This window comes from Clavelina lepadiformis, chromosome 6 (assembly GCF_947623445.1).
Source record: "Clavelina lepadiformis chromosome 6, kaClaLepa1.1, whole genome shotgun sequence".
Lineage (NCBI taxonomy): Eukaryota > Metazoa > Chordata > Ascidiacea > Aplousobranchia > Clavelinidae > Clavelina > Clavelina lepadiformis.
Window position 1 is genome coordinate 20,322,695 of NC_135245.1, and position 136,625 is coordinate 20,459,319.

The following is a 136,625-nucleotide window of genomic DNA, read 5'->3' on the forward strand; positions in this document are numbered from 1 at the left end:
TCTCACTTAAACACATGAAACACACAGTATGTTCTTCTGTGACTGAATTAAAATGTAGTCATGGACAGTTTAGCCTGAATAGTTCAACACAAACAATGAAATTTGTGAAACAACAATGAAAAACAACAACAAACAACAATGAAATTTGTAGAAATGAGTAATCAAAATACTTGTTGGCATACTAAAGATACTTGTTCAGTTTTTAGTAGAGAGTTTTTCTTTTCTTCTCAAACAGCCGAGTTGTCTTTCTTTGTCACTGTTGTCAAGCACAAATGCTTTCAAAAGAATGTTTGATAAAGTAAGACATGCTCCTTGAATTACAACCATTGGACTATCGATACGACGCAAAGCATGGCTGAGATGAGCTCGGCAGCAATGCAAGTTGCACTTACCAAACAGTTTATAGGCTGAGTGTACGAAATGTACTGTTGAGAGTAGAGGTACAGTTAGTCCACCTCTATTTAAGTTTGTGAGAAACTCCGAATTAATCCGATGGTCGTCATCATTTTCAGTTTCGATACGCAAGATATTAGCTGGATATTTGTGTTCCAAATATCCAGCTAGAAAAATACATTTATACTTGACACTGTCATTAGATTGCACTAGGTCTTCAGTGTCAGCAATGGTGATTGTTCCATATCATGATAAGAAAGTTCCTTATCATGCACTGTTATCCAGTTATTTCTTATATTTTTAAAAGAATGAACGTAGTCAAAAACAAGGAAAGCATAAGAATTTATAGCGTCAATGAAGACTTTACCAGGGCCATGTAATTTACCATAAACTGCAACATTTGTATTGCAATCATCACCTACACAAGAAATTATACTACCACCAGCATTGTTTACCGCTACTAGAGCTTCCAGTAGAATTTTCTTGAGTTGATCTGAATTAAGTTTTGCAACAGGGTAAATGCGTAGTATATATCTAGGGCCACCAAAATGGCAGACAACTTCAATCACCAAAGCATGTGTTGCAAGAGCTTCGGTATCACCAGAACCATTTTGCGCATAACCAACAACACGACCACCTGAGTACCTAAGTGTTTCTGTGAGCTTCACTTCATCAAAAAGAATGTTGACGAGACACTGCTGAGGTTGAAGCTTTTGGAAAAGTTGCTCTAAGTTTTCATCATGGAAACTACAGGAGAGTAGTTTTTTCAACAGTTCCACTCTCGGTAAAACAATTGAACCGGACTTTCGTACCATTTTATATGCAGCTGGAGAAATGTTATGAAGTTCGGCAGCAAGAATATAAAGATTTTTGTCAAAACGTCGACCTTCTGGAGGAGTGAGCAGTAACTGTAACTGAGCATAAATAAACTGGAAATGAGGCGAATCAGAACAACTCATGCTATTCAATTCCTCTACAGCACTTTTTAGATAGTCTGTATCTTTGAACTCATACTGTGTAATGCATGACAGAATTTTGTCTAACTGTGACCATTTACTGAGAAGGCTATTCTTTTGCAGACAACCAGCTTTGGAAAAATATGTTTTAGGTATGTCCTTTCCATTTTTCTCAACACATTTAAGATGCAAAAATCCAAATGACGATTGCACGCGTTGAAAATGAAGAAATTGAATAACAGAACGTCCTTTTGCATCAGTTTTAGAAATGTAAATGTTATACTCATCACTATCACAAAAAAAGATGATCCTTTGGGAAATGCTGCTTGATGTCATTACAAAAAGAAGAAAAGTCAGCTATCTTATCCAGACCTTCAGTACGGAATCGTTCCTTTTCAGCTCTGGCCTCTGCTGAAGCAGTTCTAGGCCTAGTTCTGGGTGCTGAGGAGACCTGCTTTAAGCATGACTTTAAAACTCCAGGGAAAATGGACGGTGGTTGGCTTGGTCTTTTTCCACCTTTAACTGAAATCCATTCACAGTCAAAATGATTAGCACAAGCATAGATCTGCTTAAGCTGTAGCAAACTAGAATGCTCATTTGGCATGGCATCAATCCAGCGGTTTCGTTCTACTTCATCAGTTGGAAATGATACCACTTTGGAGTACGGTTCCTCCCTGTAATTGCCTCGACAACCATATACATTACATTTCTTAGGCATTGTGTGTTATTAACAGAGACCCCTGAAAAAAAATTGTTACGATTATGCAATAGAACTAAATCTAGAGTCTATGATTGGGACCCAAGTTCCGTAACCCGAGAGTGCGAGTTACTAGTCCTTCTATTTAAGGTGTCTATGGCTCTAATGCAAAAACGGAGCAAAACAATTTCTTCTCAGACTACTTTTTCCGGGTTATTGCGGACACTCCTTTGAGATGCGGCCACACATCCCCATAAATGCGTCCGCATGTTCCTGCTTTTGCGGACTATTTTTATGAAGAATTTAGCCTTTTACAGTATTGCAGTTTGTTGTGTGCAAGACTGAAGAAGAACACTGTAGTTAAGAGTAATGCAAAATAAATTGTTTTTTTTCATTGATTTGCAAATAATTGTATAATAAGGGATGTGTATGGATAAATATTGTAATAATAAGGGAGAATAATATTCAGGTAACTTGGTTTGTGTAAAACGATGCGCAACCATTACGATTCGTTTTTACTTTTGCATTTATACAATGGATGGGCCAAGCATTATGCTTTGAGTATTGAAAGCCACTTTGGCCCTTCCAATGGACATTTCGCCGTCTTTAATAGCTGAAAGAGCTGGGTTTAGCGTTACTTGATCGTAAGACTTCCTTGATTTCTTATATGGTAACTCTATATAGCCTAGCTCAAATACACTGAAGTAAGCAAATAATCGCGTGCAAACAATGCACTTGATAAACGAGAATGACCATGTTTTGCTGTCCGCATTTTGGGGGTTGTTTTGTAATTGTGATACCACACAGAATAATAAAAAGAAAACTTTGAAAAATACCCATAGACATCTAAAATTCTGTCAGAAGAAGAATACAGTTACTCCTGTGTAAAAAAAGAATGAAAAAAGAACAACATTTGCTGGAGAAACAGCAGATTAGTTTGCCGAGTGAAAAATTTTTTTTTCTGTTTTTTATATCGTTCTGGTTTTTGTTTAAGATAGCCACGTTCTAAGGCTAATTTTAACAAACGTTTTACTTGGAGTAGCCTGAAATTTTCCAGAGTTGTTGTTAAGGAATATTAGATGAGGTTAATTAAAAAAAAACAATTTTTAGGTAATTTTAGAGAAAATTTACCGGCCGCAAAGCGTCGTGGTCGCAATAGTGCCGATAGACCTTTGAGTCAAATGCTAGCCACTGACTATGTTTGTGATGCATTTTGATGTTATGATACCCGCCACCTCAGTCATAGTTTGCACGAAAGTTGCAATACACATACAGTATATGCACCTTTTTTACAATGATTATAATCGTTCTAGAAATACTTTTTTAACTATGAAATACTATTGACAGATTTTTCTCTGGTATGCTCACTGAAAACAATTTCTTGATATTTTTATTGTAAGGTTAATTTGTCTTAACACTTCCTTTAAAGTGACTTTACGGATTTCCGTGTTGTATTTATTTCTCATAATTTTGCAGCGTTGTTGATATAATGCATCTGCTCATGTTGTGATTAGAATTATCTGAGATGTCAGCTGATAATGAAGTCCGGCTGCTCAGCCTATCCGAGGAGGGAAAGGAAAACCTGGAAGTCGTCTGCAAGTTACTTAATGATGGAAAGATCAAGACGCTTTGGATCACACCTGAGGAAGCTCTCGCTGTGCAACGATTCAAGGATGATGTTATTTATGTGATTGACCCCACTGAAGGCGCTGAGGTGGAACATTTAGTTAGTCTTGGATTCACTGTGATTGGTCCACAGTGTGCAGTAACCGTCTTGAAGCACGACATTCAGTTGAAAAAGAACCTCAAGTACCCTGTCCACAACCTGACAATGTTTAACTGCCTCATCTGCTTTTCAAACATTCCACCGAAAGAACGACAGGAAATGATGTCAAAGGTTGAGAAGATGGGAGGAAAAACGAGTGGTTTATTGACTCAGGATGTCACACACCTCATCGTGAGCGAGGTCGGGTCGGTGAAGTACTTCAGTGCCGCCCACGTTGGTATTCCCATCATGACGAGTGACTGGATCGCCCACTTGTGGAAGAAAGGAAGCTCGCGGTACATTTGTGCGAAAGACGGAAAATGGGAGGAGTTTAAATGCCCGATATTCCGTGGTTGTTCAGTTTGTGTCACCGGCTTGAGCACGAATGAAAGAAACAAAATCCAAAAGCTGGTCACAAAATTTGGTGGCACTTACAGTGGAGCCATGAAGCTTGACTTTACTACCCACCTCGTCGTGCATAAACCTGAGGGCCAGAAGTACGCAATGGCGAGTAAATTTGGTGTGAAAGTCGTCAACGTGGATTGGGTTTATAAAAGCGTTGAAAAGGGCTCGTGCCAGGATCACAGCAAGTTTCCTGTTAAGGTACCGACGACGTCTGAGGAGGCTCTGCCCCACTCATCCACTCCTGAAAAGCACGCAGCACGAATCCCAAACATCCAAGACATGAGCAACATAAGCGTGCTCACTGTGAATGAAACGATGGGTACGAGCATGGTGGACGTGTCGCGTCTTTCATCCATTTCAGCTGCACCAACCAGTGTGAAAACTGACAAAAGTGATTTAATTCAATTTTCCTTCGATCGTTTGTACGAACAGGTACTGGATGGGGTTTGTGTGTTTGTTGTAGGATTTGCAAAAAAAGAGGAAGAGAAGCTCAAACATGTTTTGAGCATTAGCGGGGCGACAAGGTACAACCAACTCACTTCAAGTGTCACCCACGTCATTGTGGGGTCAGTTTCATTGGTCCCAGATCCCACACTTAATCTGATTCGGACAAACTTTGATAAATCAGGTCGGGAACTTTGGGTGGTCAATTACAAGTGGCTTCTCGACTCATTAAACACTGGAGAAATGGTCTCTGAAATAAAATATCTTGTGGATGGTTTCGTTCCTGAACATTGCCGAGAACATGTTGATGATGACGCAAGCAAACGGGCAAATTTTTCTAATGAAAAAAAAAAATTTCCTGAAAATATTGTGCCAGATCCAAGTGACTTCACAATGAACATTTTATCACAATACATGGATAATGACAGCACAATGCAAAATACGACATCAAATGACACCACTGTGAAAGATGTCACCGTGTACAGCAAGAAAAGTAATGCAGACAATAATAATGTCACAATTGCTACCGAGAAAGCTTCTGACGAATCTGATGTTGTTTGGTCACTGTTCGTTGCAAAGACGTTTCATATTCTCGGATTTGACGATGAGGATCACGAAAGATGCGTGGAGAATATCCAATCGTTGAAAGGTGAAGTGATGTCATCAGGCAGTTGTAGAAAAGCAGATTACGCCGTCGTTCCCATTACTGGTTACGCACAAAACAATCTTGCCCTTGAAGTGGTCACAGACTTTTGGGTGGATCTGTGCATCCACAATGGCTGCTTGGTGGAGCCGTCATCCCACCCCATGTGCACTCCGTTTGAAATGAGCGATGAAATCCTTCCATTTGATGGTTGTGTCGGGTGCATCAGCCAATACCAGGAGCCTGAGCGTGGGCATCTGATCAATCTCATCCAACAGCTTGGAGGCTTGTATCAAGATAATGTTGTACGCAAGGACATGCTGAGAGAGAGCATGCATCGGACGACCCATCTCATCGTTATCAATCCGGAAGGTGACAAATACATGGGTTGTAGGAGATGGGGGATTTTTACAGTGTCGGCTGACTGGGTGTACGAGTGCGCCCGGCAGAGAAAGAGAGTGGATGAGATTGTTTTTGATGTTGTTAAATTGGATGAGACGAAAGATTGTGCTCTTGTATCAGTTGCAACAAAACCTTCAACAAACGAAGGAAACACGGAAAACGTCGATTCCACAATGCTGGAGTTCCTGCCGATGCCGAGAGGACCGAGCAAGGTTGACTCGATCAAGCGGAGATTGGATGCGAGGTTAGAAGCAAAAAGAGCAAAGATGCAGAAACAGGAAACTCCGATGCAGGAAAGATTCCGTCGACTTAACATGGAAACCCCCAGCAAATTTTTTGGCAAAGGAGCGAACGTAAACGTGTCGTTTCAACTCGATGAAGTGTTTGATATGTTGAAGACTCCTGCACATGACAGAGAGAAAGTGAGAGAAGCAATTAAAAGTAACCCCGATACTCCCCTGAGCGAGTTTGTGGAACGTTTTCTTGCACAAACATTAAAGCAACAACCTTCGCTGTCACAAGTGATCGCGAACCTTGAAGGAGCCTTTGATAAAGCTCATGATGATGATGATCAAATTAACAAAGAAAATGTTGACTCCAATAACAAAATGGATGTTGAGGAGACTGTGAACCCAGCTGTAGGTGAAATCCTTCCCGACCAGGATGACACGAAGCCTCTCACTGGAACTGTCGTCTTTGCGTGCAAGAAATTGAACAAGCGAAGAATGGCTTTGAGTTCGATGGTTACCGAACTTGGTGGCGAATTTCGATGGACTTATGACTCGCTTTGCACACATGTGCTCTTCCAGGGAAAACACAATGATACCAACAAGGAGTTTCGGACAGCAAGAAGTGATGGAAAGATCATAGTCTCCCCACACTGGGTTGTAGCTTGTGATGAGGTGGATGCAAGGGTTGATGAACAGGATTACCCCCACGTGTATGACCCCAATAAATCCATGCAGATCGTCCATAACAAAATCAGCAGGGTTAACATTTCAAAGGTAGAAGCCGGTCAAAATAAGTCAAGCAATTTATCACAAAGCACTCAACTTGGTGATGCGACTTCTCAGGCGGCTGATGTCGAGAAGGAGGGCGCTTCCCAGGAAGCAAGAGATAGTTTGAAGAAGACTTTAGAGAACATCATGTCATCCACCACAAGGTTAAAAAAAGATTCCTCGATTTCATCGAACGGACGTTTTTCGTCTCCGGCTCATTTAACCCACCGCCTGTCTCCCCCTTCTGACAGCATGGATAAGAGTGAGAATAAAACTAATGCAGAAATGAAACCTGAATCGTCACAGGATGTCCATGTGGTTTGGGATGACCCGATCGGACGCAAAGAGATGGAGAGACTAAGAAAGGTAGAAGACGAGAAAGATGATGGAAACTCGATGCAGGAGGAGAGAGATCATCGTGGACAAATCGTAAGGGAAAGAGGGAAACCTTCGTTCCTTGTTTCTTCGGTTACTCCCGAGCAGAAGTTGGAATATGCAGAGATAATACAGAGTCTCGGAGGAGTTTATCTTGATTCCGATTGTTTTAACGCTTCATGCACTCATTTAATTGTTAGAAAACCTGCGAGAAATGAAAAATTTCTCGCATCCCTCTCATCCGGGAGGTGGGTTGTTCACACGAGCTACATTGAAGCGTGTCGGGACGCAGGGGAATTCTTGCGCGAGGACCCCTACGAATACGGCAATCCAGCGTCGTCATGGCAACCCGGCAGTGAGACCGAGGCGTTATTGATGGCTTCTGCTCATCGTTGGAGATGCAATTTACAGGAGAGAAACGGCAAAGGAGCGTTTTCTGACTGGAATATTCTCCTCCATGTGAGTGACCGGCAGTGCCCAGGGTTTGTCAGACTTTTACAAAGCGGGTCCGGTCACATTATTGCGAAATCTCTGCCCTACACCCACACACTAGAGGGCGTCACGCATGCCATTATTGACCCGGGTAAAGCGAAACAATTACCGAGAAGTGAGATATCGCGATTGGTCGAGGCAGGCGTACATTGCTGTGTGCCAGAGTACATCGCAGATTTCCTCATGAAGGAACCACAGCCATCTGCTGAGTCTTTTTATCTTCCCGTTGTAAAGTCGATGCTTCAGTCTTAAGATAGTTGTGTCTTGCTTGCGTGCATTCAGCAAAGTAAATATTCATATAAAAGTGCTTTGAATCGTTTCTATTTGAAACGATTAGTTATACCCTGCTTGAAATATTGTTTGTTAACCATTATGTGTTATTTGTTGTCGTATATTTAGAAGGAACATTTTTGAAGTAATTGATTTTTTGTTGGGAAAAGTAACTCAAAATGAAGTTGTTGTGTGTTGCTTGATGTCCACGAATAGCGACCTATGTGTGAGCTTGTATCATTCTACAGTCTATGCTGTTAAACCGTCTAATCCTATTCTTGCTGTTTTCTATTTTTATAAAGACAACTTTCAGAGTTCATTTACTTGCAGGATGCTCGTTTATTATTTAAATCTCTTCATGAGGTTGCATGCTGCCGTTTTTTCACAAAATTTCTGTTTATTTCTAAATGTTAGTAAATTTTAATAACTTGTCAGTCTTGATTGCGACCTCAGTTATTGCTTCTCACTTCCGTCTTTGACAGACATAGTTTCATCTCAACTCATCCTTCATCTGATTGGTGAGTTCTTAATTTGATCACCAGTTGCATTGTGCAGGGCAGAGTATAAGTTTCATGCCAAATATGGTTCTTTCACAGCAGTATATCAATCTCAACACTTATTCTTAGAAGCAGTCTAATATTTGTCTGTAATGTGAATTTTGTAAATCTGGGTTACTACGCGGTCCATGATTAAGTCAAAACTAAACATAAGAAAAATCGGAAATCATAATCGACCGAGACATAATGGCGATGACAAACTCCAGGACGTTGAAAACTGATTTGTTGCAGAAGGATGCAACACTGTAGGTTGCTTTATTTGACTTGTGGAGCAGACGTAATTAGATTGGTGCCAAACGTCCTTCGTAGAAATGTTACATCTTGCGCGTTTCCTCCTCTACTGAATATAAATCTTCCTCCACGCATTGTTGGTGCATGTAGAAGGCATGGCCTTGCCTTCGTTGTTTATACAGGAAAGCATACAGTAGTACACCAATATTCGTTGTTCCGAAATTGCTATAGGCTACGGTTAAAAAGTATAGTAGGCTAATTGTTGCAGGCCTACACGGCATTTTGAAAGATTACATTATAAATTAGCAGCTATTGTACGTATATAAATATGAGTATACATTTCAGGGCGTTTTTAAAACACAAAATCGCAAAATTTTTTAGCTTTGTACATTTTGGATGGGATTTAGAATTACAGGAGTCTAAGACCCAGCTTTTTAAATCCTTTTGCCTCCTCCCTCAACACAATCCTAAATACGCCACAGATTGTTGGTTCACATATTTTTCGAAGAACATCACAAACATTTTAAAAATTTCATCTATTTTGCAACTTTTAAACACTTGAAATAAGTTGTAAAATGATGTAAAAGAAACAAGACATCGTGATTCAACTTCGAGCGAACGCAGCCCTGAGTAGAAATATCGGATGGACCAATGTCAGGCAGGAAGCGATTAAAAAACTTACATTGATGTAATGAAACTCGGGGTCCACTGTTTGCGCGACGCGGAAAAGTGCGAATTGGATTAAACCAAACAGCCCCGCGATGGCGTTAGTGAGTCCGTAAAGTTTCCCGAGATGTTGGACGGGAAAGTTAAGAGAGACGAATGCGGTTAAAAAGTGTAGTAGGCTAATCGTTGTACGCCGCATTTCAAAAGATTACATTATAAATTGGCATTGATTGTACATATATAAATATGGGAATACCTTTCACGGCGTCTTTGGAGCGTAAAACCGCAAAAGTTTCGCCCTTTGTACATTTTGGACGGGATTTAAAATTACGGGAGTCTAAGACGCAGCTTTTAAATACTTCTTCCTCCTCCCTCAAAACAATCCTAAATACGCCACAGATTGTTGGTTCACATATTTTTCGAAAAACTCTGCAAGCGTTTTAAAAATTTCATTTATTTTGCAACTTTTAAACACTTGATTCAACTTCGAACGAACACAGCCCTGAGTAGAAATATCGGATGGACCAATGTCAGGCAGGAAGCGATTAAAAAACTGACATTAATGTAATGAAATTCGGGGTCCACTGTTTGCGCGACGCGGAAAAGTGCGAATTGGATTAAACCAAACAGCCCCGCGATGGCGTTAGTGAGTCCGTAAAGTTTCCCGAGATGTTGGACGGGAAAGTTGAGAGAGACGAACGCGGAGTTGCCGCTGTAGACGAACGCCCTGGCCAGCACGAGTAAGACAAAAGATGGCAAAGCGCTTTGAAGGGTGGCTGTGATTGAAAGCACGATAAGTAAAAAGCTCGTCACCGTCATGGAAGCGAACGTGGCGCGAAGACAGACATTTTTATGGTCAGCAACATTTTTTCTAAAATATTTTGTAACCGAGTCTATGAGGATCCCGTTCAGTGGCGCGAAAGCAAACCCGCACAAAAGCAAAGCTCCGAAGATGTTCGTTAAACGACTGATGTTGTTCGCTTCATCAAAAGCTTTGATCCATTGCAAGAAGGTTCCGATGAAGAAAACGATCCTGAATTGACCAATCACGTAGTGGAAGAGGTTGGTCCAAAATATTCCGGTCTTGAGACAATCCCGGAATGTCAGCGTCTCGCGGTTTATTTGCTCTTCCTCGCGCTCGTCTTCATTTTCTTCACTTAAAACTTCTTCTCGGCTGCTACTCTGGGATCGTCCCACCATCCGCTGGGATCTTCTTTTGCGGAGCAAGTAAAATAACTCCTCCCAACCAAATTTTAGGTTCGCAGGAGGCATAAAAGGGATCAACTTCCTGGGCATGAGGAGAAATGTCCGCAACCCCAATAAAACCGAGATTCCGGTCAGTACTAGGAAGCTAGATTGGATGCTGAATCCGGACTCATAAAGGATCTTAATTATGAGGAAAACAACGGCGGAGGAATCAAACATCCCGTTCATGAAAGTGATGATGAGTCCTTTAAAGCTTTGTGAGAAGTTCGCGAGCTGGAAGTTGCTGGTTAGAAGAGCAAGCCCGGACACACCCATAAAGATGACGGCAGGATAAAGAATGTAGGATGTTTCTGGTGACGACGTGGCCATCATGATCATCCCGGAAGAGTAGAGAGTGTTTGCGATGCCACGGAACACCCAAGTACCCAACCTGTCCAGGATGAAACCGTTGGGAAATGAGAGGATGAGTTGAGTGGAAGTTGTCAACGTGAAGATTAAGTTGAAATGTGCGTCGCTCTGGTCGCAAGTCACGGGTACGTCATGTCCGCTGCTGTTCGAAACGCTTTTGTTCGCGCACAAGTTGCTGAAGTAACCTTCCTGTTCTAGAGCGAACTGCAAGGAAGGCCAGCCGAAGATTACTCCAGAGAAGAGGATTTCAAGGAGCGACGTCGCAACACTGGCAGTCACCTGGACTTTCATATTTACCCTCAACCTTAAGCTTCTTGTAAGATCTGGAAAAGAGAAGATGACAAACCACTTTCAAGTCCATGCAGCACATTACAGCCGTCACAAAATATTTAAGCACAGCCTCTGCTCTTACATATAATCCAGTAAAGGTTAACACAACGAGTGTAAACCATTTGATATTTTTACATTTTATTGGAATTTTCATGCCTTCAAGTTTTACACTTATCCTTTGCGTTTATCGCATCTACCAAATTGCACGCGCTCGGCGTAGGCCTAGTAGAAGCAGCGAACGTTTTTCGGGCCCTTATATGCATAACGTTTTGGCCTATTTCTACTCCTTGCATGTGATGACGTAGTGTCTCGGGACTGCTAGCGCGGTTCTACGTCACTGCCTTCACGCTTTTAACATAAAGATTGCTTTTTTACCTCTGTGTTTGGATTTCATATTTCTATTGTTTCAAACTGACAATGTTGTTTGTGGGTTAAATGTTTGTACCGTGACGTAGGCCATGTTGACCTATACTGCGACTGGTATGAATTGCGTTAATATTTAAGGAAATATTTAAATACTGGGAGTCTGTAAAATATTATAATCTGACAGGTGTACTTTGGCTGAGAAAAACTGATAGCAAAAAGACTCACAACAACCGGTCACACAGACCTCATTCTTTGCAACTGCGTTTTTTCAATGAGAATAACTTCTGAACAACAACTATTCAATGGAGATCAAACGCAACAGTTTGCTATAAAATCAATTTACACCATTTTTACTGTCTTATCTGACTCACATGCTGATACTACAATGAGCTTTGTCCTTTTGCGTTTCCTTTCATGTGCGTCATGTTTATCGTGCGACGTTTGTTGCCTATAATCATGTGCTGAGTATGCATGCAGTTCCTGGAGTCCCGAAGTTACCCTCGTCTAAAAGTTGCTCAAAATGCTTTGTCTGCTTTTGCCGTTATTGTGAAACAAAGTATTTTGCTTGCTTAAATAAGCAGCAACTCAAAGGTCGTCAAACATATCTCGACATCAGCACAATTTTATTTGCAAACTGGCCATTTTGAACGATGTTTGCTGCCTACACAATGTGAGCCAACGAATGGATTAAAGTTCACGATATTGGACGTGTGAGCAGATGTCACTGACCTGAGTGAGGCCACTCTGCAGTTCTTTTCCATGACAATCTTCCTGCTGCAGCCGGTTTCTCGTTTCCTTTGAATGTTATAAGCTGCCTCTTTCGTCATCGGCTCCTACTTGCCAACGCCATGACAACGTCGGTGTAATTTCCGGTGATGATCGCCCACGTTGTTATGCGTGTGTTACGCAATAAATAAAGACGCGGTGTTTTACGCACCGGTTATCAGTAAGTCTTCGTTCTTTGGATTGTAGTTGACTTGGTAAGCAACAACACAAAGATTGCCAATTTTTAAAACTATTGCGTCGTACGTCTAATGTTCGTCTCGTAACCAAACGTAACTTTAGGACCATGCCTTGTCAAAAGCCGGCTTCGGTTGCATTGGATTAAGCTCATTTATTGATAAGAAACCTTGGTTTGAAGCTTCTGTTATTGTCTTTAGCTCATAGATCTTATTAATTTATCAAAATATGAACTTATCGTAAACCAATATCACTAAATACAAGAAAATCGAATTAGTCGTTTTCAGTTAAAAAAAAACACAACAACAATAAAATTTAAGCTTGCTGTAAACTTTTGCACAAATCATCCAGTTTATACAAGTAGAAGTCCGTGAAAATGAACTGCAGACAACCGATTCTGTACGTAATAAACAAAGAAATTTCACTTGGCAGAATACAAGATGTTTTTAGCTTGTTGGAAAATACCTCCAAATATCACAGCTTCTTATAAAAAATGAATGTAGTTTATTTTTCTGCTATTTTTGTTCTATGTATCCAGCCTATCGTTTAGTTACATTTGTTCACGCCTTCCCCTCGAATTCCACGAGTTATGTGTTCTGTAACATAATGGTTTTATGTATTATGAGGTCATAAAGTAAATTCTGGTTTTTCGAATAATATGATTTAACGTACATCAGTAATTACTGCAAAATACTTCATATATTTTTACCGCTTATTCCAAAGTCCATTTAAATTCTAAGTTCATTGATTTGCTTAATTTGCAAATCCTTGATTTGCTTAATTAAAAACTACTTAAAGAGCTTGTGCAGTTTTTGTGCAGCCCTGCTTGCCGCTATAATTAACATAATGCAATGTCGCAAGAAGATGGACACTGGCTAAGGAAATAAAACGGGCAAGCTTCATATCATCCAAGTACATGACCAACCTACTAAAAGTCAGCGCCTATGTTGGCGATACGACGCGCTTTAAAAACTCATCGAATGGAATGAAATTAGCAACAAGTTCAGAGTTGTATGAGTGACGTCATTGACTCGACCCGAATCAATTCTAATATAATAATATTTCTAATAATTAATAATTGTGATTCTACTCAACTTAACTTTAATCCCTTTCATGAAATTCATTTCTGAATTTTTCATTTTCATTTTTCTGAACATTTCACAATTCTTTCATGAAAGCATTAGCCTGGGATCCGATTGGTCTGGCTTGAAAACTTCTAAGCATTAAGCAGCTGCAGGAGTCGAACGTTTCAGTATCACGTACTTTTTCGAATTTGGAGCTGTTCACCAGCTCCACTGAACAGAAGCAAGTGTCGTTAATGCCTAGCCCAAGGGCTTCATAGCGGTATCGCGCCACGAGGTATCGATTAATTAATTATCGAACACAGAACACGAGCCCCATTTTTTTCGAGGCGGGTCGCTATTGAGTCGACTAACATTAAAATACTTTCCTTCCACTTGACCCGACACGTTTGTCAAAATACTCGACTTGACTTGAATCTTTGAGATATTTTGGTTTTGCATTTTCAGATTTAAGATGTTTCACTTTGGCTAATTATGAGCCAGGAGCTAATAGATAATTGCTCCAAAATCTTTGTGTTACTTTCAAGTTAAATTACGACATTTTTTATGTTATATTGTTTATTAGTCGTCATGCCACCAGCAAAGAATGAGCGGGAAAATGTAGCAAGACCCGAAGGCATAAAACGTGCAACAATATTGTAACCAAATGAAAATGATGAATAATGGTTGGTACGGCCACTAAATCCAACAAACATATATGACGTAGAAATATGAAATATGAAGTACGCCGCTTGTTAAACATTATTTCATAAACTTTATTGCAAACCTGTGAAAAGGTTTTTGGTTAATTTAAATCAAAAATTAAAAAATATATGTCTACAATTCAAAAATCTGTAATAAAAAATAATTTTTAGCTTTGGCTTTTCCAATATCTTTTTGTTTTGTTATGAAACTTTGCAACGAACTATTTTCATGAAATAAAATTATTTGTTGATGACGTCACACCATTATTTTTTTCATGTTCCTGTGAGAGATTAAATTGTACGCACCTTTATCTGTTCTGAAGTGTGTGTTAGACCAGTTCTTGTTTATCTTATTAGCTATCTAATGAATGGTTGGTATTTTGTTTTTCGCTGTTTGCATAAGTGTTTAATTTGAATATAATGAATTAACTCGCACTGAAAATCTGCAGCCTACAGGCACACTAGGCTGTCAGACTTTGGGACAATCTGACTACTAGCAGACCTGCTGCGGCACAGGCTTTGTGTTAATAGGCTAGGCTAGTGTTCATTGCATCTAGACTCTAGAGTATGCACCTAGTACACCATTTTGTAATCGGTGCACCCCGATTGTACGTCCGTCCTGCTACCCCAAAATCTTGCCATGCTTTCCAGCCTGGCCTTGCAGACTCCCGGCAGCCAGACCTGTGTAAAGGACAAGCGTGGTACTGACCTCGGTATTTGCGTAATAATTTAGCGCTAGTCTATGTTTGTCACAAACAACCATTAAAAAGCAGAAACCTTTAGATAGCTTCAAATGTTTAGGTTACGAGTTAAGTATGTATTCTGGTAAGTTATGTTGTTCACACGCCCGACTGGAAAGTACGGCTGTTTTCAATGAAAACTTTTGCGGGCAAAGGCGCAAATTTTAGCGTGATGGCGTGCACCTTAACTTTTGATTTATTAGAAAATTGGTGTTCAAAGACCCAGATTTTTATGTTTGTTATCATAAATCTGAGTGAAGATAAAAAATTCGGTGGCTGAAAAATTTTTGGGTGGATGTACCAAATCGTGTTTATTGGATTTGGTACCAAACAAAATGTTTTGGAAAATGGAATCAAATTTTCGGCCAATTTAAGCAATCAAGTATTGCAAGTGTTCCTACAATAAAAGTGGACGAACCAGTGCTAATACAGTTACACGGAGATTATAATTGAGGACATATGTCCGTAGAAGTAACATTTTAATTAGACTACGTTGTGCTAACTTGCAAAAAATAGTAAATTGTAAAATGACATTCTTAGATTCCTTGTTAGTTGCAGAACAATGATATTCGCCGTGGTTAAACTTTTCATGCAATTTAGAAAATTTTGAAGCAATAAAACAGGTTTTTAAAAGTACCTTGAATGGTCTTTTAGAATTAAGTTCAATTTGAGCAGTTTTACCCATTTCGGCAAAATTAATTTTGCTTGCCCAACTGTTAGTACACATCTGGTTACTTTTTGCCAACTATGTCAACATTGGTTAACTTGAAACTTTAGATAACTTGAAGTTATCAACTTTAACTTAACGTTTTCTTACTGCATATGCATGTATGCATACAACTTTGCCATACAGTTTAGTTTTTCAAACCAACAAACAGATTTCTGTACAGTTTATATTTTTTTGCAGATATTAGTATTGTAAGTTATCTGTTGATATCAATTCCTTCTCTCTGTTGCTGTTTTCTTCATCAATTGTTAGCTTATTAAACAAAATTGCTTATAGTGGACGAATTGTATTGATTGTGCAGTCGTAGGAAATTTATTTAAATGTGAATATGAGCGACACGAGCGATCTAGATCGGCAGATTGAGCAGCTGAAGCGATGTGAGATCATAAAGGAGAGCGAAGTGAAAGCTCTCTGTGCAAAAGCGCGGGAAATTCTTGTTGAAGAAGGCAACGTACAAAGAGTGGATTCACCTGTTATAGTGAGTACTTAACCATACTTACACCCAATATCCTTAGTCTCCTAATCCCACACTATTAAACTATGGTAGAACAGTTATGTTTTTTTTAAGATTTATAGCTCACAGATCCAAGCACGTTCAGTTGAAATTATTTTCTTTGTTTTTGGTTTATCTGTGACTTTCCCTTGTTTGCTGGATGTTGTCTCATGGCTTCATTATTTGTAGCTGTTGTGTAATAAAAGGTTGTTTCTTTAGGTTTGTGGAGACATTCATGGTCAGTTTTATGACCTCACTGAATTATTTAAAGTCGGTGGTGACATGCCGGACACAAATTATCTCTTTCTAGGAGATTTTGTCGATCGTGGATTCTACAGCGTTGAAACATTTATTTTACTTTTAGCATTGAAGGTTTGATATTTTGTGCTTTATGCTCTGTTGTCTGTAAATGTACCAGAGAACAAGTCTTAACAAATAAGTTCTTTAGGTGCGATATCCTGACAGAATTGTGTTAATTCGAGGAAATCACGAAAGTCGGCAGATCACGCAGGTCAGTTCTTTGTTGTCAATTATCTCGATAATGTCCTAGAGTGTGGATATAAGTCACTGCTTTTTATGAGTTGATCAATGCTGTGCTTGTATGTGGAAAAGTCAGCTTGTGCCAAGAAACATTGCACATATACTATACACTACACGTGTTGTGACTTTTCAATGAGTTATTGCGTAATGTTTGGTATTTGTTAATTGATATTATGACACTGACAACCTTCTACGCCCAAGGCAGCCGACTTGTATTTTAAAACTGCTTTAAAAGGAAAAAAAATCCTCAAATTTATGTGAAATCACACAGCCCTTAAGCTCATAGCTACATCTTTGAAATCCCGGGATTTTGATAAAATTAATCCCGAGATCGGGATTAAAGAAAGAGTGAAAATCCCGATCTCAACATTAGGTTTTGATGCGTTTTGTTCAAACTCAATTACTTCATTAAACAAAACCTTGTACGTCTCGTCATATTTCAAATTTGTTTTGAAGGTGTACGGCTTCTATGATGAATGTCTTAGAAAATACGGCTCCATAACAGTGTGGAGATACTGCACCGAGATATTTGATTATCTGAGCTTGTCAGCGATCGTAGACGGGAAGATATTTTGTGTCCATGGGGGGCTTTCCCCTTCAATTCAGACCCTTGATCAGGTGACGAGACTTAGTGCAGTTTGATTAAATTTTTAAAATGGCTTGAATGAGTGAAATGATGAAATCCAATCATAAATTGTTTATCACTAATCATATTATGTTCACGTTTTATGTTTTCGTAGTCCGGCAAGGTTAAAATGTTTTTGCCTTGTGGGGCGATTTACAGAGTTATGCTTTTAACCTATTGGATAAACAATCAGACTCAGCTATTCGTTCCTATTTTACAAGTATAAAAATAGAAATCTAGCGGGGCTAAGCTGAAATTACACTCACTGTGTGATGAGTATGATACTATGTAAATACTGAGTATACTGCACAGTGTTTTATGTACAGTACAGTAATTATGCTCATGTGATGACGACCGAATTCGAATAACTTGAGTAATTTATCAGTATCTTCAGCTTCAAGTTAACCACCTTCCACTGTTGTTAAGCTTGTTTCTTAGAGTGGCTTATAAGAGAAGTTGCTTCTGATTTAAAGCATGTTACTAATTCACCATATTACACCACTATATCTTTAATTCATTTACCCCATTTTCACTTTCACTGCTTAGTTTACAAGATAACTTTATTTGTTGTTAGATCCGAACAATCGACAGAAAACAGGAAGTTCCGCACGATGGTCCGATGTGTGACCTGCTCTGGTCCGACCCTGAAGGTCTTAATTTTTATTCCACAAATTACCTTGTCAGCAATTGCGGGCTGCAGCGGCATATGTTGTAGCTACAATCAGGGTTTTTAAGGTTGAACTTAAGCGACCGCTAAGAAATTTTAAAGGACCGCAACTTAATAAAAACTGCTAGTTTTATGCTAAAGTATACGTTTTAAGAAACCGCTGGAGAAATTTAGGAGATCATTTACGTCCCCAAAACAACTAAATAAACACTGGTTCCCATGCTTGTCTGGTATAGGATAACTACGGGAATGTCTTCTACTTGTTTCTATTCTGCAGCAGACACGACAGGTTGGGGGGTCAGTCCACGAGGAGCTGGTTATCTATTCGGGAGTGACGTGGTTTCAAACTTCAACCATTCCAACAACATCGACATGATATGCAGAGCTCACCAACTGGTCATGGAGGGATTTAAATGGCACTTCAACGAAACCGTCCTCACTGTGTGGTCGGCACCAAACTACTGCTACAGGTCGGTTACGTGCTTAATGTAATGGAAGCAACTACACCAGAAATTTTTTCAATGTATTTGTTTATTATCATTATATCTAACCTAATGGTTGGGCTGTTTCATGAAATCTTTTTTAGATGTGGGAACGTTGCAGCCATTTTTGAACTTGACGAACATTTGCAAAAGGAGTTCATAATTTTCGAGGCCGCCCCCCAGGAAACTCGCGGTGTTCCTGTGAAGAAACCGCTTCCAGACTACTTCCTATAAAAATTTTTACAAATTTTTTTATCGCTTTAAATAGATTACTGTTGTTGTATGAAGTGCTGTGCGATGAAGACGTGCACTAACCAATGATCGCAGTCGTTGCTCAAGATGATCAATTCGAGCACAAATACTTTCACCTTGCAACACCTTCACTTACCTCACACGGTCACACAACCAATGCTGTGTCGCTCTACTAAAGAAATGAAATGTTAAAGGAGGACTTTTTTCAAGTTCACAATCGCCATGTTACAATCTGCTTTGTAAAGATTTCTCGTGCTCCTCCTTCACCCAAAGAGGGAATACATTGTCATACATTCGGTTTGTTTTGAAAACACCTGTCATTTGCAGTTCGTTCACACCTGTGCCTATTTAACGTCGGTCGAGGCTGAGCTCACTGGGCGTCTCATCAACCCGGGATCTCCTCTCTTCAGAGACGAATCATTTCTTGCTTTGCCATGGCAACCTAGTTTCATCTTTTTCGAATCTAACTTGAAATATCTTGTTTATAAATTATTGAAATGCTGGTCCTCAATTTTCTCCGACATTTTATGTGACCTGTTCCCTCGTGTTTTTTGAAGTTAATTTTGTATCTTTTATGACGAAATACATTTCAGCTATAAGTGTAGCGCCGGTTGCCTTTAAACCGGGATATAATATTTGACCAAGTTTGAATCAGATTTAGCAGAATCGTTGATGGGTGATGATTAGTAATCAGCTTGGCCGTCGACTTCAATTAGTTGCCTCAAACTACTGCTCCATGCAAAGTAAGTGGCAACTTGTTTTCCGGCCGTTGGCATTTTTATTTCACCCTCGGGCCTCGGCTTGTAAATTTCCCAGGGGTAGTTACTGCTATGTAATGAATAATACAACGCTATAATCTTTTATGAAGACACATGGCCAATGGTATGAGACGTCTCTTTAACACATAAATTCTATATTAAATTGAATACACCGATCAAGCCAACAGTTACTACATCTGGATTCAAACTACAAGTATAACTAGTGTTTGGATTAGAGACATCGTGTGAACATTAGTTGATCATGTTCGTTACCACTTGATGAGCGCGAGAGCTCCAACCGTGGCAAGCAAGAGAGTGATCAGAGAAGCCTGAACCAGTGAACCACCATTGCCATTACCAGTGTTGCAGCCATCTAAAGATTTAATTTACTGAAAGATTACCGAAGCATTTCATCTGCGTGACAATGACGTCTGATTACGCTAACCAGTAGAAACCAATTACAGCAAATGTGCTTGCAGTTGCAAAATATTCAAAGTCAAACTTTATCAGCTCGCCACCGAGTAAACTCACCTTCCGAGCAATAGTAATTGCAAGTTTGTGCCACTGACGTGTTTACCGGGCAACTTGTCTCAGCGGTTATTAGTGAACAACTCCTTGAAATTGTCACCGCCTCAATGCCAAGTACAGTTGCCCCTGCAGAGAATGAAGGCGATTTGTGATCAAAACGTTAAATTTGGAGACAACGGTGGAAGTCTCCTGGACTCACTTGCGACTGTTGTTAAACAGTGATCTTGTCCAGTTGAGCAGGTTTGTAAAGATGAACTGTCTATGTTTGGTCCATAGCATGAGGTATCGCCCAGGGTAGACAGATATTGGCATTGATAGCACTGGATGGCCGATCCTGGGTAAATATGTATTGGATTTAATAATTAACAGAAACGTTTCATCAAAATTATTTTTGAGAAAATCAAGATTTCAATAATTTTGGAACCTTAAATACCTTGGGCGACGAACAAGGCGAAAAGAATTCCAACTTCGACAAAAATTTTCATATTTTTGTTCGAATGATTTAAAAAGATCGTTAATTGCCTTAAAGTCTGATTAATTTTATTACTTTTTAATGATTTATACTTTATCTCCACTTTGCTTAAAAATTAAAATTCTAACGTTTATAAGGAATCTCCTAGGAATCTCGCTATTCCTATTTTCCTCACTATTCCTATTTTCCTCACTATTCCTATTTTCCTCACTATTCCTATTTTCCTCACTATTGCATCAGAAATAGACAAAGCGACCGCAAAGAATGTTGAATTCATGACAATAAACGTATTAAGATATACGTATATGGTCGGATGTTGTCGTTTTGTTCATTTTTCTGTCGTGGTATCTCCCTCAAATTTTTGTTGTCGTTTTAAAACAATCCACAAGTGTTTGAAGAATACTAACTAACAACCATATTTATTGACAAATGTTTCGAGATTATTTTGAACTAGATGGTTGATAATTTTATTTTAGCTTTGAAGTTTGCTCTTCGAATAACTCGCAGCTCCTAGCTTCAACATATAACAGTAGTAGAAGCATTTTGAACAACCCGTTTATTGCTTTCTCAATCACTCTGCGTCGTGACGACCACAAAAGGCTTCGTAACGACCGGAGCGAAAATACGTTACCAACAGGAACACTATACTGACCATTCCTTTGTCAATAGACGGCTTCTTATTTAATTGTATTTGTGCGTTTTTGAGGCTGACCAAACCTCTTTTATTTAAAAGTCGTTTTCTTTGTGTGACTTTGCAAACAAATTTGAATTGCGCTAAATCGACGCAAATTATTCTCATCGTCTCGTCTCTTTTACCGTTATTGTTATTTTGGTATAAATTGCTCCTGTCATGATTTTAACCAAGAAAGCACTTTTCAGGCGAGAAAGCTCGTTTATCAAGTAAAGAGCAAACAAACTCATCGCGCGATGTAAAACAGTCTCTCTAACATGTCTCTCTACATTATAAATTTCACCATTAACGTCGCACATATGTGAGATACAGCGTCTGACTTATTCACGATTACGGTTGTTTTCCACGACTTTCATTGACTTATAACAACAATATCATCATACATGGAGGCGCAAAGAAAAAAAACATTCAAAATTGAAAGGTAAAATATCAAAATTCTGTGCATGGCAAGCAAGCATCCTACTTTCTGTGGTTATTTGTCGTCTTGCCTGATCTAATTGTTTTTATTCTTTCTGATTTTTCAATACAATTCACCATCAGTTCAAACATGTCTACACAAGGTTTACATTTAGAATATTTGGCTTTATAAATCGTAAATTGGGCGGTGTGAAGTAAACAGTTTACAAGTTTAAAGAAGAAGATAACTCAGAAATACCAAAGAGTAGGTTGTTCACTTGAAGGCTATGAGGCCATCTCAAGCACTCAGCCAACCAGTTTAAACCTTTTCCCAGATTAAAAGAGTTTGTGTACAATGTATAAATACATGTAGTATAGTTTCAACACTGGTTTCACAGAAAAGGCATACCTCAGTCTCAGAGATTCCAAAGGCAAAATGCGCCTGATTTGTAGCTATTGCTCTCGCGTTAAGTTTTATTTGAAAGTTTTGTTTCCATAGTTGCGCAATACTGGACGCAATATATTTCCGAAAATACTCGTAGCTATTTTTTGATGTTTTTCATTTAAGCAGAACGAATTCCTTTAGCGTTTGCAATGTGTTTATTACACCGTTATCTTGTGTGTTACTACTTCATTCAACCGGATTGGCGGATTTCAGTTTAACGTACTCTATGAAAGGCTGGTTATTATAGGTTCAATGTTATTTTCGATCACAAGCTTATCAAAGTTGAAGTAGCCAACGTTTGCATCAATCAATCGATTGTATTCTGTGATGCCATTATTAGCTTAAAGAAGAATATGGCAAAAGCTCTTTTTTATCTGACGAGCTTATTAAAGTATAGACAGAGGCTTAGTTATGATTGCAGTTTTTATTTGCAAAGGATACACATTTCAAAAGTAGATACACCATGCGGATATAAGTCATGTAATTTATTTACCACTTGATGAACGCGAGAGCACCAACCATGGCAAGCAAGAGAGTGACCAGAGAAGACTGGACCAGCGAACCACTGTTGCCATTGCCATTGTTGCAGCCATCTAAAGAGTCAAATCAGTTTATTAAAAAACTGACGAAACTTATTTGTGGGTGATTGCGTGACAATGACATTTTGTTTCGTAATAAAATACTAACTAACTAATAGTAACTAGACTTGCTGTGATACGAAAGATACGAAAACTTTTAAACCGAAACTTCAAAGACCAAGTGACAAGTTGTACGTGCTAGATTCTATCAAAGTAAAGACACCGGAAATGATGTCATATAAACCCATGAGCTGGCGAGTAACAGAGACAGTTTAATGTTTTATTAAATCTCGCCAGTTTAATTTCAAGAAACTCACCTTCACTGCAGAAGTGATTGCAGAACTGCCAACCCGAATTTAAAATGCAATGTACCTCGACGGTGGTTGCAGATGAACATCCCCTCATAATCATCACTCCGTCAACACCAGCTGAGCTTGCCTCTGCAGAGTCATAAACAGTTTATCAATGAAGCCTTAAAGTTAAAGATATGGGCAAATATCTTGTGGTGCCTGAGATATAAACAAGACTCACTTCCAACTGTTGCCAAGCAATTATCTTGTCCGGCGGGGCACGTTTTTAGATACTGATCGTCTATGTTTGGGCCATAGCATGAGTTGTCAGGTATGCCAGAGCTATATTGGCATTCATAGCATCGGATGGCTGATCCTGTAAACTGTTTTGATTTTACTGGTAAAGAGACTTCATAACAAGGTATTTTGTACAACTAAACATCCAAGTCAAGAATGAATTTGGAATGCAAGGATTGAATTTTATAGACATCAAAGAACTCGCCTTAACAAGCTGATTGAAAACCACTGTGTCTGTACAATGAATGAACGTGTAATGAAATGGTTGTATGTCGTACCTTATCCTGTAAGGACGACCAAATCACTACAACGTTTGTCTGTTGAATTGTTTAATGTCCTCGATGTAAATTGTAAATGAGCCTCAAGATCGTTGTCTGCTTTTCTTAATCTTAGAATTAATTGTACACCTCGAAAACTGTATTTTCTGATTATATTGAAGCTTCTTTGAACGAATACATCAAGATAGAACATTGTGACAGCAACAGCATACAGACATGTTGCGGCGTTGAACATACGACTGATATAAGTGATAACTAGTACTGGACGCACAGCAAGCAGAGAGAGATCGATTACGTCACGCAGTGTTATGCTTCGCTGATTCGATAGACGAGAATTCTATGTCGAACACAATTTTATATTACATTAATTCATAATATTATCACAAACGATTTCCGGAAAAACTTACATGGATCAAGTGAATAAATATTTGGATATAAACTACACAAATAATTCTAGTTTTTGGTTTAGAGACATCGAGTTAACAAGAGTTGTTTTTGTTTGTTATCACTTGATGAGTGCAAGAGCACCAACTATGGCAAGAGAGAGATCAGGGAAGCTTGAACAAGAGAACCAATGTTGCCATTGTTGCCGCCTACTGTTGTTATAGTTATAGTTGTCGTAAAAAATTACTGAATGTTCTTAATAATTTCATATTGAATGTCACCAAATTTTGGCAAAACGTGATGCCATATTTCTATTTCTCTTATTTTGATTTGACTCAAAACTTGACATTGTCATATTTTGACAAAAATATTTCATCCAAACATCTATTCTATTCCGTCAATAATCTGGAAGGTTTTGCAAAGGTTCACTTTTCTTTTAAGGTCAAACAAAAACACTTTAAAAAGCCCAAGAAATTTTGAATTTTACTTAACAATATAAACGTTACATGTGTTCCGGTTTATGTTAGAAATATGAGAAACAGCGGTTTATTGCAAACTATGCTCGTGTACAATTAGAATCGATCCAGCTTCCATTGATTGAAAGTTGCAGCTTTTATGAACATGTAGAGATTAAAACAACAAACACGCACCGACAATTAATGCTTAGCTATATCGTGATGTGATGACGTCAGAAATTTACATCAGGTTATGACGTTAAAATGATCGAAAATTTGCAGGGTCATTTTAACGTATGACGTAACATGTTTTTCTTATAGTCTTGAGTAACAATGCATCGGAAAGCTTAGACAAAGTTCTCCAACAACTAAAACACGTTGATTTAGTTGAATTTATGTGGGAATAAATGCAACATATTGTGAGACAAACAGAATTACGGAAATATTCCTTTATAATGACTTGATGTGTATTTATGCAGCATTACAATGAATTCGAGGGAACGGTTGAACACGATTACAAATTATTAATGCCAAGAATCTAATATATGTAAAAATTAATTGATTTACTTTGAAGTTAATATTTTACATAGAAATAATAACATACAGATATCGGTTATAATTAATGTTCAAACATGCAGATAGTTAAAATCACAAAAAGCAATTTTTATGACATCTGTATACATGAGGAGACACCATCCGGTATTAATCAGCGAACTCCACTACCACTTGATGAGCGCAAGAGCACCGAACATGGCAAGCAAGAGAGTGACCAGAGAAGCCTGGACCAGTGAACCACTGTTGCCATTGTTGCAGCCATCTGAACGAATTAATTCAGCTTATTTAAATATTTGAAATCCTTTTGCAATGTTGTTCACTTCCGAAACAAACAAACTTAAATTGACATGTGAAAACATTTACAGCCAAAGCTGACCGAGGTTCAACGATTAGGTTAAATAGTTGTTCAAGGTAGAATAGACTGTTGCTATGGCTTGAGAAATGTTGTCATGGACACTTGTAAACTAACTTTCCATACATTGGCGCCTATACTATATTAGTGATACATATCAGTTGATACGATTTTCATTTTTTAGTCAGTACGTCATGTGACGAAAGTTTCGAACAGTGAAATCTGAAAGTTTGCCGAAAGTAAGAGGCTGGCGAACTCACCTTTAGAGCAGTAGGAACAGCAAACCTCAACTCCTGAGTTCTCCTGAGTCCTGAGCGGCCGGCAACTATACCCTGCGGTTGTGGGTGAACACCCCCTTATTAATAACCACCTGTCACCACCTGCTGAGCTTACTGATGTCAAGCAATGATCTTGTCCGGCGGGGCACGTTTTTAGATACTGATCGTCTATGTTTGGGCCAGGGCATGAGTTGTCACTTGTGTCAGAGCTATACTCGCATACATAGCATCGGATGGCTGATCCTGTAAATTGCATTGACTTTACTGGTAAAGAGACTTCATAACAAGGTATTTTGCACAATTAAACATCCCAGCCAAGAATGAAATTGGATTAATTCACTTGTTTTTTCTTGCACTTCTATCGCCCAATATCGTGCACAACTAAGCATTTCAACTACAGCTGCATAATAAAATATTTCGATTAATTCATTTTGGCTTTGATGAAGACTAAAGTTTGCTCGATACCTGATACATGTCAGCTCATAATTACTGAAATATTTAACAGCATTTGTGGCGCTCATTGCAACCAATTCGTGTTCGATCGTTTTTTTCTCGAATACCTCGTGTGACGATCAAAGCAAGAAGAAGTCCAACTTTAACGAAAATCTTCATGATTTTTTTGAAAAATCCTCTTCACGGTTTTCAAAGTGACCGCTTATAGCTTTGAATTCTGTTGAATTTTTGTCACTTTGAAATAGTTTCCGGTTTATTTTTATACTTTATTGCTTTTATACCAAACTCAAACTTTCTGTGCAACTTTTCCAAGCGATTTGCTCTATACAGGTACCTTAATGAATAATCTTACAGCCTACACATACGGAAGCGCGTTTTGAATTGCACCGGTGATTCCTGTTTGCTGAATTGTGCGGGGTTTAAATCTTCTGATGACTAGAATGATTGTCTAAACATTATTATCTGGTAAGATATGATATTATCTGCACTAGGTATATGCAAATTAGTATACCGTCTTTCTGTTGTTGCCTTTTCTTTTATTTATCGATGAATTTGTAAACACGTTATCAATTTCCTACTTACTACCAAGGAATAGACATCATAAAACTACAGTCAGCTATGAAAACACTCGGTCGAAGTTATAAGTAATCTTTCCAATATAGAAGTTCTATTTAAAGTTGATGAAACAAGACACCACACAGTGTACCAGTCAATGGAGACAAATGCGACAGCTGAGATGAGATTATTTCAAATAAAATAACCACAGCGCTAAGAGAGTTGCAAATTTGACGCGGCCATGTTTCAACGCGACTTGAAAAAAGATGTCGACGAACGTCATACCCGACGTCATGGACATTTGCAGCTTCCACCAATCCAGCCTTTGCAGGTCTCACACTTGAACTGCGATGGATTTCAAGGATTGAATTTTATAGACATCAAAGAACTCGCCTTAACAAGCTAAAGGAAAGCCACTGTGTCCGTACAATGAATGAACGATTTCCGGAAAAACTTACATGGATCAAGTGAATAAATATTTGGATATAAACTACACAAATAATTCTAGTTTTTGGTTTAGAGTCATCGAGTTAACATGAGTTGTTTTGGTTTGTTATCACTTGATGAGTGCAAGAGCACCAACTATGGAAAGAGAGAGATTAGGGAAGCTTGAACTAGAGAACCAATGTTACCATTGTTGCCGCTTGTGCTACAGTTGTTGTTGTTGCCATTGTTGTTGCTACCAGTGCCATCGTAGTCAACTCTGCAGCAATCCACAGAATCAAATCAATCCATAGAAATATTAACAAAGCGTACATCCATGGGTGATTGCGGTACAGTGACGTTTGATCATCCACCATCTACAAACTAGTTGATGCAATAGGCTCATAGGCGTAGCCGGAGGGCAAAAGAACTAGGACTTCCTCAAATTTGGTTCACATTTTAGTGTTCGATTTATTAGCAAACTTTGTTAAATATGTCACAACCAATATGCTCCAAATATAATGTAGTTAACCCCTGATTATTTTGTAGGTAATTCAATTTGTGCGCTTATCATATTGTTTATGTTATATCTATAGCGTCGATGCGTTGCTTAGCCACTCTTTTGTTGTGCCTGAAGCTCATGCCGGTAAGCTTTATGGCGGCGCCCCTCGTGTTGATCAAAGTTGGATTTATTCCACCAGGCTACTACTATGTATAGGCCTAATGCTTAATTCTACCGTAGCTTTGTGGACTGTAATGAAAGCTTCTCTGCTTTTGATGCCAAATAATACTCAGTAACTACCGGTCACAGGTAACTATACATAATTTGATAATTGATAATTTGACGCACTGATATAGCCTGAAAGAAAACTTGCAACTGTAAAGTACGCTACGTCATTACTGCAGTCTACGCTAGGCTATTTCTGTAGCCTAGCTTATTTGTGCAATTGTGGTGGCAACGGCGAGTTTGGCTAAGGTGGCTAGGAACTGCTGAATTAAGCAGTTTTTATCTTTAATTGGCCCAGGTATAGGCTAAATGATAAAATGTGGCCGTGCTGGCGATAAATTTTTATTCTTTCAACCTTTTGTTGCATAATGCACGTTTTTCCCTTAAGGGCTTTGCCGGTCTTAAGTCGGTAGTTATTAATGTTGCTCTGCCTGTGGACTTAGTGCAGGAGTGCACAACCAAATGACATCATAATTTGAGTAGATTATAGAAATGTATTCTGTAGTTGTGCATTTCTACATTAGTCCTGCTTAGGTTATTTGTTTGTGACCACCAGTGTCAGGACAACTTTTTCATCCCCCACAATTAAGGCGAAAATAGTGGAAAGAACGGCAACTGCACCCTGCGAAGGATTTTAAAAATGTAAAATAAAATAGTTCAAAGATTGCACTTTCCCCGCCGAAAATGGGCCTACAAGCTTTGAGTTTAGCTTTCTTGTGGACTTCAAAAGTTGCGCATTTTGGGTCTCCTTTACTGAAGCACTCCCATGATATTATTGTACCAAGATCAAGTATCGAGGAATTATTATGTTATTTCTTTTCTATTATCTTATAACTTCATCCATTAAAGCCTTCAAGTTGGAGTGCAGAAGTACAAGAAATTTCACATCTGCAACTCGATTTTCTGTCTGTTTTCTGTTTCTTCCTGTCATTTCTGTCCTGCAGACCTGCCACTGGTTACCATGATTTTGGGCATCGTGAACCATAAACATCTTGTTAAGAAAGTGCCAAGTTTTCCTGCCTGTGGAAAAGATCAACCTATTTCGTTGCCCCAGTTGTGCTGATGCATGATTTTTATACCAAGTATGATTAAGTGGGTTTGATGTAGCAGGCCATGATGGAAGGCATGGCAACTGCACTCTTGAGATAAAATATGCAACTTTGGCAATATAAAGGTTAGGCTGGATTAACTTGGCTGGCCACCTAACTTGAATACATCGCCTGACTGGAAAGTACGGCAGTTTTCAAAAGGAAATCGTGTGGGTAAAGATAATCCTGTAAAAACATAAATTCTGGTGTGCAGTGAAGCTTTATTTTTATTTATTACAACTTGGTGCTAAAACACTCTATTTTGTTGGTTGTACATAAAATTGCTGTGAAGATGAAATAGTTTGGTGTTCTTGTTGTTGAGCCTTGAGCATGTAGATGCCACACTTTTCAATTAGAAATACTTGGGAGCATGTCTGACAAAATAGAAAATGCATTTAGGATTTATACAGCTTAAAAAAATATAAAATTAAACTTCGGAGTTAGTAATGACAACTAAATACTGTTCATGAAAGAATTTGAAATTTTGATTGAGTTCTCTGGTAATTTTCAAATCACTAAATGTAGATGCTTTAACAAGCCTGGCAGTAGACTGAAATCAGTGGGAAACAATTTGCACAGAGATGGACAAAACCCAAAATTGATGAGAGGTTCACTGTCAGACATTAACCTTAGTAGGATTGTTCTATATTCATAATTTCATTATAAGCTGCTGATCTGCAATTTATCTTTTTTGCGATCTTGTCAGTCCTTGTGTGAAGTAACAAAATGTGGATATTAAGTTTATAAATATGCTTCATTTTGCACAAGTTAAACTTAGTGACCACTGGTCGCTAGAAACCAGTGCATTGGCTGGAATGATTGATGGTGGCTAATTATTCTCGAGATGACATCAAAAATTGTCGGCACTCTCGAAGATCTTCAAATATCGGTGAGATTTCTATTCATGTCGGCCATAATGGAGTCATTGATTCCTTGAATTACTGGATAATTGCTAATAGACATACTACACTGAATCATTATCATTGACGTTGCAGCTTCGAGCTTGCGAAGACGTGAAGAAGAGAGTTGCCATAAGATCCGACATACGAAGATTGAGACAAGGTGTAAGCATCCTGAATACTTAGCCTACTCACATATACATTGCTTTTGCTACTTATTCATCAACCATATTGAAAATTCACTAGTTTTTCATCAAACATTAAAGGTTTTGACTTTGTGTCCTGATTAAAAAGTTATGCTTTTGTTGATATAAGAAACCATTTCTACAAATGCTTGTTAAACGTATCACTCAATGATTTGGATGTTTTCACTCCCAGAAGCGTTTTTACGCGGAGATGGCACTCGACAAAGTAGAAGATGCACGAACAGCTGTGATAACGCTCCTATGAGGAAAGTTGATCTTGAAGTGGAATCAAACCACCAAGATGAAGTCAATGAGCATCTTACAAGGGCTAGCATCTCAGGGGGAAGACCAAATCCTATAAATGGTGGGTTTTTCATTTTTCTCTGATCCGGTGTTGAGCCAACCATTGCTTGATCTATTTATGTTTTAGGAGCCCTTCCAAACGTGGGAACTGCACAGAATGCTCGTCATCACTCAACACATGACCCGGTAAGCCTAAATTACTTCCCGCATGTGGGCGCTCTAGAGCCATCTGTGAAAAAACATTTGGTTTGTCCACGATGTGGCTGAGATGTCATAACGGCTTTTTAAGGCGTCGCCCCATTGTTTATTTTAAAGGTATTAACCAGGCATTCCGACTTGAGAGGATAGTTTATAGATGCGTGTTGTTTGTCATAAATTTTGAGACATATATGTGTGGTAGGTCGAAGCTAACGTTTGATTCTGCCGCAAAATTGATTTTAAATTCCCGCAAATGTGCCCACTGTTTGCCATTCACCAACATAACTATTTACTTTCCAAGCAAAACATTTCTGAAATCTGGTGCTTGCCTAAACCGCCTGCTTCTGGCTCAACTCTTAATCTACGTAAAATAAGTTGCGTTCCATCAGTTGAATTTGATCTACATACTTTTGTAAGTTTGTTTGTGGAATTTTCGACCCAATGACTTTTCACTTAGCTTTTTGTCAACTGGCAACGTGGTTTGCGTATTCTGTAAAACATTTGTTTCAAGGTTATTACATCTTTAAAAACTATACCATCTCTAATGTTGTGGTTTTCTGTGATTCCTTTGAATGCGACCGTACAAGCCATAGCATTTCTATTGTTGTAGATTTTAAGAAACTCAGCCTGTCTGGTTTATGTTTGCTTCATAACCGCAAGTGAGCGGATGATGTTATAGCTCTAAACACAGAGCTGTAATTTGCAGCTAAATTGTATTGCTAGCCGCAGGACGTTACGGCTTGTTGACTTCGTATTCTTGTCAAATTCCTTCTCTTCACTCAACTGAATAAGTTTTTATCTCGGTCCTAGTGTAGCTGTACGTCGACTCCATATTGAACTTATCTGCGCCTAAGCTGCCGATGCTCTTTAATTTGATAAGCACTGTCGCCTCTTCGGTTCGATGCTTTAGAATTTGGCGATATTTTTTTGTTCTTTAATTGCGTTCAAAATCTGAACCATGCCTTTGCCCACCTTAGAAAGACAAAGAACCTGCCTAAATGCTGCGTCCCTGCGCCTACGGTTCGAGCCAAGACGACACGATCTTGCGAGATAATGCGTTTGCATGCAGCGCATAGATCGTCGGGATCAACCAGAATTTGTGTCTGGTAGGAAAAAGTCGACATTCCTTCGGCATTTTGTAAGCTAACCAGCTTGGCTGTGGTTATGCAGAGCCGTGGTCAGTGAAGAGAAGGAATTTTGCCTCAAGCTATATTTGATCTTACACGGGCAAAGGCTTGCTTCTGTCGTGCTGGCATGTAGGCAACTGATCTATTCTGTCAAAGCTGCTTTCATATTTGAGGTTTATATGAATAAAATCCGATGCTGTGTCGTCTGGCGATAAATGTGACGTCATCAGTGATGTTTGAACAAGCCGAAAGTACGAATGCAGTTTGTAGCAGATGAACTCGCACTATGGCTCATATTTGGGGAATATGCTTATGGCTTTGTGTTTGAAAGGTCACGCTGCTATACCTTGTGCGGTGTTGTTGGCTGCGTGGCCTTGCTTAGAAGACTATCGCTGTTGGACTGCAGTCAGCTTGCATCGATGAAATGAATAATTAATTGACTCAGCCTCAAATCTACCATATACAGCATCGTAGCCTTAGACTGAAATTTACGTTGCACGTCCCCTGCGCAGAGCAAATTGTTATTATGGTGAAGACTGCTCGCAGTGCGGTTTGCGTCTTAACAAGAGTTCACTTTTATAACTTACTTCAGAAATATTCTTCGTATTAAAGGCAGCCATGACGTCATGTCACAGGTAGGTTCTCACCCCTCGGACGAACTTACCGGACTGACCGCTTATTCGGTCGAAGGCTTTGGGTCATCAAAACAAGCATATTGCCAATCAACCCGATTATGACATCATAAACATGCGCCGTTATATTGATTGCGACGAGCGGCGAGGTCGCTCATTGGTTAAAATAGCATCGTCGGTTGAATCATTGACAACTATGCTACGTCATAATGATTATGGTAACGTAGAATTTGTTGTTTTATGCCATGATTGTTCATCAAAAGTTTTGTTTAGTTGAACGACGTCTCATTGACCAGACGTGGCTCAACGACCATTATAATGATGCCACGGACGTTTGTGTAATAAATGCAACTGCGCATGCGCAGCCTGCATCATTGCAAGGTCAACACCGTTGTGCAGAGTGCAAGCATTTATGCGATGACGCCTGAGCCATCGATGTGCGGATTAGAATTAAGTTGATTGTTACGTCATAGAAAGAACTGGTCAGTAGTTATTTATAATAGAGCAGAAGAGATGGATTTGGTCAGTCGATTGGACATTTGTGACCGCAAGTAGCTTCACTTAAACAGCTGTACGCTTAGCTACATAGAGTGATGTGACAATGGGTGGTGTTTTGTCAACTTATTTCTGTCATTTAAAGTTTATTCGGTTCAACTTCTGGTCCGACCTATTTATTAATGGCAACGACGTAATTACTCCAACTTTTATGCCACAAGCAACTTAATTGTGACGTAACAACATGGACCATTGAATACGTGAAGTAGCTGTTGTTGGAAGAATTGTGAGTAGGAGCAGTTAGTTGGGCGGAGACGATTTGTTTTGTCTGGCTGTGAGGGCCCTTGCTAATAGCACTTGTAACACGTGGCAGTCAGTTTTAGCATTTGCGTTGTGTTGTGTGGTTGCTTGCAGCTGTATTACAGTATGTGTCGTCTAAATAGTTCGAAACAGCAGAATTTTGTTGCCAGGCTGCTATTGTCCGGCATGCTCTTCACATTTTGAAAATAATTAATCGCTGTAATTGAAGGTGATGACGAGCTTCCTCGCCATATTTGGGCATCGTTATTTTATCAAAGTACTGGTGTGGCAAATTGATCTTAATTAATATCATTTGATTGAGGGCACTTGTGTGTTCACACGCATTGAAGCAGAAATATGAGTAATGTATTGAACCCTTTCAACCCACTCAGTGAATACGAGTGCGAATTATCAAGCGATTAGAGCAAGTTATTATGCGGCATAATAAACCATACCCGGTATTCTTGAAATTTTCCTACTCGACGAATTAAGCAAATTCCGCTTTAATGTAAGATGATTTTTAATAAAGCTATTAACTGAAGTGACACTCGAGTATTCTTCATTGTCTAACTTCGTTTATCAATTTTACTGAGGCTTCTCATCTCAGCCTTTATTTGATCATTCTGACCTTAATAAAGTTGTTTGTGAGGTCATCAAAGAACAAACACTTGCTTATAAAAACTTTACAAAGCGATCAATTGTTTGCTCATAATGTACTTTATGAGGTAGCAGGGTTTAGATGAAGTTATCTTGGAATAAAGTAGACGGGGTTGGCAGGAACCCCAGCACCTGTTCATCGCCAAACTTCGCCCGCTTTCCATTTTTTGTTCGAAAGTGAAAGTGTGTTCTCTGCGCGAAAGTTGTTACATTTGCCACCAAAGTTTGGCAACTTTTCCAGTGACGTAATAACTTGGGTTTTCTTTCAACAGGGCTGCACAACTGCTAGAACTTTTGCCAAATCTAATTGCGGCGTCATAAAAGATAGCGATTGTGACGTATTATCCGGCAGTAGATCAAGAGGAACACCTGTTGAAGCAGGTAGCAGTGCAGCTGGAAGATTTGATAAGGAGGAAATTAAAAGATCGGTACACAAGGAGAGTGCGCAGGTGGACAGAAGTTGTCGCCAAACATCCGGTGAGATTTGTCAAGTTTTACCCATATCGCTGTGGTATGACGTAACATTGCTGTAGAGAACTGTTTGTGATTCCATTTTAGTGGAAATATATCTGGAAATACGCTCCGTTTTATAAGAATATTTGTGTTTTTGAAATTTAACTTTTCGAAACATAACCAAGCCTCAAAAAGCTGAATTGAAGATGGGTTGATGTTTAATTTTGTTTTAGCTGCTTAACTGTGGGGAAAAACTTTGCAGTGTTAAGTATATTACAATATTGAGCATACAGCATTAATAAAAAGAAAAGAGACCGGTGGAAACGGCGTTTTACTCGGGTGTAATTTTAGTTCAAGTTTGCTCTGTTTAACGTGAACAGAACTCCTCTACAGTTTTGCTTCTTATGAAGAAATAAATTAATTTTAAACTCGGCCTCAGGTCAAACCGGTTTAAATGTATTTCGTGGATTTGATGAATTTATTCTCTTGGATTTAGATTAGGCGCCGCAATGCATTGAATGCTTTCCGCTTGCAAGCGTTGGTTAGAGCTTTATTGCATGACAGGAATGCGATTGTGACGTTGTGTGATATCACATTTCCCGAGTTAAGTTGATGCGATGTCGTAGCATTGTCAAGTAGTGGCTTTCCGTTGCGTGGAATTTTACTTGTTTGTCACAAACGTTGTTTTGTATCGAGTTAATATTTTCTCGTCAGCTTAAGAGATTTCTCCAAAATTAAGAGACTTTTCCTTACAATTTGTTTGCTAAACGGCTTTAAGTTGTTGTGACGTCATAATAAGCTTGTATTCGGCAATAGAAAGTGCAATCTTTTATTTCTTCGGAATCAATTGCATAGTGATCGTCTTCCGTCCTAGCAAATATTTGAATATTACCATTGAACACATAACGACATTTATGTTTAAGTGCGTCACAATACCTGTTTGTTACATATAAATCCGTCCAATGGATCGCTTTCATCTTTATATTTGTGGATCGAAGTCGCGGCTTTTGTGCAAATTTATCAGACAATCTCGTTTAAGACGTCACAATTTAGCTTTGCTTTTGATTGGCAGGTAGTTAAGAATCACGTGGTTTGTAGAAAAATATTCTAGTTTTTTCCTCCGGTGACGTCAACAATGGTGTGAAGGTGTTTGTAGAAGAAATTTATTTTTGTGGAGTTTTCGTGCAAAGATCTGTTGCACTTCTGCGTTGTGCGGATGACTTTGTGGTGCAAACAATCGAACAACGGCTTAACTTCATGACTAAGATTTAAACGATTTGCGATTACGTAGTTTGTCGCTAATGATGTCATACCAACTTGACCTTGGAAGTGACTACAAAATTAAAAATTCTACCTGTGCCACCTATTATGACGTGACATATCACTCGGAACCGTAGATGTTGTTTTATATTTAAGATGATTTCTATGGATTTATTTGCTGTCCAGGTATCAATTACCGGCTCCTCCCTCCCTGTTGGCGGATTAAACATTCCTCTATTTGCTTTGCGCGTTGGAATACGTGGCCGTGGAAAAGAGCGACCATCAACATTTGTTTGCTGCAGTTCAAATCGAGCATTCGTGGCGTAATTTCATCAAACTTCGTGTAAATCTCTTCCTCATTTTCCCAAGCCTGAACGCATCGACATTTTTCTTTGTTAATTGCCCCTATAAGTAGCAACGGGGACACATCGCAATGTTTAACGCATAGCATATTAACACGGTGGATTTCAGTGGTAGCATAGCACTTGATACGTGTGTATAGTGGGCCTGAAAGCACAATGAAAATCCAATTGGCTTCTTGTTCAAGATGGCCCATTGTTCTCACGGACGACCATCCAACTATTGTCTTGTTACAGTCGTTCGAGCACCGACGAGTACCCCAATTTTTGGACCGTTCTATTTCGGGCGCTGCTTCTATGATCTGCGGTCTGATATGGACCAGTCTAGCTTAATCTGCTTTAATGGATGCGACTGATTTTGTAAAATTGTTTACGATAAAGTTACTGAGTTTTCCTGAGTTGTGGCCAGTTGTCACGTGCCTTTAATTTTGTTTGAGTGAAGCCTGAAGTCGATTTTTTATTGCTACAGATTGTCAGAATACCTCAGGATGGTTTAGCTGTTTACTCTTACAGTTTGCATTATGATGTCATAGTGATAAGTTATTTCAGTAACAAAGTCTATTGTGATGTTCGATTTCAGTTTACTTTGATGTTATCAGATTAAAGATAAGATTTAAGTTCTTGGAGCTGATTGCTTTGTCGTTTATTTGCGATCTTTGAGTGATTTAGTTGGATTCACTTATTGTGAAGAATGTCGTCCTTTGCGGCACCGAGTAAGCTTCATAGCATTCTTGCCCAAGTTTAACTTTGTTTGATCATAAACAACCATCTGTCATTATTTCTTCGTGACCGCTTTCGTATAAGCGTAAAGATTTTGTAGGTTTCCTGTAACTTGACACTGTTTCATGTAATTAATCAAAATATCGCATCAATCAGTGTCAGTTTACTCACATGCTGACGTCACGGGCAGTTGACGCTGGAGCGAATTCATTAAAATCTGATTGGTTCCTTTGTTTACAGCAGAACAACCATAAATTGTGTATCTGCAGTTACAATGGTTTCATAATGACGTAACAAGTCAGTTGCCCGTGGTTTGTTTGTTATTATGACGTAAAAGTTAAACCACTATTTAAGTTATTTTAAATCCCCTCTTTCTTTTTCAGCCTTGGCTCCGTCTCCGTCACAAGCATCAGGCGGAAGAGCATCAGCACGTTCTCGTTCCCGGTCTCCCTTTTCAAGATTTCGCGGAGTAAAATTATCCGCAGGTCCGAGCAGGGAGGATCCGTCGAATTCCGCCGAAGATAAGGAACCTAATTTAGGGAAACGGAGATTTTCTCGCCGTTTCCGCAGGAAGGTTGGAAAACCTATTTCCATCCACGAACGACCCGCGGGTAATCGGGGTTTGTCTCCTGCCGATTCCGCTTCTCCGTCGTCTCCCTCGTCCTCATGTTCCAGCTCGGCTCTTTCTCCGCGTTCCAACTTCTCCGACGACGCTTCAGGTGAAGTCCTATTCCCGAAAACGCCATCCAGCGAGAATAATTTCGTAAGAAAAAACTCCGCTAGGGTCGTCCTACGAGCCATCGGAAAGAAATTATTTGCGCCGAAAGCGAAACTCGAACCCCTCAATAAAAAGTCGAACTTGCCCGAACCGTTGCAGGAAATTAAGGCGGACATTTCCGGGAATTGTGACGTGTCCAATTCCGCCCTGAGACCAAAAATTACGTCAACTTCGCAGAGCCCAGCCCAAGCCTCTCCTGTCATTTTTGAATCGAAAAAAATCAAACCCGGCCAGATGGAGGTACTTTCCCCATCCCGAGATTCCACTCCACCCGGCAAGCGCGGGTGTTCACGTCACAATGTTAGCTGCGACGTCGCAAACAAGATCGACTACGAATCGAAGACGATCGGAGAACTGAAGCATCTGGTGAGTGGTTGTGATGAAGTTTATTTCAGATTATGAGGTTCTAGGCTTGATTGAGACATAGGCTATATTTTGCCGTCCAAGTTATTTACGACGCACAGAACCGCCCAGTTCATGGTTGAGCTCATAAGAAGGAGAAATACTTCGAGTGATTTATTGCGCTGAAAGCAGCGAACATCAAGCACTTGTACGAGATTGCACATAATCACGTTCTGCGGTCGCTAGCCTGCCTCGTTCTTATGTATTTTGTGAACCTTTATTTCATGTTGGTGCTTTAGCAAACCCAGTACCGCGTTAGATGTCAAATGAAATGTGAAATCCCACGATGCAAGACGCGATCTTTCTCATGGATAAATGGCAGATTGCCTCCAATATTAGGTCTTGTTCAAATCAAGTATTTCCTCTCCCGCTCGCTATTTGTGGATTTGGATTTCTTCAAAGTCGTCACACGCCAACTAACTGGCTGGCTTTGCCTTAGCGGCTTGGACGATGCTGCAGCGGGGCTGTTCACAGTCAAAGTTGTTTTGCAACTTGTTTTAAGGATCAGTTTCACCCGAACTGAAGCTCAATTCATGGAGATAGCAGATGTCTGTGATCGTTCGCCAGCTGCAGGTCCCGATGATCGTTGTTGGTGAAAATGCGTCTCAGCTGTCTCAAGTTGCCGGCGCTAGGGACACCGCGCTAGGTTTGATGGTCGGTTGGAAATGCAAGCTTGCCGCCGCCGTCCAAATTCGGAGTTATTTCGACACTCTGCTCACAATCGCTGCACCTGTCACGTGCGTTCTACGTAACACCGGATGTGACGTCAGATTGTGTGGTTTGGGACAAAGTGTAAAATGTTGTGCTGGTGACCGCTGTAAAATACTGTGTTAAGCTCAGGATAAAACCGATGCGAAGTGACGGTTGCCCCCATGTTGAAATTGTTCAACATATTGTTCGCTTCAACCTGGGAAAGTTCCCGCCATAAATATTTCTACAACTTCTCATGAAATCACGCTCAGTAAGTTAGCACGTGACTTCTCACCGGATATTTTCACAAATTCCCCATCAGAGTATCGCGTCTTCACATCCTGCATATTGGTGTATGACGTAATAATACGCGCTTCTGTGTCGTAAAACTAGTCATAATTGTGTATATTTGAGAAAGTGACTCTGTTAATTCGGAATCAAAAAACGTTTTTCCATTTTTGTCAATTTCTTCTATAAAATTAAAGGATTTTGAACCTAATATCGGTGCTCTATCCAATCTCCACCGCTGTAGCAACTACATCGTCTAATTTGCTGTCGTTCGCTTATATTCGCCTCCTTGCTGCCTTATTCGGTATTGCTGCGCGCATTTTGCTGGAGCCATTATGACGCAACATTTTACAGTTTCTTCGTTTGTTTGTCTAAGACAATGGCGTTTCAAATTCGCTGATAATTTCAGCAGAAAGCAGGATTTTGTTGGTAAGTTCAACCAAGCGTAGCGCGAGTACCCAGGTGCAGTCGACCGTGACTTGTCACCTTGTTATTTTAGGTTGTTAGGTTCGTATTGCTGGTTCTATGTTAGGCACGAAACGACAGTTATACGGCCATTTATCTTGCTTAGTATCGCTTTTACTGCTGCTGCGACGTTATTATATGACGCCGTATTATGACAATACAATCGCAAGCCATTAGCAGATGGATATGAAATTAGTTGGCCGGGTTGTATCCGTTCGAAATGTCAAGTAAGTCCACACTTGCGCCTGCTCCCATATTCATGCCTTGTCATGTGAAGTGTTATGTCATAATGTGATTGTTGCATCACATAATGCCGACCAGTGGGCATTATGACAGTGTGTGATGTCATATTGGAGATTGAGGGCAGATAATTTTCCGCACAAGCAGTCGTCCGGGAAGAATTGCTTATCTTAAACTTCAGATCCAATTAAAGAGAAAGTCATGCTGATAGTTACGTCACTAGGAACTTTGTGACGTCGGCTTTCTGTATGTTTCCTGTTTATAGATATTGGCGTGATACGCCGTCATGCCTGCTCCGGTTGTGCATGGGCTAAACACTACTGATACTTGATATGATGCTTGAGGCCGAGAATGGAAAATTCTTCTTCCCTGTGTCACGTTCAAGATCAGCTGGAGATAATTTGCCTGTTGAGGTCAAGTTTTTGTAAACAATATTTCAAATCTTATATTTTCCTTATTTCGCGATCTTGTTTTCAACGAACTTCAGGTGTTTTTGTCAGCTTGTGTTCGACTCGGCATTGAATCATCAGCGAGATGTGGTCCAAGCTGTGAGTGTCGTGGTTTTGATGACTTGGCACTATGGCAAGCAGCTTGCCGATTTCACGGCCATGTTGGAAGGTTGTGGTGGTGGGACAACCTGGTCCAAGTGGACAGTCGTGATAAATTGCGACGTTTAATGACCTTTCTGCGTATGAGTGGATCTGTAAGCAAGAGCAGCCTTAGACCGCCTTTACTTCCATACAAGCAGTGATGAAAGGGACAGATTAGGTTTATGCTTAAAGGGCAGATGTCGGCGAGATTTTAGCTTCTGTTCACTTTATACTGTTCATTGAAACGTCAAATCAAGATTATTTTTGTTTCTTTGGATTTAATTTTTTTCTTATTTTTTTTTCATGTTTTTTCGACCATTCCTGGACTTAGTTGAATGAAATCACTGATTTTAAGGAAAAAACAAAAATCCGGGAAATAATAAGAAATCTGCTTCTGGATCCCGAAGAAGATCAAAGAGGTAAGTTGATTGTAATTTGACGCAATAATTCAAATAGCACGAATAGGTAACGTGATATGGGTAGCTGCTTGTTTGCGTGTAGACAGGAAATACGTGCTACATGCACCGGAATGCTTCTAATTCTTAATCATAACGGCGCCTAATGTCGCTTCTTAACGTTTGCTGCTTCTTTTGAGAGTTCGCTGTTGCATGGAGCAGCGAAGGTTCCAATATTTAGCAAACTGCGACCAGAAAGTGAACACCGCGTACCTGACGCAGTTTATGTTTGATGTCCCGTTGTCTGCGCCTTGTGAGATAGTGTTGTGCTTATGATGGGGCTCGTGTAACTTTGTTAATAATTACCAATTCCATAGAGTCTTACGTCGTATATGAGACATCTTCATACAATGTTGTCAGTCGTTATTGTTTGCTATTGACTATGTCACAAACTACATCATGGGTGTGCGTGTGTGTGTGTGTACGAAGCATAAGTGAAAACATTTAGTTGAGATCTGTAGCACACCTATAGAACACACCTGCTGTGGTGTCAATGTTGGTGGCTTGTGGCGTCGTGTATTGGATGGCCTGGCGCACGAGCCAGCACTTAACAGGGCTCAGACAGGAGACGACCAAGCTATGGTCAAGTTTTTAGCTCATTTACATGCTCGGTTGAGCAGTTGACAGGTCGTGAGTATCAAAGTAGCTGCATGAGCTTGTTATTTGAAGGAGCGAGTTGCAATATCTCTCAAATAAGCTGCGGAGTGTTATTGGAATGCTTTGTGGCGGACCACCGCGTTGTTACATTGTCTGTCTCGCTTTCTTTACAAAGAGAAACTTTTTAAGTCTGAGCAGGAATTTGCTGTAAGTCAGTGGTTATAGCGACGACAGAGAAACGATTTATCGTGTTGACTTCGATGACAGAGAATTGTACAACACTCTCATCTTCGGCCTCTTGTCTTGTTTATTTAAGGCGTCGACCCTCTTAATATTTATGATAAAGACTTCAGCACGCTCCACATTTGATAATGTGATATTTCCATGCTAAAGACACCGTTCGTTGAATCGCGTCGTTGAACCCGCGGTCAACGCGATTTGAGTCCAAATTTGTTGCTTTTAAAAGAATGTTGCCGCGGGCTAAGTTAGTGGCCATGCAGTAGGTGTCTGAGGCATCTGAAGTGCTCGTTGAAGCCAGAACTAAAATTGCTTTGTCCAATGACACGTTACAGCGTTCACAGTCACCAATTAATTTGAACAATAACTGAGCCATTGAACTGAAATCATTACCAGGTTTTCTGGACAATTTGGAATATTTCATCCTGACTGTATCAAATAGCCATCGTTTATCTTTTGCATTTGACATCATATTTGCTTCGGGCGATGCTTAGCCAAATACAAGCAGAAGGCAGTTTGTAGCAAGTGTTTATGAGACAGCACTCACAGTCAGTCGCGCGTTTAAACTTGTATTTACCAAATTCGTCAGTAGCCGGAGTGGATAATGCAAGGTGCCTATTACCAGCTGAGCTACCGAGCAGAGTAAACCCTTAAATGATTCGGGCATCTGCACATGCCCGAGATTGTTGCATGTTTGCCAGGACCAGGTTAATTTTTTATCCGGTGCCTCATAGGATTGGTATGATATGTGGAAGGTTGGAATCAACTTTCCCGCGGGATTTTTACACGGTTGAATGCGCGTCTAAGCACCAGCTCCGATATTTTAACGTCGAATGCTGCGCTTGACAGATCGGAATGTTGGATGTTTTGGGGGTAAACTTTTCTACATTCCACTTCTGACAAAAGCAAAAGATTGTAGGCACGTACATGTTCGTAGCCTGAGGCGCAATTTGTTCGACTTGAAATTATTTAGAAACTGCAGAATTGCTTAAAGTGTCAAGGCCAGGTGTCAGCCAAAAATAAGCGCGAGACTATGCTGGAGGAATGCTGCATGTTGGAGGAATTATTTCACCAGAGCGATGTATCTTTGTGTTCGCTTTTATTTGTCTGTGTATGACTGCGGCTCGATTGTCACAGAGAATGCGTGCAGTGGTGCGAGGCCGCTTTGCATGCACCAGTCGTTGTTATTTCACGATTTGAAGTAATCGTGACATCGCAGCAGTTGGTCTGCTCCTTGCGTTTATATGAGCTCATAATAGTGTTATCTTGGGGCTGAATCGGTTATTTACACGGTCCCCTGATCAGCAAATAACCTGGTCAAAACTTGCTGGGTCTGATCCTGCTGTAAACTTTGCTTCTGTTATATAAAAGAAATTTCTTAACCTTTCGTACTTGTTTAGGTTTGAACAAAGAGTTAAAAGACGAAGACAGTGAAATTACAAACAACTTTTCCGCGACATCTTTGAAAAGGAATCGGCCTTTGGTGGGACATCAATCGCCTGTGATTGGTCAACGATCACCTGCTTCATTCAACGTCACATTTAATAACAATAATTTAAAGAAAGACTGGACTCCGCCCTGGTCTGCAGAGAAGGCCAATAAATCGTCCTTTCGATCGGTTTCGTCGGTTAAATTTTCTCCGAACAGCGACACAGAAGGCCTTAAATCGCCGCCAACGGTCGAAGCTTCGCCGGTATCTGCTAGAAAAGATTGTTGTCCGATTGTCAGTGTCAGTTTCAACGCCGTCAAGTTAAAATCAGAATCTACAATCCCAGGTTCGAAACCCAACAAGCGTGAAACCTCTACGTCAAACAGGGACTACAGGCCGTCATATAAAACCCCAGATCACGTGATTAGTAGAACCGAATCTTTGAAACTTCCGAGAGATTTCATCAACTCAAGGCGAAGCGCTTCCAAATCATCCCCAGAGAAAGAAGTTGGACCTCCTGTTCCAGCATCCACTAGTTCCTCCTCCCTGCAGAGGTCTGTGAGTTGTAAGGAGACTCCGACAAATCCGGAGGATCTACCATTCATCCCGATTGTCAGAGGAAACAAACGGCGATCCCGCGGAATTTTGGGACGAATCCTTGGAACTAAACTCGACTCGGAGCGCGTGCCGTCGCCATCTCACCCCCAGTATCAACATCCACAGGAGGAAGAGCAATCCCTGATAAAGTCCCCGGAACTACTTTCTTCAGTTCCCGAGGAAGCCACAAAGCAACTTCAGGTTTCAAGCAAGTCCTTCCAATTGGAAGGAAATCCGCACATAAGCCCACCTGCTGCTCAAGTTGTCGTCACGTTTGATAAAGCTGCTCTGTCGGTTGATAAACTTCCTCATCTTTGTGAGGAAGCACCACCTGTTGCTGAAACAACCACTGCCGAGGCAACCTCTCCTCAGGAAGACGGTGTGAGAAGTTTCAGTGAATCCACAACCGATAAAGCGACACTCTTTGAAGTTGTAAGGTCATTGCTCGATAAAGTCATTCGAGACGTTGAACAACCTCCCTTGGCTGGACTACTTGAAGAAATCGAGGAGCCGAAATCAGTCCAAGAAAGCTCGAGCAATTCATTGTCGGTTGAAACTTCAGAATCTTTAGGAGAACTTCCAGAGCAGGAAGATACCTCTTGCGAAGATTCCACCTCATCCTCATCATCAGTTTTGCAAGAATCGTTGGCGGCGAGTCAAGAATTAGTTGAAGAGGAGTTTGAAGTAGAGCGAGTCAACACTGAAGTCATCGAGTCTGAGGAAGAGAATTCTGAGAAGTTTTTTTCGAGTGTCACGTCCGAGCATCATCAAACTTTGAACCAAGGATCAACACTTGTGCTCTTGCAGGAGAACCTGACTTTATATCAAGAGCAAATTTTAACTCTTCCTGAAGTCCCTGCCATTGAGCAAGCTCTCGTAGTTAAAGAGGACGTAATCTTCGGTGAGGAGAGTTTGGTATCCGGAAGTTGCAGCAGCACCGAAGCAGACACCGACGAAGAAATGGCCGGAAGATATTCAAGTCGCACGAGATTCGGAGAAAATAGTGGCTCCGTAAAGTCGAGGATACTCGCCACAGAGGACAAACGCCAGACCACGCCAGACGTGTCAAAATACAAGAAGGTGAGGGAAGCAACAGACGCCAGAGCTTTCCGTAGCTCGGACAGTGTCAAGAGCAGGATGAACAGATTCTCAAATGCAAACGGCGCTAGTCCGTCTTTGAACGGATCCGCGCGAACCCCAAGAATAACGGAAGTGACGTCGTCCAAGGCTAAAAGCAACGGAATACTTCCCTTAGAACGGAGCAAGGATAAAAGCGGAAAGGAAAGTTTGCAAAAAGTAGAAGACTCAGAGGTGGTGGAGGTGAACAACAACACCACAAAATCGAGCAAGATCACGATCAGCGGCAATTATTCGGCGGATCTTGCCTCTAAGGAGGACAAAAAAGCGCTGGATCGCCTCGAAAAAGCGTCTAAAATCGTCATCGAGGACATGAAGTTATTGTCCAATGAACGCGAGCAGATCGAAAATTTGCCAGACATAGTTGCCATCGAACTAACTCAAGTGGAACCTGCAGTCGATAAAAAAGCGACCGACAAGTCACTTGCGCATCTAGTGGACAATACTTGCGAAGACGGTGTGTCGGACGATGGCGCCAAAGATGTATCATCGCCCACAGTCTCCATTGATTCCAGTTTTACGGAGTCAGTCAACGACGAAAAGCAGTCACGTGATGAGAACGCATCAGAGCGTGAAGAAGTCAACGACAGGGAAACTTTGGAGGTAAATATATGACGTAATAAGGCTTCTTGTTTACCATTGTCTGTCACGTTTTAATCACCAATCACTTTGTTCTTTAAAGGATGTCGCCGCTGAAGTTGACACCGTTCAATCTAATGGCGTCATTTCCGATGCGAGCAAAAATAGTGAAATCGCAGCAGGTAAGTGACGTTCATCATAGAAACAATGCGTTATATTGTGATGTTTTGAGGAGTTCCATGCGCGTCTTCCTGTCCCCACCTACATGAGGTAGATTCACGCGCATGCGCACTACCTGCGAGATTTAAAGTTGTTTTCCGAGTTTGTCATCTGACCAAACTGTCAACATTCCGTGCTTTAGATGATGTTGTCCTTTCCATTGTGACGTCTCTACGCATTTGTATTCTTCGAGTAGCCTACCCCAGTGCTTTGTCTGTTCTCTCATGCCCCAGTTTATTGTTACGTCACATCATGGGTACGCGTGACTAGTTGTTTTAAAAATACAAAGGGATCTCTTCAAAACTTTATCTATTTATTTGATTTTAGTTGTTTGAACCCTCACCTTCGTGACGATGAACTGCGTAATAGAAGCAACTCGTTGTGATTGGTCAGCAGATTATTGCTTTATGTTGTCACAAATAACGAGATATTTTACCAAATGATTCGTTAGTTATATTGACTGGTTTCAATGAAACTGAACCCACTGTTGTTGTCACTTGTTATTGACCATTATGTCGTCATCATATTGATAATTTTGTTTCATCCGAACTGAGGTGATTTTCTCCCAACTTAAATAGCTCGCGGGTATTTTGTTTTTGAAATTTGGGTTAATTTGGGATTTAAATATTGTGAAAATAATGATCAGATTTTTCAAAATATCCGACGTTCCGCATGATTGCATTGACGATGGTGAATTAATGACGTAGTTGACTGGGTCGATAAAAGGGTTTATAGGAATTATAGGAAGGTCAGGAAACCACAAAAGCAGCAAATTAACCTCATAGGTGGGTCAGAGCCTTAAACTGCTTCTCACTCTCTGTCGTCATCATTTTCAATCTTCGTTGATGACGTCACGGACAACGACCTGCTGGTCATCTATAACCGCAATATCCAAAGCAATTCCGCGCGCGCTTTGGCTGCCAGTAGTAGTGGTTAGCTGTGGACACAACGTCAGTGGCGGTCATTGCTTGTTTCAAAGTATAAGTTCTATTGCGCTGTGACGAAGTAATTTAGTTTGTTCACTTACGTCACTTGCGCCTTGTCAGGATATTTCCTCGCGCGCGTTATATCGGTCGCTTCTACGGTTGGTTAATCTGCGACCCAGCAAATAAATATCATTGTGACGTCGGTAGTAATTTGACACCTCGTCTTTCCAGAATTAGCAATTGTGACATTACAATTGTGTTTTGTTCAGAATGCGTCGACTCGTCTCCACAACCGCCATCCTCCCCAGTAAACAAAGAGCACAGTGACGTCATTGAGGAGAAAGTGTCTGAGCGTCGAGTACGAAGTCGGCGCCGAGGAACCGACGAAGCATCTTCCAAGACGAAAGAAGATCTGGTCGACGATAAGTTGAATCGCGACAAACTTCGATTGTCAAAATTAGAACCCGCCCAAGACGCCCTCTGTGTTGAAACTCACGTTACCGGAAGGCGCCGTCGCCGCAACCGGAAGTCGACCGAAGGTTCCTCGAAGTCAGAGTCATCTTCCGCGTCTAGCACCGCTGTGTCCACTCCGGTCTCACCTGGACCGGACCACGCAAAGCTCATTCCAGAAATCGACAACGCCCAGCCACGTGATCGCGATCTTTTCGCAGAAGATAAAGAAGTTCCCACGCCTCCCATTATCCCGGAAGTGAAAGTGACAGAGGAAAGCGAAAACGCCACCTCTGAGGACCAATCGGACGTCGATCCCACGACCCCGAGTGTTGAAGTCACTTCACGCGGGACATCCCCTGAACGAGATGTGAAAAGCAGTGAAGCGTGCGATGAAAACAAGGAAGGCTCTGCTATAAAAAGTGAGGGGGCAGTGTCGCCGCCAGAGCATACGAGCGACATCGAACAAACGACAGAAGCAAGCGAACAAAGCCCAGGTTTGTCTATATTTGATGAAGGGGTTTGTGACGAAATAAGAGGCCATTGTGATTTCACTTTGAAGTCATGTTTGATCTGTGCATGCTTATATGTGTAGTTGTTGGCCTGTGTCAGCATAAAGGATAGCGTTTAATGAACTAGTTAGTGTTAATATTTGGTTTATGGATGACTTTTTGAACTGAATCCGCCGTGGTATAACAGCTTTGGTGATTCAGCGTGTAATTAATTTTGCTTTTTTATATTTTTTTGTAGAATCAGAAGTGACAAGTGACGGTAAAATCATAGAAGCCGCAGAAAAAGTTGAAGAACATTTGCCGACAAAGGTAGGAAAGTGACCGGAAGTAGCTTACTCTGTTCACTTTTCAACTTTTTTACTTATATAAGGTAGTCACAAGCCTGGCTCGTTTCTGCCAGGTCAATATTTTCCGACAGAAATCATTTTAAACAACGATATGTCTGGATTCTGGTCAACAAGCTGTTCATAAACAATCTGATCGCTTTCAAACATTTGAATCACATTTATTGTCTATTGTTGAGATTGACCAATCGCAAAGAAGCTTTTTGTCAGATTCAGTTTCAGTTTATTAGCGCGTCATAATGGTTACAAGTGACTTAACAAAGGTGCGACGCGCAGATAAGGGAAGGAGGCGATTAAATGAATAGATTTGTGATAAGGTCTCCTGTAACTAGTACAACGCCCATTGTCCTAATGAATAGGTCGTGAGACTGCTGGTATGAGCCGATGGGTGAAGAAGTCGACTTGGTAGCAGGGTTTAACCCATGAGTAACATTAGCAGTTGGTGCAATAGGCCCAGGACAGGATTGTGGATTTCTAGAATAATTTGTCTGTTATGTTTCAACCTTATCTGCGATCTCTCAGTCACGTCATAAAGGTAAACTGTTTGAAGTTTGATAATTGTTTGTTTGTTTTATTGTGAGGTGTAAAAAGGCTATACCCATATAAGGAATAACTAGAAACAGTCGGACGCCTTGTCAGTTGCCCGGCGCTAAACTTCTTCATTTCGTCATCACGTTGTCAATGCATTGTGACGTCGAAGTGACAACATATGCATAGAAGCACGTGATCAGTAAGCTAAGATCCGGTTGGTTGGATCCATATTTTTAGGTTCGGTGTAGACAGGACAGGTGTCACGTGGTCAGTTGTGAGGTAGAATTTGTTGTCCGGGACAGAATCTCTTCACCAATTTCTTGGGTAGTTACTGTGCGTTCTAGAATGTCTGAAGTGTCTCGCGCTCTCTATCAATGAAAAGGTGCTCCGCAGCGCTCTCTAACCGCGTAGCGGCGATTTGTTGTTACCAGGCAGAAATTAGTTTGACTTTCTTGCTGGAACTATAGATCCCAAGATGTTTTCACCTGAAAATGCATTCGTTGCTCCGTATTCTCACTCTAAATATTTTGTTGGTATGGAGTTTTAAACGACCAAACGACTTCTGTGTTACTGAAGCGACTTCTTCACACGACCACTACTACTCAAGTACCACAAATGCTAAATCTTTGCTATTCAATGTTATATAAATGCATCAAAGCGTATGTTATATGTTGAGATGCGAAATAGCTGCATCTTCTTGACGGCGCGTACATTTGCTACATTGCTTGAAATATTTCCCGCTAGTTGTTGCGATGATGAGTTCATTAGCGCATTATGACGTCATTGATGATTCGTACTATATCTCTATCCCTCTGAGCAACATTGATAGAAATATGAGGCGACTCATTTGCCTCTCCCCCTGTCATTATAGGGGACATGGTCATGTCACTTTTCCAGTCACGTGATCGTCCAATTTAGCGAGATAGTTGGCCGATTTGGAATAGTTCGAAAACCATCTAATTACCATTGTTTCGTCACAGACAGCCGACGATCAAGCCGACATGAGGTATAGCTTGGACAACCTGAGCGAGATTAAAGACGAAGAAATTCTTCAAAAACTGGTAAAATTATCACTTTTGTTTGTCTCATTTCTGCCTCAGAATGATTTGAAACTTTTCCAATCGGGGAATTATTTTTGCAGCTGTACGAGGCGGAAGGATATGAAGAGCGGAGAATGGTCCGCACTGCGATCCGCGCTCTCCGCAAGCAAGGATCAGGTTTGTAAGCGGAGTTGATCCGTGTTTGTCATCACCCACTCCATATTAAAACGGCATATCTTCAATTTTGCTGCAGATAAACCGAAAGAAACAACCACCGGAAGATGGCAGGCCACTCGCACGACGATTTCAACCAAAACCGCGGGAACAAGAGACCGATATTCCGGCAACGTCGCTTCAAAAACCTTGATCACAACAAAAGTCGAGTAAGTCTGGCCACTTGGAAACTCCGCCTTCACTAAAAGATTGAACCCTCGTTTAACTTTTGCAGAACTACCGAGATAAAACGCGTTTCCTCGCCGCTAGGTGGAGCCAGTAAGAAAGAAGCCCTAGACACCAAGTCATTGGCAGGTTAGTTGTGACGTCATTAGCGCTCTCTAACGGCGTAGAAGCAGTAGCGGCGGCGATTTGTTGTTACCAGGCTGAAAGTGGTTTGACTTTGGAACTCTAGATCCCAGGATGTTCACTTATAAATGCATTCGTAATTCGTTGCTCCACACAGTTATAAACGACCAAATGACTTCTGTGTTACTGAAGCGACTTCAGACGACCACTACTACTCAAGTACCACAAATGCTTAATCTTTGCTATTCAATCTTTTATGAAAGCATCAAAGCGTAGGTTATATGTTGAGATGTGAAATAGCTGCATCTTCCTGACAGGCGCGTACATTTGCTACATTGCTTGAAATATTTCCCATTGCTTGTTGCGATAATGAGTTCATTAGCCATTATGACGTCATTTGATGCCCTAACTCTATCCCTCTGAGCAAGTCTTTGATGGTGCTATGTTGATTCTCTGTGACGTAATAATTAAATTACCTCTCGTCACTAAAGGAAGTTCTGAAATAGCTGGGATGTCAAACGAAAGCTTCCAGGAGCCGCATGCGACGATTGTGACACTTTTATCATTGGGCGCACGGTCATGGAGGTTTGATTGTTTGGTCATAATGCCAGCCAGGCCAGCCAGCCACTTATCGCGCTCCCGAAATAACTTGCTCCCTTGTGATTGGTCCCCAAAAGTGTTGACGTCATAGATAAAACAGTTGTATCGCGCTGCAAAGCGAAGTTAGTCGCATAGATATTAGATATTCTCGAAAGAGGTTGAGTCGCGCAGAGTAGATTTGTCGTTGAACCTGAATCTTTTCTTTTCAGACAAATACTCGCTCAAGTCAGACTCCACTAAAAAAGATATGAAGTCATCGAAAAAGGTAGGAATTCGCTGAGTCATTCGCGATTCGTGTCGATTTGCTCAAATGCAGAGTTATATGACGTCATAGATCGGAAGTATCTTTGACCGGGAAGAGAAAGCTCCCAAAAAAACCGGAAGTAGGCTAGATCTAGAGCGCCGCCAAGCGGAAAGGAAGAGGGAGATCACCAGAAACCGATCAATGCCTACGTCATCGAGCAAGGACGCGCGAAAGATGTTTGTTGCAAAACTTGAGAACCAGTCAGAGAGCAAGTAAGTTCATATAAACGTGAATGTGACGTGTAATAAATGACGTAATAATCGACGTTGATTGTGCAGATCCGCGGGGAAGAAAGTAGGCAGGAGTCCGACATTCGTCGTTCCCAACGCCCACAACGTGAAGCAGATGTTGCTGAAATGGTGTCAGGCCAAGACCAGGGGATATGAGGTAAGCCTGTCTCATTGCTTCACACTCCCCATGACGCATTATGACGTCACTCATTTATATCGCGGCAGCACGTGGACATCCAGAACTTCTCGGGAAGTTGGGCGAGCGGGATGGCCTTCTGCGCGCTGGTCCACAACTTCTTCCCGGAAAGCTTCGATTATTCCATCCTGGACCCGAAGAGCCGCGCCTCCAATTTCGACCTCGCCTTCAAGATGGCAGAGTAAGTTGGCACCCCTCCATAAATTATGGTGATAAGCGCCGGGTTTCTGGGATTACGTCACAATAGAACATAGTTACGTAGTAGACGACACAGTAGTCCATGGTACTCCACTGCGACATCGCGTGGTAGTATATCCCGGCGGTAATTTGCAAAACTGAATCGACAAGTTTTGAATTTGGAGAAACTTGCATGGCCGGTCCCTCGCTTCGTTTTGCTTTTACTAATGTTCTACTATTATGAGGTCATCAAATTTACGTTCATAGTTAATCAAGGTTTAGACGCGCTGTTTAATCGCGTGAAATGATAGAAACGACGATGCCCGGCTCATATGAATGGTGTGGACAATAATTTTTTGATAATAATTTCTAGTTGATTACTAATCCATCTCACCATGATTATTAACTCACAAACGCACTTTGTTGTTTTTTCTCCCCATGTGCCACTTATGTGTATGTGTGTGTGCATGCGCGCATGCGTCCTCGTGTATGAGCAGAAAGCACGGGGAGATCCCCTCCCTCCTCGACACGGACGACATGATCCGCATGGTGGAGCCAGACTGGAAGTGCGTCTACACTTACATCACAGAGTTCTACAAACGCATCCGGGAACTTGGGATGATGTAATCGACTTCCACGGTCGTCTTGACGTCATAGTTCTGTATAAACTGTTTATTTTTGCGACTAACTTCTTGAGCAGCCTGTGTTCTGACTCGTTTCTCGCAGTCCGATTTCGTCATCAGTGACGTCATTATTGTACGATGCAAGCCATTATGACGTATGAGTGTTATATCCGTCTAACGCTTTTGTTTTGTTTAATCTTTATTAATCCCCGCTGTGCACTTATATCCGGACATTCCTTAACCTCGTAGCTTGCATGATATGCATGCGCATGAAGGCTGATAGTGATGTCATAATCATCGTCTTTGTATAAATGGGGCCTGGACCCCATGGGTCTGTTAACCCAACTTAATCAAGCCAATCACATTCTAAATGTTGATTGCTAATCACATGATCATTGATTGTTACGTCACAGTTAAAATGCTTTTGCTCGCGCTTGCCGGGTGTTGGACTAATAATCGCTATTATGACGTATCAATATGAGCAGAGAGCACGCGGGGGCTGATCCCTTGCTGGATGTGGAAGATATGATGATCATGGGGAGCAGACCGGACAGCAAATGCGTCTTCACTTACGTCCAGTCGCTCTATAACAAGCTGCGCAAGTTCGAAGCCCCCCTTAAACCTCTCACCCCCGTCATCAAAGTGATGGGTGCTCAAGATGGGGCTGATAAGGACGAAACACACAGCGATTGACGTCACCAGTTCTCCGCGTCATTCACGTTTCCCAGCAACCAGTCGTTACGTCACAAAGCACTGCACAGAGACCCCTGTATCGATGGTGACTTTTTCTTCGGTGTCTTGTGATTAGTTGATTTTGTTTCGTCACAAAAAAATGTTTTTATCCAATCATACCGCGCAGTATTATCAAGCTAAGGATGACGTCATCGAAGTGGTGAACATGTCCTCAACTTGACCTCATTGTGTATTATGACGTAATAATTTTATCCTGTTTACTCGTGCGTGAAATGTCTTGCTCATCTCGCTTCCGCAATTAAAAACCTGCAAAATTTCAACTCGGTCTCGGTTGGTCCAGGCTTCACCTCCGCTTCTAACAGCTCTCTCCTTTCTGGTTGCCGTTTCCTGAATGTCCTGTCTCTGTCCAGACGCGTGCATACAGCGCCACTGTGATGAAGGAGACAGACTCTGTGTGACATTATTGTGGAATGGAACCAGATATTTAGTCGGTGCCACATAGGCCATGGCGTGCATGCATTAAGCTTAGAAATAGTTTTGCTTTTATCAAGGTTAAGTCAGAGTGATGGTGTTAATTTCATAACCGACAACGAAAAATATTAGAATAAAACCAACATAGCACCTTGGCAGGGAAAAGTTACTGATGCTTGGATGGAGTTGTTTTATGAGACGACATTTGTTTTCAAAAAGAATGCGAGCGGCTTCGGGACAAATTTGTGCGACTAAGTGACGAAGGTTGCAGTTTCAACTAAAGCTGCAAAATCCGATTTTCTTTCTTGGTCTGAATTTAATTAGATTGATCTGATCTGATAGATTTGCACAAAATGGCAAAACTTGCTCATCAAAGCGATCATTGCACTGGTTTGTACGATCTAATTTCTGGAGGAGACCTTGTCATCAGCGCTTCGTTACTGAGCTTTTGTTCAGCGAACACTTTTATCTGTGACGTTTGAAACGGAATTTTGCGCCCGAAACCTTGTTACGTCAAAATTCGTTTATTGCACCACAAAGGTATAAAACGCGTCACATTGTCATTTCACGGATTTTGCACAAAAATATCAGCAGAGTTGGAAATGCCGTCTTATGTCGTGCGAGGTGGTGCTTAGAAGGAAATGCTGCGAGATCTAGAACATTGGGAACTATCACGACGCATCGATGCATCGATGCATCTCCGCTTAATTAAGGTCAATATGGCGACACTTTTTATTCCGGATTTTGAGTAATCTCGGGTTGATTTATGACGCCACAATCGTCTGCATGATTAATCGGATTCGTCAATTAAAATTTCCCCGAGAATTTGTTGTAAAGAAGTGGCATATCGATATTTTTCCAAACGCGTAAAAAAGAATTTTTGAAGTTTAATTAGGCTTGTATCACTCTAGGAAACAAGTCATAATTTTTTTCCTTTATTTCGCTGATAAAGAAGCCAATGACAGCTCGTTTCATTTTCAAATCTTTTCGGTGCGATTAACGCAATAACGCCACATTTCAAATATTGCAACTTGCTCGACAATTTGGGGCGATGTTTTTTACTATTTTGTCTTTGGTCATGATGTTGCTCTGCTAAAACTACAAATGTTATAAGGTCTTGTAAGAAGCGACAACTAGCGGACGTCCTAACCAACTTTTGGTCCAGACCTACCCCACTGAGGTGTTTAGCTTTATTGTGAAATCATTATCGGCGTCGAGACGCTTCTTTCTTGGAAAATTGATCAATGTTTCGTCGAAACTGGGAGAGAATGTTCATTGAAAAGAAAAAAGGCCGCAATTTGGACCAAGATTGCCGTCAAGCCGCCTTTACAGGTGAAACAATTCACTCGTTGTCATCAGCGTTGTCATCAGCTAAAGGGGGGAAGAGAAAAAATCCCCTTCTAAATGCCGCTGCCAAGCAGAGAGCTGTCAGAACTAGAGCTATTTGTGACGTAATATCCGTGGGCGAAGGTCGCACGGTACCTGTGTCGTGGCTCTATATAAGAAAGCTGCCAAGGTGGTGGCGTCGTCAGTTGGCCGAGATGAGCGTCTGAGTGAAGGGACAAAGTCAACCAAGCGCCACTGTGGAAAGCAGCTGACAGTTGTCAGGGAAAAGACGTTCAAAGCAGATTGCCGAAATATTTTTTACTTTTCAGATTTTCACATTTTGTAAATGAGTGAAATCTAACAACATTTTAACCTTAACATGACGTCATATTTGGTTCTTTCCCTCACGCTTTTGCTTGCAAATTGCGTCATCGTTCAATGCGAAGGTAAGTACGTCATAGGTGATGACGTAAGAGCATGACGTCGCATGACGTGGTGTCACTAACAGAATGTGATTCATTTAACAAAGAGCATGAGCAGACTTGAGTGTATTTTTCACAGACTCGTTGGTGGCTCGTCTTATAACTTCGACCTCGTCTCAGCATGGTAAGTTGTCATGAAAGCTGGCGACGGTGTGCTTAAATAATCAAGTGAAATCTTTAATATATCGCGTTATTTCATGTCGTTCTTCTGTTCATAGCGACGACCAGTTGCCACGAAGAGCGCGAAAGGGCGCTGTGGTTCCGCGGCTCATTCCCAGGCCTGGCCCACCTGCTTGACCTGCCGCAGTGCCGGCCAGATGGCACCTTCGAACCGCTCTTCTGCTCCAACCAATCAGACGTCGAGAACCAAGGGCTTAGCCTGTGTTATTGCGTCAACCCAGGCACGGGGCAGCGCGTCAGTGGGTCGGTGGTGGTCACCGCGGACGGAACATCCAGACAGAACATTCAGTGCTCGGGCGATTGACTTTTCGATATTTCGCGATTTGACCTTGTGATAAATTTGAAGTCTTCCAACTTTACCCGGACTTGCACAGACACAAGTTGAAGAAACTCTGTCGACGCCGGAAATTAATTTGCTGAAGTTTTCTTTCGAAACGAAACCTGTAATAAATGTCACGTGATCTTACTTACATCGTCATCAACATCATCTTTATGACGTCATCTAACGGAGTTATGCTTTAGTTCATTTAAATGTTCATCAAAATCTTCAAAAAGCGCAAAAAATAAAACCACTTAAAAAATTTCTGATGGCCAGTTCTGGTCTAGCTCGCTGGTTCGTGAGCTTTTACAGCTTTTAGTTACTTCTACGAGGAGTCTTCCTCGGGATAGTGACCAAGGCATGACGTAATCATATACTAAAGTGATGTAATTGTTTAAAAGCTACCGGGGGTTACCCTGGATAATTCACTAATAATTCACTTTTCTTTGCAATTCTTCTAACTTTGCTTTGTAACAAAGCAATTTATTAGTTTTGTCATGTTTGTGGGGACAGACTCATTCTATACGTCATAAACCTTTTTATTGTGACAGATTGATCGTTTTTGGTCAGCTGTGATATCATCGATGAAATTACGTCATCTTTTTCTGTTATGTCATCCATCTAGATAAAAAGGAAAGATGTGTACCCCCCAATGCACTACTGCTCGCGTATAACGCACCAAAAACGCTATGATGGCAGCACTTTAAAGGGTTTTTTTGGGTCTTTTCCGCTAGATGTCTCAGTTAAGTTTATTTTTGGTCTTTTAAATCTTATTTTTACAAACAAGATCAGTCAAGAGCAATACGTCATCGATTTTCGACCATAGGCAATTGTTACGTGATAAAAGCAGAGTGTTATAAAGTAATGCGAAAGCAGATATCTACTTAGCGGCAAAACACGGCAAAATATTGGTTAAAACAAACCCTTTGGTTTCCATTCGATGCCAATGACAGCTAATTGCTGAATTAATCTGACATCATCATAATATTTTTGCGCAAACATCGACACATCTTGATTGTTTCTCCCAACACTGACATGCCTCGACCTCACGTTTGTCGTCTCCTAACCTGTCTTTATGTCACGTGATGTAAACTCGTACCAGGCGGCGAGGAAAACGCCCGGTTGGTTCGAGTCAACGATCGGTTCAGTTTAAATCGTTGTTTTGCCAAAACCCGGACAGTTAGGGCGGGATTTCTATAAATAGAATCGCGTGAAAATTGCAAAAATGTTTTATTACATTGAAGTTTGAGCAGAAAATAACAACGAGAGTAAAAAATTCGGTCAATTTAAAAAAAATCAAATCAATTGTCATTTCATCACATTGTCAGTAGGAATGCTGCGTCGCTGGAGTTGCGTTTTCATCAACTTTGAAGAATTCTCTGGAATGTTTAGATGTCTACGGACATGTCTTCATTGCACTTGAGTCACGTGTTCATGGCTTTCTGGTGCGGACGATTCTGGAAAATAATTTAACAAAGGGTTAATTGTGACGATTGTGACGATCACATCGTCACCGATGACGACATACATTTTGCGTATCTGCATATCATCATATTATTATGCATATCATCTCCGTACAAAAAGTAAGATGAGTTTCTTTAATCAACTCAACGCTCGTGATAGAAATCATCGAAGCAAAATGTTTCACCCGGGCAGCTGATGTTTTCTCCTCCGTTCTCTGTGATGGTCATCGTTCCTTCTATTCTGAGCCCGGAATGCGGGTCCACACAGTAACAAATGGAGAGCCCCGATGTCGCGCTATCGGAGGGCCCGTGGAAGCAGAACAGGGGTTGAAATGTCCCGTCCGGTCGGCATTTAGGAAGTTCAACGTGTCGGGAAAGTCCCGGATGTCTTCGAACGAAACGAGAGAGTTGGTTGAATTGCTCCCTGCAAAGTGAGGCGCCTGTGGATATGAGTGTCGTGAAAGATTGCGCTTCTTATTAAACTTAGCTATAAGCATCATACGAAGCACACCGTCGCCAGCTTTCATGACAACTCACCATGCTGAGACGAAGTCGAAGTTATAAGACGAGCCACCAACGAGTCTGTGAAAAATACACTCAAGTCTGCTCATGCTCTTTGTTAAATGAATCACATTCTGTTAGTGACACCACGTCATGCGACGTCATGCTCTTACGTCATCACCTATGACGTACTTACCTTCGCATTGAACGATGACGCAATTTGCAAGCAAAAGCGTGAGGGAAAGAACCAAATATGACGTCATGTTTCTGTTTCCAGTAGCAACTAACAACAGTTTAACCCAGGTGCATTTACTTAAGCTGCTGATAAAATCATATTTAGCCGGGTTCGTTGCAAGAATTCCATAAATAACGAAATATCGTCGTCAAATAACCAGCTCTTATTTCTACGACAAAATCGTATCTTATCTTCGCCATCTCACTCAGCCGCTCATCTCGGCCAACTGACGACGCCACTTCCCCGGCAGCTTTCTTATATAGAGCCACGATACAGGTACCGTGCGACCTTCGCCCACGGATATTACGTCACAAATAGCTCCAGTTCTGACCGCTCTGTGCTTGGCAGCGGCATTTAGAAGGGGATTTTTCTTCTCCCTCCAGCTGATGATTAAACGAACGCGCCGTGGACTCAAATGCTCAATATCGCCGGTCATCTCCATACATTATGACCAAACAATCGCCTCTGCAGCTTGAATTATGAAACTACTTTGAGAGGAAACGCTTTTCTATTTTTAATTACACAGATGTGATTGTTCTATAAACAAAGCTGCCATTATGACGCGTGAATAAAGATAACTTGAGATGTTGTGAAAGTGCGGTGCACAGCAACAAATATCGCGGCGTATATTTATGTTTGCGCTAACACGTTTTCAAAGTCCGACTAACTACCAGTGCATTGGAGCTGGAACTAATTAAAATTAAATGGCGCGTTTGCAGTCACGTGATTCGTATATTCTCTCATCTGTCAATCATTTCATCTTCACTGGCTGAACTATCGCCGCGTACTTTGCTCTTTTGCTGCAAACTGTCCAACACACTTGGCTGGACAGCTTCGTCTTAGAAACTTTCCGTCTTCAACAAAGATCGTTCCATTGAACAGAATCATTGAAGTCATCACCTGAGAACCGTTCTTACGATCACGAAATTGCTTAAAATATAATTATCTCCGCCGACAATTTGATCAACTTCGAGATAAGAAACTTCAACTACGAGTGGGGGACTTCCCCCAATTCGGGAGTGAAATTTGTTTCGGCCTTAAACCCTCAAACCCAGAATCATGAGTTACTACGTTGCAAAACATTTTACAAACTTTGGAAAATTCAATGTACCGTAACTGTGACATAAATTAAACCTTGTTATTACGCGACTACGTTGATTTTCAACCTAATAATCGGCAAGGTGACGTCATAGCTTGATTGAATAGATCACACAGTTGGTTCGACTAATCTTATAATTCCGTTCAACGATCGATACGTTGTTTATAATTTTATCCCAACAACTCCGCCTATATCGCGTCTCAATTTTAATCTCAGCGGAATCAGTTCCGAATTGGCTCGAATTAAGACAATTTTCGAACGTCCTTTGTTCGTTATGACGCCGCGCGCTTAATCGTACCACGCTTGTGACGTCACAAAAAATTTCAAGTTTGAAATTTTCAACAAACTGCGACGAAATAATTTTAATTAAATCATTACAAATGAAATAATTAGTTTTTTAATTAAACAAATAAGTGGTGTAAGTGTTTAATTTATAAATCGAAATTAAAATTTATTTTTAAATGTTTTTTCGCAAATGAATTTATTTCCCAAAATAAATACAACAACCAGCAAAATTTGCATCCAATTAACCTCAAAATTTTAAAGTTTAAACAAAACAATGCCCGTGCGCCATCGACATCTTCCAATGCTGCCTGACCTCGGGTGCCGAGCTTCCACGACTTACTTCAACATCAAATGCTTTTATACGCAGGCACCAATCACTTGCAAAGTTTTTCCACCTTGTATGGGTGTCATGGCAACGACTTCCTTTGTTCTACTTCCCGCCAATGCGCTTCCCGTCATGTCGAGAATAAACCGATTAAGTCTGATTAGTGATTACCCAATTACCATTCTGTTGATTGGTCGTTAATCGCCTGTCCTGGCTATAAAGTTCCGAATAATGCCGCGGAACATCTTTGCATTTTGCACGATCTAAACTCGGCGATGAATCTTCGTCGCTCGAGCCCCGGTAGCAGATTTACCTTCACGAGTTGGTTGTCGTCGGTTATAAATCATCTCGACTCTTATTTCTGCTATTGACGTCACGGATTGACATTGTAATCAAAACGGTGATATTTGTGCTCGGGTAGATCATAAAAACATTTTTGGGTTTCCCCAAGTTTATTTTCTACCTGACTGGAACCGTCTCCTACTCGTACAAGGTCAATGACCTTTCATCTTTGGCCTTCTCACTTGCGTCGCGATCAGCTTCGTAAACTTTTCTTCACGGAAAATATTTCTACGTTTAATTTTGCGTTTGTTTCACCGCAGTTGGCCAATCAGAGCTACCAAAATTGCAAGAATTGCAGCAATTTTCAACCGAATTTTCGGTTTATTTTTACGATAACAAATATTTTAGCGACTTTTTGTGTCAAATCAATTGAAAAATATTTTTAAAACATGAATCAGACAAAATATTTGTGGTTTGCGAAAAACTCCATTTAGGATTTCAGCTAAATCAGTTAAAATATTTTCGTCCTTTGAAGCAATTGTTTGCAAACCGGTTTTTATACCAAAGAAAATTTACTAAAAGTTGTATCTTAAATAATGCCGCTGCGAGGTATTTTGATATCCAGACATTACAAAGGCGACAACAACGAGCCCGTCTAGTTCGATTATGACGCACATCATGGCCGGGCCGGTGAACAGTGTTTAGGGCGGAAGTCATTGTCTCTGTGATCAGTTTTGTGAATGAAATAGCAACTTAGAAACAATCGTGATATGACTTATTGAAAAATCCCTTCAAAGTTTATGACGTCATTTCGCCTTCGTCATTCGACTCCAATCACGAGCGTAAATGACGTCACCGTCCAAAGTTTAATTTTTTCCTTATAAGGAAAGTCCACTGCGTGTTAATAGTAAGAGAACTCCGCTAATTTTAGAAAATTTAGCAGCTTGCCGACTTTATCATTGTTGAAACGTCGACTGGGTAATTACTAATTTTTTCCTTTTTAGCTCAATTTCCTCTTTGAGTGAAACTTTTCACGAAAAACGCAACAAGACCGTCGTCATAATTTCCTCGACCTTTGTTCCCTATTTGTCACGTAACAATCGAGATTCTGCACGTCATCATGCAGACGTGCAGTCAAAATTTTTAACGTTACATTTTTATCTGATTAATCGGCGGGTTTATTTATCATGATTGATCAAGAACGTTGTAATTCTCCATAGGTTGTGACGTCATATTACGTTCGGGAGTTGGAAGCGTTTGAATAAAGTTGCTGCCTGGAGTAAGGTCTTATATAATCTTTGCAAAATATTGGGAAGTCATTTTATGTAAAAAACTTCACTTTCAGACTCAGTAGCAGAATGATTAAAACAAGACTCGATCATTCGCTAATAAACGAAAAAAATTATTCTTTTGTAACTTCAAGACCACAGTAAGTAGCTTTTATTCCTAGAAAGGGTGAAATTAAAAGAAAGATTTATAAAATTATTCTACATTGCGTTCCGTCAACTCTCATACATCGGTTGAAAGTAAAATGAAAAACAATTCTAACGATTATATTGAAACGAAGACATTTCCTTGACTTGACACAACATAAAATCACGAGTTTTCAAGTTACGTGAAAGTTTACAGCATTCTTACCCGCTTTGCTGCTAGCTAGTGACGGTAAAAACTAAACTAATTTTCCAAAATGCAGAGTAAATGGACAGTTGTGACGTAATACACCTGATAAAATAACAGGAAATGGTACAAGTTGACAAAGCCAAATAAATGAGTCTCTTTGGCTGCAGCAGGAATCACGTGCGTACACTTTTACAACGCACCCCACAGAACTACACGTATATAATCGCGTGCACTTACATGCATGTGTTGATCTTGTATGTTCAGTGATTGGGACTTTATAGCTTTGCTAATGTTGTAGCTTTTATAAGTTCAAGTTGAAACAGTGGCAAAAACAAGAAAACCAGAAAGTTTAAGAAACTATCAAATTCCTTGATGCAGACGACAGTTACAAGATGGCGGCCACCGCTATAAACAATCGAGTAAAAAGATGAAGAACGTTATAAGAACACACCAATTTGTGCTTTGTAAAAATCTTCATGAAATGTTGCAATCATGCTCGGCTACTACGTCATTATTACGTCAAAATAGACATCATGCGTTCAGTATTTTTTGGTTTTCTTCTTCAAACTTTCCTTTCTCCACATCTGCTCCGTCCTTCGGCGGGTTTTTCGTCACAATCGGATTCGCGAACTTTGATTTGTCGAGGGACTCGCGCGAATCAAGGAGCGATGATTCGATCTTTTCTTCCGTCTTAATTCTGAAGGATGGGTACGTCACAAAGGTAACTTCCTGTTTGAAGCCGGATATGACGTGACAGTTGAAAGTGAAACCGATCTCACCTGATCCTGGTCACCCCGGTGGCCGAGCTCTCCCCAGACTTCAAGGTCTTTCTGTTCTTCGAGTAGATCGAATGGTGTGATGACGTCACGCTCTTTTTCCGGAATGTGACCCGCACGGCAGCTCTGTGATGACGTAAGCAAGGTGGTTATACGTCATCCGATGCATCTGACGTGGTTTGTCACGTACCTCCATCTCCTTGAGAACCTGTTTCCGAATATCCCGTAGAGGAAAGGATCCAGCATCGAATTGGCGAAGGCAAGCAGACTGGCTGCTGACGTCAGCGCCGCGCAGAAGCCGGGCTGAAAAATATGACGTCACGATCTTATGAGGATTTTTGAATAAATTCAATTAAACTTTTGCCTACATCGGTTGACTTGATGCCTTCGATCTTCGCGAGATGGACCGAGTGGAAGGTGACCCAGCAGGCGAAAAAGGTCACGACCAGACTCGCGCTCATCTTTGTGACTCGGACTCTGTCGCGATGTGACACCGACACTGACCCGGAACGACTCTTTCCTCCGCTCGAAGAGGACTTCTTCCTGACCGACGTGGGAGCGGATTTAGTGAAGAGTCGGTGAATTATGAGGCCGTAACACACCGACATAATCTGCATGTATCAAGGTACGATATAAAGCATGATAATGTAGTTTAATCGTAAGTTTTCAGCACAAACACATCCTTATGTTTATCTGCATATTTGTAGGAGGACCAAGGAGCTTCAAAACCGACCAGGAAGGGGAAGATGAACATGGCGATGAAGTTGTAGTAGATGAAAGCCCACCAGGATTCAGGGCTGTTCCGGTAATTGCAATTAACCGGGATTACGTCGATACCGTCGTAAACTATCATTGGGAATGTGTACTGCTCGTAAAAGTCTGACCTGCTTTAGAGGAAAATAAAACGATCGAGTTTAAACGAACAGTGAAGCGATTCAAATTTAACTTTGTTTGTCATCGACTTTTTCAACATGTTTTTAAACTTAAAAGTTCTCCCAGGAAAGTTGTTATCGTTATAAACCATCCTAACATGTCAAAGTCAGCGATGTCAAAATTCGACTCAGTGATGCTGGCGCTGGCGCTTCCTTCGTCCAGGACATTATCACCGTAGTTGGGTGGTTCAAAGAACGGAAAAGAAATCCTGAAGAACGAAGATTAAATTCAATTTTTTCCAACAAAAAGAAAGATAGAGAAAAATCTAAAAATAAATAAAAATAATTGGAGAAAATCTTCAACGAACGTGCAGACGTTTCCCAGCTTTTGCGCGTAGAGCATGATCGGGGTGGCGAGTATAATAGAAATGATCCACGTCACGATGGTTACAATCGCAGCAAACTTCCTCTTCCGGCATCGAGCGAATCGATTGGAGAAAGCGTGACAAACCGCGATGTAGCGATCGATGCTCATGATCTGCGCATGCGCAATAAGGACATAAGTGAGTTCAGCTTTTTACTTGAGCCCCTTCAACGAAGGTGTTTACGTGATGCGCTTAAACACGCCAACTATGTAAATTCTTCAAAGTCCTAAATCCTAAAATTAGAAAAGGAAAAAGACATACCGTGAGGAACAAGACGGAGGCGTAGTAGTTGATGAAGAGGATCGTCTCCCTCGCCTTGCACATCCACTCCGGGTAAATCCACTCCTTGTTCACCGCCTCGCTTATCACGAACGGAAGGGTGAGAAGGAAAAGGGAATCCGCCACCGCCAGCTGCAAGACATACCTGCAAATGACGTCAACATCGCGTCATTGTTACAACGTCGTCCCAACATCGTCACATTTTGTAACAATCTGTTTTTATAAACGTCAAATGAATGTATAATGACATGTTTACCCACCAGTGGGTCACAGATTTCTTGAATTCTTTTAGGGCGAGCAGCACAAAAGCCAGGATTATGTTCCCGACCAGACCGAGAATGCAGACAACCAACATCAACGCCGAGTCCCAAGCAAACATGCTGAATCCCTGGACCTATTCTTGGCGTAGGAGTTTATATCGGTTAAGGATTTGTCAAACGCTTCCACTTGTTCAAAAATCCTACGTCTGGCTAAAACAGAGACGACATAAATGAAGCTATTCTGGGTTTAGCAAATAAACTGATCCACTTCTTAATGGTGCAGAGAGAGACCAAACCCTCATCCCATCCACAGCTTGCAAAAGTGAACCGTGCTATCACACCCCGACAATTCCTGCACAGAGTCGGTGTCCGCTACTTCCTCGTCTCTAATAAACAACTCGGTACGCAAGCTCGCTTCTTCTTACTTAGTTAGCAAATTTCCTTTTCCGTGTTCACCGTTATATTGTGCACGAAAATGGCGTCAAGTAGTCAACAGGTTCTTTATGACGACACAATTAAGAAAATCTCGTCACATCCGGGTGTTTATTTTCATAGATTTTCACCAGTTAATTACAACGACACATCATGAAGTTATAGCACTGGACTAACATGAAACGTGCTGACATGTTTGTGATGAGTTGGTCCCGATTTGTCATTACGTGAGGGGTGGACCGGTCTGCCAGTAATACCTGCTTCCAGCTCTCCTGTGCATGGCCACCACATTTCTCCTGCTTTTTTTTAAATACTGCTTTAAAAATATTTTCTTTATTTGAAGGAAAAAGGATGATTGCTGAGCTGAGTATAACGTTGATATGAAACCAGAGCAGCAGCCTGAAACAAATTGTCCACTCAATGGCGGAGTTTCTTTCGTTTAAAGTTCATGTTGTCACAGTGCTTTCTTTGCTACGTCACATTTGCCTCCGAACATGTCACATTAAAGACCGCAAATTGGTGTGACGTCACACTGGTTCTTGTTATCTAAACCTTCTCGATTTATGCTTTGGAAGATGTGGTAAGATTGATTGATTCTGAAGCGAGTACTCGCAAACAAACTACTGATGGAATTTATTTCCATGAACAGAAAAGCAGTTGATAAGTTCCGGGAAATAACCTTCACTCACGTGACCAAGTCATAGTTAGCAATTGTTTTAAAACAAAGTCATATTCCTGAAGGAAGCCGAGAATTTCCAGTATTTTATTAAACTTCAAGTTTTAAATAAGTGAAATGACTGTTACGTCACCGCCATGCGTAGGAACAAGTTTGTGCAAATAAGCAACTTGCTTCGTGGGTTGGGCTGCTTTAGATTTCCTCACAGGATGCCTCTTCGTGACACCACGTTGATAAGGTTTTGTTCATTTTATTTATTTTGTCCTTTTCACGAAAAAGCAAATCTTTGCAATGACAATATATGACATATTTACAAATACATCGACCACTCAACGTTTACAAAAAAAATTGGAAATCAAAAAACAAACCACTTGAGATAAAACAATAACAAAGGAATGTCTTCATGGTTTTTCAAAATGTTGGCAAAGTGTGACTTAAAGCACGTGATCAAGGCGCGGGCACAGATGCGCGAGATACTTCCGGTTGGGATAATTTGCGCGAATTTTCGCTTTTCGATTCGTTCATTGACTGGCGACCTTCTGATGAACTCGTTTTCAACCGCGATGAACTTCTGGAAAACAATTTTGAGTTGAAGTTCAAATATTCGCGGTTTCGCCGCCAAACACGTCAGCGACTGCATGGTGGTCGCCCATGATCGAAAATACTCGATTAATCGCGCCAAGTCTTTGTCAAACATCTGGGACCTACTTTGGGAGTCTTGTGTTGACTGTGACCCCCTGACTCGAACCTTCTCTTTTGCGTCGAAAGATGACGGGGAAACCCCCTGTAGACGAAGCTTCGCTTCGCTTGGTCGATGCACTGATGGCGGCACTGAAGGTAAAAATTCAATTTGACGGTGGAAAGTCGTTCTTTTAAAAAAAGTTAAGTTTTAAGACCGACCGTCAAAGTAAGATTAAGAGTGATTTTATGTTAACCAGACAATTGGCAGGAAGTTTCGCATCAACTGAAACCATTTGCCAATACGTGACGTATTAACGTGATGTGAAAGGCTTTACGTGAAAGTACGTGACATGAAACATCGTTTCCTGCAAATCATGCGCTTTCCTCACCTCATTCGCTTTTTGAACTTGGTTCCGAGGAAGCTGTAAAGGTACGGGTTCAAGGCGGAGTTGAGGAAAGCAAGGAGGGTGGTGGCTTCTGATAAATGCCTGCATCCGTCCTCCTACGTCACAATCATGATTGTTATCACGTATATTCACACGAACAAGTGGCAGTTGGAAGAATGACACAACGACAGCTGTCATTGAGCTGCCCGTACCTGCAGTCCGGTGATTCCGGCGATTTTGGCCAGGTGTGTGGCGTGGAAAGGAAGCCAGCAAACGAGGAACGAGGTCACGAGCACAGCGCACATGATCGTGATTCGCTCGCGATCGCGCTCAGACTTCGATTGTTTGCCGGACTTTTGTTCGCCGTTTCGGGCTCGGCTTGACATCCGGGATGTCGTCAGACGATGAATGATGAGGCCATAGCACACCGTCATTACCTTTGTTGGTAATAAACATATTCACAGTGACGTCATAATCGATATAGTCGCATTGTTAGTTTTCTGAAGTGAACTCACGATGAATGGGAGCAGGAACATGACGGCAAAGTTGAAGGAAATGAACGCGACGTAGCCCGACGACTGACCTCTGTAATGACAAGCGCTAAGACGGGTTATGTCAGGGAAATCCCCGTAGCTACTCTCCGAACCCACGAGTTCGAGCTCGTGCGGGTCCAAAGGTTCGCCAGACCCCCCGGACATAAAGTATTCGCCATTAACGGGTTCGAGTTCGGGTCCGGTAAAGTTCCCTGCATCTGCTTGGTTCGGGATTGCGTCCAATTGTGCCGCATAATAATCTGCAAAGTCGTCGTGGTCGTCTTCCGGTCTGTAACAAACAAAATTATTACGTCATAGATTGTTTTAAAATACAAAAGGACGAGAAGGTTTTCGCCGGGTAATTTTAATATAAATTGTTGCAGAAATTTTTGCCCCATCGCCAATAACCAACTTCAAAGTAAGGACAAAAAGATTAATTTGGGTTTTTGGGAGATTTATTGAAAAAAATTAAATTTTTATTCAAATCCTATCAGACCGATCAGATTCAGTCTTTATCGCAAACCCCGATGTCTGACGTCAGTTTGCATCACGTGATCCTAATGCGGGCGTAATATATCCTGGCATGGAACGCAACATCGCACGATTATCAAGAAAACTGCTGAGATTAGAACAATCATGTTTTGGTATCTATTGTATTTATAAATCGCGGCTTCCGATAATTTGCTCTGTTGAGGTCCATCGCCGCGGTCATGACACAGCACTTTAAAAAAATCCATGTTTGTCCTCGTCATAAAGAACATGAAATGGCGCCAAGACGAAGATCCATAATTAGCTTTGTTATAAATATTCGTCCATGTTTACTGGTGGATTGCTGGCGTGGGTAGAAGTTGAGCACAAATTTGGTTTTCGTTTTCAAAATAAAGCAGTTTCCAAGAATTCGAGAAAAATACGAGTTTAGTTATATATAACGCCTTTGTGACATCGCGCTCAAATCTAAGAGATTCTTATTGGGCCTGGTGCAGCCATCAGCTTAATACCTTGGAAGGCATCTCTCTGTGTTGGCTGATACTTCGGATATTTGTTTGACGCATTCCTGAAATTCCGCCTCGTTTGCTTTGTTCCGGCAGAAAGCGGAATAATCCGCTGGAAACGTGAATCTGGAACACGAAGGAAATTTTAAAATGTGTTCTTGACGACCACGCTTTCATTAACAAATGCATGGAAGTATGACGTCATAACGGAACCAACCTGCAATCACAATTGGGCATTGTTCCAGCTTTTCCGGTGAACAACATCTCAGGGATTGTGAGGAGAAGAGACAGTGTCCAGGTTACCATGGCGATAATGATGGCTGATCTCTTCTTCCGAAGGACGTTGAGTCGGTTGGAAAAAGCGTGGCAGACCGCGATGTAGCGATCTATGCTCATGATCTAAACATTTATAAAAAGAATTAAGCCTACGTATGCAATGACACAGTGCACGGCTTTGACGTCATCCTGCTTGTAAGGTGAATGACAACAATGGGATGAGGTTCCTGAGAGTAGATCAGGAGATTTTACAACGTTATGCAAATGCACGGAAGTAGGTCGCAATTGTTCTCGCCCCTGCGTTGGCATGACGTTGTATTTTTCTTCATTTCCGCAACTTGCCTCGCTTGCTAGTTCTGCGAAGTGCTTAGTTTTGGCATCTTTTTGCAAATCTCTTGAACGCTGCGTTCTTTAAAACTCTATTTTTGTTCCGAAGGAAATTGCTTCTAGTTGTTTCGGTTGAAAATAATCATTGTGTTTATTAAAATCATGAGATATTTTGTCAACTGATAATGGTCGATGCCGCGCAGCACAATTAAGGGGGGAATAAGACATGCAAATTTTTCCCCACATTGCAACATCGTGACGTCATAGTAATGCACAATAACAACAAACCACATAAGTTAGTACCATTAGAAAGAGGATGGACGCGTAGTAGTTCAAGTACAAGATGGTCTCTTTCGCTTTGCACATCCAGTCGGGAAAGTACCAGTTATTTTCCAGATCTGCGCTCGCCTTGAAGGGCAAAGTGATAAGAAATATGGCGTCTGCCACCGCCAGTTGCAAGACATACCTGCGTAAAACATTGTATTACATGGGGAACGATGCACATTATGGCGTCACAGATGCGAAATAAAATGCTTAAATTATGACGATGAAGGCGGAAATGTTTTGTGTTTAAATGAACGCGGAAGTCTCACCAATGTGTCACTGATTTCTTGAATTCTTTCAAAGCAAAGACGACAAAAATGACGACGAGGTTCCCGATCAATCCAATGACGCAAATAATCAAAGTAATGGCAACTTTCCACACTTCCACCTCAGGGGAAGTACCTGCAGGAACGTCACACAATTTCTTCAAACCCATCAAAATAATATTTCGCGTGCGTTAGAAAACACGTGATAAAATGCACTCGCTCACAATATGACGTAAAAACAACCGTAGTTTGATAAATCGCAGTCATTTAACCTCCCCCTCAACCGCGCGCTATGTAGTGGGCAACATGTCTACGTTTATGACGTCATATAAGGAAGTTGGGTAATAATAGCTGATGATTGGTTGAGACTGATAGCACAGGGCAATGACATGACTTAATGCACATTTCATTCTATTTATAAATTGTGGGCCAGGATTGTGGAAATGTATATTGTCCATTGGCCCATGGATAACTTTTGTCTTAGATTTGCTGAACTATAACAAAAGGTTTAAGGGAGAAAATTTGATTGTTATTTATTGTGGTTTTTGATCCAATGAAGATCATACTCAATATTATAAACTCGTGACAAAACCTTCGTAACTTTAACATTCTATAAAGTTTTAAAATCAACTTTGTGCCTAAATATGTTGGTGTTAGGCCTGGAGTGTGTTGGGTGTTGCGCCTGATCGTATCAATAATACAGGAGCCCCACCAAGGAATTCTGTGGGGATGGGGTAAAAAAATTTTGTCTCGTGGTCCACACTGTTTATTTCGCTCCTTATAACATTCAAAATTTAAAAAATCTTTTTCGTGGTAAATAATTAAACGTAAAAATTGGCGGGAAATAATCGCGCATTAAACATTCCACAAACTTTAAAATCGTGTCTCTTTGTTTCGAGTTTTTAAATAAAATGAATCAAATTTAACTTTGTGACAAATAATTTCTCCACTCACCAGAGTTTGCCAAGTCTTCGCCTGGACCGAACAGAGGTGGGCCAGTGTCGTTGATTGGGGGTGAGCCGCTTTCATTCACATCCGGGAGAAGTGGGTAATAATCGGGGTACAAGCTGGGGGTGCCGTCGTAGAAAGGATAATTGTACAGGGCCATTTTATAATTCTTACGTTGCTAAAACTACAAATATAATTTTTACAATTCTTCGCAATGACATTGACTGAAGTCATGTAATATAATATCCATGAAGTTAGCGACGTTGCCATTTAGAATAATAGAACAAGTCATCTTTTGCTTTCCTGCCTCCAAATTTCTTCTGTCTTGTGCAAAAAGCCACAAAGACTGGTTTCAAGAATTTCTATGGTCAAACCTCACCACCCTAGTTGAAGCAAAATCTGTCCGTATCTGTCCAAAGTTGGTCTGTTGACGACTTATATTACAAACTGTTCCTCGTATTACGTGGTGCTATTAATATGACGTGAGTCGCACGATCGAAAAATTTGAATTTTGCTTTTTAATAAATCTTGCTTTTAAGATAAAAGGACCGTGCCAGCTACAACACCAGGAAGTAATTTTAGCTGACGCAACTCATAGATTATTGCGTAACAATCCAAAATTAAGTCTGCTTTCGTTTCTTTTAAATTTAATCGCAGCCAATATTTATGAGTTTCGCCATTTATTGCGAGTTAATAGAAATCACCTTAATAGGGGACAGAAACTTTCATGTGAAACCAGCTTATTATTACGTCATTAGGTTTTACAGTTTTACTCCCGAAAATCGTGATTGGTTCCTCAAAAACTTCAATTAAAACCTAAAAACTAAAATCAACTCTTTGCTGATTTTCCTAACCTAACCGCCCATCTTCAACAACAGGCTGCGTAAACTATTTACTGTGAAATAGTTCTTCCTTATTTCCAATTTTAAATTCTTCTTAACTTTACAAGCAAAATACATCGACATCTTCTTCTTATGATTTCTATGTTCTGAACCTTCGCTAACAGGAAATGTTTTACTTGTGTTACACGGAAGCATTCTTTGAGTTTTTAACGAGGAGTAATTCTGAACCCGCGCAGAAGGAAGCATAGTATTAGTCGGAAATACGTTGTAGACTTACAAAATAATGCACATTGCCTCCATGAGTTTAACACGGGCGCTCGTTCAATCAATATTGAGACCATGTGCCTAAGCACACGGATATAACTTGCTGTGGAAGAGAGATGTTTCCAAAGAATGTCTGTGCGCTTCCATGTCTAAAAACTGTACAGAATTGTAACCTTGAAAACCTTCAGTCAAACCAGAACTCTAGTCCAAAGAACAGACTAAAGCAGTCTTGCAAAGGTTCTTTTCTTGTTCTTTCCATGTTTTAAAAACGTTATCAAAGGCGCCCTGCTTTGAAACTGATACTATAGTTTGGCAACATTTGCAAATTATGAAAATGAAAAACAAATCAAAACGGCCTCGATCGAACAACGCTGCTCAACAAATTCGTCGCCGTATCTTGAGCGGTGGGAATATACGTCAGCTGGAAATATTTTGATGTGAAACTAATACCAAGCTTCCACGCTAAGTGGGAGGTCTACGTCATCACTATAGTGTTTCGGCATCCATGGAAATTATTCTTTGTTGAGTTTTGTTTCAAGATATGCAATAAGTTTTATATACACGCGCCCTGCCAGTCTTCCGAGGCTAGCATGTTCCTTCTGCTCCTCTGAACTTTTTTCTTTTTTCTTTTCTGCAACTCCTTTTCGGTTTTAACCATTGCAATGTTAAATATAGTAGATTTAGAAAGCTTCATCCAAATTGCTATCTGCTGTACCAATCAAAATGAGACTGTACAGTTAACTTCGAAGCGTTTTAAGCAGCTGTTCAGGCGTTAAATCAAACTTTTGTGTTTCGCACATTTTGAAAGTGGAGAGCACACGCGGGTATTTTAGAGCCAGTTTTAGTGGTTTATAATAAAATGTTTTGATGGAGGTTACAAAACCAAACATGGCGAGGTCCCCGCCACAGCTGGTCCCCAGGTCCCAATGAAAATCTGGCGCTGATTTTACCGATAACTTGTATCTTTTAGCTTTTGCCTTTGACTATGGGGAGATAAAGATGATGATGACCTCGTCATAGCAAAACGAAATGAATGAATTTGTATTCTTATTCCTGAAAGTGATGCTGGCACGTCATAGCCAGGACTTTAGCTTTTAAGTTTGATGTAACTGAAACTTATCACGGAACAACTTCATTTTCAAAATCGGGATTCGAGTGAACATCGCTTTTGAGCGCCTTCGGGAATGGCAAAACATGCTCTAAATAGCGGATTTCGATAAGAAAGTTGATGATGAACGAAAGCGAAAATATAAAGAAAAAAAACACATAAGTTTCGACACCAGCGCGTTTTCCTTCTCATTTAAATCCCACGAATTTGTAAATTACACATTTTCCTAGCCAGAGAACACACAATCGCTTATTTAAAAAACGTCAATTATCTAAATTATTACAATCGCCATAATTTAATGAGGAATATGGCAACAAAACGAATTAGAATTTATGAGACATAACATTTTTTCTTTTCACCACAAAAACTGTTTGTACGCGCCAACTAGCGGCACAGGGATTTTCTTCATCGGACAGCGCATTATATCTAAACTATCATCCAAGCTTAGGAAATGGCAGTTGAGAGGTAATAATTGTAAACAGTTAAAGTTGTTCAATATGCAACAACATGCGGCGCCCCTTGCAATAGATAGTTCATAATTTTGTAGGTTTGGTGGCCCTGCTGACCTATCATCTTGTAGCACAATTCTATTATTACTATCTTGCATGTTTTAAGCCCTTGGGCTCTGCCACTTTTCCTGCTCGTTAATTGTTCGTGAGCATTTGTTTTATTGTGCTCTAACTACAAAGGTTATCATTGTAACTTTCGCTCCGTAAAGTTAATGGCGAAAATAAAAATTTTTTTATAAATAATAGCATAAGAAAATAAATTTTCCGATTTCGCCACCACAAGTGCCATAGTTGTAAACTAAAAGTGACGGTGATGCTAAACGTCAAAATGATTTTTCTGCTTGCATTACAGCACCCGTCAGGACCAAAAAGTCCCATCATGTAGGCTACGTCATAATATTTCAAAGTTAGTTTTACAGTGACGTCGTTACTGTTAACAATCGTTGTTTAGACACGGAGACCAACAGACGCTCCTCCGCGTCATTTCGCCAAATCAAGTTGTGACTGTGTTTCGTCACATGTTTTTGGCAATAACTTAAAATGAATTCTAGTTACAGCAGCTTGATCCGTGAGCCAGAAAAGCTCCACTTCTCTGGCTCGGTAGCCGAGTGGTTCGAACGCTGGCCCCGCAACAAATGCGGCTCATGTTGCAACGATACCCAATGGCGCTATACGCTACCGTTGTAGCTCTAAGGTCCTTGGGCAAAGCATTATCGACGCTTGCTCCTGTTCAGTGGAGCTGGTGGACAGTTCTAAATTCGAGAAACACGATAGACAGGTAATGTAAACCTTTTGTTTGCGCTATGCATAAGCCTATAGTTCTCACGGAGATTCCTGATTAAAGATAGCAGTCGACTGGAAGCGATTAGCCTACGCCTAAGCCATCATTGTTGTTCAAATGCAAAATTGAAGTGATCCCGATTTCTGACCTAATTCGGCAGATTTTAACAATATTTGTATTCAAAAAATTCCGATCTGAAACTTAAATGCGCCGTTAAAGTGGCGCGTACAGACATGAGTCTCAGGGCTTGAAGCCATCTTCCTTCTAGTAAAAGCGGCATGCCCTGAAGCAAAAGCAATTTTTCATGCAAATCTTTTATGTAGGTAGAGATGGAGTGTATTGTCACAGCTTATCATGAAGGTGATGGCCTAAAATTTTGCCAACTGGTTACTTTTCTTTTAATTGACCCAAAGTACAGTAGATCTTCTTTAATATGAAAGCATAAACAACTATAAACCGGGATTTATAGACGTATGTGATGAAAACAATTAGGCCACCTTGTGGTTGAAGGGAAGTGATTTTAAGGAGTTTGATTTCTAAACAATTGAGCGCCCGCACCACCAAGATGGCGCCAAAGTTTTATGAGGTAAGTGGCAAAGTAGGTGGTGCATAGAAGTTAATTCTATGCGTCATTTTCAGCGTCCCCTTTAAACAAAACCCCTTTTTGTTCTGGCAGACTGGCGAAGTACTTGCAGACCAGACTGCAGAGTTTGGCATAGTTGCACTCAATCGGTGTACTGCGTTTCATCATGAGCTTCAGTGCCGCACTTAAGTACGTTATTTTGTACTTAACGACTTCGACAGATTTTCTGTGCACTCAATTTTCGATTGATTTGAAGTTTGAATAAGTCAAACTGTGTAATTGCGCACCTAAGTTTTTCATTGTGTTTGAGCATTTGTGCGCACCGCGCTAGTCCTTTTTGGTTGTCTTGTGCACCCAAAAAGGACTCTGTAGTCCGGCTTGCAGGTATTCCTTCTGGTCTGATAGTGCCAAGGCCTTCATGCTTGTATATCTAGCTGTCAGCTTGGACCTTGTCTTGCTGCAGTTGCCGGGAAGTGTTCTGCCTGACCTAATCATGGAAATTCGATTCGTTTCTCCCTCTGTGCACAGATGTAGCCTAGACCTAATGGCAGTTGGGTCTAGTGCAGAAGTGCACAACCACAGCTGATGCATTTGTATACTAACCATAAACTTAGATCCCAGTTACTCAAATTATGACGTCATGTGGCTGTGAACATGTGCACTAGACTCTGGTGATCGATGGTTGAATGAATCTACCGTATTACTGTATTATTGCAAAGTTGTAAAAATTAAAAAAGATGTTTGGACAGCAGAGTGCAAAAATAGGCCAGCCGCTATATACCTGCTCCAGTAACTTGTCCAGGCAGTTCACATCCGCCTCAAAAGGTCCGAGCTGTGAAGTAACTGAGGTTTCAATGCACTTTGTCTTGCCAAAATTTATGTATTTGCATGATTTAACTACAATTGTCACATAGTGTCATGCAAGTGTGATGAAGCAAAATAACTTTTTAATTTTTTATAAAAAATTGTCTTATTTTCCAAAAGTTTCAAATCATTAAGTGGAGAATTCCAAATTTTTGGTCCCATATATCAAATAGTTTGTTGGGTTAAGGATTTACTGTAGAAAGAAGGCAAAAATTGTTTTGCTTTCTTAGCAAATTGACATATCTCGATGAATTTATTAGGAAAAAATCTGAAAATAGAGTCATAAGTGAATATTGCATTATAGATAGACCTATACATCAAATTAACATCTTTGTGGCCGTTATTTCCACTAGTTTTAATGTTTTATCTTATTCTTGTCACTTAAAGTGAGGGGCAAGTCAAAACATTATTTTTGATCTTATTTGAAAGAATACTATTAACAGAACATTCTGGTAAAATATTTTTGAGAACTACTTGGTGGTTAGCTAGTTATTGGAAAAAGAAAATCGCAAAATCTCTCTGTTTTTGGCCTTCTTTGTGAAGTAGATCCAGGCTCTTGTTATGTCATAGATTCACAGTCAAGTTGCTTTCCTTGCGTGGTAATCAACTGAAGTCAAAAGTTTAGGTCGTAAGAGTTAAACCTATGATCAATTGGGCATCATGTGAAAATATTTGCAATGTGAAGCGTTGGAATTGAATAAATTACGATTGTTTTAATAAAAAACCCGGTAGCCCAATCATTTGCGTCCGTGAAGTTATGGTATTCTTTGGACCGCATAGGCTACCCGACAAACCGTTACCATAGACCAACTGGTTATCGTGGTTGAGGTGTAGGCTGTCACCTATCAAGCTGTTGGCACTTAGAGCAATTTATACAGCTGTAACAGATACATACGTGATATAGAGTAGGTATTGCTAAATTTATGAATTTTCAATGTTGTGTGCGATTACTTGTTACATCACAAGAGCCTTGATCTACATCTCAATTAAGGCCAATTTTGCGATTTTGTGTTGCTTATAATTACCCAACCAAGAATGATTTTTCATAACTATTTTACCGGAAGAATAATTGAGTAGTGTCCTTTCGTTTAAGATCAACTGGTTTTTGAACTTGCTCCTCACTTTGAAGCAGTTTGTTCTGCAATAGGCTTACTCACCTTGTTGCGAAATTTGCGATATACCGATGTCATAACTGATTTGAAAATTGAATAACATAGTCTATATATTATAAATAAATGTATAAAATCATAGTCTATTTGCACGTAGGTCAGATATACATAGCCTGGCAATAAAGGTAATAACTGGTCCCTATACAACCAATGTTTATTGGAGTTGTTAGATCTTGAAGTTATTTTGGCTGTGAAATGATGAATTTGGTCCAAAACGAAGTGTTTTCATCTGAGGCGATTGGTTTGCTGATCCTGGAGGAGCTGAAATTTATGAGGAAGGAACTCCGTGAAGAGGTGAAGAGAATCGGTAGGAAACTGGACAGCATCATTGAAACAAGGAGCCCAGTGATGAAAGGTTCCTCGGACTGTGATGAAGCTCACTACGAGAATTCACTTTGCATTGAGTCTGTGCCAGAACCAGATGAAGGTGCGATGGCAAATGGCAGCGAGTACGAGGTTCAAATAAACTGTGATAGTTTTGAGAACCCTATGGTGGGTGATAACTTTGACGCTGATGATGTCACAATGGTCTACCAGCCAGATGTGTCCGAGACGGAAAACAATTATCTGCTTATGCCGGCTGAAAACAAACTGGAAAAAGATTATTCCTGCGACTCTATACAGGAGTCAATTTACAGCAGCAATTCTCTTCTGGACTCGAAGTATTCATTCCATGAAACTCCTCTTCTGACTGTGAAGAAAAAGAAACGAACTAACGGTCCGTCGCTTTATTGTAAATTGTGTTCGTCTGTGTTTTCATCAAACTATAAGCTGACCAGACATCTGGCCGAGGTCCATCAGCATAAGACCGCTTACACATGCCGGTATTGCTCGAAAGTCTTTTACAGAGAGAGCCACCTGACGAGGCATGTGAGGATACACACAGGTGAGAAGCCGTATAAGTGCGAGTTCTGTGAGAAGGCGTTTATTCGTAAAGACTATTTGGAAACCCATCTAAAATGCCATCGAGATAAGCTCACATCCAGGCAATCTTGTACCATTTGCAAGCGTTCATTTCCAGACAAATATAGCTTGTCTGAGCACTTAAAGACTCTGTGTGGTGGACGCGGTGCAAGACGTGCAGACAAAGTGACACTTTTACAAAAAACGCCCCTAAAATCTTCGACTCGTTCTGCCAGGTAGGTGCTGAGAGAAATTTACTCCATGTTGCATCAGATTTTTTCAATTTTTGCATCACGGTATTTGCTTGGTTTTTGTTCTTGTTACACCAGAGTTTGAGTGGTTAAGAGATATATCAACTTTACATGGGCATGGACACACTCAAAATACTATTTTTTGTGCTATTCTGACTCCATTTATTATGTACATTGGTTGCAATCTTGCACGTTTGGTAAAAGTTTTGCCATAATCTGGAATCATGACACTTCTCAGGTTGCTTTTCTTTGGTCCTACGCCGCAGAACATTGATGTTGATTGAAAAGTGTTCAGTGAAGAATCTTTGCTGAAATATCATTTTATACTTTTCATCAGAACTTCATAAACTGATGAATCATTCTGGATGCTTTGTTTGTTCGAGTGAAATCATAGATCAGAAATAAGTTTTGTTAGTTATAGACCGTAATCTATGTTTTCTTATCACCAGCATCACTCAGCTTTTTGCAGATTAACTGATTTGAAACTTTAAACATTTATTGGCTAAAACGACCCTTTTGTTTTTAAAAGCCGACTAACAAGACCCCAACACAGGATTTTTCAACGAAAACAGTGACACATATCACTGTTGTGACTCACGATCTGAGAACTCATAACTGTAACGCATTGTGAGTTACTTTATATCTGACAAGACGCGTCGACTTTTTATGAATTTATCAATTTGCTTTCAGTGTCGACCTTGTACTAATTTTTGTGTTTTTTTGTCTTTATCATAAATATTGTTATTTTGGTTCGTTAATTACCAATGTTGTGTTTTGTCTAAGCTGTTTTCTGTTTGTCATCTTATGCATCTACCTTAGTCTGCATTCATGTCATGTTTGCTTCATGTATTTTTGAAGATCATTTGTAAATATCTTTGTTGTGTCAATGTCTCGTGAACGAAACAACTTACTGGTTTTGGTTTAAAAAATCAAACTTAGCTGTTCATGCTTTTGTCATTATTTTGCAAAGTTAAATGCAACGTGCGTTTGTTCAAATGATGTCTATGACTGACAATTTTTTCAAACACTACGTAGAAAATCAGCAGTGTAAGGTGGTTATAGTGCTGCGTTGGAATGGATGAGAGTTGGAATATTTCGGATGATCTCGAAGCAATCCACAAAGAGGTGAGCTTCGAGGTATGGAGACTGGAGAAGAAGATTGCCTCAATATTCGGGATTGAGACTCTCATGTCACTCGGGAATTACATCCAATCCCCATCCAACTTCCACAAACTCGTAACAAATGAACTGAAGATCATCCAGGAAGACCTGCTCATTGAGATGAGGAAGTTTTCTCAGAGGATTAATGGGATTATAAACATAGCGCGCGTGGAACAAGGTGAAGTGTCGGAAGTGATCATTGATTATGACGATGAGGAAATATTTAATGACAAGTTTGCTCTTGTTAGTCCCAAAACAAAGTCAGTTAAATTGAAACAGCGCAAAGTGAAAACTAGAATTGGGAGCATGCATCAACCTATTGTGCTGAATAGGATTGCAGAAAATGACTCTGCTGCTGATAACATCAACAACTCGGATATTGGTGATGGAGAAGAATTACTCCATGACGTATCGCCACCTAGTGGTAAATCATCAGCCTCAGAAGACGAAGATCCAGAAGAAGGCAGTGGAAGGTTGAAGATCATCGCTCAATACAAGTGCATGGACTGCCCGAAAGCTTTCAAGATCTACAGCAAATACAGGAAGCATTGCAAGAAGAGACACAAGATAGTTGGGTCAGTTTGCCCGGTCTGTGGCCGACAGTTCCAGAGTGAATCTTTCATGCTTGAGCATTGTTATACTCATGCCAATGTTAAGCCGTTTGAATGCAAAGAATGTGGCAAATGCTTTGGACGAAAAACAAGTTACACCGTCCATTTAAAAAGTCATTCGGATAAGCGTCCGTTTGAGTGTGAAGTTTGTGGGAAGACATTTCGCTTAAAACAATCAATGAAAGGACATAAGTTGGTCCACAGTCAAGAAAAAAACTTTATTTGTTCTGAATGTGGTAAACGGTTTATCCGCAAGCAAGGCTTAAGAAATCATCTAAAGAGACATGACCACACTTCTAAGTTAAAGGAGGAAAAAAAACTTTGCTGCGCAGACTGAAAATAAATAATATTAACTAACTTTGAGTTATTGGTTGAAAAATACGGCCGAGCTTCAACTCTTGACTGCCAGGCATGGCTCCATTAGATTGTTTGTTGTGGCGGAATATTCTGTTTCTCCATTACCACATCATTGTTAGCGATATTGTGACATCACAGTTTTGTGTCTTTGTAATGCTGGCATTGATAGAGATGGTTGCGTGATTTTTAATCTGTTTACTGTTGCAGGGACATAAGTGGAGTTTATATTAAACTGTCTCAGACTATATTTGACATGGGCAGCTCTGTGCACCAGTCTATCAAGAACGACATCAACAATGAGTTAAAAAGACTAGAGAAGTCGATTGTTGACGTCATGGCACTTGATTCTCTTGATTTTATGGGCAAATACATCTCTTCACCGGTAACTCTCCGCAAATTTTTCATCAAAGAGATCCGGGTGATGTACTGCGACCTCAAGCAGGAAATAACAAAGTTTCAACGAAAAGTTGAAGAGATTTTACAGTCACACGTGGGCGGCACAGAGCATAATGACCACATGTATTGTGCAAGTCCCAACATTGCCACAAGATTGAACCAATTGACTCGTGCAATTTCCCCACACATTGACAAGGAATATTCGCCTCAAGGTGAGGAAAAAATTGCAGATCTTACACAAGCTTCTCTCGAGCAAGATGTAGTGATGAGAGTTTCCCAACTGGTTGGTGCTGAAATTGATAAGAAGCTGACAACGACTGTTGATCCCGTACATGCAAACGAAAGCGAAGATAGTGAGATCACAATGGATCACATTGTCAAGAAAAATGAGCAGTTGGATGATGACTCAGCATCTTCTGACATCTCCCTCAGTGCCATCGAGGTTGAAGACGATATGAAACAATTCCTCTCAAACCCTGTCATCAGTAAAAAAAAGAAAAATGAAAGGAGGCCACCTAGCAGGCAAAGTGTTAGCTGTCCAGTGTGCGGTAAAACTCTCAAAAGTAAATACACCTTAGTCGAGCACAATCGCATCCACACTGGGGAGAAACCTCATAAATGTGAGACCTGTGGGAAGGGCTTCGCTTCAAACAGCAACCTTGAAAAACATCGCATCGTACACACCGGGCAACGACCTTTCATGTGCGAAATATGTGGTCGTGCTTTCAACTACAGGCACGCGCTCATTGGACATCGACTTGTTCATACGCAAGAAAGAAATTTCATTTGTTCTGTTTGTGGAAAAGCATTTTTGAGGCCGAATAATTTGAAGAAACACACCCAAACTCATTACAAAAAGCCTAAATTGAAGAAAAGGAAACAGACAAAGAAAGTTGACCCTGACGATGACGATGAAAAGTGAACTTTATGTGTCTGCCATACTGTGTTGGTTGTCTTATGCCAAGTTGTTCCAACATTGCTATGTGATGGGGTAAATTGTTCCACACAAGCCCCGCCTTGTATATACAATGGTAGATACATACATGTCAGCTTCTGCAAGACTGTAGACTCTGTATGCTAGTTATGTGGTTGCACATGTTTTATGATAAGCAGGAAAGATGTTGTTCTGAAATTAGAAATGTGTTAGATGAATTATTTTATATTTTGGATTTAGTGGTCGTGCTAACCTTCCACTATTGTAGCAACACTGTAAAGATTGATTGTTTGTGGGCGTATTTCTTGTTTGGTCTTTCTACAACGTGGTCAGCACCACACTTTCCGCTCCCCGCGGTCATTGGTGAAACATAAACAATACAATATTAATCGCTTAAAGTTGGCCATCATTCTATTAATAATAGTCCACCCTTCAATAAGTCTGTTTTTTTTTAATTTTAACCTATTTCGACTTCTACTTGAGTTGAATCATTTAAGACAATCAACATTTACGTCATTTTTTAGGTGGTCAGCTTTCGTAGGTTACGATGAATTCACTGAATGTTGAAGACGGAGCCGGGCTGGGGGCGGATGTCATTGGAATGTTGATCCTGAACGAACTGAAATGTCTTCGCAGAGAACTCACGGATGAAGTGAGGAAGATCGGAGAGAGACTTACCAACCTTCCCCAGATGAAATTCAAGTTTCGGGAATCGATGTCTGGTGACATCAGTGCCGAGGTCACGGATGATTGCTCGTGTGGGACCCTAAGACAACCGATGAACCTTATATCAAGAAGTGAAGAAAACGCGAACCTGCTTCACAGATCGACGAAAGAAACATTCAAGGAAGTGCTCTCGGACAGTAGTATCATTGAAAGCCACGCTGCATTTAACATGGGACACCCTGCAAAAGAATTGACGAATTATTCCAGGTACTCAGCAGGTCATGACGGAGATATCTGCGATGAAAACTTTCTGGTCCTTCCAGGTTTGAATCATAGGGCAGGCCTTCCATTGTCTAAGGTTCTAGGATCAGACATTGAATGTGGCGGCCATCAATATGATGTCAATCATGATCACAGCTATTTGACCCATGCTGAGTCACTAGATCATCTTGAGTCATCAATTTTGGTGGAAAGTCACGCCATGGATGTCAATAAACAGATCAAGAAATACAAAAAATTTAAATGTGAAATTTGCTCCAAGAATTTTTCAACGAAAGGAAGTCTGCTTCGGCACAACCACCTACATTCAGGCGTCCGTAAGTTTGTCTGTAAGGTTTGTGGGAAGGGATTTTTTCGCAGCGACCACTTAAACACGCACTTTGCCACTCACACTCACAAGAAAAGTTTTTCCTGTCACGTTTGCAAGAGACGGTTCTCCAGTTCACAAAACCTTCAGAAACATTCAAATATGCACAGTTTGAGTCTTGTGGCTACTGCAGTGCCAGCAATTCTTCACGAAACTGAGTCCGATGCAAATGAAACTGAAAGTTAATTGAAACTGTCCTGCAAGTAGTGATGTTGCAAGTATTACTTCGGTATCTTTCATTCATGTTATTTTTATGTTTTGACATTTTTGTTAGTGTTTTCATTATATGTATGTTCGTATTAATGAGAGGTGTTGTAGTGCTCCTAAGATCTTTCAAATTGTAATCTGCTTTTTCACGTTCAAACTTTTCCACATTTCTTATTTTTCAAGTTAAGCATTTTTTTGTTTGTGATCACTTTTCAGTGATGATGTTTATGTGACCATTGACATCCTATTTTATGTAAAATGTGCAAATTATAGTTCTACGTTTTTAGACCAAATATCAGCCGAAACTTGTTTTGAATTCACTTTGTGACGTTATAATCACCACTGAACATCTGAAGAGATGACAACTTTGCGACATATTTTCATAATTTTATTTTAATATTTTTGAAAAATTGTTTCAGTTACTATTCATTAAAAGTCCTTAAATATCTGCTGCCCTGTTCTTCTTCGATTACTTTTATTAATTAGTACCAGCTCCACATTTTTAACTTTTTTGCGGCCTTGAATGCGGTTGCAACCCACGTTTACGAAATCTTGTTTCAAACAACGTTTCACCTGCGAGTGTTGACTTTGGAGTTATCCTTCAGACGCAAAGTTTCTCTCAGCTTAAGGCATAAATACAAAAAATCATTGGGGATGACGCCTCACATTGTGAAATCAGATCTAGATGAGATAAATATTCTTCGGTGGAGCGTTCAATGATGAGGCCCTTGTTCATTCACAGCGGCGCTAGAAGCGTATCATATCTATATCTAAGCGTATTTGTAGGACCGGGCCCCTTCTAATAACAAGTTACCTCATTCTCAACAAAAATGTCCTGGAGTTAAAAGTAACGATCATATTATTAAACTGAAAGCTCAACCTCCACCCCAGGCTTGCTAAAGCGTATTACATAGAATGGGAATCGATTGATGTACGCAGAAAATGTAAATGGCGAGAATTTTGCGAGATCACGTAATAACTTTGGTTCAATGATGGTAACAGAAGTTTCTACGTGTAAAGTGCGAACGATGAGGAGAGGTTTTAATCTCAAACCGTCACCTTGGCTACGCCATTATTGGAATCATTATATTTTCGGACTGATGAAAGTGTGATGATATTATAAAATTGCTTGCAAATCGAATGCCGCATAGAATACTTGTTTACGGAAATCGGCAAAGCAAAGCATTGCGTTACGTAATCGATTACTCTCTGCTTATCGTATTAAGTCGTGACAAAAATGTCGTGCATGCCTATATTGTGTGTGTTATTATTCATATTTGTTCAATGCGTTACAGTCTACTAAGTTAACCCTAGAAAGTGGTCGACTTTATTATGTAGCTGTCCCAATGTTTTATCTTGATGTATTCGTTCAATGAAGCTTCAATATAATCAGAATATACAGTTGTCATTGTTGTGTAACCTTTGTAGTGAAGTGGGTAAACCTTACAGGTTAAGGTACCATATACCACTTTTCATTACAAACGTGTTTGCACAATTTATTAAACTCGGTAATGATTCTTCAAGATATCGTTTATTTTTTGCCATTAACTGGGCGTAGCGAAGATTACGACGCTAATTATTAGTTATAGCACAACAAAGCACACGCTAAAGGACAAGTAATGCACAGGAAATCATCACTGGATCCAAGGGTATTACAAAAGTAGCGCGGTTGGGCATCGAACTCGTCTAACCACTCCACTAATAAGCCAAAAGGCAACCTATACGGTTAGGATAATTCCACCTTTGGTTCTCTATTCACTACAGCACTACCAATCAAAGTTCTAGTTCAAGAGCATATGAACCACTTACTTTTCTGTGTGGTTCGTTGGTCTGTTTGTGCATGGAGCCACTGAAATTTTACTAAATTTTACATGTTTTGACCTTCACAAATTTCGCTTCGTAGAATGACACTCACCGGTATTCAAACGGGTTTTTGTGTTTTTAAGTTTATACCAATATTGCTATCAAGAAACAGAACGAACTTTGGGTTTGATCAAAGTTAACTTCCATAAATTCACTTTTTAAGATTTTGTCCCCGACGTTTTCTTAAAACATTTATTGCCGGTTACCGCAATTCGAAACATAAGAAGGTCATGGCAGCTCACAGCGAATGCTTGAAGGAAATGAAGGTGAAGTTCGTTTCAGGCCAAATTTAGAAGCTATCAGTGGCCTGATGGTATAAAATGCAAGCAAAATAGGTCTAAATGGCTAGTTGCGTTTCATACCGATACAATAGAAAAGACAACGTTGCAGTGATTCCAACTATAACGAATTATGTCTGACTGCAAACCCCAGACCGTTAAGTTTTGGTTTTACGCGTGGTTCATCATTTTTTCGCGTTAAAATTGTGTGAAATTACGTTCCACAAACAGAGGATATTATTAAAATCTGGATATTTAAATTGAATATTACATTTTGACAGGAAAAGTGCATCGTAAAACTTGTCAAAACGTTTTCTTGGTTACAAACTTCAGACAGTCGGGTGTGTTGTACGCCTGCAGAGTATGGCAGTTTTCGCCGAGATCTCGGGTGTGCAGACTTAAAATTCCGGTGTGCAAGGAAGCGGCTGGTGTGCACTGCGACTCGTGGCCTAAGGCTGCCTGGCATCTGTGCATGAAAGATGCAGCTGATTCATTCATTTATTTTCGTCTTCAACGTGAGGGACAAAAAATTGTGCTGACGCAAGTGGTCGCAAACTTATTAGCAGTTAATGACAATAATTTCCACAAATTGGATGGAAAGATATGACAAGGCCTCGTGGGCAAAAAATGCAATACGGACCAATAAGAAAATGTAAAAAATTTATTTGGGTCTATCGGCGGTATTGCGGCCACATTCTTTCTTTGCGTTTTAAAGCTCTTCACCATGTTGTGCAGAATTTAATTTAATTTTTTACTTTAATTTTTTACTTTAATTTTATATTAATTTCAACTGATGCAAAATCGAAGCAAAACGATTTCTTCCAAGACTACTTTTTCCGGGTTATTGCGGACACTCCTTTGAGATGCGGCCACACATCCCCATAAATGCGTCCGCATGTTCCTGCTTTTGTGGACATATTTTATGAAGATTTTAGCCTTTTACAGTATTGCAGTTTGTTAAACTATATATTGTATGGTCAAACGTCCTAAATCAAGAGCACACAGATTTGTCCCCAAAACATGCGCACTGGTCATTATAAGAAAAAAACCAAACAATAATTTATCGTCTTTTATGTCCTTTTGTTGACCTATCTTTCATCTAAGCATATGCTAAATATGAGCTCATTGCATGTGGTCTTACTTCCTCATCGGAACATATTTTTTCAGGCTTTTGATTTTAGGCCAATAACATGTTTCACATTAACTGTCTGAACTTTGTTGTGGCTTGTTCTACGCTGGCAAATTCGAAAACGTTTTTTTGTCATTTACTAATGGAAGGTCTTAGTCTTCGATCATAAGTTAAGCATTTTTAAATCTTCCGCAAATTCAGAAGCAATAACGTACGTTTGAATTTGGTTGCATTTTTGCGGTTTGCACATTAAAAAACGCAGGTCACCTGAGTGGTCTTGAGACGACTCTTCACGTGACTGAAGTTTTTTTCCTTTTTTTGTTTGGTTTCTTTTGAAATGTAAATCTTTATTTTATATCTTAAATATATTTCATAAAGCAGTTTATTTCCACCCATGTCCACTGCAAAGACGTAATAAATTGGACTTACTAAACTAGGAAATAGGATGGCAAAGCCTTTAACCATTTAAGACTTGAAAAGTGGGTCGCTACTTTCGAATTGTGGATGAAAAGCTACATTGTACTTGTCGCTAAAAGGCACAATTCTACTGCTGGCATTAAGCGCTTATTGTTTTTAGCTGCCAGATTTTTCATCGAAAACTTCCGTAATTTTTAGTCCGGTCCATATATACATACTCAAGATAGGTTTGAAGTTTGATGTCACACTTTCAACGACTGTGCTTATATTCAAACTTTGATTTTACGTTGACATTATCATGTTATATGATTTGAACTTTGTTGCTTTAATATGCATTTTGGGGTGGTTAAGCGCTATAATTACATCACTGAGTGGAAACTTGTTTGTATATAATGCATAAAATCCTTCGTTTCTGAAGCTCTGCTTGTTAACATTGGAATTGATTTGTTTAATTAGTAGCACTTCGTACTTTGCTTTTAAACAAACTGGATGAGTTGTCTATGTAGGGAATGGGGGGAGGGGTATTAGGATTGCAATGATGACACACGACAAAGATTAAATGTCGATGGCAAAATGTTAGTGTCTTTCAGCAGCTGCTAAAAATCTGGTAAAAATTAACAAACCTTTTTTCCATGTATAGCCGTTAAGTCTGTTTGGTTTTTGTAAATATTAGTGCTGGTGAAAGCAACATGTTTCGATCAATCTTCCGACTTGCACAGACTTCATCGAGAGCTATTCAGGTTGCGGCCGGAAAGAATCAAGCAAGAGTTTCAGGTAACTGCCTCGCTGCACTGCGTTGTTGGTGAAATTTATTTCTTTTTTCTGATGGAAACACCCAACAATTTATATTTGTTGGCATAAGTGGGCAGTACCGTGGTACTATAGTACCGAATTACTGTACCGCGGTACTTCTTCAGTACCGTCGGTACTTTTAAAAAGTACCGAATCTCTGTACCAAATTACTTTTTTCAAGAAATTTCAGTCGGTCCCGGTAGTCGGAACTTTTCACGTGATAATTTCAAAATTTTAACAATTATGTTTTCAAACGTACATGTTTATTAATCCTTAATACTGATTTTAACATATGTTGATCTTTTTTAATCTAGAAATGTCAAGTAAAATTGCAAGCGATTAACGTCACATATATTTTGACCTGGAGTAACCTTTATCGAGGACATAATAGCGGCAAATATTGCATTTGCAGCTGCATCTTTTATACAAAAAGTATCAAATTACTTTTTTTAAATAGTGCCGAATACCGGAACCATCGGTACATTTTTGCCAAGTACCGTTACCGACGGTACGTTCAAAGTACCAACTACCCACCTCTGTGTATTGGACATAACAGTTCAGTCTGATATTTTCATGGTTTAAGAGTGGCAAGTGTGTTCATAATTATGAGTTGAATGTTCTTGCTTTTCCAGCGGTGACTGCTCCAGCAGTGAGAAAATACAGCTCAGTGACGGTTTATCCTAGCGATGAGGAACAAGATGCAGCATGGGTCTCATACTTCGAGAATAAGGTTTCATTCTTGTCACTTGCTACTTTTACAATTTACATCCTTGCATATTAATTAATTGACTTAACAAAGTTGGCAGATTCCATTCTTGTTAAAGATATGACAATGCCACTAAATTTCCGATTAATTATGTTTACAGGACATGGACACTTACGATTTTATCCTTGGATTTATGCAAATCTATCGTGAAGATTTGATCCCTGAACCAAAGATCATCCAATCAGCTCTTTACGCTTGCCGTAGACTAGACAACCTCCCGTTGGCGATGAGAGTGCTAGAAATGGTGAAGGTGAACAATAAACATCATATTTTTATCTCGATGTGACTTGTCATAGCGAATGTTGGATCAGAGTGATGAATTCGTTCCTTCTATCGAAGCCTTTTTTGCTTTGACTAATTGTTGACCTGTTACTGAGCAAACAAAACATATTTTTAGAACAAATGTGGGCCAAGAAAGGACATCTACGACTATCTGATGCAAGAATTGAAGCCAACATTTGACGACCTGGGTCTGAAGACAGTCGAAGATTATGGACTTGATCAAGTTGCCGATTAATTAAATTTTATTTAAAATGATAACAACCTGTTTATTTCTGGATTTCCTTTTTCTTATAAAGGAATAAAATATTGTTCATTGTCTGCTATGAAAAAGTGTTTGCCAGTGCAATATATGGATGCAAGCTATGTTGCAATGTACAGTAGATGTTTAGTTGGCAAAGAGTCTAGGTGGGAATAATAATCTTAACTTCAACAGCGACCACGAGCAATTTATTTGCTTTTCATTATTTCAGATTTGCCTAAAATAGCGCTTTCTTGGTATCACATAAATGTGGAACAAAAATCATTCTGATGAAAACCTTAGACAACAAATTTTTTATTAATTCACCTCGGATCTTCCAAACGTTTCATCAGCTATATCTGTTACACCTAAACTTGTTAGCTTAAACTTATTTTGTTGATTTCATGATCAAACCAACTTAGTATTGTGACGGTTACGTCACAAGTCTTGAGTTGTTTTTTAAATGCTGAAATTTTCTTTTGGGATCTTGCAATTCAGTTGTTGACCGGACTTGAATTCTCCTTAATGACGTTCAGATAAATTACCTCGCTTGAACTGGTGTGCCACAGTGGTCGGACGATTCAACCTAGGACGATCATCATCGTCGTATGGTCTTCACACGTTCACCATCATATTGTCTATCCACTTTTTGAAGTTTTGGCCGCATTGACTGACGGTGCTGTAGCCTCCAGTCAACTTTGTATTTTGGCATTTTATCACGAGGTGGTCTGTATCTTGGGGAGCTTCGTTACATGCTGGGCATGTTGGGGAGTCGAGTAAGCCCCATCGATTCAAGTTTGAAGCTGTTCTTGCCTGTCTTGATCGTATTCTTGTTTGCTGTAGACCACATTTTTCGTGTGGCTGTTGAGAAACCGAGTAGTGCTGTTGTGAGGTCGGTTATCAAATCTGCTCCAAGAGGTTTGTGTTTTTGCCAGTAGGTTTTCCAGGCTGTGTGCACATCGAAGTTACTGTTGTTTGAGTTATAGAAAGGTTTGCGGCTTTTTAATCGTTTTGTGGTGGATGCATTTTGAGTGACTTGTCTGAGTGGAATGTCGTTGGGCAGGTCGTCAATTTGGTCGTGAATCCGTTGGGTGGTTTCTTGTCCTCGGAGGTGTGGTGGAGCTATAGCTGCCATGGTTGGGAGCCAGATCTTGGGTGTTGGTTTTAAGGAGCCTGAGAGAATTCTCATTGTATTATTGAGTTGAATGTCAATTTTGTCTGTGTGTTTGCTGCATTCCCATACTGGCGCACAGTATTCTGCTACACTATAGCAGAGTGCCAAGGCTGATGTTCTAAGTGTGGTTTGGTGAGCACCCCAAGTTGTTCCAGTAAGTTTCTTCAGGATCGAGTTCCTGGTTTTCAGTTTCTGCGCCACATTTTCAATGTGTTTGCTGTAAGTCAATGTTCTGTCTAGTGTTACTCCAAGTTATTTTGGGTTACGCTCTGCTGGTAGCAGCTTGCTTCCAATGCGTATTTTCAGTGTCTGGTTTGCCCGTTGGTTATCCAGGTGGAATACAGAAGTAACGGTTTTGGAGGTATTCATTTCCAGGTACCATTTATCGAAGAAACTATCGAGTGTGCTGACATCTTTGGATAGCGTATTTTCTAAGCTTTTGAGTTTTGTTGATTGGGTTGCTATTGCCCAATCATCGGCATATCCGAATTGTTTAGCGCTTGTAGTTGGCAAGTCACTCAAGTATATGTTGAACAGGGTTGGGGCCAGTACAAAACCCTGGGGAACTCCGTTTTTAAGTTTTCTGGTTTTGCTCGTCTGCCTACCAAGACATGTATAGAAACGTCTGGTTCCTGTCATGTTTGAGAGTAAACGAAGAGTCTTTTTGCATTTGTTTATCCTGGCTAGTTTGAGCATGAGGCCATCGTGCCAGACAGTGTCATATGCTGCTGAGAGGTCAATGAATACTGCTCCAGTTTTCGTTTTTTGTTCATAGCCAGCTTCAATGTATGAAGTCAAGGCAAGTACCTGTTCTGTGGTGTTTCGATGTTTTCTGAAACCAGCCTGTTCTGGTGGTAGATGTGGTTCAACTATGGGTGTGATGCGCGATAGTATGATGCGTTCCAGAAGATTAAAAGAGCAATTTAGCAAGGATATCGGTCTGTAGTTGGCAGGATTTTCACTTTCTTTTCCGGGTTTCAGGATAGCAATTATTTTCGCTAGCTTCCAGTTGTGAGGCTGTTTGCTTGTTTGAATTATGTTGGTGAAAGCTTGAGCTAGCCAGGTGATGGCCTTTGATCCAAGATTTTTCATCATTTCCGGGTAGATACCGTCTGTTCCAGCTGCTTTGTTTGCCTTTGTGTTGTTCAGTGCTGCTTTTATCTCTTCCGGAGTTGTGGCGGATGTTAGTTGTTCGTCATCATCAGGGCTTTCGTTGAAAAGGTGCAGGTACGTTTTCCGGATGTTTGTTTCAAAGTGATGGTTGGGGATGTGGGTTCCGCGTTGTTTGATGTCATGTCCTCGGCGCTCAGGATCACCACGTTGCCGTCGTGCCGGGGCTTGAGCACCTCAAGGATTAAGGTCGCTGCCAGCCTAGCTCAACTATGCTGGAACGGCCGAAGATGAGAAGTCAGACAAAGAGTGATCCTACCCTGGTGCTCAAACTGGGTTTACCCACTCCCGGGCCCACACCTACACCATTATGAAAGTCAACCTAGGACAGTGCTCTTCAACCTTTTTGTCAACGCGGAACCCCTCATGTACTTTCGCGTTTCTCACGGAACCCCACTAACAAAAGTTTAGAAATTACGAATTGCTTGGTCAGAAAATAAAATATTTCGTTATTACACTGTTACACTTCAAAAAATAATTCGACATTTCAAAACATAAACAGTTATTACAAAAGTTATAAAGTCAGACATTTAATGACTATTTGCAACGCTGCTACTACTATTTGCTACGGTGGTTTAATAACTTCCTCGGCCAAAGTAAACGGTTTCTTTGTTTTAAGAATATGATGTGACAGTCTATATCAGGGGTGGCCACCCAGTCAGAGACTAAGAGCCTCACTTCTTACTGTGTTAACCGCAAAGAGCCACATCATAAACTTCATGATTTATGACTCTGTTTCTTATTACGTCATAATACTGCATCAGATATTGTATCAGTTTCATCATCAGATATTCTTTCTTTCATCTGGGTCGAAATCTGATGTAATCAGTCATTACTTAGCAAATATCAATTAAACATTAGCCAGTAGAGATTACTTTTATGTATTATTTATCTGCCTAAAATGGGTAAAATTTGCTCTCTTTCGGAGGTTCCTAGGTCCAAGGACGATTCAAGCCACGGACGTTTGCAATTCTTCATTTTTACGTGATCGATTTCACTGGTTAAGACTGCGCAATGTAACATTCAGTAAGCTTTGCCCGAAGGTGAAAGCCTTCGTGTCTTATAATAGACAAAATAGAAACTTTCTCATTTAGTAATATGCATAGACAGAATTAAGCAACTAACAGCATTGTCACGCCGTTTGAGAACTCATATTGTAACAATTACCGCCAGTGTACGCGCCAGTGCAGCAGGCAAATTTTATCCAAATCGGCTATACACCGGGATTTATAACAATGCATATCATGACAGTGCGTATCTTATTATCCTTCCCCAGACAGAACGTTCAGTTCTACCACCTGTTGATGGTTTTATACCATGGACCAGTTGTCTACCTTACTGGAATGCGCTTTTCTACCATGGCCAGGGATCGAACTTGGAACTAGCTAGGAATCTAACCCGCTACCTCCATGCCAGCAGGCAAATTTTATCCAAATCGGCTATACACCGGGATTTATTTTGGTTTGAATTTCAAATATATATCTTTCGAAAATTATCCAAATAAAAAATAAAGGTGACAATGCCAGTGCGTTTCAACCTCCCCAAGGCAGGACCCTCGGTTCTACCACCTGTGTGGTGGTTTTAGGCCATGGACCAGTTGTCTACCTTCCTGGATTGCCCTTTTCTACCATGGCCAGGGATCGAACCTGGAACCTCTAGCACCGAGTGCAGCGTCCAAGCACACGAGCTAGGAAGTTGCACACGTATATGATGTAGTGTAACAAATATAACTAACGATGATGCATCAGTTGTTAAATTTTGAACAGGAAAAACATAGGTCATATTGCTCCACAGAGACCTGAACTCGGTAACTTTTGCTTCAAAGTCTTTGATAAACGTCGCAAGCTACAACTCGTCTGGCTCAATCCACAATTATTATAGCACACATATCATCATTACATCAGTTAAAAAAAATAGCTTGAAATTTGTCATATTGGTCGTCATATTGGCAAACGTTGTAGTAAGATAAATGAAGACTTCAAAGGTATACATTTATATGATCATGTTAAATACATATTTTCACTTTGCTTCGATTTTCAAATTTCTATGTTTTGGAATAGAAGGTCTAAATTTGAACGATCGCTACTACGCCATTCCATAGCCCGTGTACCCGATCAAGCAGTCGCCGGGCGATTGTCATTCGGCTTAAGACTGTTTACTTTATCCTTCTGGTCTTGGACCAGGCTGCTTACGTTTTATTCACGCAAGAGTGGCTAAAGGGATTACGGCCGGGAATCGAACCTGGAACCAAACCGGGTGCAGGGTCGAGTCACACGAGTTGCAAATTAACTCATGTGAACGATGTGTTGTAGCACATATGACCACGTACATGCATCTGCTGTTAAGTTTGAATAAATGGTGATTAAATTCGCGACTCGACCGTCCGCTTCGCGGCATTTAATCCTCTCGGAGATCGTTAGCAGATGTGGGCGCGCTGGTTGACTGCGACATGACCTCCTACCAAAGACTGTCGCGCCATTTTTGTAAACTTATTGTTGTTCACTTTATCTCAAAGTATCTCGCAGAAAAAGCCGAATGTAGCTTGGCAAGGTTTTGAACCAAAGACCTCTGTTTTAGCATCTCTGAAATTTAGTGTCAACTTACACTGGGTGCCGCATTAACCGTTGTTAATATCTAATCGTTAAACGTTCTTCAAATTATTTCAACCTGATGTGTAGTTAAGTATCAAAACTTTAACAACCGTACATTGCTTTCATTTGCCAGAACATGTTGCAAATAATCTGCCTTCAATCATGTCAATGACGCAGCCCGCTTAGGCGCAAACACGGTATAATGTGGTAGGGCAGGTTGGGTAGGAGGATGATCGCAGAGAGATTTATAAGCGCTGCTAAAGTGTTTTTTCTCTTAACTTAATTAGATTCACTTTTGAGCGCGATCGCATTTTAAGGAGCGCCATGTTGACGTCATCCTGAAATTTGTAATCTTGAATATAACGAGCTATTGCAAGAGATGTGTTAATTTATTTTGGAATTATAGTCTTTTTTAATAAAAGGGAATTAATTCTGGCTTTCTTCTGCCCTCTTGCGGTTGCCATACTATAAGCAATATCATGAAATGACCAAAGAATACGAGACAACTCTGTATGATTTATTCAAAGTTAAAACAACACCGGCAATATGTTGGTAATATTCGTACAAAGCAGTTTCCATTCCATGCACAATCAGGAGAACAAAATAAAAAGCAGGGAAGGCCGCATGACAGGATTCAACCCGCATTGGCAGGACACAGCAGAAGTGAAGTACCAGATAATCGCGATAATGTTAAGGCCAAAATGGAACAAAAGCAGACGTTTAACGATTATTTCCACACAATGACCAAATCGTTTTTAAACAAGAAATCTTTAACCAAATGTAGCTTGAAAAATGATTAAGTGCATTCGTAACTTGATTAAAAATGAACTCACGCACAGTAACATCTAAGAACTTTGCAACAAACGCATAAAAGTGATAAAACATGCGCGTCCACACCCAGTTGAACATGAACCGACCCTTGCTGCCCCAGCACAGAGCAGTCTACGTTACGTCATAAAGCAATTAGTTGAAAATACCTGACCTTGCTTGAAGGCACTGTGCATCGGAGAGATATTTTCTCACTCAGAGCAAATCAGTAACTCGGGTTTAAAAGACAATAATATAACAAAATCATTAACCGAACATTTTAAGAGCACGGTCTGGTGTCTGATTGGTTGATCAAAGTGCTTTATGTATTACGTCATACGTAGAAAGACATTAAAATGACGTCACTACCGCAGGTTGATGTGTGGAAAAATTAAAGTGCGAGCATCCGACATCGCGTTTCTCCACACGTCGTCAGCGAAATTGTTTGAAAAGAGAAAACTTGCGCTCCGGGTTCGATCCCGTCACTGGTCGATTCGTCGATTCACGTTTTGCCTTGTGACGAAGTTAGGGGATTTTTGAAGCTGTGCTTCTTCAGCATCGACTTGACTAAAATCTGAAATGTTAAATCGCGATTAAACAAAGCGGCTACATCCAGAGCATACAACGCAAAACTCTAATTAATCAGTGAGATGCAGCGTGGACTGGAGAGATCGCGGAACTACAGTAGAACAAGTTCCGCTGCCCTTTCAACGTTTTATCCGCAAACGCTGAGCTGTAAGGCTTAGATCCATGGAAAAGATACAGGACGCATAGACAGCGTGCTTAGGATACTTGGATACTCGTCATAGTCGACCACGATCACGATCACGTGACTTACCAGTGTCTTCAGTTTCGGAATGACCTTAACGCAGGATCTGACGTCATCGTCCGTCACGGTGACCAGCTGGCAGTTGTCGGTTTCGGACGGCATCGGAGTGACCCCACCCTGCGTGACCCATCGATGCACTTTGATGTCCTTCATTGTGATCCGGAGTGCGGGGTCTTTGGTGAGCATCCTGCCCATCAGCTCCCTGCATTCGACGCTTACCTTCGGCCTGGATCGAAGAAATTTGATGACGTCACTATTGTCACTTGTCTGTCACAGTAAGTAACGCAACCCCTTACGTGCTTGGATAGATGACGTCATGATTGCAAATTTTCTCGTGGAGTTCCAGGATGTGTGGGCTCTTAAATGGGGTTTCCCCGTATACGAGACTGTAGAGCGTTATTCCGAGCGCCCAGATATCGAGGGGTTTCCCCTGGAAGCAATGAAATAAATAGTGAGTGACATCACTTAAAAATACCGCGAGTTTTGAGGTTGGGCGAACATACGTAAAATTTGTCGTTGACTCCCGACACTGCTTCCGGTGGCAGAAACGCGGGGGTGCCGACGGTGCTGGAGATCTCAGCATCACCGTCCGAGAATTCCTGACTCACTCCGAAGTCAGCAATCTGCGGAGAAATGAACAGATGAGTTAAGTGAAGACGAGGAAATGAAGAGTCCTCACCTTTACTCGATTGTGATCGTCGAGGAGGAGGTTGGATGGCTTGATGTCGCGATGGATGATCTTCTGGTAGTGCACTGGAGGATAATTTGAAACGGATGAGTCAGCGAGATAAAAGACTTGCTAACCAGGTTGTGACGACTTACGATACTCGAGACCAAGTAGCACATCACGGAAGTATCTTTGTGCAACGTTCTCTTTCAAGGGCTCTGTCGTCGGCACATCAAGAACTTCTCTACAATGACATAAAAGTGATGTCACAATTAAAATGAACTCAGTATATTTATACATTTTAGTGCATTTACTTTTCAGTATATTTTTAGTGCTATTTATAAAAATGTTTTAAGAAAATTATTTTGAACAGGCCAATATAAAAATTGACAAGAAGCATGGGCAGGACGCCACATTTTAGTTTAAGCCAAGCATATGACACAAGACAACATGAACACATTAAGCAAAAGAATGAAGCAAGCTACAGACCCTTCTTTCATCAGCTCAAATACCATGTACAGGCTGTCATCGTCTGGATCGTCAAGTACCTAGAATATTAGGAAAGAGTAAATTTTCAAGTCAAGTGGAAATAGCAGCATAAATATTCCGTCCGTCACCTCAACAAGTTTGACCACATTTGGATGGTCAAGTTTCTTGAGCAGAGCGATTTCTCGATAAACTCGATCCAGGGGGGTGGTGGGCTTCTTCCCTCCTTTCATCGGTCGACCTAAAAATTTTATTGTTCTACAAACTTGTTGTAGGTAGCTCATAAGAGCAGGAACTTACGCGCAAAACCAGCTTGTCTCAAGAGCTTCTTTTTAGACATTATTTTCATCGCCTGCAAAAAGCAAAAAGCAAAACATAGTTCAGAGAGTGCTAATTTGGCAAAAATACAAAGTTTTTTTATAAAGGAAAGTTAATGCCGGTGTATTCCTGAAAGATAAGCTGTGATGTCATAAGAAATGCTTTTATTGTTACCAAACAGCAACTCACATAAAGGTTGTTGTCATCTTCATTATAAACAAGCTTAACCATCCCATATGAGCCGCGACCAAGATCTTCCTTCAGCAGGTACTGGTTCAATCTGGTCCCGTCCTGTAAATACAATTAAAATTTCTGTTTCCAAGGCAACATTTCTTCAACACACATCGTGGTTAAATATAAAGGTCAATACTGGAATCGAAAGTCAATCAACTTAACAAGCCACTTCATATACGTATAAGCCAGGATACTGTGTGTACATTGCCAAGGCATTGTGTACATTACAATAAATCATATTTGCTAGCAGCTGTCAAAAGTGAAAGATATGATTCACATCCCGTCAAATCAAATGCAGCGTACCTGCATATTTCGCTTTGTTGATATCTTTGCGCCAATTTCTATAAACTACTAAGTTTTAATGAAATTTCAACCCAATATCAGCATTCAGTGGTAGCTCTTAACTTAGAACTGAAGAAAATTGCTTAAATTACTTTGAGTTATCCAAAGTTCGTCCACAACACCTCACTGTACTCTACCATTCTGTCTACTGTAGACACTAAAACTCTATTTGTCTGCAGCACTCTGCTAGAACATTACTCTGTCCTGCCTTGTGCTGTCCAACTGAACATGAAAAGTAGAAGTGAAAAACAAGCAAAACCATTTGATTTGATTAAATAATAATCAATAGTGGTTTGACAGAAAGTAGTTATTGCAAGACTCGGCCCTAATGACCGTGTGACAGGAAATAAATTATTCTATGACACCCGCTCTCAACAGGCATCGTAAGACATTAAAAATGCATCAGCTGCCATGTCAAGCAACTTCTAGGAGGTTGCATGAGATTTTACTCTTGGTTTAGAAAATTACTTTGTGTTCAAATGGAACCAAAGCCACGAATCTGCAAAGTTCAATCAAGCTGGCTCAGTGTCACCATGACAAATACTTCGCCGTTTCCACTTCGGCAAACTACTACCACCTACAGCACTATTATAAGCTGTCGGGGTATTACAAACAGTATTTTGTGTACTTTAAGACGAACGTATTTCTATTCAACTTAATATCTAAAGTGATAGAAACAAAAAACTGAAGTTCTTTTGTTGGGAACCTCACGTCAAAGAAATGCTTGGTTAGTTGAAAGGTTCACCAATATTTGTTCTCTTCATGGAGCTTACTTCATCTCAACCAACATAGAGAGAAAATGTCAAGTATCTTGCCTGAGCTGTGATAACAACTTGCAGATTACGCGGATGGCAATAATGACGTGGGAATAACTTGAAAAAACAACATAGAATTTCGTTTCAGCTTCCCCTAACTGCACACAAAATATTAAGATATCACAGGTGTCAGCATGAAAGCTGAGTGCAATGAACAGCTTGAAATAAAGCAGGAGACAGCAAAGTGCTGACCAGCATAACACGCGAATTGTGCATGTTATGTGATGGAACAATGGTTAACAAAGCAGGATGCTAGCCCTACCACATTGTACCAAGCTATGGAAATTAACCAATAACCAAAACAAACTCATCTTACCAAGTGGTTGCATAGTAAAAAACCCATCATTAAAATATTATCAGAATCAGACAACCAATCAGCTAAGTACATGACAAGTATTTAAAGTTGCAACATGTGGATTGAATAAATACGGTAAAATTCTTGCAACATATTCCCATTCATTAGGGTACTGTTATGGGCGTTATAGTATTGTTACCAGCACTTAAAATGCAGGATAATATTAGGTAGCTATGGCAATTATTTTGAATAAACCATAAACTACATTTTGTATAAACATCAAAATACACGTTTCTCGCGTTTTAACTTAATTAATATTTTGTTTTTGCATTTATTCCTCTGCAAAAATCTTTACCAGAAAAAGACTAAATCGGAGTTATTTAAATTTTAAGTTGATCAGATACAAAGGTTTGATCCTGGAGATGACACATTGACATCACTGCATATATATGTACCTCGATATCAGCAGTTTTCACTTTATTTGACACGAGAGTTTTTCGAAGAGATAACGGGGAAACTGAAACCATGCCTTGAATAGAAGTTGCAAATTTTGAATGATTTGGTGACGCGCCGCAGGACGCCCCACTATCATGGCTCTGAAACCAACAAAAAGAAAGATATACGTATTTGTATTGACCGGTACAACCTATGTCACATATACCTACACATGCATGCACATAATGGATTGTAATGTCATATATCTGTATAAAACTAATCTTATATAGACACGTATATGTACGGACCTACAATGATACTGATCACACAACAAACATGTTGCAAGAGAACCAAGTAAAGATGCCTCATCTAACACCTACCCAAGTGTCATTATCGCTTTCATTATGCTCACTCTCCACCGGGATTGCTGAAAGAGTTATCCCTGAATCACTCCTTTCATTTAAAGAGACCTTGGCCAGTTTCTTTTCCACCAAATCATCAAATTCTTTAACATTCTCAGCAGCAGACATCACTGCATTAGTCTCTACGGCACGATGAATGGAAACCACGGTAGGCTGTGGACAAGTACATAAAATACATCATTAGGGCATTAGGCTACTGGTACCTGGTTAACCTTATATTTGGGGTCTAGTGCACAACTACAGGATGCATTTGATTACTATACCCCAGTTACTCCAATTATGTAATCAAATTGTGCACTTCTGCACTCAAATATTGATCTGGAAAATTTGTATCCAATTGCCATTGTTTGTTAATTGACTGTGGGGATGGAAATTATAGTGGGCTGGTTTATTTTTGCTCTCCCATATCAAGATCAAGTATTGAGGAACTTTTACGTTATAATTTATTTTCTATTATCCTCTAACTCATTCAGGCCTTCAAGTCGGAGTGCAAAAGTATATGAGAGTAGTAGAAAAGTATAATCTTGCACAGATTAAAAGAACATGCTAAGGATACCAACAGCCGAAATAAATATACGAAGTGACATGGTTTGATTACAGTGACAATGAATATCTTTAAGTGCACAAAAAATTGTGTTATAAATATGCTCGACTAGAAACTATGACAGCTTTCGACAAGAACTCATTCATGCAAAGACGCAATCTTTAGTGTGATAGCGTGCACTGTAGCCTTAATTCTTCGTTTATCAATTATAAATAGGTGTTCAAGCAACTACTTTTTCTTTGTTTATTTCATATAAATCGGTGTAATGAGTAAAATAAGCTATACAGCGTGTACGTTCATGAATCTCATTCCTGCGCAGATGCCAGGCACTAAATATAGCAGGTTAAAGCTCGCACCCAAACCCAACTGCCTAGACAGCCAGCAGGTATAAACCTCACAGTTTCAAAATATTGATACTAGGCTATATGCCTATTGCTACATGGTAAAATAATCGTATCTTAGGCTATAACTGAAAACATTATTTAAACATTTAAAACACAATAATATACAAATACAACGGCTTGTGGTAAGTTCTGCGGTTGTTTTGTCGGGTCTAGTATATAAGTGCACAACCGTAGCAAGAAGCATAAATCCCTGAGCAGCCTGATAATAAAACAAGCTGTCAGGCCCAGGGCAAATTCTAGCAATAAAGCTAATGAAAAATCAAAATCCTGATGGCTGTCAGCTACTGTTTAAGCTTACCTCTAAACAGAGAACAGGGAAGTATAATACAGAATCCGGGCAGCTATGGTTGTTACAAATTTAGGCTAGTTTATAAATAATTATTGCTCACGCCAAACACGACCCAGTGGAGCAAACATGACACATTTAGTATTTAAAAGATTTGATAAGTTGCTCCACCCCTTGAACGTTTTTTACAAAATTAATTTCCACTACAGGTCGCTATTGCTAAAATTATAGGATTAGTTTTCATGAGGAATCTGTTGAATTTATCTATTTATGAAGTTTATAAAGCAGTGTGGCATACCGACAAATAAACTATATATTCATGAGAAAATTCATATGTCATAGGAGGCATCATCGTCTCTCACGCTAAATAAAGTTAAATCGCATCAGCGCTCATTTAGGTACAGAAGTCACTAGTAGCTTTTCACGTCACCAGTTGAAATATACACTCGACAACTGCTTTGTCAAGTGTTTTTTGACATTCAAGAATTTCTTGCCACTTATTGGTTCCTTGCCCAGCATCATCATTTGAACCAAAGTGTCATCAGATGCTGTTTTTGGCTTTCACCGCAAAATAAGTTACTGATTTAAAATTTTTGCCTTCATTTAAGCCTACAGTACTGGTAATTGGCGGTTTCTAAACTATTTTGTCTCTACGTTGTCAAATAATTTGATCATCAGCATTGAAAGTTTTGTGCAAATGCCTTTGTAAGGCTATGTCGGCCCGGCGTTCATCAAAATTCATGTTTGAAAAATAACTTTTGATTGCACAACTGTCCCTCAACTTTTTCGTTTATTTGAAATCAAAAAGCTGTTTTACCTAACTTAGCATTACTTCATGACATTTGCACTTATAACGTCAAAAAACAACCATTTTATCACCAGTGCCGCGATAATTTCTTGGACAACATCAACTGCCGCCTGGTGACGCAATAGAACCAATTCTATGAAGCTTCCGTAAAAAGAGTTTCCTTTAGTATCCAGCATCGACCCCTGTGAAGTTAAAAGCGTTTTTTTTCCGAGGCAGGGTCATCAATTTTTTATGAGTTTTGTTGTAAAAGCTCAAAATCCTCCAATTGAGATGGGCTGCAACCTGTTACACTAATTCATTCTGATCATCCCTTTAAAAGAACCCAACAACTGAATATATCAATTATTCATGACTTACTTCAACTTAGGGTCGTCATTTATTATTCATTATGAAGGCATAAAAATGTTCTGTGATGTCATAAGACCTTTTCAGGTTCAAAACCGATCCCGAAACTCCTTCATGGTCTCATATGCCTCACCGCAATGAATATACACAACGTATTGTTATGGATTGTCTGGCACCACCCGCTTTTACTATGTAATTCCGTCCATTGTTTAGTCATAATGGGGTAGATGTGCACAAAAGCTATTTAGCGCCAAATGTTGTTGCCAGAAGATGTGTTTGGTAATTGCGATGTAACAATGCAAACAAAACGTCACAAAACTTTAACTAACAGAACATCATCATATGTCGGTTTGACAGTTTTGTATTTATTACATCATGATACCGTCACATACAAACAAAGTGCTACAAAAATGACGTCATACGATCAACGAAACGAGACAGCTGGTGTCTATGAAAGTCAGGGAAATGAATCTATGTTTGTCCCCATGGCATGGACTGCTGTGCAGAACTCTTTGCTGCTGGTACCGATAGCATAGTCAGTACCTGCATAGTGTGCATTGACCACGCCTGTAATTATTACTTCACAAGAAACAAAACACGTCACAAAGTTTGATACAAGACAACAACTGTGAAATAAATATTTTGATGAAATATTTTGTTCAACATAGAAGCGAGCCGCCAACTTGTCTGCGCGACCATCCAGTCAGCTAGTATTCAAGAAATGATGACGTCGTATGATCTATTTTGCCGTCATCATACTGACAAATTCTAAGAAAAAGAAATTACGTAACAGGGATGGGAACAATTCGATCCTAACGGTACCCTGCGCCGGTTTAACTACTATCGAGGTCAAACGGGGTCGTTCCTAGCAACCCAGATGACCCCAAGCGTGGTTGATGTCGATGGCAGAGAACGGAGAGAGCGCATTTATTGATCCGGTTTATTTGGGAAATATTAAGGGAACATTTATTGCGGCAGATCTACGTCAATATGCACTGGACTCGCTATCGATTGTTTCATTGTGATGTCACTGACACCGTTTCTATCAATGTTTTCTAAAGTAATCGAGACCTTGTTTAAATAAATACATCAACGATTTGTCCATATTGTCGATATTGTCCGCCTTTATACGGTGAAAACTTCTCGAATTACCAAAAGTGAAATATTTGTGCTGGAAACCTCTTAACCCAACATGCTTAAATCGAAAGCTGTATTAAGGGCAATTGACTCCACCTTAATCTTCAATATACAAAGTCATGTTTAACATTCACAGCGAGGTAGTCATGAAGCTAAAATATACCCTGCAATTTGACAAAGATATACTATTACGTCACACAAGACTTTTGACGATGTCTTTACTGAAATCTAGAATATTCAAAGCAGCACAAAATACCTTCATAATTAACTTGACCGTCTCCGTCAACATCTGCTTCTCGAATCATTTCATCAACTTCTTCATCTGTTAATTTCTCCCCGAGGTTCGTCATCACATGACGTAATTCGGCAGCAGAAATGAAGCCGTTGCCGTCCTAGGAGGAATACATTTCAAATTACGTAGCTTTTTAACAAACCATTTCAAAATTATCTACGTTTAAAGAAGATCAAAGAATGTTTTCATAAGATTTGTTTGTCGTTATGACCGAATAATGACAATTTTTATCGCTCAATAGATACCCGAGTGTAGATATCACGTGATTAATGCAACAATGAGGAAAATCTATTCCTAAATCTTTGAAACGATGTTATACAATGCAGACCTCAAATCAGGTTCAAGTTTTGTTCGGCTTTACAGGACAAGTTAAATAGATTCACCTTGTCAAAAACTCTGAATGCTTCCCGAATTTCTTCCTCGCTGTCTGTGTCCTTCATTTTTCTCGCCATCATGGTGAGGAATTCTGGAAAGTCGATTGTTCCGTTGCCATCGGCATCTACTTCATTGATCATGTCCTGTGGTGAGAAGATTCATCTCATCAACGTTGCACGTATAAGTGACGTCAAGCACGTGACCAGCACTTACCTGAAGCTCAGCCTCGGTGGGGTTTTGTCCGAGTGACCTCATAATAGTTCCAAGTTCTTTAGTTGTGATTGTGCCATCGCCATCTTTGTCGAACAAGGAAAACGCTTCTTTAAATTCTAAAAATGGACAAAAACATCTAAATAGTGACAAGACAATAAGTTGCACTGGGGCATGTTTACATCCATAGAAATCATACCTGCAATTTCTTCTTCGTTCAGTTGATTTGCCTGCAAAGATGGTAAACATTTTTACACACTTTATCAAACTGAAGTGATAAACAAGACATCAACATATGTTACATAAGAAATAGTTTTGCAAGAACCCATGGGAGCAGTTTACCCAACAACCTCTACAGCACTTACCATTTGGTGTTGGTTTTAATGCTGTCCTTTTCAAAATTGGCCTAAAATTCTTAATTACTGCAGGCACCAGCTATCGTGCTACTTTCTCTATATTAAGTACGCGGCAAAATATGATCACAAAAAAAATGCACTGCCCAACAATAACTTGCATCGGCATTATAGGTAAGTTATTACAACAGTAGTGTAACTATAAGCACACGAATATTATTTGATTGTCAAAGTTTACTTATTTAACATGTGTAGTTGGCAACCATTAGCCTAGAAAATAGCAAGAAATACGACGCCAATTGAAGAATTCTTGAAAAAATCTCGAAATTTTACGTATTTCTTTCAAAAATCTCTCCACAAAATGAAATATTCAAACAGTGACGGAGTTTTTCAACTCTTGCAAGCAAAGCACGGCCTTGATCGATGGCTGCGATCGACTTTTCGATCTTTGAGACGCAGAATAATTTGAAGCTGTCTCACATGTTAATCTCTGTCTATCCTAACACAACAATAGAGCGAGATATAAATGTGCCAGCTCACTCTAATAAGTTATGGCGAAGAATACCGTCGCTGTACAATTCGTTTCAGTTCGTAAGTTTGCGATTCAGTAACTAACAGAGATGCATTCGCAAGTTTTCCGGACGTTCCTTGACTGACTTGAACCAAGAAAGAACGACCCTTTCATATCTCTCAGTCTCAGCCCTTTCATTATAACGAGCCGTTGTATCGATTTCGGTGCTTTCCAATACCGCATTACTGTTAACGAGCAACCGGCACTCTGGATGCAAATGTCGTACAGGTCTGAGTCTTACCGCATTGGTTGATTGACTGCTTATGTTGTCTTGTGATGGTGATGCTTCAGGCCTGACTGCTGGCAACTGTCTCTTTGAAGGTTTTGCTGTCAAAGTTATTGGTGCGGGAAATATTTTGTTGAGAAACCTTGATTTTTAACACCAGCTACTTAACGTTTGATTTCATTGCGTCGATTAAATCGATTCTACGGTATTGTATCTCATCTCCGTGGTGAATAATTGTCCTTTTAATCATGGTCGTTGAAATCTTTTCCCATGAGTCTAACTGAAATCTATTTGGTGATTGAACTTGTCTCTGAAACCCGATCTGTCGACCTCTGTTCGCACAAACCAATTTTCTTAATCAATAAATCATAAGAAACATGGAACTCGATGCAATCAACAACCCCGCTGGCATGTCGCACTGTTATTTATGACGTAACAAGGAGGATTTTTTCTTTTAATTTGACCAAGACAATCACATGATTTGCCGGCCTCGATTTGAAGTTTAGGCCAAGTTTAGGTTTGGGCTGATACGAACCCAGACCCGAGCAGCTTTGGCGAATATCACCTGCTTGGAAGATCCGGGTGAACCCGAATACCAATAATGACGAACCCGAATACAAGATTGTTTATATATCTGTCGACTTTGGTGATAATTGTTGATCTACTGTAGTTTGGTGGCTAAGCTAAAAATGAACAATAATTCTTACAATGAAGACCATTTGTTAAAGATTTTGCTTCTTCAATCCTAATGTAAACATTATTTTTTGGAAATACAGCAATTTGTTTAGCTATCGCGTCATTGTATAAGCGAGATTTGGCAACTTTTGTATGAAATTGTATCGTTTGATCTCAAGTTAATACGAATTGATACTGTTTATTGGAAGCTTCCAGTAACGTGTCAACCAACTGCTTCGAAACTACTTTTAACTCGAGGTGACACGTTTCTACATCAAGAAAAAAGTATTGCCATCACCGAAATAAGCTCAAACTAGCTGAATTATTTCCCCTTAACAATAAGTAGTCGCATCTATTCTACGCTTTACTAAATACGGTCTTGGTGATTTCCCATCGTTGATAGTTTTGTTGTTGCATCAGATTCGCGAAGACAACAGCGATTGAAGCGTATAGGATACGATTTCTTTTCGCCCGTGCTCGACTGAGTTAGCTTCAACAAGGTGAAAAAATCGTCACCTACAAGCGGGAAAAACGTCGTCCCTCAACGCTTCAACCGCTGTTTTCTAAACGAATGGGGTAATTACTGTTCATCTTATTGCTTTGATGAAGTTATTGTGGGTGTCCTGACACAACTGATCGCAGTGTAGTTTATTGAACAAAATATAAGATCATATTCGTTACACGGCAAATGTATAACGTTGACTTTATAGAAAGCTTCGATGCCCAGATGAATACCAACCTCAAGATAACTCGGATTGTACGAAAGATGCCAAAGAAATCAAACGAGTCTGTTTTTTCAAGGACTTATTTGAAGGAGTGAACAAACACAAAATACGAGAGTAAGTTACATGTTTAAGCGTGAAACGATTTGCCACGATTCTATTAACTTACCAACAACTTTTCCAGGAAAATTAACAACTTGACAAAACTTACGGTTGTTATGTTTATTTACGACGGGTATAAAAACCACAAATGGAGAATTTACATAATGTTACACTCGGGATTAGAGAACAGTGTACAAGGATTACAACGGCACCGGCTTTGTAATACTAAGATATATTTATGGGAATATTCAATGCGGTGCTGAAGTTTCTTTTCAGTTAAGCATCGGCAATTACTATCACTAAGACCAGCATGGATATAAATGTAAATTTGTAAAATTCAAAACTGGCAAATCGTTGGAATGGGGACAGGAGCGATTGCAGCATTTCGCAACGTCACAATGCAGAATTGTATATGGAATATTGCTCACTTCGTTGTCATCATGCTGACGAATTCTAGAATAACATGACATAGGTAATATAGCGTCTAAATTACAATGAGCTCATTCAAAGCATCAAAAATTACCTTCATAGTTAACTTGACCGTCTCCGTCAACATCTGCCTCTCGAATCATTTCATCAACTTCTTCATCAGTTAATTTCTCGCCGAGGTTCGTCATCACATGACGTAATTCGGCGGCTGAAATATATCCATTGCCGTCCTAAGAACAGAAAATAAGTTTCCAGCTGTTCCCAAGTAATTTGAACAAATAATTAATCACTAATCAGCCAAACACAAGTAAAGATTGCACACTACTGTCTGAAAGCAAAATGATATCTATTAATTCTCTGACTAACACCTAAAAAGATATGGAGAGGTATACAAACTAAATTTAGTCCCCAGCACACAAGAAAACGTGCCTTGATAACGTAAACTGACATTGTTTGGCACCACATTAGAATCACTGCCCTTTCAGCTTATTCATTACATAACACCTTGATTAAATATTTAACGCAAACCCACTCTGTTGCTATTGGTAACCAATACTTAACAGGCATTCACCAAAAATACAATGACTTGATATATTCTGAGACTCATGGTATCAAACGTAAGTCTTTCACCTTGTCAAAAACTCTGAATGCTTCCCGAATTTCTTCTTCGCTGTCTGTGTCCTTCATTTTTCTCGCCATCATGGTGAGGAATTCTGGAAAGTCAATTGTTCCGTTGCCATCAGCATCTACTTCATTGATCATGTCCTGTGGTGAGAAGATTCATCTCATCAACGTTGTACGTATAAGTGACGCCAAGCATGTGACCAGCACTTACCTGAAGCTCAGCCTCGGTGGGGTTTTGTCCGAGTGACCTCATAACAGTTCCAAGTTCTTTAGTTGTGATTGTGCCATCGCCGTCTTTGTCGAACAGGGAAAATGCTTCTTTAAATTCTATGACAAAATGATTAATGTTATAATTCTGTATCATTGCATATATGTGCAGCACTGTGCCTAGCTGCCTGCTTTAGCCAACATTGTAAAGCACAGGCCATCACATCTTACACAAAACTGAATTGCAATTTAACTTCTTTAATTGATATTAAAATTAAAGCACGAAAACTTATTGTTAAAATGCATTTTCAACTTAAGCAATTCCGTTCTTACCTGCAATTTGTTCTTCTGTCAACTGGTCGGCCTGTAAAAGACTTAATATCAATAATAAAGCTCAAACATTCAAGCTAAGCGCAATTTGTGAATAATACAACTTTACAATGACCATACTGTTAAAAAGTTAATCCATAATAAATTTACTCACCATTTTATTGCTTTTTTGCTATTGGAACAATTTACAACTTACAGTAAATGCCTGCAATGATAATACAAAACATAACGTACAGATGTACCAATAAGTTGTCAACACAAAAACAAATTTTGCTAACTAGTATAATTGGTAAACCTAAAAAATTTCTTGTCAAATCATGTTTGGCACGGCGTTTATCACGACAGCAATAAATCTTCCTGTTAACGTACTTGAGCTGTTTACTCTGTTCGTTATCGTAATATATCCCGTAGGCCGGTCGTCCTCATGGGAGAACAACAACTGCTGACAAAACGCTATAAAAAAATTCACCAGATTGCCTTTAGCTAGGCTAGAGTCTGTCTTCAAAATATCACCATACTTACAGTTAGCCTAGTATGGTGATACGCTAAGTGCGATAGCACTGAGAAATTGCGAAAAGCGTGCTATGAAGTACCCAAAAGTAACTTAAAGGAAGTCGGTTGATAACACAGGCTAATTTGAATTCAGAACAATGCCTACGCTACCAAGGGGACCTTTCCAACGCAATGCGGTTACTTTCACTCAGCATTAACTGATTACACTTAACCTAATCTCACGTCTTACCCTGTAGACTAGCAACTCACAGAACCATAAGTACGACTAAATATGACATTAACTTTCCGGTAAGTGTATTCTTAACTTAGGGTAACTTCTTAAAAAAATTAAATCAGGTAAAACTGAAAACTTTTCCACCAGATGAGAGTAAAACAGCTTGAAATCAAACTTGCTGACTACCCTTACATTGACAACACGATAACGCTAACCAGCTTTTAATCAGCCAACCTTACCCTGTTTGCCGGTAACCAGCGAACTTCAAATCTACTACACCCGAAATCTGTTGGGAGCACTTTCATTAAAGAAATAAAAGAGAAGGCCATCGTGATTAAAGAGAATAAAGATTTCTCTTTTCTCTTCTTTCGAAGCCACGATTGGTCGCTCTCTACCTGCAATGCGGGAAAGACGTTATGACGTCAATACGTAGACCGTTAATCTTTTTTTACTTTTTTGTCGGGGCCCAACAAAGATGGACGATAAACTTCATAATGAGCAAGCTTGTTTGCTTATGAATAGGATGAGTAAGTTACTACGTTTGCGCCTATGGAGACACGCCCGATAAAATAATACGCGTGTTGGCCGATGTTTTCCGCTCTTATAATAAATTGGCCTAGTCGTGCGACCATGAAGGTAGTTCAGTTATTGTTTTCAAAATATTTATTTATGTTTGTGGAAAATATGGCATTAAACAAAAGACAAGGGGTACATTTAAAAATCCTTTGCATGAAACAGTGTCCTAGCATTTGACTGCCACGCAACCTGCCATCTTTTCTTACCATTCTGTGGCGTTTTCAATGTAGAAAATTGCCCAGCAACAAGCAATACCACGGTTCCACTTTTAGCTCATGACATCGGCTTAGGGAGGGCAGCTTCGTTTAACAAAACAAATTTATAGTTTCGTTTCTGCTCAATAAATACCAGCCCTCCACGTCATTTATTGCCGGTGGGTAGATTTGAAATTTATTCAAAATCAATAGTTAACACGGTAGGCATGGTAAGGACGTTGGCAGTAGCCAATGTGAAATGACATAACAAAGCTTGCGAATGAATGAGGTGGTATGCCATACCAGCTGCTGTATGCAGTTAAAGGCACAAGGCCATTCGTATCACTGTGAAATCCGATCTAAATCTAGCTTATAATTTAAAGTTATCAGCTATTGTCTGAAATCAACCGTTTACATATTTTTTCTTTTTACCTTGCCACATATCGTGTCACAGCGTCGACTTTTCGGTATTTAGGTATCAACTATGGCCTGCGTGGGCGAAAATATTCAGCCCGAAGCCGTTGTCATAGCACAATATTAAGTGCTCACACGAAAGCGATTTTCGGAAAAAGCATAAAACTCCAAGTATAAAACCAACGAGATGTGAAACGCATTATTGCGGCGCAATGGAAGGTTGTCAAGTCCACCAAACTTAGTTGCTTCGTAACTACACGAATGCATATTTACAAGGACACAACTAAATATGTTATGCAAAGAAAATTCACATAAGATACCAAGAATTCCGAAACTATAAATACGCTCAGGAAACGTTGCAAGCTCGGCGTTAAATAAGTCTATATAGTGTGATATAAGGCGGTGAAATAATCACTTCCTCAATAAAAACATCGATCAAATTACGGCAAATTATGACATAACAGATAAACAATTGGAACGATCGCTGACCTTGTTGCGAAAAGGAAGCTTTGATTATTGAATACAGCAGCACGGCAAATTGACATGCCAGACAATATGGCTTAACTCATAATATGGACAATCACGATGTTTTGCTTTAATTCGAGCAAATATCTCGGGTGAAATAAACATGTTGAGCAAAACGGATTATAATTTATAAGCTGACACTTGTAAACCAAATGCATGGATTGTTGTAAATGACAAATCTTAGCTCCGTTGCGTCATCGCACGGCAATTAAATAATTGAAAAATGTTACGAAAGTAAAAGCTTCAACATTATGCTCAGAATCTGTACAAATCTTCATGTTGAATGTAGTGTTGGTAAATGCTTTTAAAACAGATGTTATATTGAGATGATACCTACAGGTGTGTTGTAGACTAGGTACGACTAACTATATATAATTTCCATGCATTGTACGCAAAGACTCGTCAACCAATTTTAAGTTAGTACAACAACCTACTCGATCATTATTATTTAGTACTTTTCGTATTTATCTATGTTTGTTTTCTTCGCATCGCCGCATGTCATTCAGTCTGTGATGGTTATACCCAGGGTTGCCATCGGTCTGGACTCAAAAATAAGGACGACTAGGAATCGAAAAAAGAATACCACCTTAAACAGTGCACAACAGGAGAAGGCAATCAATGTTCCTAAAAAAACGAGGCGCTATTTGCGTGTTCTTAATTATGGTGTCTCTTTGGTACAAAATGGTACACTTGTAATGGAAAATGGGTATATGGCACCTGAACTTGAAAGGTTGACCCACTTCACTACAATAAGTACTTGTTGAAATGTTTATCGCGAGTGATAACATATGAGTCTCATGGGGTCGTTGTCTGCTTTTCTCACCCACAGATTTAATTATTCACCTTGACGGCTTATTGAATGATGACTAGCTTCAACTAGCAATCAATATTATGATGACTTGTTTTCCATTGCTATATTATAGGACCAAAGTCCTTGTCACCTTGTGAAGATGACAATAAACTTGTTTATCTTAACACTAAACTTATTCAAATAGATTTCAGCAATGGTTACATTGGAACGACAACTGTATGTACTGATTATATTGAAGTTTCTTTGAACAATTTCATTTAGACAAAACATTAGCACAGCAACAGCATAAAGACATCCATGTTATAGGGTTGATCTTAGTAGAATGAACATTGAACAGCTGTGCATAACTCAAGCAAGATAGGCAGGCACGATATTTATGTCACGACTTAAAACGGAAAACAGAAAGTTATCGGTACGCAATGTTATCTATCATTGACGTCATGTTTCGTAAAGCAGACGTCTGAAAATAAGAATACTATATTCTATTTGAATTGTATACTATAATATCCCTTCATTATCACACACTAAAGGAGTCGAAATGCCCAAAGAAGGAACCTCGCCTTAACAATAAGGACGCATGTGAAAATATGCACAAATCTTAGAAATAAGCACGGAATGGCAACCCTGGCTGTTGTTGCCTGAAGCACAATTATGAAAGGACGGAAAATGTCATAATACGCAGTCATGCATGACAGGTATGTAGTTTGTAGAAATGAATTGCAATCATTGGTAGGAAAGAAAAGTAGCCATTGAAAAACTATGGCAAGCAACCACTGGACAAAGGCAAAAACCGTTATAACGTGCAAGGTACTGGGCTGACCAGGTGAGACAAAAACGCGCGATTATCTCAACCCATCGCTTCACTCTTGTTAACGCATAATCACCCGCGATTAGGCGATTTTTGCCCCACTTGGCCAACTCAACACTTTACAGGTATCAATTTTTACTTTTATCAGGTTCGGCACAGTCATGCGCAAACATGGAATGGAGGTCAACGACCGCTAACACCATTTGTTCCAGCGGGACTGCAACTATTAGAAGGCGCCGTAAATTCTAGAAGTTCAATGAAAATGTTAGAATTGTACGAAATGGTTTAGAAACATGTGTTCGACCAATCAAGAGGCCAACATGTACAGTGTTATTTCGAGTACGGGGATTGCCCGTAGCAAACAGCTGTTAAGAACTGTCAGGTCGCAATGCTGGGTCAGGCTAAAATGAAATTGAAAATTGCTGAATTTTGACCCTTTTCGCCCAAAATTGCAGTCTTGACTTTAACATTCTATCGCGAGATGTGATTTTAGCAGGATTCCATGAAATAATAACCTAAGGCATACTACAGTGACATACAAATTTCAGTAGGCCCCATGCGGATTTTACGAATGATTGCATTTTTAGTAATTTCACTTTATAATAAAATAAACAAAAAAATTAGGTCGTTTTACAAAAGTACACGGCGCCTAGAACAGGCCTGAAACTCAGGCATCTGTGCGGATTGTTTGGCAGACCATCGATGAAATGCAGAGTGGCAGGAAAGCCCTTCCAGACCTTGCAGGTTCATTACCGACGCATTTAAGACGGGTATAAAAACCACAAATGGAGAATTTACATAATGTTACACTCGGGATTAGAGAACAGTGTACAAGGATTACAACGGCACCGGCTTTGTAATACTAAGATATATTTATGGGAATATTCAATGCGGTGATGAAGTTTCTTTTCAGTTAACCATCGGCAATTACTATCACTAAGACCAGCATGGATATAAATGTAAATTTGTAAAATTCAAAACTGGCAAATCGTTGGAATGGGGACGTTTCCTGACGTCACAATGCAGAATTGAAATTGGAATATTGCTCAATTGTTTGTCATCATTCTGAAGAATTCTGGAATATCATGACATAGAATGGAGGTTTATAACGAACTGTTTAGAACAGCGTTTAAATGACTATGAGCCATTTGATAGCACCAAAAATTAACCTTCATAGTTAACTTGACCGTCACCGTCCACATCTGCTTCTTCAATGATTTCATCAACTTCTTCATCTGTTAACTTCTCGCCAAGATTCCTCATAACGTGACGTAGTTCAGCGGCGGTGATGTATCCGTTGCCGTCCTAGATACAGCAGTAAGTAAGTTCGCAATGACAGTTGCCGGTATGCCAGGGAGCCGGCAGTGATTTGTAAACTGCATTGTTTCTAACAGTGTTAGGAACCACATAGGAATCTGAGGGACGTGAGCTTTTTGATTAGCCAACAGCTTGATGTAAGGTCATGTTGTCATGGGTAACCAACACGTGGAAAATAACCACAGGTTTAACAAGTGCACCCAGTGTATCCACATTCTACAATTCAAAAACCTCACCTTGTCAAAAACCCTGAATGCTTCCCGAATTTCTTTTTCGCTGTCTGTGTCCTTCATTTTTCTCGCCATCATGGTGAGGAATTCTGGAAAGTCAATTGTTCCGCTGCCATCAGCATCTACTTCATTGATCATGTCCTGTGGTGAGAAGATTCATCTCATCAACGTTTCACGTCAGTGACGTCAAGCATGTGACCAGCACTTACCTGAAGCTCAGCCTCGGTGGGGTTTTGTCCGAGTGACCTCATAACACCCCCGAGTTCTTTAGTTGTGATTGTGCCATCGCCGTCTTTGTCGAACATGTCAAATGCCTCTTTGAAATCTAAAAAATATTAATGTTGTCTTTGTGTTCACTCACTGGGTAGCAACGATTTCCACGTCAACTTAACTGACTCAGCCGATGTTCCAAGAAACGGTAACGTATGTTAACTACTGCGTGCACTTTACACAAAATTACAGAGAGCAAAAGCAAAAAAGCAACTGACTGTTTTAAAAACTGCAGCAGCAAAAGTCGTCGTTAAATGCATTTGCAAAGAAACAACTTCCATAATTACCTGAAATTTGTTCTTCTGTTAACTTATCAGCCTGAAAAACAAATGACTTAATATTAGACTCGAAGCTCAACATGTTTACAACCAACTTGTTAAAAATATTATTTCCAAACGGCCTTGACAAGTCAACAATTACAACCCATCATGGATTTACCATTTCACTATGTTTTGTTTCGCTTTTACACAACAGCTCACAACTTATGGATATATCCCTGCAATGATGATAGCCTACAGGGATTAATTCAGTGTAAAGAAGATTTTCTCGTTCATGAAGAGGGAGAACACATTTTTAAACAACACTTAAACAACAACAACCTCAACACTTTTAACTGGGAGTAACTACATACTGTGTAAAGTTATCACGCAAATAAAATAAATCGATGATCTTTGAAAAGCGACGTTTAATTGGTCACAGCCAGACACCGACTAAAAACACTCCTTCCAACATAAAAAAGCGCAAAACCTTTATAATTAACGAGGGTGCCAAATCATGTGCTCAACATAGCTAAGAACAAACACGCAACAGGTGCTGATTGGTAAAAACGCTTCAAACGAACCCACGATGATAAGCAACCACTAGGTGAGCAACCACAGCAGCCACTACGTGAGGAACAAAGTTCGTGCCAATGGATTTGTTTCGTTTAATTGTTCCATAGGAACTAGTTAGCTATTGTCGCTTAAAATTTCTTTTTTTTCTACCCTTACAGCTTGAATGCTGTGCTTTGCTAGTTTGCCTGTTTTCAACGTGGGCGCGGTCACCACTGGTTCTATCATTTCTTCCCTCTTGTTCCATCTGCGCAGCTTTCAAGGAATCAGCCACCATCCTGACGGAGAATGCAGGAAGATGATTGCAGTGAAGACAATTGCTCACAAGCGTCAAAAGTTAAAAAAGAAATCTTTCACACCAGAGTGAACAAAAACAGCTGCTAATTGAAAGCGTTTTGACGTCATCAGGTAAGAAATTGTCTGTCATTTGCTAACATTCTTCGGGGCCCAACAAAAATGGACGATAAACTTCTTAATGAGCAATCTTGTTTGCTTATAAATAGGATGAGTAAGTTACTAGTTTCGCATCCGCTCAATAATTACCAGCCTTCCACGTCATTTATTGCCGGTGGGTAGATTCTAACAAGGCAGGCATAGCAAGGTTGTTGTCCAACGACCTAAGCCGATATAAAAATGACGTGGGCCTAAGAAATCTTATGAAAGAATGAGGTCACATGCCACTACCAGCTGTTGTAGGCAGTTGAACAGTAAAAATCACAAAGGCCACAAAAGGTCATGCAAAGTTGCAAAAGCTGCAGCGAAATCCACACATAAAAAGCTGTCAGTTCCAATTTGTGCGTTAGAAATTATATTTCTCCCAGTTCCTTGTTGAACCAACTTAATAATTGCAGCGTGCAGCGACCGACCCAAAATCGGTCGAGGTTTTGAACTAAAACCACAAATGGAGAATTTACATAATGTTACACTCGGAATTAGAGAACAGTGTACAAGGATTACAACGGCTTTTAGATATTTGGTGTTTACTTTAAGTTTAATGATAAATCTAATTCAGGATATGTTATGAGTTTAGAGTTAGGCTAAAAAGGGAACTACTGAAATAATTGGTTTCAAATTACAATTTGTTTTAATGACATCTTTCTACTTAAGGTGCGCGCTATAACGCAAACAGCCCTTTTGACATTTACTAAATACAACAGTTAGTAGCGGCACGTGACCTCATTTTCACAAGCTGTTTTATGCTATTTCAAGTCACGCTGGTAATTATCGATTTTGCATGCACAAGAAACTGTTTAATAAATCTGCGGATAATAAATCCAGCCGCTTAATGCGTCTACTTCATCTGGTGACGGAATGTTTACACAGAAAATACATCGATTTATGAATCAAAAGCTCACTTAAAATCCATTATTTTGTCACCTTCATTGGTAATAGAAATCAATATGAGAGCGCTCTTTCCTTTGGTGACCAAACAATCTACTTTGTGTTGTCCCTCATTTCAAAATGTTTTCGATAGTGAACAAACAATAACAAATTATGACCTCATCAAAGCCTTATGTCATTGTCATGATGACAAGACCAAGGTGAAACTTGGGTCAGTAAGTCAGTTATTATCTGATTAACGACATTCCTGCGTTGTAAATGCAAGATTCATGAATAAAAGTGCGCTGATTCATTTGCACTTCTGACACTTTCCGTGTGTCACGCTATTAATTTGCTGCTTGTTCCAATTTCAAAATCGGTGCCAGGTTTTCGACTAAAAATATAAAAACGACAAACTACCTCTCACCTGATCACTTCATAACGCATTGCAGGTAGAGAGCGACCAATCGTGGCTTCGAAAGAAGAGAAAAGAGAAATCTTTATTCTCTTTAATCACGATGGCCTTCTCTTTTATTTCTTTAATGAAAGTGCTCCTAACAGATTTCGGGTGTAGTAGATTTGAAGTTCGCTGGTTACCGGCAAACAGGGTAAGGTTGGCTGATTAAAAGCTGGTTAGCGTTATCGTGTTGTCAATGTAAGGGTAGTCAGCAAGTTTGATTTCAAGCTGTTTTACTCTCATCTGGTGTAAAAGTTTTCGTTTTCACCTGAATTAACTTGAATTTTTGTGAAATTCATGATAATGTTATAGCAATTGAAAAGATAACTTGCATCAGACTAACACAAATTTCCTGACAGAACTAAATGAACCGAGTTTTTTTTGTTATAAAAGTTTGAAACATTTAACATATCACAAAATACAATCGAAATTTGAAAAAGCAGTTACTGTTTAGAAATTACTGACGACACCTGAATTTTCTGGGTGCTTTTTGTACAGCTGGGAAACACCTTGGATTTCTATGGATGTTGAACATTACGTCACGGTAAAAAGACCAATCTAATCACAGAAAGTTATGGTAGATTTTGCTTTGAACTTGGGGGCTATTTTACCAACCTTTATTCTCGGAAGATTTAGGAGAATGCGCAATGAGAATAAGTGATGACGTCAGGACATATCTTCAGAGCCAAATGCGATAATCCTGCTGTTGTTTAAACATTGTTCTGCACACGGCGTTCATTGCAGTCAATAATTACTAAAATATTTTTTAGTTTGGTTTTAAAAAATGTTAACTTATAAACCGGTCAAGCGAAATAAAAAATTTATTGTACCCTTCTAAAGACACACTTGGCTATATTTAGATAAGATAAACAGATCTGTTTCGAGTTAAGGACTTCATTCTACTTCTCCGACAAGACTTTTCGAATACTTGTAAGTACTTAACAGGTAAAATAATTATCGACGCAACTTTGATTCGTTTGCAAACTTTCAAGGCATCAGATTGTGCATTTCTTCGTTTAACAAAGGAAATGACGTCGTTGGCGGCATGTCGTGCATATAAATTTGCCTGGTATCCAGCTAAGCCTCTTGGTTTATATTTGTGCTTTATGTCCTCAATTGTGATGTCAAAATTATTCGTTTGCTGGATTTAACCCAACTTTATTTCAAAGAGTTTCATCAAACGAAATGCACGATCCAACTGTGATGTTCACTCATGAGCAAAATCACAGGTTTCTTATTAAAAATGTCATAATGAAATTTTGCAGATCGATGTTCTCTCTCGTACACAGCCTTATAAACATTACTGTTGACACGATACTAGAGATTCGAGTCAAGACTAGAGACGAAAATATTCATTGTCAACGAAAGTTAACAAAAAACTTGATCGAGTTACTTCAAGCTCCAATAGAGAGTTTCCTATAAAAATGACCTTAGATTAGATTTTAATGAGAGGCATAAACATTCCACCAATTAATCGAAAACCGTTAGACTAAAGGTTTCACTAAAGGTAAAAGTCTAAATGTAATAACACTGCAAGACACGGGGCCTCCCTATTGTAAAGATGAATTTGGTGATCAGCATTTTGTTGCATAAGAAGACATTAGAAAACGCCTTGAGTTGGATCAAGGGTAACACCTGACGTCAACGTAAATTTAAAAGTCAACATTTTCTTTAAAAGTTTTCTTTGTTGAGTAACAATTTTCAAATACCAGCCACCTGAGGGCGATTTGTATAACATGAGAAGCTAGCGTGATTATGATTATCAGTGATTAGTTGCAGATTATTAGTGATTATTATGATTAGTTACATGATTAGTTAGCACACACAAAGTCAGCGATTTAAAGCAAGAATTGAACTGAAGTTGAACAAAAATTTGTCACCCAAGCAAATAGCAGCTGTAGCTAGAGAGGAGTCCATTGCAGCAAAAAACGTTTTATAGTGACTAAAGCAATCATAACTGATCGATTAATGTTTGCCCAATCGATTTGCAGTAACCATATATCCATACGATATTTTCTATAGAACCATTGCAGATAGGTACCTCAGGTTGTAAGCTGTGGCGGAAAAGCGAAATAAAAATACGGAAATGGTGAGTAAGTAAATCTATGATAAATTATAATATTTTAATAACGTAGTTTTTGGATAAGTTTTATCTTTAACAAGCTGCTTGTAAGTCACTTGTACTTGGTCGATAATATTAAACCATTTGTTTTACAGACCGATCATTTAACAGAAGAACAAGTTGCAGGTAATAACAAAAACGTTTTCTTGAAAACGAAAGGACAAGTGCCAGAGAAAACGCAAACATTTTATTTACAGAGATTTTAACCACCATCCATTCTACAACTAATAAAATTAAAATTCCCGATGCAATATAGAGCTGATTGTTACGTCAACTACACTATCTAAATAAGTTACAAGAAACGATACAAGAAATCATCTAAATCCACTACCACCAACCACCGCTCAATATCGACGGGCAATCGCACCCATTGGTTATATTCAATACTTAACATGCCAAAAACTCAGCTACTCTTGTTTTTTGTCACGTTTTCTCTCTATAAGTAGCAAATAATTACGTCATCCATTTCGTTCTATTATAAATTGAGAAATAATATAGCTAGGCTAATATTTGGAATGTCCACATTTAAAACATAAATGTATGCATGTATGCTGAATTTTGTATCTTTTCTTGGAATTACTCCCTCTTCCGAAATTTCCAGTAGAATAATTTAATTATTTCACAGAACTCAAAGAAGCATTTTCCCTGTTCGACAAAGATGGCGATGGCACAATCACAACTAAAGAACTTGGAACTATTATGAGGTCACTCGGACAAAACCCCACCGAGGCTGAGCTTCAGGTAAGTGCTGGTCACATGCTTGACGTCACTGATGTTGCAACGTTGATGAGATGAATCTTCTCACAACAGGACATGATCAATGAAGTAGATGCTGATGGCAGCGGAACAATTGACTTTCCAGAATTCCTCACCATGATGGCGAGAAAAATGAAGGACACAGACAGCGAGGAAGAGTGCCGGATAGCCTTTAGAGTATTTGACAAGGTGAATGATTGTTTGTGAATTTAAGGCTGTGGAAACAATCAGTGTAGAGTTTCAGAATAAATTGTTTGCTGGTAAATTGGTGGTGATTTTCCTGCATGCTTGAACATGATAAACTTGTAAAGTATTCATTGAAAAGTATTTAAGCAAATAATTGGGTAATATTGGATCTGTGTGTCAGAGTGTCAGAGCAAGTTTCTTGTACGCCGACCATTATAAAAGTAGTAAAAAGTTGTCCAACTTGCAACCAGATTCTAAAACCGGAAAAATACTGGCTGAATCTTTTTCATCCAGTTCTATCCGTCAAATCCTGTAGCTTTTTAAAATCGAGTGTTTAATGCTAAATGCTGTCGTCACTTTTTTATTGCGTTTATTTATCGTCTTGCTTATCAACTTGCTTCCAGAAAAAGTTATGCGATACTATGCCGTGCAATGTACATAGCTCATTGGTGATTAAAAGGGCAAGTTTTTGTTGCACTAAAATCGTGAGAAAGTTGCACTTAATTTCAACAAAAGTTGCATTTGTGCACAAGTTTTTTAAAATTGTTTGGGTATGAGATACTCGAAAGGTTCCGTTGTATAACCTAACAGTTTAAGATTTGCAGGGTGTCACTGATTAAGTGTAATTATTGGTCCAAATTCATCCGAGATCAGTTGCAAAGTTATTTATTGTTTCTAGGATGGCAACGGATACATTTCGGCAGCCGAGTTGCGACAAGTGATGAAAAACTTTGGCGAGAAGTTAACTGATGAAGAAATTGATGAAATGATTCGAGACATAGATGTCGACGGAGACGGTCAAATTAATTATGAAGGTAATCTGTACGTGCTGCTTTGCATAAATATCTTTTGGACAATACAAATTAACTATGTCATTTTATTTCAGAATTTTTCAGCATGATGGCATCCGATTGAACCTAATTCCAAATTCAATTCTGCGCATTGTGACGTTGTAAAATGCTGCAATCGCTCCTGTCCCCATTCCAACGATTTGCCAGTTTTGAATTTTACAAATTTTTTTCTCTAATCCCGAGTGTAACATTATGTAAATTCTCCATTTGTGGTTTTTATATCCGTCTTAAATGCGTCGGTGACGAACCTGCAAGGTCTGAAAGGGCTTTCCTGCCACTCTGCATTTCATTGATCGTCTGCCAAACAATCCACACAGATGCCTGAGTTTCAGGTCTGTTCTAGGCGCCGTGTACTTTTGTAAAAAGACCTAATTTCTTTGTTTATTTTATTGTAAAGTGAAATTACTATAAGTGCAATCATTCGAAAAATCTGCATGTGTTCTCTTGAAAGTATTCTTCTTTCGTTCCTAGTAGTAGTTTGAGTCCAGACCGATGGCAACCCTGGGTACGACCATCATAGACTGAATGACACGCGGCGATGCGATGAAAACAAACATAGATAAATAACATAGATAAATCTGTGTAAACATTCCGTCACCAGATGAAGTAGACGCATTAAGCGGCTGGATTTATTATCCGCAGATTTATTAAACAGATTCTTGTGCATTCAAAATCGATAATTACCAGCGTGACTTGAAATAGCATAAAACAGCTTGTGAAAATGAGGTCACGTGCCGCTACTAACTGTTGTATTTAGTAAATGTCAAAAGGGCTGTTTGCGTTATAGCGCGCACCTTAAGTAGAAAGATGTCATTAAAACAAATTGTAATTTGAAACCAATTATTTCAGTAGTTCCCTTCTTAGCCTAACTCTAAAGTCATAACATCCTATTCCGAATTAGATTTATCATTTAACTTAAAGTAAACACCAAATACCTAAAATCAACGTCAAACCTCGACCGATTTCTGGTCGGTCACACCACTGCACGCTGTAACTATTAAGTTGGTTCAACAAGGAACTGGGAGAAATATAACTTCTAACGCACAAATTGGAACTGACAGCTTTTTATGTCTGGATTTCGCTGCAGCTTTTGCAACCTTGCATGACCTTATGTGGCCTTTGTGCTTTTTACTGTTCAATTGCCTACAACAGCTGGTAGTGGCATGTGACTTCATTCTTTCATAAGATTTCTTAGGCCCACGTCATTTTTATATCGGCTTAGGTCGTTGGACAACAACCTTGCTATGCCTGCCTTGTTAGAATCTACCCACCGGCAACAAATGACGTGGAAGGCTGGTATTTATTGAGCAGAAACGAAACTATAAATTTGTTTTGTTAAACGAAGCTGCCCTCCCTAAGCCGATGTCATGAGCTAAAAGTGGAACCGTGGTATTGCTTGTTGCTGGGCAATCTTCTACATTGAAAACGCCACAGAATGATAAGAAAAGATGGCAGGTTGCGTGGCAGTCAAATGCTAGGACACTGTTCCATGCAAAGGATTTTTAAATGTACTCCTTGTCTTTTGTTTAAATCCACATTTCCTTCGAACATAAATAAATATTTTGAAAAAAATAACTGATTTGCCTTCATGGTCGCACGTCTAGGCCAATATATCATAAGAGTAGAAAACATCGGTCAACACGCGTATTATTTTATCGGGCGTGTCTCCATAGGCGCAAACGTACCCGTAGTAACTTACTCATCCTATTCATAAGCAAACAAGCTTGCTCATTAAGAAGTTTATCGTCCATCTTTGTTGGGCCCCGAAAAATGTTAGCAAGCGATAAACAATTTCTTACCTGATGACGTCAAAATGCTTTCAATTAGCAGCTGTTTTAATTCACTCTGGTGTAAAAGATTTCTTTTTTTGACTTAAGTTCTTCAAGTTAGTTAAGTTATTTAAGAATTATTTACCAGCAGGAAAGTTTGTAAAAAGTTGACGCTTGTGAGCAATTGTGTCCGCTCCGATTATTTTGCATTTTCCGTCAGGATGGTGGCTGATTCCTTGAAAGCTGCGCAGATGGAACAAGAGGGAAGAAATGATGGAACCAGTGGTGACCGCGCCCACGTTGAAAACAGACAAACTAGCAAAGCACAGCATTCAAGCTGTAAGGATCAGGAATTATCATCTCAAAAGAAACTTAACCATTAGCCAGCCAGTATGATTGGAAAAAGAAATTTTTAGCGATTATAGCTAACTAGTTTTTATGGAACAATTAAATTAAATTAAATGAAACGAAATTCCTTGTCACGAACTTTGTTCCTCACGTATTGTGTGGTTGCTTATCATCGTGTGTTCGTTTGAAGCGTTTTTACCAATCAGCACCTGTTGCGTGTTTGTTCTTAGCTATGTTGAGCATATGATTTGGCGCCCTCGTTAATTATAAAGGTTGTGCACTTTTTTATGTTGGAAGGAGTGTTTTTAGTCAGTGTCTGGCTGTGACCAATTAAACGTCGCTTTTCAAAGATCATCGATTTGTTTTATTTGCGTGATAACTTTACACAGTATGTAGTTACTCCCAGTTAAAATTGTTGAGGTTGTTTTTGTTTAAGTGTTGTTTAAAAATGTGTTCTCCCTCTTCATGAACGAGAAAATCTTCTTTACACTGAATTAATCCTTGTAACATCATTGCAGGGATATATCCATAAGTTGTGAGCTGTTGTGAAAAAGCGAAACAAAACATAGTGAAATGGTAAATCCAGGATGGATTGTAGACTAATTGTCAAGGCCGTTTGGAAATAATTCTTTTAACAAGTTGGTCGTAAACATGTTGAGCTTCGAAGCTAATATTAAGTCATATGTTTTTCAGGCTGATAAGTTAACAGAAGAACAAGTTTTAGGTAACAATGGAATTGGTTTAGTTGCAAATGCATTTAACGACGAGTTTTGCTGCTGCAGCTTTTAAAAAAGTCAATAGCTTTTTGCTTTTTGCCAATGTGCTCTCTGTAATTTTGTGTAAAGTGCACGCTGTACAGAAATTAACATACGTTACCGTTTCTTGGATCATTGGCTGAGTCAGTTAAGTTGACATGGACATTTTTGCTGCACAATTGTACAGTTAACATTAACATTTTTTAGAATTCAGACACGCATTTGACCTGTTCGACGAAGATGGCGATGGCACAATCACAACTGGAGAACTTGGGGGTGTTATGAGGTTACTTGGACAAAATACGACCGAGGCTGAGCTTCAGGTAAGTGCTGGTTACGTGCTTGACGTCACTCATATACGTGCAACGTTGATGAGATGAATTTTCTCACCACAGGTCATAATCAATGAAGTAGATGCCGATGGCAGCGGGACAATTGACTTTCCAGTATTTCTCACCATAATGGCGAGAAAAATAAAGGACACAAACAGCGAAAAAGAAATTCGGGAAGCATTCAGAGTTTTTGACAAGGTGAGGTTTTTGAATTGTAGACTGTGGAAACACTGGGTGCACTGTTAAACTTGTGATCATTTTCCACGTGTTGGTTACCCATGACAACATGACCTTACATCAAGCTGTTGGCTAATCAAAAAGCTCACGTCCCTCAGATTCCTATGTGGTTCCTAACAATGTTAGAAACAATGCAGTTTACAAATCATTGCCGGCTCCCTGGCATACCGGCAGCTGTCATTGCGAACTTACTTACTGCTGTATCTAGGACGGCACCGGATACATCGCCGCCGCTAAATTACGTGAATTTATGAAGAATCTTGGCGAGAAGTTAACAGATGAAGAAGTTGATGAAATCATTGAAGAAGCAGATGTGGACGGTGACGGTCAAGTTAACTATGAAGGTAATTTATTCTGCTATCAAATGGCTCATAGTCATTTAAACGCTGTTCTAAACCTCCATTATATGTCATGATATTCTAGAATTCATCAGAATGATGACAACGAAGTGAGCAATATTTCAATTTCAATTCTGCATTGTGACGTCAGAAAGTGCTGCAATCGCTCCTGTCCCCATTCCAACGATTTGCCAGTTTTGAATTTTACAAATTTACATTTATATCCATGCTGGTCTTAGTGATAGTAATTGCCGATGCTTAACTGAAAAGGAACTTCAGCACCGCATTGAATATTCCCATAAATATATCTTAGTATAACAAAGCCGGTGCCGTTGTAATCCTTGTACACTGTTCTCTAATCCCGAGTGTAACATTATGTAAATTCTCCATTTGTGGTTTTTATACTCGTTGTAAATAAACATAACAACCGTAAGTTTTGTCAAGTGAAATCGACTCTGGTTGCATTAATTGTACTTTTCGGTACAGGAACGTCTGTTTTAAGAATATATGCTTGTCATCTTAAAATGTAGTTTGACAATAGCTAAACTTTCAACACGTGGCAGATTATATAACTATCGATTGTTTACTTACGACTGGTATGAAAACAACCCTCTACGTCAAATATTTACTCTTTTTCTGCACGAAAAAATGTTGCGAAACTCGTTGCTGAAACTAAATTATCACAAACAATCGATGAACGAGAAAAAGTGGAAAAACCCCAATAGCTGAAAACGTGTCAACCACTGCACACAATGGTGTCACCGCCATAAAATTCTAGACCGGCCAGCATACACCGAAACTAAAAACTGAACAACAGAAAAAACATCAAACAACTAAAACCATGCAGAGCTGTATCATGCAAAACCAAGAAAGAACATTCTTGGAACGCAGAAGAATTGTTAATGTGCAAATAGGGATGGTTCAAATAAAACCCCACCAGAAGAAACACAAACCCAGGGGTCAAAATCCAATTTCTTTGGCCAGGGTGAGGGTATTGGAATCCGAACTTGCAGAAAAAGTTTTCAATGAAGGAATGTTTTTAAAATAGTCTCAACTTTCCGAAGAACATAAATATTAGAGTACGTTGACGGTGACGAAAAGACAAGCTATTAAAATAGACGCCAAACATAATGTTACAAGAATAACATAGGAAGTTAAAATTTTTCACTGTAAAGCTGTTGTTGTTGTTGTTGTTGCGCAAAGAACGTCATTTGTTCGTGAAGATGATAATCACTGACGAAATATCGTCCAAATCAATTACGGAGATTGAGATGGAAAAGTTCAAAAGCAAAGAACCCATTCCTATGTTTATGATGAAGTGTCGATGTCATGGTCTGCATCTGCCGACATCTCGTAATGCAATGGACATAATGTTACACTCGGGATTAGAGAACAGTGTACAAGGATTACAACGGCACCGGCTTTGTAATACTAAGATATATTTATGGGAATATTCAATGCGGTGCTGAAGTTCCTTTTCAGTTAAGCATCGGCAATTACTATCACTAAGACCAGCATGGATATAAATGTAAATTTGTAAAATTCAAAACTGGCAAATCGTTGGAATGGGGACAGGAGCGATTGCAGCATTTCCTGACGTCACAATGCAGAACCGAATATGGTTACTTGTTTGTCATCACGCCGACGAATTCTGGAATAACAAAATATTGTCTACTGCGTTTTACATACCGAAAAAAAAGGTCAAAGCAGCACAAATTACCTTCATAATTAACTTGACCGTCACCGTCAACATCTGCCTCTCGAATCATTTCATTAACTTCTTCATCTGTTAACTTCTCCCCCAGGTTCGTCATCACATGACGTAATTCGGCGGCTGAAATGTACCCATTGCCGTCCTAAGAACAAAACAATTTGTTACGATAACAATTTTGTTGCCAGCACATCTAGAATTCTGCTTTGATTATGTAAACCACACACTGCCTTTGAACTAGATTCACAGCTAGATACATGACAACTTATTGAAATGTTGTCACAAACCTATTTTGTTGCCGTGGACAAGGAGCACATACAAGAAACTCACCACCCATTGACACGTCATGACACGTCATGACACGTCATGACACGTCATGACACGTCATGACACGTCATGACATGATTTATTCTGACTGACACTCTTTCAGCAGCATTAATACGGCAAGCAACTAATTTACCGCGTCAAATATTTTGAATCCTTCGCGGAATTCGTCTTCTCGGTCTGTTTCATTCATTTTTCTCGCCATCATGGTGAGGAATTCTGGAAAGTCAATTGTTCCATCACCATCGGCATCTATTTCATTGATCATGTCCTGTGGTGAGAAGATTCATCTCATCAACGTTTCACGTCAGTGACGTCAAGCATTTGACCAGCACTTACCTGAAGCTCAGCCTCGGTGGGGTTTTGTTCGAGTGACCCCATAACAGTTCTAAGTTCTTTAGTTGTGATTGTGCCATCGCCATCTTTGTCGAACAGGGAAAATGCTTGTTTAAGTTCTAAAAAAATTTATAATTAGTGGCATCAGCACCTAACGCGGCACACAATTGAAGCAGTGCTGAGTAAAAACTTGTCGTCGCTTCGTCCAAGATTACCAAGTTTGTAAGAGTGCATATTCATTAATGTCTATGCATCACTTTCCCTGCCTTCTTGACAGCTTTGGTAATACATGCACCATCACATCTGTGCACTTCACAACATTACAAGGATCTTCACAAAGGACATCATGGAAACTTTAATTGTGATCTTATGTAATCGTCTTGAGTTTCCAAAATTAGCAGCAAGAAAACTTGTCATTAATTTCCACAATGAAAGCAATTATTTGTAGTTACCTGCATGTTGGTCTTCTGTTAACTGATCGGCCTGTAAAAAAAAATATGTAAACCCCATAGCGAAAGGTTTGTTCAAGCAATTTGTTTAGGATATCATTTTCCCTAAATCGTAGTTTTCAACAGCTACAGATATTTAGAATCATAATTTATTTGCCCACCATTTTGTACTTTCGTTGTGCTTTTGCTCAACAGCTTACACCCTGTAAAAAATAGTGATATTGTGATGAAATAAGTTTAACTTTATCAGCAAAGACTTGCTAATTTCGTTACAAAACAAGTTGCCTAAATTAATCGTTTCAAAACAAAAGATGAAGATTACAAAAATGTAATTTATTTTCAGCCACAAAATACGTCATCAAGTTGCTTATTTAAAATTAATGTAAACCGTTAAAATGTTAAAGACTTGTAGATTGTGGTGATGTAGAATTAATTTTTTTAATATTAATTAATATTTCTTCAAACCGATTTCTTCAAACTATTCTCTCTCAAACTTTCATGAAGCAAAAATGACAAAGAAAATCCATAATAGCCTTGTTTATATACCGCCCTCACATTGACAACACGATAACGCTAACCAGCTTTTAATCAGCCAACCTGTTACAATGCTTGCCCGTAACCAGCGAACTTCAAATCTACTACACCCGAAATCTGTTGGGAGCACTTTCATTAAAGAAATAAAAGAGAAGGCCACAGTAATTAAAGAGAATAAAGATTTCTCTTTTCTCTTCTTTCAAAGTCATGATTGGTCGCTCTCTACCTGCAATGCGGGAAAGACGTTATGACGTCATCAGGTAGTTTTTACATTTTTGTCAGAAACCAAGAAAGCTGGGGGTTGGATAATTTGTCAGGTGAAAAAAATTCTGACAAACTCATCAAATTGTTCAAACTTCCGTGTCCGACTCGGGAAGATTAAGTTTTTAGTTGAAATTTGGTCGAATTACGGCTTTAATAATGTCTTTATTTGACTAAACCAATATTTCCTGGTTTTTTTGTGGATTCAAATTCAAGTTTAATTTCAGATAAATAAATTTTTTTGTTTCATGTAAAGTTCTCGTTTGATTTTGTGGTTTTCAATGAAAAACGTCATAAAGCTAGTTTTCGTACGTTATGTGGCGATATACGTTTGACTAAAGCTATGGCACCAGGAGCTTTATAGCTTTATATCCAGTCTCAACTCAAAAATAAGCGCGACTAAGAAACGAAAGACAAATACCATTAAAACAGTGCACAACAAGAGCAAGCCACCAATGTTCCTAAAAAAAAACAAAAAAAACGAGACACTATCTGCATGTTCTTAATTTTGGTAGAATTAATTAATTAATTATTAATTTTGTTCTTAATTTTAGTATCTCTTTGGTACAAAGACTAAAGGTGTCAAAATGCTCAAAATACGAACCTCTGTCCTAAAAATAAAACGAAAATAAGGACGTAAGTGGGAATAAGGACATTGCTTAGAAAAAGGATAAAAATTATTTCTAACATACAGACCTTTAAACTAAGGACAAATTTTAGAAATAAGGACGGTATGGCAACCATACTAATACCATTGTGCTGCTTTGCTCGCGGATATGTGAACTACGTTACTTTGCTTATGAGGACATCATCGATAAATACATAACTAGGTTGAATCATGAGAAAATAGTACTATCTATAATAACTAACTAATAATAACTACCTACAGTAACTAGCTAATAATGACTAGTTATAGTAACTAGCTTGTGGTCAGGTTACTGAACAAAATGCAAACATAACGTAAGAATGATTGAATGATGTTTTATCTTTAGAAATTTTTATTGTTTAATAACAATCAAAAACATTTTAAAATCAGTCATAGCAGAAAGTTGATTGTTTGCTCACAAGAGGAGATTGATTTTTTTAAAAGGAAAGACTAGAAATAGATTAATTAATCGAAGTGGTTTTGACGTATAACATCTTTACTTAGATGAAGAGAATGCGGATTTATTGAAGCAGATTCACTCAACTTTGCCAAAAATCGATAAATAACAGCTTAACCCTATTCATACCGGGCTCGCGACTTTGCCATTTCCACTAGGTGTGGCCGACACCGCACACACATTTTCAATCGTTAATTACTCGAAAACTATACGTCGTAAACTGATCGAATTTTGACAGGTTTGTAGCAAAAACATCTGGCTTCTTGTATACATCATAATTATAAAGCAAAAGAAAGTGAATTTAGTGTAAATTAAGTATTTCCACAAGTGATACATTTCTAGAATTTTTTCTTGTTACGCCGCGCCCCCGCTGTGCGGAAAACCAGCTGACCGCGAGAAGAGAACGCAAGAGGATAGTTAGTCGAGTTATTGGTGCGTAAATGAGTAAACGAAAACGATTCGCTTCAATGCGGAGAGAGAGAAAAATTATGAAAATATGACAATATCTCAAAAATTACAAACTCCAACTTTATAAAACAAACATGGACAGATAGCTGAACATTTTTTAGGAAAAGTCACCAAATTTCAAGTTTCTACAGCAAACAATGCCACTGTACGCCACGTTTTTCTGTGACTGTGTGCGGGAGAAGCCAAGTCTAGTATAAATAGGGTTAATAAGGAGGTTGGCAATAACCGTATGAAATGACATAAATCAGTTTTTGAGAAAATGGAGTCACACTTCCACCTGTTGTTATTAATGAAGCCGCGAAACAAATCTTTTTGATGCAATGCAGACTGTTAATGTGAGTTGTAGCTGCTATATTTAACTGGTGGTTTCACAGAACAATTTGTATACATTGACATTTTTTGTTTTAATTTTTGAAGGCATGTTGGATTACTTTAAACTCCAGAAAGAAAACACCGCCAATTTTGCTTGTTTCTTAAAACGAAACCAGAACCATGAAAACATTCATTGTTGCTGATTCAATCCACATCAGATGTAACAATAATGATTCGAGGGTGGTGTCGAGACTATTTAATGCAACTTATGGGTTGGCAGTTGGGTTGGGTATTTTGCTTGGCAGTTGCAATACCCAAAGGCTTACCCTATTTTGGGTTTTTTTACTATCTCATCTGGTATGTCTGGTTATCACAAGTCATCCAAATACATCTTCTTTGAAAAGCAATAAGAACATGGAACATTATGAGCAATAATTGGACCCTAAATTTGTTGCAGCAAATTTACCTACGGGCGCCGGAAGAGGGAGGGCGAAGGGGCTATTGAGCCCTTGCCTTTTTGCTTCATCACCAAGGGGCACAGGGGACATTTTATGCAGATTTAAAAATAAAACAACAGCATCGAACCAGATTATTTAATTTGCATCTTGCGTTCATTTCAAGCAATTGTCTGAGCGCATTAAGTCATTTTTAGGTTATTGTTTAAGCGTGTTGGAAATGTAAGATATTGGCTAGTAAGTTCAGTTTATTTGACAACTAAAATATTTGACTTGATGTTGAGTGACTCGTCGCTAAAGTGTCTCTACTTATCTTGTGTGTATGTATTTTCTTTTAAAGATATATGAATAAGTGTAAAGACATTTACGTTGAAGAGCAATGATATATATACATATCTTCTGTAATAAAACGCCAGGAGTCCGAGACGGCTCAAATTGCAACCAAAATGACATTCAAAACGTGCTTTTTTTAGAATTTTGCCCCTGCCAAAAATAATTCTGGCGCCCGTGATTGTACCTGCCTTGTTTCTGTTGCGCTGCTGTAATAAAAGCTATTTTGGAAATTTTGACTGCTAAGTGACTATACGCATCAGATAATAAACACCTAGTTAGTAAACACGTACAACATTTAAACACCAAACAGAATAAACATGTGCGATTTAAACATGTAACCATTTTAGGTGTTTCTTTTCGGCCTCACTTTTCGTGTTTAATTAAAGTGTTTAACAAAATAACAGTGTAGCTTGTCGAGAAAGATGCTGATCTACGGGACTCGTTGCAAGAAAAGCGATTTCTACTTAGCGGCCATTACCGTATCTCCTAAGAATTCAGCAAAAAAATTTGCTTTCACCAACAAGGTACCGGTCAGCATGCGAGATTTCTTGTTAGCACCGAAACTTAAAGTTAAAGTTTCGCTAAAAAACGTTTTATGCAACCCTGAAAGCTGTATACGGTCTACTTGACCAGGGTTGTAACCTCAACGCCGACGATCAATCCTGCTCATGAAGAAGAGACTAACTCTGAGCGTTTCAAGAATTTTGTCACCGTGCTCGCTCAACAAACATTTCAAGATAAACGAAGGAGCCATGGCTGGCCTCCTTCAAGCGCCCACTAGCGACAAACATGCTGTGACGTCGCTTGATGAACATCCAAACACCAGGTAAAAACACTAAAAACCTGTCGTTCTTGTGGAAATGCCTGTATTCGATGCCATGGCAGCAGAGATCTATATATCGTGTGGCCAAATTCTGGTACTTGTTGGCGGCATTAAGAAGATGTAAAAATGCAACGTATTTAGATTTGTTATAAATAGGTTATGCTGGAACGGTCATGGACAGGAATGGCGTTAGGTTGTGACAAGATGAAGTAAAAGTTGTGTGGATGATAAAAACAAAGTATAAAGTCCAAGCACAAGTCCCGGCAACCGTGCAACGACATAGGAAGACAAAACGAAAACACGTGATTGATGAAGAGAACTCGAGGCAAGCTTTAAAGCAGGTCACAGATATGACATTTTGCTTGACCGCTCTTGTTTAGTAACAAATGAAATTGACTTCTTTTATAACAACTCTCAGGTTAACGAATAGCAGGTATTTGGGCGGAAACCCCAAGCTTCAACGTCATTTATCGACGTCTTGCACTAAACTTAGTGATTTAGTTTTATTTGAGAAAGCATATTAGCGTAGCTTTGTACCTATCCGAGTAAATTTCACAAATTACCCACCAAGAAAGTAATGAGTCAGACCTGGTTTAAAAGTTTGGTCCTATTTGAAATGCTGTCATTGGGGTTTCTGGGGTCACAGACTAGGAACATGATTAGAAAAACTCATATTTATTAATTTAAAGCATCTACCAGAAGGAAATTGGTTGCGTGTTCGATTGGTGAAGTTAATGAGTATGTGTGAAATTCGTCATCATCATTACATCCGGGTCATCAATTGCCGCTTTGCAACTGGTTAAAGAAACGTATTTTGACGTTATTCCAACATTTCTCGAAAGTCTTTTTGAAATAACAAACTTGTCTCGTCTCTCTTGTCTCCATTTATAAGTCTCATGTCGGTAAATCCCCTACATCAAGCCCATTGGGTCCATACATTGAGTTTATGAGCTCATTAAATTTGCACAACAGTGATAAGTGACTTCATTTGTGAAGGGTCTTCTTTGAAGTCATCTGTAAAAAATTGATTGGAGTTCTGTTGGTCATTGGCTGTTTCCATAGAAGTAAAATTCCAGACATCTCGCTGCGATCGAGGTGCATTTGTGCAGTCATCCATGAACTTGTGCAGTCATCCATGAATGGAGTTTGCTGCGAACACAATTTAACTGTTGTCTAGCTCCCTGTGTGAGTTGGAATATGCCCATCGCCAGAACTTGCTGAAATTACATGCAAGTTTGTTTCAAATTGAAGATATTTAAGAGCAAGGATATTGTCAGGACCACCACGAGCACTTCCTGTGCTTCGCGAAAGATTCCGACATCAACTAAAAATGTTTTTACTGGAAAATATCACGAAACAAAATTGTTTGTTTTAATTTTCTGTTTACGACGGGTATAAAAACCACAAATGGAGAATTTACATAATGTTACACTCGGGATTGGAGAATAGTGTACAAGGATTACAACGGCACCGGCTTTGTAATACTAAGATATATTTATGGGAATATTCAATGCGGTGCTGAAGTTTCTTTTCAGTTAAGCATCGGCAATTACTATCACTAAGACCAGCATGGATATAAATGTAAATTTGTATAATTCAAAACTGGCAAATCGTTGGAATGGGGACAGGAGCGATTGCAGCATTTCCTGACGTCACAATGCAGAATTGAATATGGAATATTGCTCACTTCGTTGTCATCATGCTGACGAATTCTGGAACATGAAAACAAACAATATTCAGGTGTGTTAAAACTACTACACAATGAGCTCATTAACGAAAGTGCAGTTACCTTCACAACGAATTATCCCGTCTGGATCTGCGATTGCTTTAATCATTTCATCAACTTCTTCATCTGTTAATGTGTCACCAAAATTCGTCATCACGTCACGCAATTCAGCGGCTGAAATGAATCCGTTGCCGTCCTAAGAACAATTAAGTATTTAAGTTAACACAAATAACTTTAGTCGCCTGTACACCATAAACCCACTTAGCTAATGCATACTCGTGGTCGGCTAAACATCACATCATGTCTCACAATGCTACTAATTAGTATATAGACTATAACGGCTGTAGTTGGTCCCAGTCGTTCAGTAAACCTGGTGAATGTATTATAAAAAATGTGAAAAAAAAATGAAATGTGAAATGTGAAAAAAAATGTAAATGTATTTTAAAAAATTAAAAATCAATCGGAACTTGCACTAAAGCTAGCTCGGTAACCGGGGCTCGAGTGATGAGGAATCTTCGCCGGGTTTAAGTCGCGCAGAGAATAGTCCGAGCCTCGGTCGAGGATAAAAATGATATCAAATCATTTCATCGGGTTTGCTTAATGTGTGTCAGTCAACACATTACGGTTGTAATGGGTAAAATAAACATCTCCATTATCACAGCCAAGTTATGTACAAATACTACCATACAAATAAATTAAAACACCTCTCGTTTTAAGTGTCGTCAAAAAATACCCCTCCTCACCTTGTCAAACAACCTGAATGCTTCTCGGATTCCTTCCTCGCTGTCTGTGTCTTTCATTTGTTTTGCCATCATGGTCAAGAATTCTGGAAAGTCGATTGTTCCGTTGCCATCAACATCCACTTCATTGATCGTGTCCTGTGGAGAGAAGATTCATCTCAAGTTCACTCGAATCGAATCACTTTTTACAAACACTTGACTTGACTCAGTTTCATTCAATAAAATTGCCTAAATGACTTGACTCGAATCAGTTCTCGTTGATTAGGTAAAAAAATTTTTTCTTGTTTTTCCAAAAGTATTTTTAAATGAAGGTTTTTGTCTGCGAACACGTGTGGATCAACAAAGGAAATTTGTAAAAATTCGTAACTTTTCTCGCATAGAAACTATGTCTGCTTCCGCGATTGTTTTCCATATACACTGGTTTTAGATATAAGATTGATTTTTTGTGACAAAATGGGTTCACTTGGGACTTGACTTGAGACTCGTGTTTGATAACTTGGTTACGACCTTGCTGGTACTTACCTGAAGCTCAGCCTCGGTGGGGTTTTGTCCGAGTGACCTCATAATAGTTCCAAGTTCTTTAGTTGTGATTGTGCCATCGCCGTCTTTGTCGAACAGGGAAAATGCTTCTTTGAAGTCTATAAAAACGACATGTACCTTTTTATTCCCTACCAGAGTTCACATGAGTTCACATCATACGTTGCGTGTCTACTTCAGCCAACAGCGCGTGACGCATCACATCTGAATTGGTTAAAATTTATCCCATTTTATCGACTTTATTTTTACAAATTAGCATCCAAGTCATTGATAAGTTATTAGTACAAGTTATGCAAATTGAATACAAGTTATTAAACGACCTTAAAACTAAATCTATTCTGTTTTTACCAACAATTTGTTCTTCTGTCAACTGATCGGCCTGTGAAGAAAATAATTAAATATTAACACTCGCGCTCAAGGCATGTGCAAGGAATGTCTTTAGGTTGTAACTTTCAATCAACCAAGTCGTTAAAAGCTGCAATCCACGACAGATTCTCTTACCATTTTTGTTCTTGTTTTTCTTCACAAAACAGCAAACTAAGATACAAACCTGCAATAGACAACAGATAACGTGTAATTGTTTCCTTACTGTAAGTACGTTCGAGAAACACTAAAAATGCTGTGATCGATCCGTCTCTATCGAACATCCTGAGATCATGCAAATGATGATTGGGTCACCAAGTTTCTTTTACTTCGATAAATACTCGTGGTTATTTGCGTTTGCGCTCAACCGTATTACTTCCCCCCGGGTCCATCACAAAGTGAAGCAAATCTGATTTGGATGGGACTGGGTGGTGTTGCTTACGCCTTAACCCTATCCTAACCAGGCTCGCGAGTTTACTAAAAAACTAGGTGTGGCCGACCCCGCACACACATTTTCAATCGTTAATTACTAGAAAACTATACGTCGTAAACTGATCGGATTTTGACAGGTTAGTAGAAAAATCATCTGGCTTCCTGTATACATCATAATTGTAAAACTAAAGAAAGTGAATTTAGTGTAAATTAAGTATTTCTAAAAGTGACACATTTCTAGAAATTCTTCTTGTTACGCCGCGCCCCCGCTGTGCGGAAAACCAGCTGACCGCGAGAAGAGAACGAAAGAGAATAGTTAGTCGAGTTATTGGTGCGTAAATGAGTAATACGCTTCAATGCGGAGAGCAGAGCAAAGCAGAGGAAAATTATGAAAATATCGCAATATCTTAAAAATTACAAAATCCAACTTTATCAAACAAACATGGACAGATAGCTGAACATTTTTTAGGAAAAGTCACCAAATTTCAAGTTTCTACAGCAAACAATGCAACTGTACGTCACGTTTTGCTATGACAGTGTGCGGGAGAAGCCAAGCCTAGTTAGAATAGGGTTAACTATTGACCAGGTTCGGCGCAGAACCATCTTTTGGGAATAGACTTGCAGCAAATCTTCTTAAATGCAAATATCTTGGCCCGAGCAGAGAAGCAAAACATCAATTAATGTCACGGTTTTCATTAAATATTCATGCGATTTGAGCCTGACTGACAAAACGAAATTAACTTTGACTGAGAGCCCCGGATAATCAAGTCGCACGACAGCGCGCGAGCAATGAGCCGCTAGAACCAATCCCATGCGAAACTGAAATCTCATATTTTGCTTTATTTATGGCTGAAAGTGACAAGCACCATTATACTATAAAAAAATATTATCTTTGTCTCAAACGTTTAAATCGTAATCGGAGCAATGAACCCAGATGACCGATATGCATCAAATTAACGCGGTGTCTTCGCTGAAACATAACATTGCTTCAATTTCCTTGTTTAAATGTTAACTTATCCAAACGCCACGTACAAAGCTCAATCTTTTCCACGCATAACTAAAACCTTTATCTGTAAAACTGACTGTTAATGTTTCTTTTCCTTCCCCTTCCCTAATATTAGAATAACATAAATATTTTATGAAAAATCTCATTTTGAATATTGTATTGCTGCATTTCCTAAGCGCCCCATTTTCATTCATAAAAATTATTGTAAACCAAGTCTGGAAATATAGTTAGCCCCTAAACCTTAACCTGCCTAAGTCTAAGGCCCCACCACGTTTGTACCGATTCTCATGTTGGTTTTATGTCATAACTGCCGCCACCACCGTCATAATAAATGACAATTTTGAGATATAATTTTGACACTAATTGCTTCACTACTAAATAGAAGGGGATTAACCTACTCACTGACGACATCTTTTTTGGATGAAGTCTGATCAGATGAGCGTCATTGTGGCTCTATATGTGTTTGACAACTTTCTCTCTGGTCTGCATTCTATCTTCTGTGCTGCAGTCAGCGGTGAGGACGCATATATAGGCCCAGCGCACAATAAATAATAACAACTGCTAAAAAAGTCGATATCGGTTGCAGCGCACAGCGGCAGAGATAATAATTAATCCGACTCGCAGTGAATGAGTTTGACAAGTTACACGGCTGCCCAGCTGTTCATGTTCCATGTGATTGCCACAACCCGAGCTGACCAGTAAACAGATTAAGACTCGTCACAAGTAGGTCGACGCCGGCGATGGATAAATGGGTCAAGCTCGCCCATGACAATGATTGGACGAAAAGTAATTAGGAATTCTCTTTACTAAATTAATGCACCAATAAAGTGACTACGTCATCAAACTGCATATGTTCATGTTCCCTGCGCTGGCACAACCTGCCACCTTGAATATTTCATGACAAACGTTTGCCCAATAACAAACAATATCGCGGTCACGCATTCAGTTCATGACGCCATATGAGCGAAGGCAGCCGCCATCAGGTAAAACAAATAAATCAGATAAATTTCTGCTTTCCATTAAAGATGAAATAATACCAGCCCATCACGTCATTTATTGCCGGTGGGTAGATTTTAAATTTATTCATAATCAATAGTTAACACGGTAGGCATGGTAAGCATGTTGGCAGTAGCCAATGTGAAATGACGTAACAAAGCTTGTGAAACAATGAGGTGGTGTGCCACTACCAGCTGTAGTGTTTAGTGAAAATAGAACACCCTATGTCACCGTTTTATCAGAACAAATTGTACTTTCAAAGCTATTTTGTCAGTTTATTTTTAAACCAAAATTCAAAATCTGAACGTAAAAGACCATGACTCAAATCTATCCTGTAATTTAAATTTAACACCAACTATTCATACAGTCTTACTCCTCTAACTAAATCACTTTAATCCTATGGCAAGGTTCGCTATTAACTATGCAAGGCACGACAGCATAGCCTATGGAGTTAAATATTTTACAACAGAATTGTTTCTTATATCACGCTGGTAAGTCACGCAGTCAGTTGTAAAAGTTATAAATTATTTCATTTTTTGTTTTGCTGAAGTGACGCAATAAGCACAACCGGTGCAACAATAGACATCTTTATAAAGAACTGTCCAACAGGTTTCCAACTAACTTCAGTCCCGGAGCAAAATGAATAGAATTGGAATTGATTGGAATTGTTCATTCTGACTGGATCGCAATTCTCGTTTTAATCAATAGCTTTGTGTATATTCCCCGTTCAGTAACTGTAGTAAGTTCTAATCACTTGGAGCAGAAGCGTAACACAGGTAATTCCGTTGAGACTTACATAACACGCATTACAGAAAAAATAAATAAAAAATTTTCCTTTTCAGTTAAGCATCGGCAATTACTATCACTAAGACCAGCATGGATATAAATGTAAATTTGTAAAATTCAAAACTGGCAAATCGTTGGAATGGGGACAGGAGCGATTGCAGCACTTTCTGACGTCAC

The 136,625-nt window shown here is 39.6% G+C and overlaps 21 protein-coding genes across 34 annotated transcripts in view; 9 read left to right on the forward strand and 12 right to left on the reverse strand.

Annotated features, from left to right (window-relative positions):
- Positions 1–3,379: 3,379 nt before the first annotated feature.
- LOC143462025 (DNA topoisomerase 2-binding protein 1-A-like) lies at positions 3,380–8,281 on the forward strand. Its single transcript, XM_076960021.1, has one exon. It carries the CDS (start codon positions 3,572–3,574, stop codon positions 7,820–7,822), a length of 4,251 nt encoding a protein of 1,416 aa, XP_076816136.1. The 5' UTR covers positions 3,380–3,571; the 3' UTR covers positions 7,823–8,281.
- A 1,451-nt stretch (positions 8,282–9,732) lies between these two features.
- LOC143462026 (equilibrative nucleobase transporter 1-like) lies at positions 9,733–12,748 on the reverse strand. The gene is made up of 2 exons (XM_076960022.1): positions 12,334–12,748; positions 9,733–11,231 (listed from the first exon to the last, which is right to left on the reverse strand). Exon 2 carries the CDS (start codon positions 11,197–11,199, stop codon positions 9,775–9,777), a length of 1,425 nt encoding a protein of 474 aa, XP_076816137.1. The 5' UTR covers positions 11,200–11,231; positions 12,334–12,748; the 3' UTR covers positions 9,733–9,774.
- A 3,243-nt stretch (positions 12,749–15,991) lies between these two features.
- Positions 15,992–19,459, forward strand: LOC143462998 (serine/threonine-protein phosphatase 4 catalytic subunit). Of its 2 annotated transcripts, none has more exons than XM_076961341.1 (7): positions 15,992–16,274; positions 16,509–16,661; positions 16,738–16,800; positions 17,286–17,447; positions 18,029–18,104; positions 18,399–18,591; positions 18,708–19,459. In XM_076961341.1, exons 1-7 carry the CDS (start codon positions 16,125–16,127, stop codon positions 18,835–18,837), a joined length of 927 nt encoding a protein of 308 aa, XP_076817456.1. In that variant the 5' UTR covers positions 15,992–16,124; the 3' UTR covers positions 18,838–19,459. The 2 variants fall into 2 exon arrangements, with proteins under 2 accessions (XP_076817456.1, XP_076817457.1); XM_076961342.1 differs by having other exon boundaries at positions 15,993–16,274; positions 18,402–18,591.
- Positions 19,460–19,751: 292 nt separating this feature from the next.
- LOC143462999 (uncharacterized) lies at positions 19,752–20,715 on the reverse strand. The gene is made up of 4 exons (XM_076961343.1): positions 20,575–20,715; positions 20,341–20,475; positions 20,145–20,267; positions 19,752–19,986 (listed from the first exon to the last, which is right to left on the reverse strand). The coding sequence occupies exons 1-4, from the start codon at positions 20,624–20,626 to the stop codon at positions 19,883–19,885; spliced, it is 414 nt and encodes a 137-aa protein (XP_076817458.1). The 5' UTR covers positions 20,627–20,715; the 3' UTR covers positions 19,752–19,882.
- Positions 20,716–24,899: 4,184 nt separating this feature from the next.
- Positions 24,900–26,277, reverse strand: LOC143463211 (uncharacterized). The gene is made up of 3 exons (XM_076961622.1): positions 26,173–26,277; positions 25,595–25,855; positions 24,900–25,244 (listed from the first exon to the last, which is right to left on the reverse strand). Exons 1-3 carry the CDS (start codon positions 26,222–26,224, stop codon positions 25,147–25,149), a joined length of 411 nt encoding a protein of 136 aa, XP_076817737.1. The 5' UTR covers positions 26,225–26,277; the 3' UTR covers positions 24,900–25,146.
- A 3,285-nt stretch (positions 26,278–29,562) lies between these two features.
- On the forward strand, positions 29,563–52,617 carry LOC143463439 (uncharacterized). 3 transcript variants are annotated; one of them, XM_076961905.1, is made up of 20 exons: positions 29,563–29,747; positions 29,854–29,920; positions 30,136–30,306; positions 30,373–30,431; positions 33,927–34,131; positions 36,830–37,590; positions 40,231–40,318; positions 42,589–44,954; positions 45,034–45,112; positions 46,345–47,022; positions 47,276–47,346; positions 48,893–48,973; positions 49,054–49,129; positions 49,206–49,335; positions 49,401–49,480; positions 50,284–50,339; positions 50,409–50,590; positions 50,657–50,765; positions 50,834–50,985; positions 52,090–52,617. In XM_076961905.1, exons 1-20 carry the CDS (start codon positions 29,703–29,705, stop codon positions 52,295–52,297), a joined length of 5,664 nt encoding a protein of 1,887 aa, XP_076818020.1. In that variant the 5' UTR covers positions 29,563–29,702; the 3' UTR covers positions 52,298–52,617. The 3 variants fall into 3 exon arrangements, with proteins under 3 accessions (XP_076818020.1, XP_076818021.1, XP_076818022.1); XM_076961906.1 differs by having other exon boundaries at positions 51,479–52,232; XM_076961907.1 differs by lacking the exons at positions 29,563–29,747; positions 29,854–29,920; positions 30,136–30,306; positions 30,373–30,431; positions 33,927–34,131 and adding an exon at positions 36,403–36,439.
- Positions 52,618–53,873: 1,256 nt separating this feature from the next.
- Positions 53,874–55,323, forward strand: LOC143462706 (uncharacterized). Its single transcript, XM_076960958.1, has 3 exons — positions 53,874–54,540; positions 54,656–54,700; positions 54,795–55,323. The coding sequence occupies exons 1-3, from the start codon at positions 54,474–54,476 to the stop codon at positions 55,058–55,060; spliced, it is 378 nt and encodes a 125-aa protein (XP_076817073.1). The 5' UTR covers positions 53,874–54,473; the 3' UTR covers positions 55,061–55,323.
- Positions 55,324–56,268: 945 nt separating this feature from the next.
- On the reverse strand, positions 56,269–57,519 carry LOC143462388 (uncharacterized). Of its 2 annotated transcripts, XM_076960531.1 has the most exons (4): positions 57,236–57,519; positions 57,076–57,120; positions 56,724–56,978; positions 56,269–56,532 (listed from the first exon to the last, which is right to left on the reverse strand). In XM_076960531.1, the coding sequence occupies exons 1-4, from the start codon at positions 57,300–57,302 to the stop codon at positions 56,486–56,488; spliced, it is 414 nt and encodes a 137-aa protein (XP_076816646.1). In that variant the 5' UTR covers positions 57,303–57,519; the 3' UTR covers positions 56,269–56,485. The 2 variants fall into 2 exon arrangements, with proteins under 2 accessions (XP_076816646.1, XP_076816647.1); XM_076960532.1 differs by lacking the exon at positions 57,076–57,120.
- A 3,171-nt stretch (positions 57,520–60,690) lies between these two features.
- LOC143463000 (somatostatin receptor type 2-like) lies at positions 60,691–63,866 on the reverse strand. 2 transcript variants are annotated; one of them, XM_076961344.1, is made up of 9 exons: positions 63,498–63,866; positions 63,220–63,382; positions 62,902–63,071; positions 62,692–62,802; positions 62,395–62,548; positions 62,030–62,272; positions 61,852–61,964; positions 61,665–61,787; positions 60,691–61,582 (listed from the first exon to the last, which is right to left on the reverse strand). In XM_076961344.1, the coding sequence occupies exons 1-9, from the start codon at positions 63,614–63,616 to the stop codon at positions 61,417–61,419; spliced, it is 1,362 nt and encodes a 453-aa protein (XP_076817459.1). In that variant the 5' UTR covers positions 63,617–63,866; the 3' UTR covers positions 60,691–61,416. The 2 variants fall into 2 exon arrangements, with proteins under 2 accessions (XP_076817459.1, XP_076817460.1); XM_076961345.1 differs by having other exon boundaries at positions 62,395–62,545; positions 63,498–63,865.
- Positions 63,867–64,839: 973 nt separating this feature from the next.
- LOC143463097 (somatostatin receptor type 2-like) lies at positions 64,840–69,685 on the reverse strand. 4 transcript variants are annotated; one of them, XM_076961473.1, is made up of 10 exons: positions 69,345–69,685; positions 68,394–68,526; positions 68,104–68,266; positions 67,415–67,596; positions 67,204–67,323; positions 66,188–66,494; positions 65,885–66,109; positions 65,676–65,788; positions 65,314–65,474; positions 64,840–65,173 (listed from the first exon to the last, which is right to left on the reverse strand). In XM_076961473.1, the coding sequence occupies exons 1-10, from the start codon at positions 69,496–69,498 to the stop codon at positions 65,160–65,162; spliced, it is 1,572 nt and encodes a 523-aa protein (XP_076817588.1). In that variant the 5' UTR covers positions 69,499–69,685; the 3' UTR covers positions 64,840–65,159. The 4 variants fall into 4 exon arrangements, with proteins under 4 accessions (XP_076817588.1, XP_076817587.1, XP_076817586.1 ...); XM_076961472.1 differs by having other exon boundaries at positions 64,840–65,176; positions 69,345–69,659; XM_076961471.1 differs by having other exon boundaries at positions 65,314–65,436; positions 69,345–69,656.
- Positions 69,686–75,436: 5,751 nt separating this feature from the next.
- Positions 75,437–77,651, forward strand: LOC143461869 (uncharacterized). Its single transcript, XM_076959777.1, has one exon. The coding sequence runs from the start codon at positions 75,654–75,656 to the stop codon at positions 76,599–76,601; it is 948 nt and encodes a 315-aa protein (XP_076815892.1). The 5' UTR covers positions 75,437–75,653; the 3' UTR covers positions 76,602–77,651.
- A 1,329-nt stretch (positions 77,652–78,980) lies between these two features.
- LOC143461867 (uncharacterized) lies at positions 78,981–80,595 on the forward strand. Its single transcript, XM_076959775.1, has one exon. It carries the CDS (start codon positions 78,995–78,997, stop codon positions 80,057–80,059), a length of 1,065 nt encoding a protein of 354 aa, XP_076815890.1. The 5' UTR covers positions 78,981–78,994; the 3' UTR covers positions 80,060–80,595.
- Positions 80,596–80,618: 23 nt separating this feature from the next.
- Positions 80,619–82,038, forward strand: LOC143461868 (uncharacterized). The gene has a single exon (XM_076959776.1). It carries the CDS (start codon positions 80,619–80,621, stop codon positions 81,567–81,569), a length of 951 nt encoding a protein of 316 aa, XP_076815891.1. The 3' UTR covers positions 81,570–82,038.
- A 3,858-nt stretch (positions 82,039–85,896) lies between these two features.
- Positions 85,897–87,435, forward strand: LOC143463484 (cytochrome c oxidase subunit 5A, mitochondrial-like). Its single transcript, XM_076961966.1, has 4 exons — positions 85,897–86,051; positions 86,702–86,799; positions 86,936–87,085; positions 87,233–87,435. Exons 1-4 carry the CDS (start codon positions 85,967–85,969, stop codon positions 87,350–87,352), a joined length of 453 nt encoding a protein of 150 aa, XP_076818081.1. The 5' UTR covers positions 85,897–85,966; the 3' UTR covers positions 87,353–87,435.
- A 5,351-nt stretch (positions 87,436–92,786) lies between these two features.
- LOC143462726 (calcium/calmodulin-dependent protein kinase kinase 2-like) lies at positions 92,787–99,341 on the reverse strand. 2 transcript variants are annotated; one of them, XM_076960979.1, is made up of 13 exons: positions 99,187–99,341; positions 97,899–98,093; positions 97,539–97,679; positions 95,587–95,688; positions 95,380–95,431; positions 95,211–95,320; positions 95,083–95,141; positions 94,749–94,837; positions 94,606–94,679; positions 94,430–94,549; positions 94,223–94,356; positions 93,936–94,152; positions 92,787–93,671 (listed from the first exon to the last, which is right to left on the reverse strand). In XM_076960979.1, the coding sequence occupies exons 2-13, from the start codon at positions 98,046–98,048 to the stop codon at positions 93,600–93,602; spliced, it is 1,320 nt and encodes a 439-aa protein (XP_076817094.1). In that variant the 5' UTR covers positions 98,049–98,093; positions 99,187–99,341; the 3' UTR covers positions 92,787–93,599. The 2 variants fall into 2 exon arrangements, with proteins under 2 accessions (XP_076817094.1, XP_076817095.1); XM_076960980.1 differs by lacking the exons at positions 97,539–97,679; positions 97,899–98,093; positions 99,187–99,341 and adding an exon at positions 95,935–96,258.
- A 1,331-nt stretch (positions 99,342–100,672) lies between these two features.
- On the reverse strand, positions 100,673–106,864 carry LOC143463413 (uncharacterized). Its single transcript, XM_076961878.1, has 13 exons — positions 106,735–106,864; positions 106,584–106,614; positions 106,255–106,370; positions 106,050–106,184; positions 105,514–105,649; positions 105,419–105,443; positions 103,507–103,633; positions 103,071–103,193; positions 102,541–102,571; positions 102,345–102,460; positions 102,140–102,274; positions 101,721–101,856; positions 100,673–101,095 (listed from the first exon to the last, which is right to left on the reverse strand). Exons 1-13 carry the CDS (start codon positions 106,735–106,737, stop codon positions 101,067–101,069), a joined length of 1,143 nt encoding a protein of 380 aa, XP_076817993.1. The 5' UTR covers positions 106,738–106,864; the 3' UTR covers positions 100,673–101,066.
- A 3,172-nt stretch (positions 106,865–110,036) lies between these two features.
- Positions 110,037–113,651, reverse strand: LOC143462630 (calmodulin-alpha). 2 transcript variants are annotated; one of them, XM_076960857.1, is made up of 6 exons: positions 113,442–113,651; positions 112,740–112,770; positions 112,392–112,507; positions 112,189–112,323; positions 111,805–111,940; positions 110,037–111,710 (listed from the first exon to the last, which is right to left on the reverse strand). In XM_076960857.1, exons 1-6 carry the CDS (start codon positions 113,508–113,510, stop codon positions 111,682–111,684), a joined length of 516 nt encoding a protein of 171 aa, XP_076816972.1. In that variant the 5' UTR covers positions 113,511–113,651; the 3' UTR covers positions 110,037–111,681. The 2 variants fall into 2 exon arrangements, with proteins under 2 accessions (XP_076816972.1, XP_076816973.1); XM_076960858.1 differs by lacking the exon at positions 113,442–113,651 and adding an exon at positions 112,891–113,416.
- Positions 113,652–116,010: 2,359 nt separating this feature from the next.
- Positions 116,011–123,186, forward strand: LOC143463414 (uncharacterized). The gene is made up of 11 exons (XM_076961879.1): positions 116,011–117,148; positions 117,277–117,307; positions 117,807–117,922; positions 117,992–118,126; positions 118,803–118,938; positions 119,010–119,026; positions 121,785–121,815; positions 122,054–122,169; positions 122,242–122,376; positions 122,624–122,759; positions 122,839–123,186. The coding sequence occupies exons 1-11, from the start codon at positions 117,146–117,148 to the stop codon at positions 122,865–122,867; spliced, it is 885 nt and encodes a 294-aa protein (XP_076817994.1). The 5' UTR covers positions 116,011–117,145; the 3' UTR covers positions 122,868–123,186.
- Positions 123,187–123,366: 180 nt separating this feature from the next.
- LOC143462633 (calmodulin-alpha-like) lies at positions 123,367–126,183 on the reverse strand. 2 transcript variants are annotated; one of them, XM_076960863.1, is made up of 7 exons: positions 126,039–126,183; positions 125,735–125,776; positions 125,577–125,607; positions 125,128–125,243; positions 124,925–125,059; positions 124,474–124,609; positions 123,367–124,404 (listed from the first exon to the last, which is right to left on the reverse strand). In XM_076960863.1, exons 2-7 carry the CDS (start codon positions 125,735–125,737, stop codon positions 124,376–124,378), a joined length of 450 nt encoding a protein of 149 aa, XP_076816978.1. In that variant the 5' UTR covers positions 125,738–125,776; positions 126,039–126,183; the 3' UTR covers positions 123,367–124,375. The 2 variants fall into 2 exon arrangements, with proteins under 2 accessions (XP_076816978.1, XP_076816977.1); XM_076960862.1 differs by lacking the exon at positions 126,039–126,183 and having other exon boundaries at positions 125,735–126,025.
- A 5,033-nt stretch (positions 126,184–131,216) lies between these two features.
- Positions 131,217–133,487, reverse strand: LOC143462634 (calmodulin-like). Its single transcript, XM_076960865.1, has 6 exons — positions 133,367–133,487; positions 133,214–133,244; positions 132,851–132,966; positions 132,332–132,466; positions 131,652–131,784; positions 131,217–131,574 (listed from the first exon to the last, which is right to left on the reverse strand). The coding sequence occupies exons 1-6, from the start codon at positions 133,367–133,369 to the stop codon at positions 131,546–131,548; spliced, it is 447 nt and encodes a 148-aa protein (XP_076816980.1). The 5' UTR covers positions 133,370–133,487; the 3' UTR covers positions 131,217–131,545.
- Positions 133,488–135,776: 2,289 nt separating this feature from the next.
- Positions 135,777–136,625, reverse strand: part of LOC143462631 (neo-calmodulin-like) — a 2,583-nt gene continuing 1,734 nt past the window's right edge. For 2 of the 3 annotated variants that reach the window (XM_076960861.1, XM_076960859.1), the window contains exon 7: positions 135,777–136,396. In XM_076960861.1, the coding sequence (XP_076816976.1) occupies positions 136,332–136,396 (65 nt within the window). In that variant the 3' untranslated portion in view covers positions 135,777–136,331. The other variant, XM_076960860.1, reaches the window with a different exon arrangement.

Bases quoted from the DNA above. Each gene is read 5' to 3' on its own strand.
- LOC143462706 (XM_076960958.1), top strand. From the start codon at position 54,474: ATGACGTCATATTTGGTTCTTTCCCTCACGCTTTTGCTTGCAAATTGC. The intron at 54,541-54,655 runs GTAAGTACGTCA...TATTTTTCACAG, and splicing joins CGTCATCGTTCAATGCGAAG to ACTCGTTGGTGGCTCGTCTT. The intron at 54,701-54,794 runs GTAAGTTGTCAT...TTCTGTTCATAG, and splicing joins TTCGACCTCGTCTCAGCATG to CGACGACCAGTTGCCACGAA.
- LOC143463484 (XM_076961966.1), top strand. From the start codon at position 85,967: ATGTTTCGATCAATCTTCCGACTTGCACAGACTTCATCGAGAGCTATT. The intron at 86,052-86,701 runs GTAACTGCCTCG...TTGCTTTTCCAG, and splicing joins GAATCAAGCAAGAGTTTCAG to CGGTGACTGCTCCAGCAGTG. The intron at 87,086-87,232 runs GTGAACAATAAA...ACATATTTTTAG, and splicing joins GAGTGCTAGAAATGGTGAAG to AACAAATGTGGGCCAAGAAA.
- LOC143462634 (XM_076960865.1), bottom strand. The intron at 132,967-133,213 runs GTAAAAACAGAA...TCGTTTTTATAG, and splicing joins GACAGAAGAACAAATTGTTG to ACTTCAAAGAAGCATTTTCC. The intron at 132,467-132,850 runs GTAAGTACCAGC...TTCTCTCCACAG, and splicing joins CCACCGAGGCTGAGCTTCAG to GACACGATCAATGAAGTGGA.
- LOC143462025 (XM_076960021.1), top strand. From the start codon at position 3,572: ATGTCAGCTGATAATGAAGTCCGGCTGCTCAGCCTATCCGAGGAGGGA.
- LOC143462633 (XM_076960863.1), bottom strand. The intron at 125,060-125,127 runs GTAAGTGCTGGT...TTCTCACCACAG, and splicing joins CCACCGAGGCTGAGCTTCAG to GACATGATCAATGAAATAGA. The intron at 124,405-124,473 runs GTAATTTGTGCT...TTGTTATTCCAG, and splicing joins CGGTCAAGTTAATTATGAAG to AATTCGTCGGCGTGATGACA.
- LOC143463413 (XM_076961878.1), bottom strand. The intron at 103,634-105,418 runs GTGAGCAATATT...TTAAAAATCAAG, and splicing joins GTCAGCATGATGACAACGAA to GTTTCTCAACAAAATATTTC. The intron at 103,194-103,506 runs GTAAGACTCAGA...TTGTTGTGTTAG, and splicing joins GCAGTCAATCAACCAATGCG to GATAGACAGAGATTAACATG.
- LOC143462388 (XM_076960531.1), bottom strand. From the start codon at position 57,302: ATGACGTCATATTTGGTTCTTTCCCTCACGCTTTTGCTTGCAAATTGC. The intron at 57,121-57,235 runs GTAAGTACGTCA...TATTTTTCACAG, and splicing joins CGTCATCGTTCAATGCGAAG to ACTCGTTGGTGGCTCGTCTT. The intron at 56,979-57,075 runs GTGAGTTGTCAT...TCATATCCACAG, and splicing joins TTCGACTTCGTCTCAGCATG to GCGCCTCACTTTGCAGGGAG.
- LOC143461869 (XM_076959777.1), top strand. From the start codon at position 75,654: ATGATGAATTTGGTCCAAAACGAAGTGTTTTCATCTGAGGCGATTGGT.
- LOC143463000 (XM_076961344.1), bottom strand. From the start codon at position 63,616: ATGTTTGCTTGGGACTCGGCGTTGATGTTGGTTGTCTGCATTCTCGGT. The intron at 62,549-62,691 runs GTTAGGATGGTT...TTTCCTCTAAAG, and splicing joins GACATCGCTGACTTTGACAT to CAGGTCAGACTTTTACGAGC. The intron at 62,273-62,394 runs GTCGGTTTTGAA...TGATACATGCAG, and splicing joins TGTTCATCTTCCCCTTCCTG to ATTATGTCGGTGTGTTACGG.
- LOC143462726 (XM_076960979.1), bottom strand. From the start codon at position 98,048: ATGTCTGCTGCTGAGAATGTTAAAGAATTTGATGATTTGGTGGAAAAG. The intron at 94,550-94,605 runs GTGAGGACTCTT...ATTTCTCCGCAG, and splicing joins ACGATCACAATCGAGTAAAG to ATTGCTGACTTCGGAGTGAG. The intron at 94,153-94,222 runs GTAAGGGGTTGC...TCTTCGATCCAG, and splicing joins GACGTCATCTATCCAAGCAC to GCCGAAGGTAAGCGTCGAAT.
- LOC143463439 (XM_076961905.1), top strand. From the start codon at position 29,703: ATGACATCAAAAATTGTCGGCACTCTCGAAGATCTTCAAATATCG. The intron at 44,955-45,033 runs GTAAATATATGA...TGTTCTTTAAAG, and splicing joins ACGACAGGGAAACTTTGGAG to GATGTCGCCGCTGAAGTTGA. The intron at 48,974-49,053 runs GTAAAATTATCA...TTATTTTTGCAG, and splicing joins AAGAAATTCTTCAAAAACTG to CTGTACGAGGCGGAAGGATA.
- LOC143462026 (XM_076960022.1), bottom strand. From the start codon at position 11,199: ATGAAAGTCCAGGTGACTGCCAGTGTTGCGACGTCGCTCCTTGAAATC.
- LOC143461868 (XM_076959776.1), top strand. From the start codon at position 80,619: ATGAATTCACTGAATGTTGAAGACGGAGCCGGGCTGGGGGCGGATGTC.
- LOC143463097 (XM_076961470.1), bottom strand. From the start codon at position 69,498: ATGGCCCTGTACAATTATCCTTTCTACGACGGCACCCCCAGCTTGTAC. The intron at 66,495-67,203 runs GTATTAAGCTGA...TGTTTGTTACAG, and splicing joins ACAGAGAGATGCCTTCCAAG to ACCGGAAGACGACCACGACG. The intron at 65,789-65,884 runs GTACGGGCAGCT...ATTGTGACGTAG, and splicing joins CCGGAATCACCGGACTGCAG to GAGGACGGATGCAGGCATTT.
- LOC143463414 (XM_076961879.1), top strand. The intron at 117,308-117,806 runs GTAATAACAAAA...ATTATTTCACAG, and splicing joins AACAGAAGAACAAGTTGCAG to AACTCAAAGAAGCATTTTCC. The intron at 121,816-122,053 runs GTAACAATGGAA...AACATTTTTTAG, and splicing joins AACAGAAGAACAAGTTTTAG to AATTCAGACACGCATTTGAC.
- LOC143461867 (XM_076959775.1), top strand. From the start codon at position 78,995: ATGGGCAGCTCTGTGCACCAGTCTATCAAGAACGACATCAACAATGAG.
- LOC143462998 (XM_076961341.1), top strand. From the start codon at position 16,125: ATGAGCGACACGAGCGATCTAGATCGGCAGATTGAGCAGCTGAAGCGA. The intron at 16,801-17,285 runs GTCAGTTCTTTG...TTTGTTTTGAAG, and splicing joins AAAGTCGGCAGATCACGCAG to GTGTACGGCTTCTATGATGA. The intron at 18,105-18,398 runs GTCTTAATTTTT...TCTATTCTGCAG, and splicing joins GCTCTGGTCCGACCCTGAAG to CAGACACGACAGGTTGGGGG.
- LOC143463211 (XM_076961622.1), bottom strand. From the start codon at position 26,224: ATGAAGATTTTCGTTAAAGTTGGACTTCTTCTTGCTTTGATCGTCACA. The intron at 25,856-26,172 runs GTATTCGAGAAA...TGCAATTTACAG, and splicing joins TGCTTTGATCGTCACACGAG to GATCAGCCATCCGATGCTAT. The intron at 25,245-25,594 runs GTGAGTTCGCCA...TAATTCGTTCAG, and splicing joins CTGTTCCTACTGCTCTAAAG to ATGGCTGCAACAATGGCAAC.
- LOC143462999 (XM_076961343.1), bottom strand. From the start codon at position 20,626: ATGAAAATTTTTGTCGAAGTTGGAATTCTTTTCGCCTTGTTCGTCGCC. The intron at 20,268-20,340 runs GTGAGTCCAGGA...CATTCTCTGCAG, and splicing joins CTGTTTAACAACAGTCGCAA to GGGCAACTGTACTTGGCATT. The intron at 19,987-20,144 runs GTGAGTTTACTC...TTAAATCTTTAG, and splicing joins CAATTACTATTGCTCGGAAG to ATGGCTGCAACACTGGTAAT.
- LOC143462630 (XM_076960857.1), bottom strand. From the start codon at position 113,510: ATGATAGAACCAGTGGTGACCGCGCCCACGTTGAAAACAGGCAAACTA. The intron at 112,771-113,441 runs GTAAGGGTAGAA...TTTGTTTTTCAG, and splicing joins CAAAGCACAGCATTCAAGCT to GCTGATAAGTTAACAGAAGA. The intron at 111,711-111,804 runs GTTAATTTTTGG...ATGATATTCCAG, and splicing joins CGGTCAAGTTAACTATGAAG to AATTCTTCAGAATGATGACA.